We start from the raw sequence: 144,179 nt of genomic DNA, 5'->3' as shown, positions 1-144,179 counted from the left end.
CCTCAGAGTTTCAAAGAATCCATTGATATGGGTACATTTTATTGAAAACGGTCCAATAGTTTTTGAATGTAATGTATATAAAGGACAAACAAAGGAATATTTATTTTTATATAATAAAAAGGGCAGTCCCGAAGTACAATTCATGGGTAGAAAGAGGGGGGAGTACGATCAATTTTCCGTCTCAAAATATTTTTATTACCTGCGTATCACAAAGTTGCGATCATACCTATATATTTAGCCATGATATTAACACTCTCAGAGTCTCAAAGAATATGTGTGTAAAATGTGGCACCAATCGGTTCAGTTGTTTCTATTAGGCTAATTACAACAAACTATAAAATACATAATATTATACAGGGTGTCCCGTGAGGATAAACCCATTAGCCGTGTGGGTACTCGCCGACCGGACGAAACCCGGTTTTTTGCCGTTTTACCTATAATAGAACTAAAAAAATTATTAAAAACCACGAATTTAATGAAAATAAAATGTTGAAAAATCAAAATGTTTACAAAAATAAACTCTATAAAATGGCCATCTTCAATTGTTTCAAAAATAAAATAATGATTTTTTTAAACTTTTTTACCAAAGAATTTAATCAAAATAAAATATGCGTACTCCTCTTCCCGGTGAGCCTAATAAAAAAAAACAGATTTATGGTGAATTTATTATCTCAGGAGATATCAGAATGGGTGTATCCTCGCGGGACACCCTATTATACACCTATACAAAATACATAATGTTATAAATGTTGTGCATTATGTAGTATAATTTGTATGGGTGGGAAATTAATAATACACTTGCAGTAATATACGCACTGGTTTCACACTTAAAACTGTATTTATTTGTATGCGTCGATATTGCAGCAAATAGAAGACAACGACGATTACTGATAACTGATAAGATTTAGGTATGTATAGATATTTATTAAGTAATGGATAGGCCATGGCTATAATAACAATATAGAGGAAAGCGTGCCGGAATGGGGAAGAGAGAAAGACTATTTTTATTATTGCCTCTCATTCTGACAGAGGTCTTATCCTATACATAAATTTATTTGTGATAAGACCTCTATAATGTCATGTTAATTCCGTATGATAATCGTAAATGGCCAATCCATTCTATAATAACTATGTTCATCGCGCACACCTACATGTTTACTAGAAAAATATTGCGCTTTTCAATTATATAAAACAAATTGTACTCCAAACCTGCAATTACTGAATTACCTAGTATTGGTTGATAACAAACATTTTTATATCATGTTACGAGACTATAATATAATAATGTCACATACCTACGATATGTATATATACGTCGAGTGATGTACAATATAATATGAACGGATCAAAACATTTATTTTTTCCAGTCCTATACCCATACGATTTATACATTTCGCAATACGCACACATGGCATAGTATCTATATATATATACAACACGTTTAGGAATAATAATATATACGTGTATAATGTATATGTTCTACCGCACATATACATATATATGAATAATATTGTCTTTTTTATATAGATCGAAATTATTTTAAAATATATCTCTCCGGCCGCCGTCGTCGACGCGTCATTGACGGAAACGTATATATACATATTATGTATATCATACGAGTTGGTTTATTCCACACGCGTTTTTCTGGCACCAGACTATATTTTTTCCCGAAATTTATCGTCGGCAAGGGCCGTAAATCACGGGCGCGCGCTCGCGTTTCATTAGCGCTGCATACGTTACCAAAAGATTTTGTTAATGGCGAGGACATGCAAACACGACTAATACGCTATGGTGTTTAGAGAAATGTGTTTAGCGTCTGCGAGCGAGTACGCGCGTGTATTATATTCCCCGTAGACACACTAATCATCGAGTGGTGTATATAATAATAATAACGAGTGACTAAACTCATACGACAGCAGTCTACATCCGATCTGCAGCAATCTACACGCTGCAACCCTTTTTCGCCGCGCAGCAGTCCTTGTGCGATCGCCGATGACGAGGAGAAGCTGACAAACGTGGGGAGACATATATATATATTTAATATATATCACGAAGGGTTATTGGAGAGGGGCGAGAAAGGAAGAGAGAGAGAGGTAGAATGAGATAGAGAGACAGTGAAAGAGACAGAGAGAGACAGAGAGACAGAGAGAGTGAGAGAGAGAGAGAGTAAGATAGAGAGAGAGACAGTGAAAGAGACAGAGAGAGACAGAGAGACAGAGAGAGTGAGAGAGAGAGAGAGTAAGATAGAGAGAGAGACAGAGAGAGTGAGATAGAGATTAGTTATTTGTTTTTATTTTCGCCATATTATCGAAATAGAATTCGGATCGGTCCGACGTATCGTCTCCAATAATATATATATTCGCGCGTCCGTCGCGCCGGTTCAAGGGTTTGTCAATGAGACCGTACGGTATCGATGCCAAACTATTCGATTTATTTTTACACCGTTTCTCCGTTTCCCGCCGCGCGGCGACAGAATCCGAAGCACGCGGAGCGCGCGTTGATCTTTCGAATATAATTACACGACGTCGCGTATATAGAGACGCGCGCGACAGAGCGGTTCGAGCCTCGCACGTGGATGGATTCCAGCGGCAGACTACGGGACCAGAGAAGTGCAGTATGGTTTAACCGTGATATTATCCCGCACACGATATTATAATATGATATTATATGAATACGTACGTCGAACATTATATTATAATGTTGCATTTTTATTTAGGTAGGTGCATAATATACTGCATTACTGAAATCTGCATACAGCGGCAGAGTGCAGTTATAGCCCGGGTAAACCGACCAGTGTGATATGGCACTTATTATATGTACGCGCGCTGCAGCAAGTCGAATTCGAATGGCACGTGAATACTCAATGGAATTCGATCGGAAAATCAAACTTAATGAGCATTCAATTTTCTTATATTATATTATCCTGTGCAGACCACAATACGTTTATGCGATGCTCCTCAACCCCCCTCCTCCCCAATATACATATGTATATATATAAAAACCAATACAATACATTATGTATTCAAATGTATATATAGTCATATAGCCATATAGGTATGATAATGTAGCATCCATTTCGCGTTCTGTCCCGTTTCGTGAAATGGATATATTATATAAATGTGACATAGTGAGTTTTTTACTAACGACTAATCTCAGAAGGTACCGGTCCGGTAACAATAAAAGTTATATGAATAGATGACACCTTGACACTTGGATGGTATTTAAAGCTTCCATGTTCAACCCTCATAGGTTACTAATTTACTGTAGGGTGGCTCACACGCGAATTTCATTTGGCTCACAAAAATCGAATAATTTTTTGTTTACATATAATAATGTATAGTGTCATTGGTTACAGAAATAAAGTTTAAAAAACAACGTTTTATAGACTAGAACCATGTCACGCGTTGCTATAGAATTTTCTTTTTTAAATGAAACAAAATAATATTAAATGTATTGTATGTAATTCAAATGTACAACAAAAAACAATGTCATCCTCTTGTTTGTAGCTTATAGACACGAATACTACTCGATCGCTTTTGACGAAAGTTTCACAGATCGTTCTTAGAGATATCAGAAAAGTTTAGAGAGTAGTTCGAACTACATTCGAAAATATACCAATAGTGCTATAATAATGCCTATAATAAAACCTATATCCAATCCACCTGTTGCCCACTCGGTCGGATTAGTTCACAAATCTAGGTACACGCCCGCGATGCCGAATTCCCGGTGAATTGATGTACACTAAATGCGATATACACCGGTATACGCCATATAGTGCCGTATTTTATGTTTGTTTATTTTTTTCCCGGGCGAAGTCGGGTTAAATGGAAAGTATAATGTGTATATATACAATATACATGCGTAGAGTTTGTCATACCGCGGTCCAGGTTCATATACCTACCGCTGTGCGCCGCCGCGTCCTATCTCGGGATGACGATCCCCGTACCTACATATATATTTTTAATTGGTTGACGCGGGGTAGAGTGGATGCATATTTTATATCGGACCCGTCTATCCGCATCTCTTGTATACCTATACATAAATATACATTTATACATTTATGTATATTCATTATTATCACGATTCGGTTGAATTATTATCGCAGGTCGTGTTTTACAGCTACGGGGAATGTTGTCGAATAGAAAGATTAACGGGACGATTAAGAACGAAAAAAAAAAAAACAATTCGATTTAAACAAACGAAGCTCGTTTCTCGATACTTAATATACACATTATAATACTGCGTGTTGTAGACGTCATAAACTGTTAGGTTGGCCACATATTTTCGGTCTAGTTTAGATCGGCATTGAGCTGGTATATAATATATGGACTACTATATGGGTATATTTTTAATACGAACTCAACTGCCGCGGGAACAACCCTCGAGGTTTACGGACAAGGAGTAAAAAAAAACATCGCCGCCGTTACGTGGTGTATAGGGGGTTTCATCGATTCCGCCAGACCTTTTTATACTTGGGGATAAGGTTTATCGATTCCGCCAGTGCAGGTAGTCTAAAAACAACCTATCGATTCCGCCAGGGAAAAAATAATCTTCCCGAACAAAAATTTTAGTTTAATTTAATTTATATAGCTATATCATAAATATCATATGAAATACCTGTATAAAAATGTTATCGCTAATTGATGACTTGTATACGCGTAATGATGCGAAAAACGACTAACAGTATTGTCCAACACTAATCTGGTTAGTATCGATTTATCCTCGTGTCATTATACTTCATAATAATGAATTTCGAAATCGTAGCAGGTGAACGAGAAAATAACTTAGTTATTTATCAAAATGAAAATTTTTTTAAAACAACCTTTGTGAAATATTTATGTGCGTATAAGTGGAAATGTGTTAATAAAAAGTGTAACTTAAAACTATATTTGACTAAATTAATTTATATTTAAATGAATTATTGAATTATTTTGTAGATACCTATATTATTATTATAACATTTTATTAACATTAACATTAACATTTTTTATATATATTGTATTGTATTAATTATTATACTGATTATTAATTTATTTTTAATATTTAAATGAATTATCGAATTATTTTTTAGATATATTATTATTTTTATAATGGAAATAGGTTGACAGCAGCAGTTGCCAGGTTGAGGTAAAAATTGGTAGGTGGCGGAATCGATAGGTTGTTTTTAGACTACCTGTACTGGTGGAGTCGATACTGGCGGAATCGATGCTACATTGGCGGAATCGATAGGCCCCCGTTTTATAGATGTGTTTGGTCGCCATTATTTCTGCAGATGGATATACTAGTTGCCCATACTACGGTTTTGTTTATAATAGGGTAGGTATATTATATACAATTTTCATCCCTTCACTTTTACCAAAAAAACGCGTAGTAATTTTAAATATTATAACATATGTAGTTAAGTTGCGTACGTCCTGTTGGGGACAGAGGCCTTTCCCTTTTCATTCTTCGACGTTATCAGTGACACATTTTTAAAAATTGTATATCACTTATCAGATTCGATACGTGAATGGTGGTGATCCGTAATCGCAATGTCGTAATAGTCAAGGTGTATAAATATACCTTGAATGTAGTCTTAAATCTTCTAAAAATATTCATATTGATGAAATAAAAGATATGTTTGCTGGAGCCTGGAGGAAAAAAAACAATTATGGATTTTATATTATAATTAATTATTATTATTCACTATTATCAAAATATATTTGTAATAGTATTGTTATCTATGAGAAAAATATATTTATTTTAATATATAAGTCAGCGAATAGGTATGTGTACTGTATTTGTTTAATGCTTTACTTTTTTCTTGTCAAATATTGTGTGGCACGGTTTGCTATTGGCTTTTATTTAAATTTCATAGTAAAATATTTGATATTTTGCCCCATCCCCCCCCCCCCCTGGAAATGTTCCCCTGGCACGTCACTGATGCAGAATTATGTAGCTGCAGTTATCATGAAGACAATATTATACCAAAAATATATATTCTTTTTAGTCTTACATAATATAATATAATATTTGTTATTTATAATAAGTGAGTTATACAGGTCAGTCCCATATTTAGAATTATGTTTATGTCTTAATTCCGTAAGATAATACATAAGTACACTACTATTGGGTTCGATAAAACAGGATAGGTTTTTTACTATTGTCATATTATTATCTATGTCATTAATACACAAAATGCAGTGGTATTGTCGATCGATGGTTGGGATATTTGAACACAATAACAAACAATAATAATTTATTATAAAATAAATAAAATACATGTATAGGTACATGGTTAAGTATATAGTTATTAATAATTGTATTAATTGTTTTATCATTAGTTGGTGCTCTAATTTGTTGACATATTCTGTACTGGCAGTCCTAAATCTGTGTAAAATGGGAAGGACATTTTTTTTTAAAATTTATTTGAACTCAAATTTGTGTTATTTTCCACACCGAATCAGGCGTAAATTTGGCTCTACCTGTGCCCATACATGCAGATATTATTGCGGCGGGAGTTTGGAAACATAAACAACGACAGAATTTTTTTTAAACACGCGCCTCGTTTCAGATTTAAAGCTAACATACTAGTAACATAATTATATATATACACTCTCGTGTGTCGCCCTCTGCCAAGTCCGTATGACTCGTATATTACGACGGTAGGCACTAAGCACGTATATAGCGAATTATAAATGTCACGCGACGCGTGTCGCACCTATATCTAATATACCACTGTTACATATTATTATGTTATCATTATATTATGCGATTTATGTACAACATAAGATGACTCGAATTTCTCGTCACGTGATCACGTGAACGCATGGTCGACCTCAAATACATCATAATAATATTATGACTACAACAATTTTCGCGCTTCGTCTCCGTCGAGGTTGCCGGTTTGTAAACTTAATTTTTTTCCAGATTTAAACGAGCGAAATTCCAATAAAAAACGAATGTCTTATACGTTAGTAAAAAATAAACACATTTTGAATTGTATAGGTACATGGCATTATATTAATTTAATAATTATATACATGTAGAAATACATATTATGTAGGTACATTGTATATTTGTACATATGGGAAGTGGGTACCACATAATATAATAAATGTAGGTAGGTACAAATAGAAATTCAACAAACAGGCTCACCCCTGCATTTTTTCCTTTAATAATTTATTCAAAATATGATTTTTTGAGATTTTCAAGTACGTCTTATGGACCATATTTCAAATAATAATATTTTTAATGTAATTTAAAGAGTATTTATTGTGGTGATACAATCTTCTTTTTACAAATAAGAACCACCTCTTTTATCGTAAATTATTAAGGCGGAGATTTTTTGGAAAACGTTGATGTATAATATAAAACAATATTCGTATAAGTTGTTCTGAGACATTGTTATTAAGGACTGAAGTGTATCTGAGCTGACTTTTTTTGTGGAATAGTCAGATTTCATAATTTCAATAATTTTAAAGATGAAGATTGTATACAGGTTGTATTGGATACTGATTTTATAATATACATTCTTTTAAAATATTTTTCAAAATATATGGCTCCTCACGATTATGCTTTAAAGAATATTCAGATTTTAATTTTTTTTTTTTTGTTTGTGAAAGAAGAAAACTTAATTTAGGTCACATTAGACTCTGATTTTTGAATTAAATTTTAATTACATCAGAAAAATACGTTTCAAATTGATAAACATTTTTTCATTATTTAGACGCTTATAATAGGACGACGGTGACGCACAGTGGGACATTTTTTAAAATAAACCTGGCCAAAATATAAAAATAAACCAAAAATTGAATTTTTCTGTAATGACTGACATTTAGATTTAAACACACTAATAAAGTATAACAATAATTTATTTTATAAATGTTCCGGGCATTTTTTTTTTGTAGCTAAACGATTCTTTAAATGGTGAAATTGTACAGAAAATTATTTAGCATTGACTTATTGAATTATATTGAATAAAATTCTCCTACTTATAGACATATGATTATCACCAGAATACCAGATCCTAAAATATTATAGCAAAGTTAAAATAATAAGTACGGTTTGAATAATCGAATAAATTAAATTTCAATGCGTTTAATCAAATGTACGCGAATCAAAAGTAATTTACACGAAAAGACACAAGTATGAGCAAATTTTTTTTAAATATTTTGAAACTGCATTACATGCACTGAAAAAAGAAAAGATTGTCTGGACTCGGACCATCCCGGAAGTCAACTATAAATAATGGTGAAGTTTGTATTTGTATATTTTGTTTTAATCCATGTAATTATAGTTGAAACTGTATACTGATTTGATATTTTACAAAGCTATATACATTATATATCAGGTAACGAGTCCATTATTTTAAATGTAAAAACGACAATAGAAAACAATATATCAGCTAAGTACTAGAAAAACTTTATGTACACAGTAATACCGACGACGTGCACGACGCATCAGTAATGTCATACTCAACAAATGATTATCGACGTCAAATATATTATTATTAATTATTGCTTTTATGTTAACTCTATTAGATAAACTATCAACAATTGTTATTCTTAGTTACATTTCTAATTTTGGCCAGGTTTTTGTATAATTATCCCACTGTGGGACCGTACAACAACTGAAAAATAGTTAATAAACTCAGAGACCTGAGTAAAAATATAACTGTATAAAAATTTTAAAGTCTTCATCTTTCATACAAGGGTTGAAGCGGGCTAATATGGAAAATATTTTGTCGGAATGTGTTTCTTCGAACTCACATTTATTTGTAATCCTAATTAGTTGGAAAATTATTTTATAGGATTGTATTCTGTTAGAACCATAATATTTACTTATAAGTTTCCAAATAATACAGGTCATAGAAAGTAAATTTCCGATGAAATAATTTTTGATCCTTAAGAAATAGCCGACTCGGAAACCCTTTAGGTGTACAAATATACTATATATATTTTGTATATGATTATTTGAATATTATAGGTATTAATATTAACTTATTATAATTTTATAATTTGTAATATTTGACCGAGTACAATACCTTAGTATACTTACTATATTGGACTAAATATTAGGTACATATATTTCATATTTGATGTAAAACATTGACAATTTAAAACCTGTTAACTGTTGTTAAGAATATATTATTATTATTATCATTAACATAGGTAATGTACATAATAATAATTATTGTTTAATAACTCTGAAACTATTCGTTTGAATTTCGATTATTTAGATGTGTCAAGATTATATTCAATAAAATCATCTGACTAAAAATGTACAGTGAACATAGTGTGGCTCTCGTTTGAAAAAAAGTAGATATAGAATCGTCACAGAATACACCTTAAATTATTTAAAAAAGTAGTTATTTGAAAATATATTGTTTTGAAGAGTAGTTACTTAATTATCTAAATTTAAATAATTGTATTATTTAAGGATGAAAAGGGGGTGGGCAATACTGAGAACGTTTGGTGAATCACTCTGTATAAATATCGTATTCTTGATTTATTTTTGCTTGCACTTTTCTTCTTCTTCTTCTTCGGGTTACTATCGTATTCGTCTCTATCTATCTCTCTCGTAAAGTCGTAAGATGTAACCCACCAAATTCACCTACCATCTAGAATCTTCTCCATATTATATACTATTAACGCCTTATAATTCTTAGTTCCATTTCCCAATATTTCCATCACAGCCTTATTGGTTTACTGTACACACAAGTGTTCAATGTTACCTGCAAGATACTGAATTCTTGATATCTCGGAAGTGATTTTTCCAATCAATTTTAAATGGAATTTTTAGATTTTCCAAAAGAGCTTAACTTGTACGTCTATGGTCTATACTATAGAAGCACTTGTTACACCATTTTTTTTACTATCCTTCTCTGTATACCCATAGGCGCAACTAGAAGCCAAACACTGGGGGTGCTAAAATTATGCAGATGAAACAGACCCGTGGGGGCTACGCCCCCACACCCCCAAGTACCATACTTAAATTTTATTATTACTATAACCAATCTTAAATGCACTGTAAACACATAACCATACTAATATTTAAGTATCTACAGTAGTACAGTCTACACAGTAATATACATTAGGTATATGTTACCTATATTATTAGGTAATTCAAATAATAACCAAGTACAAACAGGTAAAAAAATATTAGTAACTGATGTCAGGGCGACGTGGTCCAGTAGCCAATGAACCTAAGTCAGCTAAATCAGAAGACAACCCAATGTTTAAACTTAACTGTGGCAATTCATCATGTTCTTCAAAATAAAACATTTGAAAAAAACTTGTTAATTATAAAATTCTAACAAATAAAGTGGCCTATTCCATTAAAACTAAAAAATGTAGTAGTTAATTAGTATTATTTATAGTAAATATAAATCATAAATGCTAAATTGACTTACTTTGGTATACATTTTTTTCAATAAAAATAAAAATGTATTCCCTCTAATGTTTTTATGAAATAGGCCTTTATTGTGCAGAGCGCCTCAATTATTTTACTATATTATAGGTACCTGGAAGCGCTGCTGTAATAATTAATTCACAAGATGAACTTTGACAAGAGGTTCCCGGGTCATCAATATTTTCATCTTCTGTAGAGTGATTATTTTTTTGGGGTTTCTTTTTATTCATATTAAAAATATTAAACATTTTAAAATTTATAATACTTAACACACTTCACAGTTCACATTAACATAAGGGAACGAAATATTTATTAAAATCATAGAAATGCGTATACACTATAATATGAGTTTGATAAACAAAATATGGCGTTTGTGTGTATCAATCGAACAATAACATTTGGCGGCTGATCGAATAAACTACTAAGTGACAATATTCTATAAATAAACTACTGGGTTTATCGTCTTATCACTTATCTGTTATCTAAAACCTTTATATTTTTAAATGATATCAAAATTACAGACGGCTGACTGAATAATTTGTTATCTAATCTATGACTGAAACGATTTTCGATTCACGGCTATAGATACTGTCTAGTATATAATATCTATTGCCGTGTCCGTGTGTCGATTACATACCTACCTAATATTTCATATAACCAATTATAATTATAATCATCATAAACAATTTGTGTTTCCGTTAAAAACGTCAAATAAAAAAAACGTTATGTTGTTTTACAACATATCCAACTTTTTTTCATACGATTTTTCCAATTTTGGTGTTTTTGATCTGGGGGTGCTAAATTAAAGGCTGGGGGTGCTGAAGCACCCCCAAGCACCCCCCTAGTTGCGCCTATGTGTATACCATAACTATATAGTACCTATAATATATATATATTATATAATATTAACTATTCAATGTTAACCTGTTTATACATGCATATTCGATCGATTCATCCACGACACTTATACTCTTTGCAGTTAATAATTTATTATTATTGCCAATTAATTCTCATCGATTAACTATAATTATAGATATAACAAAATATTATTGAACGGAAAAATATTGAATATAGGGAAAATAGAGAAATATAATATTGTATTAAATATGCAGTATAGGATACAGGTATTTTTGTGTTGTTTGTAAATAAAATAAAAACATACAGTCATGACGTATTTTGCAGGTATTTCATACGGTTCAGTATTTTATTGATCTCGTATCTACGTTTGGGATACATATTTTATATTTGTTCAACATTTATATCATAAGTAAAAGTCTTAATAATTATATTTATACAATTACGATAGTATACCTTTGGTAGGTTATCAATTATTATATATTAATATATACGATAATAATAATATCCGAGTAAATATCATATAATATTTTCTATAATATTATATAGGAACCTACTCTAACATTGCACATCAACACACGATTCTAACAGTTTACAAAGTATAATAATAATAATATAATAATATAAAATGAAATATCTTATGTAAATTATGAAATACATTTAATTAAACGGATTCGTTAAAAAGTGTATACAAATAAAAAATAACACTACTAAATTATTATATATATATAGTGAGTAATGTGAGTATAACTATTAGAATTATTATAATAATAATTTAACATTATATTGTAATATTATGAGTATAGATTATTAGGACATGAATATATATATTATACATATATATATTTTAATCTATATTTGTTTACCTTCATACAGAGTGTCTCTAGTCAGTTTTGTGATCGTCCTACTTTTGTGAAATAATAAATATAATAGGTATAATATGTTAATCAAACATACTTCTACAGCATATTTGCGGCATAAAATAAAATGTGTACCTATTTATTTATTATTCATCTATTTTTTTTTTTATTTAATTTTCCAACCATTCTGGAGGCCGAGGATCGTACGAAAAGCGTTTTGACATGCTCGTTAGTCGTTGGACATAGTAAAAATCAAAAAAATTAGACATTTGAAAAGTTGTTGAGTTATTGACCGAGACCGCAGAAGCGTCGAGACACCCATGTACTAGCTATGTGTAATAAATTATTATAGCATTTGAAAAAAATTATAGATTTTTTAAAATTTAGATATCCGTATTTTTTGATATCGTTTTTTGTAATTTAGTCAAATTTTGTATTGTTATTCATAAACGAGCAGTATAATTTATATCTTGTGTAATAATCAGTTGCTAGTAATAAAATATAATTATAATAATTTAATTTAAATATATTTAGTTGGAAAATATAACTGCCAATAACCCAGATTTTGGGATACCCGCTAAATGAAAATCTGGTGATCATATTAATTACTAGCACTACTTATAATATACCTATTGCTTATAATTTGTAAATAACTTCTAGTTACGCTACATCAAACAACACGGCTTATATAATTATAATACACACGTTTTTTCAAAGCAAAATTATTCAATATGGCGTTTATCGTCGTGATCTTAATTTCATATTAATAATAATTAATAACTATTATCGTAATATATCGTATTATCGTCTTTAAATAATTGTTCTGATACATAGGTACCCAAGACTAATTATGTTAGGTGTTAAGAATATAGAAAATGGTGTTACACATTCGCTGAGGTGTTTACTGTTGAGTATAACTATTAATATTTTTTATATACGTAAAAACCACTTATTCAATATTAACAACGGAAGAATGATATTTTACCGAAATTTAACAAACATTCTCATCAAAACATTTAAAACCAATATAGATCTTTGGACGTTTCTTGTACTTGAGCTTCTAGACCTGCAATCACAAAAAATAAACAAAATTACAAAAAGCTGCGATTCATATGTCATAAAATCGTCAGCAATATCATTGTGGTGAATTGAAAATTTATGATAGTATTATAGTTTAAAAAAAAAACCAAAACATATTATCAACACACACTTGACACAAAGATACAAAGTACATAAATTAGAAATATAATATAAACAATACATTTCTACAAGTCAAGTAAAATGTAACAGTATTTTCCCATAAAGCATTTATAGACTTAATTTTTTTTATGAAGTATTTTTCGAATGTTTTTTAAATTTATGTTCTACTACTGTCAGCTGGAAAAAAATGTTATTTCATACGGAGGAAATATTTCTAAGTGCATATGTGTCTTCATTTTTTTCTTACATGTATATACGTACGAGGTGGGGGGGAGGTCGAGTCGTACAATATATAAGTAACATTAATAATAATATATGCCTTCATCTTTGGCCTCTATTAAATATTGTAAGATAATACGAGATGAAATGAAAATACAAAAACGAATATTTAGAAAAAATCGTATTTTATTAAATGTGTATTATTTTTTGAAATAACTGACATTCGCTTCGTCACATTTCTGCTTACGTGAAATATCAGTTTTCCACTTCGTCCATATATTATACGAAGAATTTAGTCGATTGATTTTTTTTTCCATCCAAACAGCTCACAGTTGTATTATTTGTATTTATATATATAAAAAAAAAAAACTATGAGTAATATACGGCGGGCTGTCGAACTGTCATATAATCTGATATATATATTTTTTTATTTCTCAAAGTTATTAATTTATATTTGCCGCTAATAATTCAGTGTTTTCATTTGAATTACTTACATTATAATTTGTATTTTGTTTTGCATTTTTCGACTGTGATTTATAGTCTCGTATTGTGTGTATGTGTTTATATATATTTTAATGTGCGGAATAATTATAGATACACCTGTTATATCCCAAACAGCGTTGGTATTGAAATTTGGCTGTAGACACGGAATTTGATTACTATATAAACTAATGCGTGAAAAGTGCCAAGAGAATATAAAGATAAATAGCGATTCGCCCATTACGCAGCGGTTCTGCCAACCAAATTTGTAAATTTATTGATTGGGACAGTACCATTGAGCCGTGGAATTTTAATACGATTGTGCCGATAGGTTAAACCGATAATTTGCTACAATATTATTGTAATATATCAGCTAGTTAACACACAACAAAACTTGTTGGACACATAATATATTATAACCAAAAATAGGTAGTTAGGTATATATACAATTAAAAAATCACTAAATAATTGTTATTTATATATGATAACTATATAAGTATAATATCAATTTGTTTTTCGATAGTCAAATTTTCGGTTTTAATTTGTTTTTGCAGTATGACATGTATAACTTGATGTAGTAATTTATGACTCCTATTAGGGATTGTCGTAAATATTTTTAGTTTTTTCTAACTTTTTTGATTATTAATTTCTTATTATACAATAGGCGATAGCGAATAGGTATGCATGTAATAATGTCTCGGTGTACGGGCTCGACTCATAACTACTAACCTACCTACGGATGTTACAATAGTTAAAGTTTAAAAGTTGTGTTTTAATATTATGACGTATAATTTCTACGCACGGGTAGAACAATAAAAAGTTGTTTTTTTTTTTTTGTTAATATTTTATTTTATATTAAGTACCTATCTGGGTACAGTCCGCTGAATCATGACCGAAAACATTAATTTATTATTTGCCAATTTTTGGAAAAATTTAAATCAGTCATTATAACAGTTTTAAATTTGTATCATACAAATTATTATTTGGTATATTATTATATCACCGATACATTCATTTAATAGGATATAATAAGTTTGTATAGCTACCTGCTTACAATAAACATGTAGTTTAATGATAAACCCAATTGTATAATATATTATTTTTAAGTGCATCATAACAATTACAAGGTACCTATTATATACCTAAACTATTCTTTTCGTTTAAATTTATTTAATGAATTTTAATTTTAAATGATTGTGTAACTATATTATTTTACATTAAGGGTGCGGCTCCAGTCGGCTTTGTTAAGAATCAAAATTAATGTAGATTTGACCAATCAAAACATAAATTTCGTTTATTTTAACATTTTTAAATATATTTAGATTCCCTATCATAAAATAAATCTTAAGGGGGGCTTGCAGTCGATGAAAAACAGTGGTTTCTTGGCCCATAAGCCAGACAAAACTGAAGGAATTTGGTTTGACGGATTCAAATTTTTTAATCCGATTTTCATTGATTACCAAGTTTACTAGGTTTCCGTCGAGGTGATTTTGAATATCTATTTTTACAGTTGTGATATCCATGAATAAAAACATGATATTTTTGTATTTATATTAACACATTAATATACAATTATGGCACTAGCAATAATTGGAATATTCAAAATCGCCTAGACGAATACCTAATAAACTTGTTAATCAATCATAATCCGTTTTCAAAATTGAAATTCGTCAAACCAAATTTCTCCTGTTTTGTCTGGCTGTTTGGTCTAAAAACCCCTTTTTTCATCGACTGGAGCCCCCTTAGAGTGCAGTAAAAATATGTTAACAAATTATCAAAATTCAATAAAGCTTAAACGAAACTATAAACGCATAAAACAATCGACGACAATGATAAAAATATAGGTATAACGCGTAATATACGTATATTGTATCTATACATACATGCAGTGTACCTGAAAATATTTTAGTTCGTTTGTGGTGCTATGTGATGGACTGTATATAGCGAAGACTATATTAGTATATTATATTATATAATATAACAATTCATTAAATCATTAGGTAGGTATACAAACATGTGCATGCACATAGTATATTACATATTATAATATAATATACATACATACACATATTATATATACCATTCCAAACACGGTCTTGTTTCGTTTTTCATTTGCGAAACGAAATTTCGCTCGTTAATATAATACACATTTACGTGCTGTGTACCTACAAGCGAGTGGGGTGATGGGGTGGTGAGGTGCCGACGAGAAGTCAAGGGAAGTGTGTGTGTATATATATATATATATACTGCAGAGATAGCGCATTATACAGTTGTGACGAGGGGTGGGGAGGTATACCCGTATATAATAATATACGTTTTTGAGCGGAGTCTGTGACGACGACGACGACGACGACTGTTATATGTATATATACTGACAGGAAAGTTTATGATATATATATATGCAATATACATGTATAGTAAGAACGCGCGTATATATATAGCGATGTAGGAGAGTCGAAGGGTTTTATTAAAACGGGGGAAATAGAGGGAAAGAGAGACACAGAGACAAAGACGGAATGAGAGACCGTCGAGAGGGAGTGGTTGAGTTATGGGAAGAATTTAAAGCCGCGTCGTTTCGTTCCACGCGCGACGAGGGTTACTATATATACCTATCGTAATATGTAAGGTCCGGGAGGATTCAGCGCATGCGCCCGGGCGAGAGAGTGTATATATGACGGTGTGGCGGGTCAAAGTGTGGCCTGGGGAGGGACTCTCGGAACCCGCGAGATGCAGAGCGGGCGAATGGGGAAAAACTTTGGGATACCACCGCGCCGCACCACGTACGGTTTCTCTTTTTCCGCGTGTTCGTTGCCGGCGGCGTAATGGAGTAATCTGTATTTTTGCGATTTCCGGACTACAGAAGATGAGAGACAGAGAAAAACACGGCATATAACAACAATATTAAAAAAAATATAATCCAGTGATAAAAAGTAAGGGTATAAAAAGTATCCCATCCTAATTATACATTTATAAATACCTATGTATGCTCAATAATATACAGTTATCTGCTATAGTGACTACAAAGTAAGTAAATTAGTGTTTTAGGCGTAAACATAAATCGTGAAATGAGAGACAATAATAATATTATAGATTTACACAACTAACTGGATATGATGGTATATACATCAAAGAAACGTACATAGAGGTATATTATAATGTAAAAATGTGTAACGCGTATCTACGTTGTTGGTTATTTTTATTTATACATTTTACCTAATTCAAATTTACAGTGGTATTTTTGCGCATCTATACCGATACATCATGACGGTATAAAAATTAAAAACTGAACATTATTTTATACAAACGATGCGGAGGAGAAAAAAATAGTAACAGGTAAAGTTCGTTAAGGTCGTAGGTTACATCCCATAGTTATAATTAGAATGTCGCACGATCGCAATGGAAAACGATTGATTGGTATTTTAACTGTACCGCGACGGTGAGCCCGCGAAGTGAATGCAATTATATATATTGTATAGGTAGGTGTATATTCTTATAAATACAGCGTCCTATAGTGTACTTTGGAGCTGGCAATATATTATAATCTATATAGCTGTTAGCTAGGCGGTATACAGTATACACACACAACTCTCGCGTGCACTGTACTCGGCTACAAATGGGTACCGGGTATATAGCATAATAATATATATTATTATATTATATTAACATGTGCGTGTGTGCGTGCACATTTTGGCATTTATATATGACCACGGTTGCCTTGGTAACGTTGCCCGACCGTGTAGGTGTGGTCATTCCGAACCAATGACACGGCTCGCTCGTGTACCGCATATACCCCTCGTGAGATCGATATAATAATAATATACATATATACGCTATTTGCTTTCTGATGTGCGTGTACACGCATAGGTAACTGCGGTTGTTGCAGCCGATGGACGCGGTCACGCGACGCGCTTTCAAGTCATGTTTTTGCGTTTCCTCTATACACATAATATATATAAGTACCTACATCATAATATATATATTACATGGGTGTTATCGTAATATAATACGCTATAGGGACTCTGCAGCCCACTGCACGCCAACCCCTTTCAGATGTTTTGTCTAAAATGCTTGTATAATAATTTAATACACATCATAATAAATGCCTGCAGAAGTAATTTTTTTTAAACTTTTATGTATTACAATTTTTTTTTAATTACCATGGCAATAAATTATATTCACTGAAATAAAAATTGCAATATTTTTTTATGTAATAGAGTGATAACTGATAAGTATAGAAACAGTGAAACCTTCAAATACCAGATACTCTTGGTCGCTGAATTTTCTCCGCGATGTGGAGGTTTTCACAATTCAGAGTGTTATGTTTGTATAGTAAATTTGTAAGTTTGTTCCCAAAATAAGTAAACTATTTTGAGGTGTTTGCTATTTAAAGGTGTTAGGGGAGGTTTCGATATAATAGGTACGTAGATATTATATTATATAAGGATATTTTCCCATTTATAATTTTTTTAAATCAAGATCTCTATAACTTTAACCATGGTAAGACGTATGTGTTATTTACTGTTATCTATTATACCTACAAAATTTTTAAAAAAAATCCCGAAAATATTCAAGTCTTAGCGAATGGTGAAGTGTTTTTATTTTTTTTTTATAATTGTGTAATAACTATGATAAAATTATTAGGTACTTAAGTAATATTGAATATTTCAATTTTTTTATTATTATAATATATTATATAGCTTTATGGTGTACATACAACGAAAGCTTAAATAAATAGTTTTACATATTATATAAGTTTTATATATTTTGTTGATTTTATATAAATGCGAGCTATAACTTATAAATTCTGACAACTCTCCCCAGGATTACATATCAAAATATAAACTATACAAAGTATAACAGTTTGTTACTGTTATTAAACCTATATCTAAAAAAATATATACTACCTACATAAAAAATATTAAGCGTCTGTTAGTACTTAGGAATTTTGGAAACCAAAAAAGCTATTGAAGCTTATACACATATTAGGTTCAGACGTTCAGTTGATGCTCCAATCGAATTTTGCTTTAGTTGGATGCAGTGAAAAAAAATTGTTTTCGGGCATTAAAGCGTTTGCCAGATCAGTTATATAGTCAATATAAAATTAACACTATTGATTTTATTTAAAAATTAAAAATAAAATATTCATGATTATTTTACAAGCACCTATTCGCAAGAGATTTGGAAGGACGCGATTCTCACACAATATTTAGTATTTACTTAGGGTTTAAAGATCATACTAAATTTAGAGAAAATATCTTCATTGTTTAAATGTTTTGAAACATTAGGTACCTTAATATACATAAATATTAAATTAGGGGGACGGAGTGGCCGGTGGACTAAGGCGTCGGATGTGACGCACACCGGCACTGGTTCAAACCTCGGTTTACGGGTGGCATTTTTCTTTGGGCAAGTCATGGTATCCGGAGACAAGTGCCACCACCCGGGCATGGCAGATACCCACGGGTGCCAACTAAAAAATCTGCCAAAACCAAAACACATGTGTTTACTAACCTACAGTTTCTCCCCTACAGACAAAAACAAAAAACAAACAGCTAATGGCCATAGTTGTCGGGCTTCACGATCAATAAAAAAAAAAAAAACATTACATTTATTTTATTTTGTTTAATTTGTACCTACTTCAATTTATTATTCATAAACAAAATCTAACTTACTAAGTCTATGTAACTCACCGAAAGTAGAAACAATTCTCACTGTCCTCAATAGTCATTATTAATGGGAAAAATTGATTACCAAGCCTAATAATGTCGAATTAAATTGATTCAACTAAAAAGTACGAGTAAAAGTGTACGAGCACAATTAATGTTCCACATTATACTAAATAAATTATTATGTCCTCGGCCGAGTTTCTTTAGTAATTCTCGAAAGGCTATATTAAAGACTGTGGTTCATTTTCCACCCCTATTTATCTGACATTTCAGACAACCGAGTTGTTAATTAATTACACAGAGAATTACCTACGTTTCCGCATGCATTACATTTATATTGTATACGTTTGCACAACGATGAACGTGATAAATATATAGATGTTGTTCAACTTTAAAGAGAAATTAAATAGGTATATCCGCTTTAAGCGCTTAACACAGAAAAGAAAGTGCAAAATTAAAAATAGTTTTTTATGTAGCTATATTAATTATTATTATTGTTATTGTTTTTCCAATCAAAAATAATTATAGTTGCAATTGCAATTGCAAATACGTTAACATATGTATATTATATTATCTAAACCTAATAAAATATTTTATTCGTTTTTAGTATTAATTATGGTTGTATATTATATTCACTTGATCCACAGATATTCTGTGTACCCAGTATCTAGTACTTGATGTTTAAACATATGTCTATATTAATAGAATAATGCTGTAGATTTAAAATGCTACTCGAGGTATAAAAAAATATCAATTGATGCGTGATAATGAGAACATAATGGTGGTGGGTGGGCTAAAGTGGACGAAAAGTTTTAAATGTGAGTACGATCGCGGGATGATAATACTATTGATTATAATAGTAATAATACTATAATAGCTGATGAATTCAAAAATAGTCGTAGTACCCAAAATAAATAATAATACAGCTACAAGCAAGGTGAAACTTTTTTTCGTGGTACCTACATGACTTTAAAATTCACCTACATAATTACTATCTATAATATATTCAGATATTCTTATATCCTCATCCCTTTACAGTTGATTCATTTATATATAAATATGCCAAATTATATTGAGACGCGATAGTACCTATACTATTATAGTGTATAATTGATGTACAAGTTACAATATAGTAGGTAGGCAGGTAAATATAGTAGGTTCGTTAGGAACTGATTAACGCTCCGAGAGTACATCATTATTGTACATTAATTATACATAATATATATATATATATATATATAATATAATATAGGTAGCGAACATCGCGCAGCAGTTTCTACATTTCTGCGTGCATTTCGCTCCGGTGCGCATCAAGACGACTGCAGTTTGTTGCAGTTGCAGTTTAATGTGCGGCGAGCGCGCGCGCGCGTTTGCGTGTTTATCAAAATGAGATTATTATACGTCTAGAGATGGCGGCCGCGATGTAGGTCTTTAGTTCAATTAACTTTATATGGACGATATGATGACGTGCCTGGCAGTTTCAAATCGGTCGTCAGCAATGCAGTTGGTCACGTGACCTGAAGTCCGTGAGCCGACTCGTTTTTTTCACATATATATTATTATTATCTATATATATTATACGCGCGCACGCTTTATCATTATTCTTTTCGCATCGGTTCTCCGGTTTAACTGAAACCAAGGCAATTGCTAAATTATCGTCCATTGTGTCTGTATATACCTATATAATATATATTATAACCGCGGCCTTCTGTCCTACCGCGCTGCAGTGGCGACGATACATACACGTCGGCTATATGGTTATAATAATAACCTATGCGATATAATATTATATATATTGATATATACATGTTATGGGTACATACATAAAATACTTAAACAATTTTTTTTCATATATTGTGTACACTTATACGATTATATGTTTATTCGGTTTATTGTTTATATTATACTTTATGACGCCGTTTTTTAAATTTCATAATATTATTTTTATAAAGCCCATTCGCCGACTAGATGTATATATATAATATATAATATATAGGCATTAGGCAAACGTTTCTATTTTCTACATAATATAATGGCTGGGAAGCACACTACAAATACATACGCGTGTATACACGCTCAAGTAACGATGCCGACAATCTCCTTTGTTGCCACTTGTATATATAAATATATGCTATATGCAATGCTGCGCATTGTGCACATTTATATTTTTGGTCTCGACACCTGCGAAGTTTTTCAGACAAACAGGAAAAAAAATATTATATTGTCTCTGGTCATAGATGCTCGCGTATATATATGAATATAATATGGAGGATGTAATAATTTTTTCAAACATTAATTATGGTGGTTGATTACGTTCCTTTTTTTTGTCGAGACGTCAAACCTGCTGCCGGTTGAAGTTCAACTCATGAATTATTATTGTGGATGTTATATTTTTTTTAATAAATGGCCGTTAAATAATTGTTATTTTGATGGCAATGGTTACTCACATCTTATATAATATTACACGGGACCGTAGGTAACATACAATCAAATATGTATATGTATGTAACATGTACCTAAGAATATTGTGTATATATAAATATGTTATGTATATTTTATTATTTTGCGCATACGAAGTATAATACATATTTCATATCCAAGCTATACTGCTGGGTGCCTCGTAAGGATATTTCTAATACTCAGATATATATATTATATAACTATTAATTATTAGGTTGAACGTTTTGTTTGTTTAGTTAGGTTAGGAGTATCATAGTCGTTGAATACATATTTTTCCAAAGCTTTCAATGTTTTCGTATTTAAATATCCACCACGAACTACAATATGCACAGCAGTGTACCTACCGATAACCTTTGCCTATAAACTAAGTATACGTCTTCTAGCAGTTCTAAGTACCTACCTATAAACTCATTTCCACATGCATATATGATATATAAGTATATAAAAAATCCACAGAGGACCAATATATAGTAGATGCACCGATAAAATATTATATAAATATTATGATATCCGATAATATTAGTTTATTACCACTGTCCACTGATAATAAATAATAATAAATTATTTATTTATAATCAATGCTTTACGAGTAATAACTAATAACTACAATATTTTTATTGTATTCTGTTATTTATTTCCAGTACATACCTTTCACTATGTCTATTATATTTAGTTTGTTCATAATTTTCTGCAGGGCACAATACATATAAAGCAGAATTCTCTACAGCTAAGTCGTCTGTCGTGCCGTGTTCCTTCTATCGTATTCCGTTCATACCATGGTATAATTCACTAACAATGACCTACCGCGGGAAATGTATAGAGCTCAACTCTGTATAGCTGAACATGTCATGACACGACAGAAGATCTGCCTGTGAACCCGGATTAACACGCTGTTATCTTGATAAACAGTTGGTATACACAGGTATTGTAGTATAGAAACACATAAATTATCAGTACTATAAATATTATTACATCATAGATATATATCACATTATTTATGATTATTATTACCTGGAACAGTGGGATATGACGAGTAAGACGCACCAGTATCCAAGGCCGGATGATGGGCGCTGTTGGGCCACGGTTCCATGCCAGCTTTGCCGTGATACTGGTGTGGATGTGGGTGACTAGATGGTGGAGGTGGCGGTGGCGGCGGTGGCGCCAGTCTCGAAGTCGGTGGCGGTAGTAGTAGGCTGCCGTACTGGGCGGCCATGTTATGGTGGTGATGGTATTCGTGCACAGCCCTGCGACAAAAAAAAGCACGCGATTAAGTAGTAGGTTTAATTGGCGTTATCGAATTTAAATATTATTATAAATCAGGTACTTATGATATAAGTGTAAGTATACTGCAGTGGACGATTTGAGAGATTGTTGGTATAGTCGACATTATAAAAAAAAAAACCATCTAGATTGACGGTAAAATAAACACTATACCCACTGGTTACTATATACCATAGATACTAGGTGCCTATACTAATACATTTAGTTTCGTTCCTTAATAATTTCGACAAATTGATAATGCTATAATAGGTACCTACATCGTATTATTATCTCGTGATGTTCTTTGTTTATTGTTTAATACAATAATACCTATATGTATATTATAATATGTATTTTAATTTTTAGTCAAATAATATATGTAGAACTTATAAAAGTAGTTTGTTTATTATACTATAGGTGCCTACAAGTACCTTATTATGTTTGTTTGAGGTAAAAACTGATGTCACTCAGGACTAAAAAATACACTATAGGGGCTTTAAACATTTTACATTTAACATGCTGACAACTTTGTTGCCTAGTATAATATAGGTACTACAATAGCAAAAATATCTACTGTCATTAAATATGTATACACTGCAAAGTGAATCTAATTTAAACGCAAAACACAGAAATAGAAACTAAAGAGAAATCTTTTATTAAAATTTTAATTAAAATACAATAACATATAGCATGTTTTTATAAAATTAGACTCATGGGATAATAAATGTTCTGTGTTAAAATAATTCTTCATTAGCTATTACCATGTATGGCATGTAAATAAACGTAATAAAACGTGCCATTTACAAAAAATTTAACAGCTCTAAGTAAACTACACGATTCAGATACATATACATATTATATAACCATAATGTTATAAATATCATGAAAAATCGAAAGAAAATTTACCAATGCAATACTAATGTCATACTGGAGTGAAAGTATAATATTAAATTATTTTTGTGAAGAATACGCGAAGATATCGAGGCCATCGAACGGAAAACCACTACCTGGAAATCGGACAGGTGATGATGGAGGGTCTTGAAACAAGGCCCCCTACCCACAGGCTCATCCCAAACGTCGACAGGTGGGAGGGGCATACGGTGTCCAGGGTACAGTTGACCTTTCATATGACCCTGCAGGCGTTAACTGGACACGGGTGCTTTCAACAGAACTTGCATCGCATGGGTAGGGCCGTCAGACTCCACTGCATACACTGTCCTTGTTTATCGGACACGACTGAGCACACGGTGTTTCATTGCCCGCAGTGGGACGGGCTAAGAGCAGACTTCGGTACGCGCCTGGGACGTCCACTGGCTATTCTGCAGACACATGCCAAACATCCTCTGCGGTCCTGTCTTCGAGGGTCTTCCTACCGACCCAGCAGAGAAGGCAAACGTTCTGCGGGACGCCGAAGAAACGTTTCGGCTTTTTTATCCGATGGTGTAAAACATAATGACAGTGAAAGAGGAAGAAGAGAGCGCAAGACAAGCGCCGAGGGAAGGTGTCGGGGGCCTTCCCGTAGGAGTCTGTCTTCCGCCGCTAGCACGAGATTACAAGAGTGGCGGGCACACTCCGGCTTGCGAAATGGAAACTCAATACGTGACTTTCAAAATACTAGATGTTAGTTGTGAGGGGATAAGGCAAGGCACATCGTACCCATCCCCATGTGGTAAAGCCAGTCTTAACATTGTACACTTTCAGGCTGCAAGAATCCTGCACATATATACTAGCAATCGTTACGGAAAGTAGTCCCTGGCTTCCGGAGGTATGGAAACCAAATTGTAACAAAATGTTGTATAATATGTATTAATTGCTAATACAAATTAATAAACGATGGAAACGCTGTCGACGTAATGCTTAAGCAGTTCCGGCAGCGTTGTCGATGTCACAAAAAAAAGATGTAGATAACTCGTGACAGGAGAGGGCAAATCGCATACCTTTGCAGCTTTACCATAGTCTATAGTCAATATACACAGCTCCTCACGTTTAACTTTCTGTACATTACAGTAAGTATTTACCTTAATGTTGCAAACACTACAACTACGCAATTGAGTTAAAATAATTGTGTCCTAGTCCCTAGGTATGTTAATACAATCTCAAAAAATACCTGTGATGGTGATGAGCAGCCGCAGCTGTATATTGTTGGTAATGTGTCTGCCATGGATCTGCGGGATTACCAGCAGTACCATGATGATGGTACATTGTGTCGGGATGGTACACTTGACTAGTGGAGTGATGTGAGTGATAATTACTGTTCCAAAACGACGCTGGGAAGTTTCTGGAAGACATTGGGGAAGTATCTGAAATTATAAAATATAACATAATTAATATGAAACAAGAAAAACGATTAATTTGTTGGTAGTATTATGCGAATTTATAACACATCATCCAAGGTTAGATAACTTAATGAAATAAATAAACTTAAATTAATACTGAGTTAATTATTTAAAGTAATTTCTAAAGTAAACTCTACTCTGCATGATATTTTCTATTAAAAAAAAATCTATTTTAATTGTATTATACCTCACAATTTTTAATTCTCACAATAGTGATTTCAAAAATATTTTTTTTGATTCCAAATTTGTTTTGTACAGTTTGATACAATATGATAAACACAGCGGTACTAGACAATTGCTAAGATATTGGGTAGTGCAAATAAAACACGTGATAACTATGATTGTTACCGTGGTTATTGTGATAATATTGATATCAGTACACTTTTTGTTATGTTGACAAATGTCTACAATGCGCGTTAATGAAAAAATATCGTTATTTTCAAATAAAACCATTATGTAGCCAAATGCCTACACTATGCAGTGTAGGGTTAAATAAAAGTTCCTTTTTACCTTTTAATTATTTTTATGTTACATATAAATTTTATCAAGTTGAAAGTTAATTTATAATTTTTAAACTACACAAAAATATTATATTTTATAGTATGTACCAACTTGCAAATTGTTATAGGTACCATTGTTTCTTAATGTTTATAAACATATTACAGTGCAATCGTTTAATAAATATTTTATAATAGTATACGTTTCTTAATAATTAGTTTTTTAAGTAGGTATAAATAATAATGAAATATACGTAATAAATTAGTATAAAAAGTAGAACATTGAACAATAGATAATGTTTTTACCTGTTTCAAAATCAAAAGTATAAATATTGTTTGTAACAAAAATAATTAAGCTTCTTTTGAATTTACCGCAAACGAAGTTTGTATTTCTATGGGTATTAACACTTAGAAGCATTATTCTATCAGAACATATTTGCGATTGTGTGTTTTCTAAGTTTAAACAGTAAAGAAGTTAAGAGATAAATCGAAATAGTTTCCTATATTTTATAATTCTGCATTTAATCGTATTTGTCGTTAATACAGTAATAAAGAGTTGGAAAACGCAAATTGTAAATCGCTTTCTATCTGCACGTACTTTAAAATCGAACGTGCTGTTCCGTGTCAATATTTAATCGCAGAAAAAAGATTTGTGAACCTTACAGGTACGTCTCACAGATAGAAAACGATTTGCAAGTGATATAATCGAATAATCGCAGAAAACCCAACTATTTTTATTAGTCGGCCGGTAAAACAATTTGATGCTTTAATCGTTAAAAAATGCAATAATTACTCTTACTCTAAGTGTTCTATTCACATTGTATTCTGTTGCATATGTTACGGGTTTATTGAACTCGTATAAATGATTATAATATTAAAAACGCAATTTATAATACGAAAAGTGATCAGCACACAGAGATATTTTTGGGTGTCAACTGCAGCAGTATAACGAGACAGATGCCTTAACAGAAGTAAATGTACCTAGAAGTCATCGTACATGATGGTTTATATTGTATATATTATAATTTATACACCTATTAGAGCTATCCGTTGGACGCTTCTTCAATGGCACATTAAAAATGTTAAAGCGTTTTGAAATGATCATCATACGTCCTATATATTATGCGAATTGCATGGCTTCTCGTTTATAAATAATAGGTAGGTATACAGAGTATTCATTGAAAAAATGTCATTATCTAATCAACGCGTGCGTATAAAAATGCGACGGTTTTTGACGCGTGTCAAATTGTTATTGTATATACCTACTTAGCGCATACGTATATATATATAGGTTCAAAGAGTTCGTATGCGTGTAAATATTTCTGCAGGAACAAAAATCTCGTAAACATTGCAGGTACGGTTAAGCCACTGCTGTAGAATATCATATCTATATTATGTATAATAATATGATGTCGTATATTATAGGAACTCGTACATATTGCGTAACGTAGGTAATATTATAATTTTGTGTACTCGTACGATATTATATTATTGTCGGGACTCGGGAGTTTGGGTGGTATGTATTATAATTTTGTGTACTCGTACGATATTGTAATATTATATTATTGTCGGGACTCAGGAGTTGGGGTGTTATGTATTTTTAACGCGTGTAAATATTTTATTACCTCTCAATACGAATTTCAAAATGATTAGTCGAAGCATGGTGATATTGTGTTATTATACTTATTAACCGTTGAAAATCGACCGAGTTCCACGCCCGGGTCTTGTATATTATACACAGTATTACATTATAACTTATAAGTCGTTTATATGCGCGAGTGTGTGTGTTTGTGTTCATACCGCCGATGCCGCCAATCCGATCTATTGTTTCCCAATCGAATTTGGAGTAGGTATATTATGTATGTGTATAATATGTATATATTTACTGCGGTGGTGGAAAATAAAAAGAGATACGGATCGAAGTCGGCGTTTGGACAAAAGACGTTCGGAGAAGTGCAAACGAATATATATATATATACGCGTGTGTGTACGTAAAAAAATATATACAATAATAAAAAATAAAAAAAACAATGAGGAATTAAGAAGCGAATAAAAATATATGGAGTGTGTGTGTGTGTGTGTGTGTGTGTATAACAGGTTTGGTTGGGTCCAATATAATTTACAAATCTACTCGATCACACACAAACACACCACCACAAAACACAACGCGCGCGCATATGCGTCCTTCTACACCTGTAAAAATACAACAATAGCTCTTCCAAAGCGCAGCCGAAGAGAAAAATAAATAACTGAAACAGTGGACCCGTGGGAAAGCCCGAATACGACACATTTGTTACAGCCCGAACACCCGACTTACATTATAAATCTTCTTTTCGGACCGAACAGTCCGCGCCGCTTTGCCCTGCAGCAGCCGACGCGCACAAATTGTGAGCGCGCGCGACAAACCGTATAATAATTGAGCTCCCAAAATGAGTTGTGCTCAGTGGCGCAACTAAATTTCTTCAATGACAGATGGGAGGGGAGGGGGGTTGGCGGTTTCGAAATATTTTATAAGATTTAAGTCGTTGAGTTTTTGAGATAAAAAATGCAATATTATAATAATGGTATCTGACAGTTTTTATCTTTACCTATATAAATTATAAATATTAATTATATTATACCACGGGGTCAAATGGATGATTCAACGTAATAAGACACTCATTATTTACGAAAACACTTAAAGTTTTTGAAAATAGTTCGTTTACATAATTTTGAGTCGTTGAGCAAAACAACATTTTGGGGATAAAATTATAATTTTCAATATTTTTATCGTTATCGTTTTTATACTTTTTTGAATGACTGCAACAAACATTTCTAATTTCATATTTTGAAGCAAAATATTATTCGAAGTATTTCAATCAATAAAAATCAAATTGTGAACAATTAGTTTATTAATTGTAATTTATAAAGTATTTAAAGTTTAGATGAGCGGAGTAGTGGATCATAATTTTGAGGGGTAGGTACCACTGTAGTACCACTTCACTCAGCTCATAAAAATATTCAATATACTTAGAAGTTATAACTCATAAACCAGGTACTCGTCCAGATGGATTAAGGTAATAAAAAACGTTGAAAGTTTTTGAAATAGTGTGTATTACGCGTTAAAGGGATCATCCGTTATATTGTATAGTGAGTAGGTAGTGACTATTTAAATATAATATACTGTAGATAATATATACAGTTATCGATTTATCAATTTGGACGTAGACATTATTATGATTGTACAGTTTCCTTTTAAATATAATCCATCCCTATAAACCACCCCACCCACCACTTAAAAAAAATCCTACATTTGCTTGACTGGGTTTATGTAATAATAATAAGTCCAACCTCTCGTAGACGTCTTCGTTTAAGTTTAAACGACTATAAACTTACGCAGGCACCCGACAAATTCTATTCGAATCCGCTTTGTATACTTGTATATAATAATAATATAAGCAGCGTATGTGTGCGCGATTTCCGTTTATTAAACTTTCGTTAGCGCCAAGTTTCGAGAACCCTCGTCGTTGTTCGGGGGCACCGGTCTATATACGCGGCGGGTTTCTCGCAAATATTTCCTCGAGAATATTATTATTAGACTTCTACGAACTGTTTAATCGCGGCAAACTTCATTATATACTTACAGATTCTACATGTTTAACGTAAATAGTTTGTGCGTCGCTTTATATGTATACAATATACATTATACATATATAATACATATTATTATCAATATTGTATTAATTCTATCCGCAGTATATGATAATACTAGTATAGTTATATTCCTACTGTTTATATAATATTATGCTCCAGCTATAATAGTGCATTCAATATATTGTACCTACATAATATTTAGTATTAAATTTACTTAAAATGTATTTATTTTTTTTCCAAAAAATTTGAAATATTGCTACAATAACACTATTGTTATTGGTTCTTATAATACCTTTATATAATATACAACAGTTAAATTATGATTTATAATATTTTTAAACGATAAAAATCATCAAATAAATGCTTGTTTAAAAATATTTTAATTTAGAAATGCGTGAATAAAAATAAATAATATTGTATTGAAAGTGATTTAATTTATTATTATTATTATTATTTTAGATTCTGAGCGGAGCGATGAATAAATTGGTTTTACAATGATGTGAGTTTTTTTGTTTTTTTTTGTGTCTGTCATCATCTTTAGAAGCTGAAAAACTACTTCGATTTTCTTCAACAGTACCAATCATGTTCGATGGGAAAGTGAATCTAGTTGGTGTATCCGGTAGTTCAAAGTTTAAAATTCCCTATAGTTTTCAAAAGCACTACTGGGAAAAACGAAAAAAAAATTAAGAATAAGCAGGAATTTTAACGTAAAATCGATTTTGGACAAAATATTTATTTTGGTTTTTAGTGTAACTCTAAAACAAATTACTGTAGATACATGACATTTTCACTGAATTTTTATATTAGCATTTTCTATACACCATACAATAATTATAATTTTCAAAATATTGTCACTTGTTTATTCGATGGGTCAAAAAGCTTGACATTTTAATAATATTTGATATATTATTATAATGTCACTTAAAAAATATTAAAAATACAGTCACAATTTTTTTATAAGCATTTAAAGTTTAAATTTTGACAAAATACGTAAAACTCACGAAAATGTGCAAATTATTTTGATTTTGAAATTTATGAAAAATGTTCTATTTAAATAGAAGATTTGATAATTGAATAAAATATTCCTCATAAGTTTATCTACTTTTATCAAAAAAAAACTCAACTGGAAAGTCAAATAAAATTTTTATGAGCCTTTGAAGTTCAAATTTGTACAACATTGAATTTTCACCAGATTTCTCATGAAGTGAATTTTTTGCTATAATTCAAAAACAAAAAACTGTAGATACTTGAAATTCAAAATATTTTGACTCATTTTGAGCTGTTTACGGACATTTTCAATTTTCAATTTTCTTCAAATTTACATAAAATTGTATTTGTTGAGCCAAAAAGTGTGAACATTTAATATCAGGCTCCTGATATAATGTTACAATAGCAGTTTAAAAATATAAAAATACATACGCACAATTTGTTTTATAAGAGTTTAAAGTTTGATTTTTGAACCATTATAAAATTTAAAATTTAAAAATGATTTTGTAGTTAAATATTTAAACAATTTTCAACTTTTATAGCCAAGGATTAAAAATTTAAAACAAGGTTCCACATAAGTAAGTTATTCTGTAACCAACTAATCTAAAAAATAATTAAACAATAATTATAATATAACAGTATAAAACACAATAACTGTAAAACAAATAAGTCGGTACAATATACATTAAAATATGTATAATAATACATCCATAAATATCGCTTAGCTCAGTATCCAAGAATTGAACTCATTTTTCTTATGAAAACCAACACCTAATTAATTTATCATCAATTTAAAAATGACAAAATTACGTTATTTAAAATATTGTTCATACGTTGAAACGTTGTAACGATAATCGTCCAATTTATTCAGTAGTATATTATGATTTTAATAATAGAACTTTTTTAAGTGTATTATAAATATTTTTAATTAATGAGTGGTATATACGCCGAGATATTTTTTAATTATATTTTACACATGCATAATAGCAAAAAATAAACCACACGTGACTTCACGTTCTACTGATAAGGTTTATAGAAAAATTAATTGACTGCTATAATTTAAACATTTTAAATGTTTATAGGTAGAAATGATTAATAAGTACAAAAATTATTATAAGAATAGTAATTAAAGTCAGAGATTTCTTATTAGAGAAATATCAACAGATATTGAGGACTGAGGTATACCCATACCTGATACCTATATATATATATATATATAAGTAGATTACACATAAAGTCATAATACCTATGGAATCTCAATGTCGGTGTTGTACTATAATTCTACCTAGAGGTAGATCGAAATCCTTATTGATACTTGTGAACGCACATTTATATAATATTAGATGCAATGATAAGTTTATTGTTTAAAAAATTTAATTTTATTAATTTGTTGGCACAAAAGTAATATAGATACAAAGGAAAATGTTTTCGTAAATATTCATAAAATAGAGTAATTAACGATTTAATTTGTAAAATAATAATTATTACTACTTGCTTTTCTGTTTCACATAAAATATTTTACGAAATGAGTGGATATACACAATACTCCACAATCTTAACGTTGTATCAGTAGGTATAAAGTGTTGTTTCCAATATTTCTTAATTTTTTTTTTTATGGATTTACGACATATATTTTCATCTTACGGCAGAGCATGATTGTATCTCTAACAGGATTTTGTGAGGTGACCCTAGGTTAAGTTAATCACATTAATTCTAGTATTTTTTTTTTTTGGTGTTTAGATCAATGGTAGATAAACAATATACATTAGGTACACACGAAAACATTATATACAGTGAACAATTTTAGCGGTGCCTTGCCAGAGTATTTGTGCTTAAACAATATGTATGTATAATATATATGCGAGTACAGTATACACAACACGAATAAAATATTCAAGTGATGATAATTGTAACATAATATTATACGTTTAGGGAACATTTAAACGATAATTTGTCGTCAGTGAGGTATAATCTGTTTGTGTGCATAGTAAGTACACTATATAATATCGCGTTATTAATTATTTAAAGTACCAGCTATACCTTAATAACATTAAATAATCAAATTACATAACGTAGGTCGTAGATACCTATTATCATTTATTATAAATACTGGTGTTTATAAGCAATGCTATTAATACAAAATATAGTTTATTAAAAAAAAACCCCGAATTCCATCGGCTTATATTTTAGATATCTGTGTATGACTGTATGTCATAAGAGATTATGTCATAACGTATTAATATTTTATGCAGTTTTATTGATATCAAACGGTTACCAAATAATGTAAATGTATAAAACTGTTAAATGCATCAAACTTTGTAAGCAGTAATATTATATATTTAATATTTTGGCCACTACAAATATTTAAAGAATGTAATTTGACATTAGTTTTACAGTGTCTATATATTAAAAAATAGTAATGCCAAGTTTCATAAAAATTAATAAAATTGATTGATGGTCCGCTAAAATTGAATGGACCAATCACGAGTATTCTACTATTTTATAGATATTTTATAAAACCGTGTCCAGATGAAAATATTTAGTCGTGAAGTTTATTTAAAGTAAGATATTTTGTCATAAAATAATAATAATAATACGCTTCTATCTTAAACTTAATTTAGAATAGGTACCTACTACAAATATTAAGGATGGCACCTATCAGAATCCGTTTAGTTTTTTTTTAAATTTGACTCTGCAAACAACTAGATACATCTTTATATTTGACTGCAGTAAATAGCACGCGTGATTAGTGTCCCTAGCTAGAGCTTGACGATATGTAATGATATCGTAAAAAAAATAAGTAATGTATCGCCGACGCGAGTTTGGCGTGTGTTATTCCATATACGCTCACGCGCGCATTTACTTGTATAGGTACGCAGTGCTCGCGTGGATGTGTGTGTGTGTGCGTAAATGATTGTTGTGCGGAGAACCAGTTTATTCGCGAGACGGAAGACGCATTCCTGTAGGAGGTGTTTTACAAGTGAAAGAGTTTTCTTGTACTAATTAAAAACCTATTAAAATAATGCTCAATTCTCACGCGGTCAGTATATATAACAATAAATAATGTGTCGCCGCGACTCGCGGGATGGAACAGAAGAACAATTTTTCGAGAGAAGTATAAAAAAAAGAAAAGAAAAAACGGCTGCGGTCTGAGATGTTAAGTTTTTTCACTCCAAAGCGAAAACGCATTCTCAGTCATAAGGTCATTCCCGACGTCGCCGGCGGTTTATGTGTTTTACGCGCGGCAGACTTAAAGAAAATTATATTATACTATATAGACTCTATGTTATAGATTGAGGAGAGCGAGAAAAAGAAATTCCTACGATATATCGTTATTAAATACTTCTCCTATAAGTAAGACTTCTCAATACTGCAGTTAAAGGTCACTAATCGATTTAAATGTATAGGTGCAACTTTGTATACACTGTAGTGTTTGTCTGAGTACTTATCGAACGCCGCTCCCCCTTCGATTTACCAACTGTCGAAAAGTTCGAAAATATAGTATCAAGATGACATTGTACGTTGTATAAACTATATTTTATTATGTGTCCGTACTTTAGTGATATAGCGTTAAAATTTAAATCAAAACTTTTTAGCGACTCACCTTTGGTCGACGTCTGATGAGCGTTGTTGAGTTTTTGATCGCTGTTCAACGCCCTGGAAAAGTGTTCGTCTACCACGTTGGCGACGTCGCCAGTATAGTGGGTGAACACCACGCAATTTACAGACACGTATTGCGCGTGTGCGGCGGCACGCCTGTCCCCGCGCGTTCTTGAGTCGTCCTGCACGTTGTCCTCGTCCTCGTCCATTTCAGTGCGAACATCTACAAAAAAAAAAACCAAACACCAAAAAACATAAATAAAAACAGTCTTTGAGAGCAGAAAAAATAAAACTTTTTAAATCCATCATCATAATCTGTTCATTACGTCTCATTTTCCGTTTTCGTCTTAATTCTGTTAACAACACGAACAACAAGGAAAAAAACAGTTTAAAACTATCCCTCTTTTGAATACATTACCACCTCGTTAAGTCACCGTGGACTGAATTACAATTCGGTATAAAACTTCTGAAAAAGGACGATTTATGTACCACAATTTTGCATTGTATATTATAAAATAATGTTTATTAAGACGCCTCTGTGTTCTGTAAGACGACAAAGCAGATTAATCTCAATATCACGAGGATAAAGCATCCTTGGGCACGTTAATTGAAGAGGATGCTTTAGGGCGATGAATATTGTCTTTTGTGAACGCTTCTAAGTATTTTAAGGATATTTAAACATCATGCTTTGTTTAAGAGCTGAATTATACGGCTGTAAATATATTTAAAAAACTACAATACATCCTGAAACTTTAAACTGTTTTCAAAAATATACACCTAAATTATTTTTAGGTATGCATTTATAAATTATAAAATATTAATATTAATATTTTAGTACTTTTAGTTAATTTAATAGTAGCTAGGTCCTATATGATCGATTATAAATTATTATATTAATAAGATAGTAGCATATGTTATGTAAACTAATCACTAATGTATAAAATAATATAAAATACTAAAGTTATCATCAGGTATATATTATGTAAATATATAATTACGTTACATTATTTATATAAACCTTAAGGATACGCGTTTTATGAAAATATAAATTTCATTCAATTGACACCTATACTTGAACCTTCATATTATTATCTTTTATGTTATATATAGAACGGGGCTCAGGTGTTATATAGTTACTAAAGCAATGTATACAGAAACTGCTAAGACAATCGATATGCATGACTTGTTGGGATATCGGATTTGTACACAAGGTATGTTTAATCGCAATAACGCATACATCATTCTGTTTCTGTCTGCATGAACTTCTTTATGAGATAATAGTTTCTATTATTTTAACAGTTATGAAAAATACTAACAGCTCGTACACCATAATAATAATATAGTGATTGATTTCTCGGGATATAATAAATGTATATTATATAATTTATACATTATACATTTTAGATTTTTTTATTGAGTCGTTAAAAATCGATAAACGTTTTATAATCAAACTAGTCTGTAATAATAGAGTGATTTTAAAAGTGTACATATTGTTATTACAGTACAATATTCATTATTTTGATAGGTAACACAAGGCATTGTTTATTTGGAAACCTTAAGATCACATCTGAAACATATTATAAAAAGCGCATTAACGCCTGTTATATTTCACTCTTGCTGGCCTTTCAAGTTTGTTGGTGAACTGACAGTCGACTTTTGATTTTTTAATCGCAGTTTACTTATTTTATTTAACCTTTTTATGCGTACAATTATACATTGATTTGTACACAGCAAAGCACCCATTCCCATGTAATGCGGGATTTCAAAATGTGTACAAAAGTTAATTATTAATGCATTTATACTATATTATTACCGTCTCTGGATGTGTCTTCTTCTTTGTGTACTACCGAAACACTATTGGCAGTGGCCGGTGAGGATGCGGGGCTGGCGATGCCACCAACAGGGCCCACACTGGATGCTCCGGATCCGACGCTGCTGTGGTGTGAGTCTGTATGATCTGCAATTGTCGTCCATCTATTCGCTGGAGAGTCTCCGCCGCCAATCGGTGAAGATGTGGACGCTTGTTGGTGCGTTTCCAACGCTCTCAACTGTAAACAAATGCATCATTTTAATAGTACAATGTTATATATTATATCATACCAGTAGGTACAATAATTGATAATATATAATATTAAACGCCAAGAGGTACCGCTAAATATTACAGCTGGACGACCTTGGTCGTCCTAAGATTTAGATGTGGTTTTTGGGAGGTGAAAGGTGGTATTGACAATACACGTTTTGAGAACATTTCAAATTTTAAACCGTTTCGGTACGCACATACGCAATACAAGTTACTATTAGGTAGTAACGCCAATATTGTACTACAGATTTAGATAACCATATATTTTATATATTATAATATTATATAAATAATAGTTTTTGTATGAAGTATAGTCTTTTCTAATTATTGAATTGACTAGGTAAGTTGAAACTTGTAATTCCTGTATAATATTATGTACACATTGTCTGGATATTATTTTCAGTATCACGTAAAAGTTGTTATGTTTCTTGAATAATGATTTTTTTCATTAAGTAATTGCTAAACGATTATACACCTGCCCGGCAAGCGTATTTATATACACGGATAGACACTGAAATATCGTATATTAGGATCACCAAATATAATATACGCTATACAGACCTTCTCTAAAGGTAAGATCATATTTGTACCTTAATTAAATTCTGTTAACTACACAAAATATCTTATAGGTACCTACAGTAAAATATATTCTTGGATTCAATATTAGATTGAGATATTATAATCATATTTATTATTTTACCATAGATAGTTTAATAGGTAATAATTTTGTTAAAAAAAACTCAATACTTTAGACGTGTTGATTGGATGAAATATGATTATCCACCGCTGCGGCTTAGCCTTTTAGACTAATGACGGTCAATTAATATTAGTTATTATTATTACACAACGCAAGTCGAACGAGTGCTGAGAAACCGGTCGAGTGTAAAGGACACGCAGATGAAAAAAAAGTGGTAGCCCAAACTTTTTTCTTCCGAAAAACATCAATTGTCTTATCATCATATTGCCTTTCGTATAATATAACAGTCCATTGTAGAAAAAATAAATAAATAAAGAAAAAAGAAAAAAAGAATAATAAAAGAATGAAAAAAACCTAAACAAGAATAAATTGTAAGATGGACCAGATACAGTATAGGAATGCGGAGTCGGGCCGGACTTAAAAGAGCATTCCTCGTGTCCCGGCACACACCGGCTGCCTCTGATGACCATAAATCAACATGGATACATACCCGTATATACCTATAACACAGTATTTGTACGTACACTAAACTTTACAGCGCGCGGTAATTTTTATACTTTTTTTTGTACAAATAGTATTTTTTTTTCATCTCTCCCATACACCGGGTACCGTTACACGATAACACAACGATATTATAATGTACCTACATGATTTGAAATACGATTTTCCCCGTTTTATAAGGGAACAGTCGAGAATTTCCACGAACACGGTATTATTATTATTATGACAATGAGTATATAATATGTCTCGGTTGGGTTTTTTTTTTAATAGGGGCGCCGCTACGGCACGGTAGCACGAAGATATGGAATCCCACTCATCTCAGCCATTCCAATTTGTTCATTAGGCTTGGTCCATATAAAAATATTTCAAATGTTTCATTCGTGTAGATCGCATTATATGCACGCGATATTTATTTCGCTTCCACTCGTTGCGTTCTCCTTGCAGTATGCGCCAGAGAAATATTTTCACACGGCCTTTAGAAATATATCGAACTCCCGAGGAATATAACCAAATAATGAACTTGGCAATTCTTTGTAATGCAACACGGTAAAGGTATACAATAATATACTCCGATAACTATAAATGAAGTTAATTGCAACTAAAGGTATATTGTTTTTTGTATGGGCTGCGCCCATGTTAAATAAATAATATTATTCTATATTATGGCCAATATAGCAATAGTATAGTAATTATATTATAAATAACTCATCGACATAAAAATATATTAGAAATTATTATTATATTCAGACTGCACATGTCAAAAAAAAATATATCAACAAATGTATCATAATATGTGATGATCATCATGTAATCGTCTGATAAATAAATAGTATAAATTATTAGGTACATAATATATACCATATGATAGTATTTTAAATTAAATGGTCTATATAATTATTGTACCACACAATATGTTGGTTAGAGAACCCAGGGTAGGTATAGTGATATTCTGTGCGCGAGACAAACCAGGACATACCATCATTTCTTTAACACTTTTTGTTTATAATCATAAGGTAAAATCATTATATTATCATTACTGATAAGTAATAATAACTTCTAAATATTCTAATTATTTTTTTATACAATAAAATTGCTGTTAAATTTGTCTTCCTATATCTGCTTTAGATCTAATAAATAACTTTGTGTGACGTATTTTATAATTTAAATATTTAACCCAATAAAAATAATGCCCAATATTTACTAAAATCATTTTAAATATATTTTTTAAATTCAAATTACTTAACAGGTACAATAGCAATTTGATCATGGACCATATTTGGTAAAAATTCTTTACAATCGAGATTTATCTTTATTAGGTACATACAAAACTTATATTTCCATACAATTTTTAAGCACCTACTAACACCTTAAAATATATTTATTATTTAGAACATATAATTTCAAGTTTTAATTTTAATACATAATAGAAAGATAATGTGTGTTAAACTTTAGGATAATGGTGAAGATAATGTATAATATTATTATAATTAAGATATAATATAGATACCTATATTTAAAACTTGAGAATTGAATAATATTATGTACTTATAGTGCATACTAAGTAATTTTACTTACTGCAATTGCATTTAAAAATTAAATAATTTATGAACGTAATCTAAAATATTACTTAATTACGCGATTAGGTAGTTAATTAATAGTAATAAGAATTTTATTTGTAAATGTTAATTAATTAATTAATATCCAAATACATAAAAGTTAATACATAATATTAGTCATGGACTAACTAGAATATTATATTAGTTTTTTTTATGAGGTGAACTATTTTTTTATGTCAAGTAGGTACCTAACTAACGATACATTAAAACAAAACAAAATTTTTCAAAACAATCACGTATCAAGAAGGTTGTCAACATAATACGGCAATACGCGCGCGTGTCGTATAAATTTGCCCTTAGCAATAATATTAGGTATCCTGTTTCTCCAACATTCTACAAATAATTCACAACCGTCACCGATACAATTTAGCGAACATATTTTATTGTATAAACTTGTTTTTTATTTTTATTTCCACCCTAAATGTGTTCTCATCATCGCATTCATGTATTATAAATTACTTAATTAAGTAATAAACTCGTTTTAACATTTATTTGAAAATATGTTATGAAGGTACCTACGTATAAATAACTTATGATAACGTTAATACTTAATTTATTGTCTCTGTCTAGTGTCTTACAAGTAGATAACATACAAATTTCCTATCAGCAATTTGCATTGAGATTCGTCAGTTTTAATATTAAATATTAATATAGAGTAAATGACTTTTTCTTTGTTATCAAACTTAAATAAAAAAAACCGGTTAGGTTAGGCCAATGTTTTATAGTTAGTAACCATTCTAAATATTAAGATTAAAATGTAAATACATAATTAAAGACAGATATATTTGGAAATAGTTACATTTTTAAGCTATTGTCACGATCATTATATTAAAAATATTAATCTACTTACTTACCTACCCACCTATACCTATCTTATAATATCTAATATTTTTATATTTTACACATCTTTAAAGTTCAATAATATCTATGTTCAATTTTCAATCTATACACAGAAAGGGGACATTATGAAAAACTTTTCGATCACTTCTAAATCTTGTTGTCATCTATAAATAAGTTCAGTTATAATACACGAAATGTATCTGCAATACATAGATCTAACTACGCTCATGAGCAGAATCTTAAGTAAAAATACAACTAAATATGAAGTAGGTATCACAATAGTGATGTAAATAGGTAGATAGGTAGGTACTTCGTTATTCTATGTTATATTCAATGTAATTACTAATTACATATAAAGAAGTATACACGCTGTACTTATATAATATACATCGCATATGCTTTACTCTTAACGAACCTAAATTGGTATTTAATATAATAAAGTAGTCAGGTTTCCTCCTATAATTAACAACTGATTTTATAAACAGATTTTTTAATTCACTGTTGGCATTTAAAAAAATTCTAACATTTATTGCTTAAAAATATTTTTTTTTATGCTTATAATTCAGAATAGTATTAAAATATTACTGGTAAAATAACTCATTTAAATTTTTTATTAATTTGTCTTAAAGGTACTTGTGGTGATATGTGACTTTTACGAAAAAATACCTACTGTATAATATATATATATAAATATATGAACATTGAACAATAAAAATGTATGATGATAAATTTGTCAAATTTAGTTTGTAAGTATTAAACTAATAATTATGGTATAATATTAACTAAAATGATAAATAATATTAATATCTAATTTAAACTTAATAAAAAGTATTATTAAAAAAATATAAGTACTAATAAATATTGTTTTTACCTACTACCTATGTCCTATACCTATAGTATATATGGTACAATGGCATTTGGATTTTGATAGTAATTGTCACTAGCACATATTTTTGTTGAAGGATAATTATAGCACTAACAGATATCAAATTTAATCGACAGACATTAACTAACATCTTTCTCTCTCTATATCTGTGTTGGATTTGAAAAGACAAGTTTTCCAAAACAACCGGTTCCCAGTTTATATGCGACAGTATATGAGTACCTACATCGAAAATAGGTAATGATCAACCAAGAAAACGATTTTATAAAGCGTGCTCAACTAAACCCATAAAGAAGTAGAAATCATGTACATACGATATATATAATATATATATACTTCTAATTATTATTATATCGCAGTTGATTAGATCTGTGTGTTTACTGTCAAGACGTGTTTGAAATATAATAATAATGTACCTATACCACTTCATATTATACTGATCAACTGCAGCGAGAACACGTGCTACAATGCTCCACGGTTATTATTGAGGAGAATTTTAAAAGTTCAACAGTATTAATTACTTCTTACTTCTTAGTCAAAGTCTTGTATAATAAAATATTTTTCAGGCATTACGAGGCTGTTAGTTTATGAATAAAAAAGCCATAATGTTTTATTAGATTTTTAAACCTGCAGGGGCAATTACCAATAAACGTATACTAAACCTAAGTAGTATGCTGTCCTTGTATAAACTGATATCAATAATTTCGAATAATCAAAATATAAATATACTGTGCAACATTGAACATACCCTAAATATGTGTATGAATTCAACCAAGGCCGGACTGGGTATAGGATCCAGCCCGAACCGGAGAGGTGCTCAAATGGGGATCTTGAGATTTACGATAGACATTTTTGTTTATAAATGGTTGTTATTGGTTACAGTAAAAATGATTAGTAGAAATAAATATTTTTTTTTGTATATAAATGGTTTGCTAAATGGTTGCCATTAGTTACTCGGGCGGATGTGGTAAAAGCTTCCATCAAATCATCACGTTTATAGTTTCGTATAAATAAATAATATCTTGAAACAAATATGAGAGTTGAATGTATATTTGTAGCTATTATTTAGCCATATAGGTAGGTAGTCAAAAACTGCTTAACCGATTTTGTAAAATATTTCAAATTGTTCTTTGAGATAACAGGAAACTTTAAGGAGTTGTTTGAACTACGTCCGATTTATACCAATACAGTTCTATATCCAATTCACCACAAATGAATTGTCCATCTTGGTCGATTTAGTTCGCAAATTTGCATGTAAACTGAGGTAGGCAGGTACACCAAACCTAAGATAAATCTTAAGTGTATACCCTTTTATAATCTAAACTTTGTATTTTTTCACGGGCGAAATCGGGTTATACAACAACAATTGGATATTGATCTGATTTCTCTTCATCCGAAAATAATCAAAGAAGATCCTCAAAAAACGACTGGACGGTTTTCAATAAAAGTTATATCAATAGATTACTTGAGACTTGGAGGGTGATTATAGCTTGATTTTTTAACTCCTATAGGCTATAGATAGCTGAAGGGTAAGCTCACACATAATTTTTTTCAGCTTACGAAAAAAGAAGAAATTTTTTGTTCATTTAAATGATTGCAATTGGTTGCATGTTATACTAAATATTAATATTATAATTAGAATAAATATGGTATTTTCATTTTGTAAAAATATATGAATTAAAAATACAAATAGTCGGGACAACGTCGGGTGAAACAGCTATATAAATATATAATCCTATTATGTTTATGTCACATTACATTATTTATGTACCGATGTCCTATAAGATATAATCGTACCACTTACAAGGCAGTAAGGCACCGGCCCAAAACAGTGTCCCACTGTCATCTAGGACAGTAGACCACTGGGCCAGTCCACCCCTGAATACAACCAAAAATAACCAAAATATTTAGTACCTAAGCAGTAAGCAACATAGATAATGATTTAAACAATCAATTCTTATTATTATCTTACAAAAATGTTCTAAAATTAATAAACTACAAATAAATTAGCTAGGTATTGTATTTGCAATAAAAAAAGTACTTGACACCTTCTAGAACTTCCTTAATGTCTTTCAAAGAACACTTTGGCAACGATGGTAATGTCTGCCATTATGTACACGATGTCAATATAACAAGGAGAGTAGTTTTTCAAAAATTGTTTGATGACAGCAATATCAAAAGGTTTTCAATTTAATATTTATATTAATGGAAATTGTGTATATGTATTTATCAGTTAAATACAATGAATACTTTATACAAAATAAAAAAAAATGAAATACGTAGCTACGTACTAACGGTACCTACCTATCAGAAAAAGTTTAAATTTGTTATGAGTTTATGACGCGTGTAGTATAATATTTAGTATTATTTACTAGGTAGGTACTCAAATGACAAATATATAATGTAGAATAGTAAAATGTTTGTATAAAGCTATCCAAAAACTATCCAATTACTATCTCAATATAATATATATATATCTAATAATTAATTGAAAATAATCGACTTGTAAAGCTGCAGTTAGGCACAAAGTAGAACTATCGGGATAACCATAGATTAAATTAAACTGTACCATTTAATCATACCAGATGGTATAATACAAGGTACTAGAGAACTTTTAACAACACACATCCACATGACTATTTCAAACATGTTAAGACGTTAAGTACATCTTAAGATGAAATTTTCCGAGGAATTTTCTTTGATAAAGGAAAAGTTAAAAATAATACTAACAATAATAAAACTACGTTAGTTATGATATTTATTATTAAGTAGAAGTTGTTAAATCTTTACTGAGACACGCTGATAAATAATACTATACACTGTATAGGTAGTGTATACATTTATGTGAAATAATCTCAGTTATGAGACTCAATTTTACAAAATATAATACTATAACTAGGCATTCTAAAAATTGAAATATCGTATTGTGTACTGTGGTCTAAATTAAAATCTCGATTAAAATTGTATCAATTAACATGTTATTTCCAATAAGTACTGATTTTTTTTACATTATTTGATTTTTTACTATAGGAAACAATATTTAATATTTATTTTATAATATTTCTAAGAATTAATATTGTATTGTATTCAATAATGTACAAAAATATTAAATTGATCCACTTTTTTTAACGATTGATACTAATATCTATTTACATACTTATGCAATTGACTAAACATTTAGTATGTTTTACACATTATATACAGACTGGAGGACAATACAATACAAATTTAAACACTTGAAACAAACATATTTCATATTTATACAATTTTTTTTTTTTTTTTTTTTTTATTGAGTAACCCGCGGCAACATAGGCCATTGGGTGTGGGGAGGGTACTGTAGGTTTTATATTGGGTAGGTTTGGTAGGTTTTATATTGGGTAGGTTGGTACACGTGTGTGTTGTGTTTGGCAGAATTTCTAATGGGGCACCCGTAGGTTTCTGCCGTGCCCCGGGGTGGGGGGATGGCGGCACTTGTTCTCCGGACACCGTGACTTGCACGGAGAAAAATGCCGCCCAGTGGTCGAGGATCGAACTCGGACCGGCTGTGCCGAATCCGTCGCGTTATACCGCTCGGCCACCTCGTCCCCCCATTTATACAATTATATTATAGGTAATAGATAGTAGATACTTATAATAATATATTATTTTATTTTACCCAATGATAGTTATTTTTTATTTGTTCAAAATATCAGCATGTAATTTTGTCTTTCATTTAAATAAATAGGTATTTAATAGCATAAATAATTTATACTTTTTATAGTAGATTTAACTCCATATAAGTTATATAGCTAAAGCCTAAAAGTACCCATGTGTTCTTCTATAAATACAATATTATTACTATAGTTAGATAAACGAAAATAGCATAGGCGTAAGTATTTGCATTTTGTTTTAAAATTGTGTTATATAAAATATATGCTATACCTAGTAAACTATATTTTTTTAATAAAAGTTTGAGAAGTTTGAGATTTACAAAAAAAAATTATGTTTCATTAGAAATTTGGATTATTTATATTTATTAAGTATAAGTACTTCAAAATACGAATTTGGGATTCATTAAATTTGTAAATACAAATCCTATATCTAAAAAAAAATATCATGAGTCATGATATTGCCATTATTTATTATTATTTGTAAAATTATTGGTCATTCCTTATTAAGTTGTTACATATTAGTTACCTATTACTTATTTATGACCATTGTACATTTTTATGCTTTTTAAGTAGGTAGTAATCGGTAGTGATGGATCGAACTGTTTGATTTTAGAACCGAACCGAACAGTCGGTGTTAAATTAGGTTCAAACAAACCGAAAATTGAGATAATATTTGAACCGAACCAAATGCCTATATTATAATAATTACTTTCAGTTTATTTGTAGCTATATTTATTATATCAAGATGAGTTATGTGAAAGAAATGAAAACAATAAAAATAAATTACGTACATTAAGAGGATGCCACCGCCCACCCGCTGTGTTGTCTCCGTCTCACAAACATTGTATGTTGTTATTTTTAATATAAGAGTAAATTGACCTATTATCACGCTTAAAGGTAAGAACTAAGAATATTATGGGTTTAATAACGTTAGTTTTTTTCGATATTTTAATTTTTAAGAGGGATATGAGTATGTGAACTATAACGATTTAAAAATGCTCAATGCTCATATTATCTTACTTTGAAATTTAAATATAGACAAATGTGTCTATAACAAAACAGATAGGTAATGTACTTACCTTTAAGTTAGATAATATAGGTCAATTCACTCTAATATTAAAAAAACAACATACAATTTGAACTATACTTAACGTAAATTTGCTACGGTGTATGTTTTTAAAATGGCGACAATACATTAAACTCCTTAACAGCATTTTCCTTTTTTTTTCACATTTTATATAGGTACCTATGGATATAAAAGTCCGCATAAATATAATAGTTCAATTCGGTCCAAGTTTAAATTACAAGTTCGATTTGGGTTTGGTTTGCCCTAATCAGGGCGCAGAACATCACTATAATTTTAATAATTTTAGGCCTAAACAGGGGTTGGTATAAAAGGGAATGAGTCATACTATAACCAAAATTCTTATAATATATAGGTAAAATTAAAATATAATAAAATTAGATAAGGATTTCGAGCTATTTTTCCGTTGTATTACTTTAGTAAATGTTTATATGAGTCTGTAATAAAGAACGAAATAAACTATTGAATAATTAATTTAATTATACTCATAAAATGACGTGAACAAGTTCGTAATGGGTTATTACTTATTAATGAAAATCAAGTGTTGGGTAATACGATTTTTACAAACAAATAGGTGCCACCAATACAGAAAAAAAACATTTGGTTGATCCATCCCTGGGCCTAATTGGCTAAACACCTAACTTTGATTACCTAAATCAGTCAGCGCTACCTATGCAAACAATAATATAATATTATTATTTATATTATTATTATACCCTCGCAGTACATACCCAAACACAAAAAAAGTATTGTTTGGTGTCGGATAATATTAACAAGGCGGGTGAGGTGACTGCAGGTGGGTGGGTACTATTAAAATCTAAAAGTATTATCTTTTACATTTTTGGTTGTCTCAAGGAAAAACATTGGCCGGGGATAAAATTATGACAAGGACCGTTTGTCCGCATACGGTATTTCTATGAGGGGACCCAATTGTCCGTATATCGTATTATCTATACCTGATATGGCAGTGTTTTTGAAATATATGATACTCAAGACTTGGTACCTAGATATTATAAGTTAACTAGGTATATAAATCAGGAGAGGTTCCGGTTTGGTTATATACACGATACCATAAGACATTTGACTAACTTACATGTATTATTTTTTGATTGTATTTTCTCCTGTACATTTGCAAAATTGTACTTAAACATAATATTATAAGAATCCTAATTTGTATTCTTCTATACATCAAAAATAGGTACTGTTTATTAAATTGGATAATAGTTTAGATGAATATAGGCATTAGGCTTGTATTTTAAATTAGAAAAATTATAGCCACAATTATCGACGACCTATGTGCATAACGAATAGGAATGGGATACCCGCATATGCAATGAGTCACGGATACGATTGAAATGGGTACCTACCTCACTAGATATCTATTCTAAAAATACCTAACTTTTTTTACACATTGATTTTATCGTTCAATGGTATAGGCATGAATCAGTAAAACACTATTGAATATTGGGCATAATACGATTGAGCATAAGTAATATAGTAATATACCTCTTTAGCAACATGATTGAGCATAGAACATTTTATGTGACGTTGGCGAAATTTTGTAATTTTTTTATTTTTACGTATTATTAATTATTATACCAATTATTAACGTACCAAACCGTACCAAACTTAAACGATCTACGAGCCGAGCCTAGCTTTAATGACAATTCTATCAATTAATAAATTAGTTCCAGAGCAATAAATATTACTTTTATCCTGACAATTATAGACTCGATTATTATAGATGAAACGTTTTAAACATTTAGCATAGGCATTTGGCAGGGCTCCCACAAGATTCAATTAATAAGATGCCCCCACAAAATAAGTACCTTTTGTAGTAAGTTTGTCAATCTTATATGGGCCCCCACAACCTTTAAATCCGGCCCTGAGCATTGGGGGAAAATATAAGATAAGTAAGAATAATTATAATTTGTATAGTCGTGCCAAACAGTGCGTTAAAAAGTTTCAGTTTTTTTGTTTTTAATTTGGATATTAATAGCAACAATAATTGTATCGGAAACTTTTGACTCGTACCTACCATATTTTAAAATATTATAAATATTTAAATAAATATTTTTGGTATAATATAGTTCAAAATTGAAAATTTCAACATCGCAGAGGTTTTATACCATAGGTTTTCTTTTGAAATTTCTGAATCGTTTGATACGTACCTATCTTTCATGGACAAATTTGCTCAATCGTGTCATAAAAAAAGTGTTCAATCGTGTTGTAGCCGCAGGACTGCAGGATAGTATTTAATAAATAGTTAATTCCGTTATAGTAAATAAAATATTATATTAATATGCATAAAAAAATTAACTATTGATAAACAAATACAGACGTATGTATGTATGTATATTATAAATGATCAATTTATTGGATGGAAAGCAAAATATTTATTGATGAAAGTGAGTATTGACTATTGAGTGTTGGTATGGAATGTTTGGCCCCGGGCCCAAAATTGTCTCAATCCAGGCATCGGGACATTTGGGGTATAATTTCCACAAAAACGATTACCCCTAAATATGGTATTGAAGGCGTACGCAGATATAATCTAAATCTATGTTATCCTGTAGACATACGGATGTATATAGTTGAGCGACAATATTATGAGACATGAGTTTTGACTTACCCTATCATATTGGGTGAACGGTGCGAAGTGATGATGCGGCGCCCTTGTAGGCGGAGCTGCCGTGCCCGAAGACCTCTGGTACAAATACGGATAATACGCCTGATACATAACCTCTGTGCAGCTCATAGTCCGCACTCGACGCGCGCCCAACACATTTATTTACAATATCGCGTATGGATCGAAAACGGTTCCAACAAGCACACACGACGACCACAGAGTAATGAGTATAAGTATTATTAATATACGACGATATTATCAAACTGCACTCGAATCAAAAATGAAAACAAAAAAACCCGCGAATACCCACGAAGCGTAAATATAATATATTTTACATAGGTATAATTATGCGGATAACAATATTATTATCTTTCACCTACGTCTGCAGGTTATTGCATTTGACCACGGCGGCGGTGGCGACAACAACGACGTGAAATCCGTAAAAATCGCTAAATTCAATTAATCGTAAAAAACAAAACAGATAATTAATACGGCGATTGTTGAAAACGATTTCGTACGAAACAAACAAATGTAATAATATTGATGCTTAAAAAATCACAACGACGACACGATACACGGATATATGCGGTGCGCAGGTGCGTATGTCTGAGCGTGAGCGCGGGGGACTGCGGTTTGAGGCGACGGTCGACGTCGCGGAGAGTTCGGTCGCCTCGTGCGGCGCCCGCGTACCGTCGCCGCCGCAGTCGGAAAGGCTTGGTTAACCGGCGCCCCCCGACACGCCCACCGAACCGACCAATCGCTGTCGACGGTCCGTCCGTCGGTTCGTCCGCTTGTCGGTGAGTCCGGTCAGCCGGACCCGTAGGGTACAGGCAAGGTCGCCGCGCAACCCTCCGCCATGCAATCGCGCCACACCACCACAACGATCGCAGAGGATTAAATATTATGATATTATTGTTGCATTAAAATATTAAATATCCGCGTTAGAATTTATCATATTATCCTGAAATCATAGAATATCACAGAATTTTTCTAAAATTTAAAATTATAAAAAGGTACCTATATCATTGACGTTACTTAATTACCTACTTATTAAATAGGTATTGTATCTTATATAATATTATCAATAAAATGTTATTGATTTAATAATATTCATAAAATGCTCAATGGCTTTAGACAACTGAAGATTTTAATTTGAATGCCTATGAACTTTAAACTATTATAAATTGTATTAGGTAATAATTGGAAAATAAATAGTACCTATAGGTAGTACTGTCTTGCAGGGTTCAATTAAATGTTTATGAGCGTATGAAATTCAAATTTTTACAACATTGGATATTTGTGCACTCGATTTTCTTGTGAAGCGATTTTTTTATTTTGTTTTAATTCAAAAACTAATAACAGTATAGATACTTGAAGTGTACACAATAATAATTATGTTTATTTTATCATTTTTTATACTTGATAAAATGTTCAAATATTTAAACTCTTTTTGAACTATTTATAAATATTTTCAATTTTTTTTAGTTTTTTTTCTGTAAATGTCAATAACATTTTATTCGTTAGTTCAAAAAGCTTAAAAATTCAATACGAGGCTCCTCTCACATTGTTATCAAAAAATATTAAAAATGCATACAGAGATTTTTTTATAAGCCTTAATTAGAATAAATCGGACCTATTATGAAACTTGATGGTAAGAAGTAAGAACATTATCTGTGTTAAAGTTTTAAGTTATTGAGTCCAAGTGACGGCAAGGAATTATTTTGATATAAGTCTTAGTCGACGCAGTTAAGCTAATAACTATTGATGCTTCAACCAAAAGTATGATGATTTTATGTATTTTGTAAAATGTATTTATTTATTATTGTCGTCATCTCACTATTTCATCCCCACACTAAGTACATCACCCACTATCGCCGGCCAGCGTCACACACACAAAATGAACACTTTGTTCCAGGACCGTAAAAACATGTTTATATGAATGAGTTTCGTGACATTTAGGACAGGTTTAATAGAGAGATAAAATAGGAATAGTGAGTGGTTGGATACTTAGTAATAGGACTTTGGTGATCTCTAAATAATAATCAATAAAATGTAATATATTATATGATAAAAATATGATAAACATAATAATAATAATAATAAAATAGTTAAAGTTATAAATTTTTTTTTTTTATTATTTATTTGAAGTAATCTAAAATTTATACACGTTCTTAGTATAATAAGTAGGTTTGATGAGTGACAAGTAAGAATGATATAGTAAGATTAGGGAAGATACCCAGTGGTAACACCCTAAGTGACAGGAATAACAATGAAAAGAGAGAGAAAAAAAATAATAAAAAATGGTAATAATAAATAATAAATAATTAATTTGAGGATAGGAAGTTATAAACTTATAACTTATAACTTATAATATTAGGACAGTGTTGACTTTTAAATAAGTATCAGGAGAAATCCTACTTTAAATAAAATAATTTAAAACTACTGTTATTATTATGCCAACTATTTTACATGAATTATTTTAATTTATATACCTAAGTAATGGTATATAAGTTACAATAATTCATTATTCCTAGCCCCGTCATGGATGTGTCACCCGCATATTATTATGTCAAACCCGGGAATAGTCTTCGTTGTACCCATCTATATGTAAATTACAATATTATTGTAATCGACCGGGCACCGGCGTTCGCGTGTTCTCACTTACGATGTGGTTTAGGCCTAGAGGGGATACCACAATAAAAAAAGTGGGCAAGTGGGTGTTGCTCTGCTGTATAGTAGGTTACAAGTAGGTCACTATAATGGATGGTGTTAAATTTGAATTCAATGATATAATATCATTGTATAAAAAAAACGATTCTGAGCGAAAACAGTCATTCACCCTATGATATTAGTATATTACTAAGTATACTTGATGATATTATTGTGAATAAAGTAATTTATATATTTACCTATCCAAGTGGAACCTTGTTTTAAATTATCAATCCTTAGCTATAAAAGTTGAACATTTTATAAATTTGTACTACAAAATATAATCATTAAATTTTGTCAAAATTTGAACTTTAAATGATGATAAAAAAAAAATGTGCCTATGTATCTTTAATATTTTTCAACTGCTATTGTAACAATATATCAGGAGACTTGCATTAAATTTTCACGCTTTTTACCCAAAAAATAAAATTTTATTGATATTTATAGAAAAAAAAAATAAAAAAATTGAAAACTATAACAATGTCCGTAAACAGCCCAAAAAGAGTCAAAATATTTTCAAAATTTTATGGTGTATAGAAAATAAAAATATAAACATAAAGTAAAATTTTCATGTATCTACAATTATTCGTTTTTGAATAACAATAAAATAACAAAATCGCTACATGAGAAATCGAGTGAATATCCAATATTGTAAAAATATGAACTTCAAACGCTCATAAAAATTTAACTTGATTTGCTTGTAGACATTTTTTTTTTGATCAATGTAGACAAACTTATGAATAATCTTGCATTACATTTTCAAATCTTAGATTTAAAAAAAAAATGTTTAGGAATTTTTAACTAAAAATAATTTGAGACAGAATTGGAATTAAATTGGAATCAGAAAATGTGCCTTAACAGTTTAAAACAAATCAAAATATTTTAAAAATTTTATCGTGTATAGAAATTTAACATATAAACGACCAGTAAAAAAATCATGTACTTATATACGTTCATTTGTTTTAGAGTTACATCAAAAACAAAATCGATTTTGTGTAAAAATTCCCGTTTTTCCTTATTTTAGATTCTGAGCAAGCGATGAATGTATTGATTTTACAATGATGATGTGTGTTTTTTTTTTATTTTTTTTTGTGTCTGTCATCACCTTTTATAGGACAGTAAAAGTGCTTGGATTTTCTTCAACAGTAATTTTTCTGATAGAAAAGTGAATCTAGTTGGTAGTATGGGGGACCAAAAGTAAAAATTTCCCAATAGTTTTCAAAAGCAGCGTGATAAACAAAAGAAAAATTAAGGAAAAACGGTAATTTTTACGCAAAATCTATTTTTGAGAAAATCGATTTTGGTTTTTGGTGCAACTCTAAAACAAATGATCATAGGTACATGAAATTTTGACTGAATGTTTATATAAGCATTTTCTATACACCATAAGATTTTCCAAATATTTTGATTTATTTTCAGTTTCAATTTTTTTTAGATTTTTTTTTCTATAAATATCAATAACATTTTATATGTTGGTTAAAAAAGCTTGAAAATTTAATAGAAGGTTCCTAGGTTATTGTTTCAAAGGCAGATGAAAAAAATTAAAAATCCTTAGTCACAGTTTTTATTTATAAGCATTTAATGTTCAAATCTTCACAAAATACGGAAAAATCACGAAAATTAGCAAATTATTTTCAGTTGAGAATTCATAAAAATTTTTCTTTTTGAATCTAAGATTTGAAAATGTAATACAAGACTATCCATAAGTTTTTCTACCTTTATAAGAAAAAAATGTCTACAAGAAAGTCAAATTAAATTTTTATGAGCGTTAGAAATTCATATTTTTACAACATTTGATATTCACTCGATTTCTCATAAAACGATTTTGCTATTTTGTTGTTATTCAAAAACGAATAACTGTAGATACATGAAAATTTTACTGAATGTTTATATTTTTATTTTCTATACACCATACAATTTTGAAAATATTTTTACTCTTTTTGAGCTGTTTACGGACATTGTCAGTTTTCATTTTTTTTAGTTTTTTTTTCTATAATTATCAATAAAAAAATTTTTGTTGGGTAAAAAAGCGTGAAAATTTAATGCAAAGCTCCTGATATATTGTTACAATAGCAGTTGAAAAATATTAAAAATACATACGCACAATTGTTTTTATAAGCATTTTAAGTTCAAATTTTGACAAAATTTATGAAATTTATAATTTAATAATTATTTTTTAGTTAAAAATTTATAAAATGTTCAACTTTTATAGCTAAGGATTGAAAATTGAAAACAAGGCTCCACGTAAATAGGTTATATATAAATTACTTTATTTACAATAATATCATTAAATATACTTGGTAATATCATAGGCTGACTGACCGTTTTCGCTCAAAATCGTTTTTCTTATACAATGATTTAACACCATTGAATTCAAATTTAACACCATCCATTACAGTGACCCACTTGTAACCTACTGTACAGCAGAGCGACATCTGCTTACCCACCTTTTTTTTTATGTGGTTTTTCTCGGCGCTTTTTAAAACTATTGGGAACCCTTACGTTAAGGTTTAATAGTTTTATATATTTTTTTAAGTAACTATAATATATTGTATAGGTTAAATAATAGAGTTGAATAATAATATTTTTTCCAGTTATTACTTATTATACATATAATAGTAATGATATTAGTATGCCGACAAAATAAGTCAAAAAATATAATTTTATCATAACACTTATTACGATAAACCTATGATTTATTTTGAGATATAATAATAGTCTATATTATATTATCTTATATGGTGGGTTTTTAATTTTTATACTTGTATGCGTCTTTATCTACGTAGAAAATATTACGAAAATCCACAAATTGTAATTGATATTTAAATTGATAATTTTAAATTTAGTAAAGCATATGAAGGAATAAATAAAGTACGTTGGAGCTGTATAAACAAATTATGTGATGCAAAAGTATACACAAAAAAAATTCTTACAACGAAGTATTGTACACGGAAATTGTCGGTACACTAATATCATTATTATTATATAATAACTAATAAGTAATAACTGGAAAAAATATTATTATTTAACTCTATAATGTATACTTATACAATATATTATAGTTACCTACTTAAGAAAATGTATAAAATAATTAAATCTTTACGTAAGGGTTCCCAAACTTTAAAATTCTATAATTTATAATTGGCGGAAAAGGGAACGACGTTTTTTCTAATTTGGCGGAAACCGGTGACACCCGTATGTGTGTATCCTTTATGCATTCCTAAACGGTTGGACCGATTTTGATGACATTTTTTGTATGTATTTGAGTTGTTCTCGGGATGATTTAAATTTACAATTGGACCCGGTAGGTCCAACCAAGGGAGGTGCTCAAACGGGGATTTTGTGATTTACGGTAGACATTTTTGTTTATAAATGGTTAATATTGGTTAATAGTAGAAATTTGTATTTATTATTTTATTAGTTTCCATTGGTTAATCCGGCAGATTAGGCGTGCAAGCATGCATAAAATCGAATTTTCACACATTGTCTACTTGATATTATGTTGTCGCACATTTTCCGCGATCCTACGTAGTCCTTTTGTGTACCCAAAACGAGTTGAACAATCAAATTTTTTTTTAAAGTTGTAATTTTTTTCAAGCAACGAAGTGCGTGGAACTTGCTAGTTAAACATACATTTAAATGTATAAATAATTGTTATAATGTTATTTAATTTCAAACTCCAAAAATAATTGCTAGAGTGCTTCTTTATTCACTATTGACTATATTCGAGCGCCTTGGTTAAGCGTTCTTAAAGTAAATTCCACAGTGTTTTAATTAGTTTAATTACTCAAATTAGGTACATTAATTATGATCTATAGCTGTGATCTAACAGTTCTAACTCCTAATCAAAGTAGGGCATTATTCGAATGAAATTTTATTCAGACGATTTTTTCACAATTATTCGAATAAAAATGTATTCGAATAATTTGAAATCTTTATAAAAAATTATTCGACTAAATTTCAAACAAAGTTATTTGAATAATTTTCGTTTATTTTATTTGGGTAAACATATGGTTGGTAATTTAAAACAGACACATATTATAAACAATAGCTGGTATTGTATTTTAAGTTACACGATTGTAAATCTTATTTAATTCGGAAAAATGCAAATATATTATATATAAAACAAATATAGATCTCTAGAAGAACTATACAATTATATATATATGTATATATATTTATTTTTAATTATATTTTAATAATAATCTTATAATATTATAATATAACAATATTTAATGATAATATTTCGTAACAATTACAACAATCATAAATAGTAGTAAATAAAACGTAAACTGGACTATTTACTAGCCACTAGGTACAATAATAACGTCTTCAGTATTGATAAATAGTTACTGAGGTACATCGTACATACTACATACATGTAGACATACTAGAAAAATTATAATATATTATATTTTGTACTAAGAAAAATGATTCGAATAATAATATTTTCGAATTATTCGAATAACGATATTTTCAAATCATTCGAATACATTTATTCGAATAATCTAGATACAATTTTGCCAAACTCTGCTCCTAATCCCATAGGCTGAAGTGTCACATGTTAGGTACTATACCTATACTAGGTAATAATACTGTTAGTACCCATAGACGCAACTAGACCTCTAAAACGCGGGTCAGTCCCTGAAATATCCAAATTTTCGTACTACACACATAGTCCCAAATCGATCAAATCTAAATTATTTCTAGATAAACACTAGTATACTATAATATACCACCGTTCACTACTAAGATGTTAATAATAAAAATAGCTACTCTCAATAACAATCACGAATTAAGGTATATGTTAATTTGTGATAACAATGAATAATAATAACTATAGTAAGAGTATAAGACGTAACAACACAAAATATTGTTTACTATGTGACTGTGTGACTGTGTGACCGTAGTTGATAATAATTAAAACGTGGTTTGGCAAAAAATCATTAAAATATAAAAAAAATGTGAAGATATAAAATTATACATAATATTATTAGAAAAGTTTAATTAGAATAATACACTTTTAAATTTCGTACTACACACAATTTTAGGGACTGACGTGGGGTGCTATCATTTTATATTATAAAAACATATACAATTTATGGTATTTCAATATATAATAATGATTGTTACACCTAAAAAACAAGGGGTGCTAAAGACCGACCATTTTTACCGCCCTCCAGTTGCGCCAATGTTAGTACCTTTAATGGGGTCAATTGTGTAAAAAAGATTTAATTCACAAGCTGAGGTAGTGAGGTCATATTCTCTTCAAATGTATTTTTAGCGTTTTTAGTATTAAAATTGAAACTTACAATTTCTTTTATTTGTATGTCTGATAGCAGGGTGCCCAAATAGTTGACACTTAAACACTTAAATTAATTAACGTAAATTGTAAAAACGCTAGCTCCCTCACTCTGCTCAGAATTTAATAATTGACACTGATCAAAAATATTTGTTTGAAACATTATACTTTAAATTTATCACAATAACAGGTTCTAATCCAAAAACGTATACCACCTACGCATTAAATAAATTTAAAATTGATAAGTAATTTAAAAAATCTAAATAATAATAATATATGAATTTAAATAAATTACGGAATATTCATTACGCATAGTAGACAGTTGTAACAACTCTAGCCCCTAGGTTAGTATTTTACCGTGGTAAACGTTTAGAACATCTTTGAAATTTAACAGCCGATTGTACACTATCATTATTTCTTATCTTTTTATTCATAAATCACTATTATACGACAGAGGTCATTTTCTGATTTTCATAAAGAAATTTTGTAAACGCTACACCTCATTATTTCTAATTTCTTCTTTTATAGAACACATAATTCATCATAACTGTAAGTAATATTATTTTAGCTTGCAAAATTAAACTGATAAATATAAATATTGTGTTTCAATTCTAGAAATAATGGCTTCATTCCTACGATCCACCAAATTAGCCGCTAGGCTCACACAAGGACCAACTAAATGCTTTTCAAGAAATTATGCTGATCAAATGAACTTCACATTTGCTGCCGCCAATCAAGTATGTTCAATAGTAATCTAGCAAATGTTATACTTTTAATATATATTTAATATTGATATGTATGTATGTTTGATAAGAGTTCATCATTAAATTACAAATATAAAACAGTTTTATTGCATTTTTTTTTTAGATTTTTTACGCCAACAAAAATATCAAGCAAGTTGATGTACCATCTTTTAGTGGTTCATTTGGTATCTTACCTAATCATGTACCCACATTGGCTGTTCTCCGCCCTGGAGTTGTAACGGTATATGAAGATGAAGGAACATCAAAAAAAATATTTGTTTCTAGTGGAACGGTAATCAAATACCTTTGTGGCTTTACCTAATACTTATGTATTAATTAAATATGTTGATTTTTAGATAACTGTAAATGAAGATTCTAGTGTTCAAGTTTTGGCTGAAGAAGCTCACCCAATTGAAGATATTGATGGATCAGCCGCACGTCAAGTACTACAAGAGGCTCAAAGTCAACTCTCAACTGCATCAGGTGATGTTGCCAAGGCAGAAGCTGCAATTGCTGTTGAAGTAGCTGAAGCACTTGTTTTAGCAGCAGGAAACTAATACTGAACGTAAACTATGTATTATATTAGTATGGAAATTTGTTTAAAAATTTTGTCATACACAATTAGGTTTATCAAATTAAATTGAATTTCTACATGTTCCGTTTTGTTTGCTGGTTTTTAAAATTTAAAATTATAATTATTCTCATCAGTATCCAATAAAAAAAATTCCACAAATATCTGAGTTTTAGTTTTTAGTTTTGGCTAACAATATTTTAATATAGTGATATTCCATTAAGTATTATTAAATATACAATATTCTATTAACATAATAAAATATTGAAATATATTATTGTTTAAACAATCATTTCATATTTTAATTAAATTGTAAAAATCTTTGATTTATTATTAATTCATTCTAGAGGTACAATTAAAATAATAAATTATGATGTGTGTAGCAAGTAGCAAAGTAAATTACTGATGCGTTAAACTAACCCAGTGATTCAAGTCATAGGCCAACTACTGAAATTAAAATATATTTAAATCATATTATGCATTTATAATTTTTATTTCACATTTGTTACTTGAATATTTCTATAGATATTGTAAATAGTATCGCTGTAACAAGTTCAGAGCACTTATACTCCGTGCCACGAGAGAAGTAACCCGTTTCCCGACCAAATCGCAGTCGAATCTGCGCTGCCGTTAGTTTGCATGCGCGTAGCGGATTACTTCTCTAGTGGCACGGAGTATAGTATTGTAGATAATAGATATGTAGTATGAAATAGAATACAAATAACATACATACAATTTTTGACTAACTAAATAATAAATAATATGGATTAGGTATGATCATTAAATTACAAAGTCTATCAGGTGTTACTTGTTAATTATTAAAATATTATTATTATTGTAATTTATAATAATTACCAAGACTAATTAAGGCTGTGCTACCTACTAGGCAAATTTTATTGTTACATCATAAAATAACTGAATTTACTGTTGTAGCTTAACATGTCTACATTTAGCCTTTTATTTAGTAGACAATATTTTTCAAGAATTAAAATAATCAATATTTTATAGTTAATGTTAGGCATCAATACATTTAATTTTATTTTAGACCACTTGTCTAAAACTTACTGGCTTACACTTACATTGAATCTTCTGTTAAATACTTTTATAATAAAGACTGGTATTTTATTTTATTGTACATGAGAATGAGGAAAATAACAAACATTGGGGAAATATTTACTTGAATCTTATTTTTTTTTAATCAGAAAATTTTATTTTTTCATGAGTATAATCAAAAACCTATCTGTTTGTTTGTTTTGATGATTAAGTTTTTAGGTTTATTACAGAATATGATGTTACAGTTGAAACTAGAACAGGGGGTTTGAACCTTTTTGGCTCTTCCAATTTTGAAAACAATAAAAACGGTTCTCATACTAATGCTGGTAACAATTAAATGAATACCATTTTATATTCTACTGCGAACGTGGCTCTCTTATTAATAACTAGCACACCCCTAGAATTGAAAATTCCTGGTATAGAATATAATATAGTTGATACAGAATGTCTGAATGTGCCTATTGTTTCTATGATTTTAAAAACTCAAGTATATTGAAAGTAATTTCAATAAGATCAACTAACTACTTATGGTAGGGTGACCTGATTACAGTTTAAGAAATCTGTGACACCAAAATGTAGTTGTTCATTTTAAAAATAGGCAATTATGTATCTATATAGTATATTTATATATTTTTTTTTTTTGAATAAACATGTAACGTCCTGGGAAAACTTGTATTAAATTATCAAGCCTTATGTTAATTAAACATTATGTATTTTAATATTGAAAACAAATTTGAATGTCTTAATATTGAGTTTACTTTAGATAAAAGATTAACAACTTTTTTATATTTATTTATCTGAAAAAGAATAGTTAGTTGAATTTACAAAAATGTATAACTACAATTTACCATTTTGTTAGTCAAATTTTGGTAGCGAATTTCCAAATTTGTTTAAAAGTCTTTAGTAAGATCTAAATAAGACAAGACAAGGAATTTAAACTTGTTTTCAAAATCTACATCACATAATTAGATCAATCAATTTTTAGTATGTCAAAATGAATAACAGTCAGTTTCAAATCCCTTTTGGCTTTTAGTGTTATCTTGTTGACTTACCATATATTAATATCGAGTAGTAAATGTCCTATTCTTCGGGTGGCAATTGACCAAATAAAAATTTCCAACAATTTGGAATGACATAATTTTAATATTCAATATTTTTATTGTAATAAATCATTCTGAAATTAATCATGCACTTCATCTTAAGGTGACATTATTTTTAAGTCTTAAAATATGTTTAAATAATAAAATATAATGAATAATTCTTCAATATTTCCAATACATAATTATAATTCCAGAACTAAAATTTTAAATTACTATAAAAAATTATAATTCTACTTAATACATTTCTAATTTTCAAGACCTGTGTGTATGCAATTCGAAAATGTCCTATTATGAACTTCTTAAAAAATAGCAATAAAATTTAAAGAGATTTCTTGCACATGAATGTATTTATGTATTAAGTAGGTATTAACTATTAAGGTTATTGATTAAAGAAAGTGCAGGCTTGGCTGCAATGTAGATATAACTACTTTGATAGGCAAACTTTTTTTGGGTATGTGGTCTGGGACTTTGCCCATTTTTCACGGCTAGGGAAGTTGGATATCATTGATTTTTACTGGCTTCAGCTTAGTTTTAGATAGTGAGCATTAAATACTTCATCATAATAAAAAATAAGCTGGGCAAGTCACAAGTGGCTACCGCTCCGCTGTACATTAGCCAGTAGGTGTCGAGTGGGTCACTGTAGTCTGTAACAGATGTATTAAATTTGAATTCATTGATATGTCATTATATACGAAAAACGATTCTGATTGGAGATGGCCTTTGTCAAATATATTTCATGATAATATGTTTTTTAATATTATCATTAAAGTAACTTATTTTACTATTAGTACTCTGTATTATGGAAGGTTGATTTAATATTTGCCAAAAACATTGCATTTATTCATTATAATATTAATTAATATTTGTATCACATTATATTATTGTTATTAACTTTAGAGCCAATACCTCCTTACCAAAGAAAAAATCTAGGAAAAAAAACCAAGAAAAAAAGCATCTTACTAATAAACGTTAATGATGTTTTTATGATTTGTGATCATTTAATGATGTATTTTGATTAATGATTACATAATGTATAGTCTTGCTTTAAATAAGTTAAATATAATATTAGTAATTTGTGTACTTTTACATCATATTATTTTATAACAATAGATAAGTACCAGTAGTGTAGGATTCCCCCTCCCCCAGTAGATACACCACTAAAGTACATTAAACATTGTTTTTCATCCGGTATTCATTTAATATTATATTACATTTGCTCATATCGTCACCCTCGTGCCAAAAGTGACCAAGTGTTTTTTTTATAGTTTTGAGTAATGCCACTTTTAAAGTTAAGCACTTATTTAAAAATCGAGAATTTAACCAATGTTTATGAACTTGATACCAATAAAACCGTAATATTTTACTTAACACTGTAGTATACTAGTTTTACTCAATAATTATTTCTATGATTACTAAATTATAAATTACTAACTTAATTTTATGGTGAAAAAGGGTTTTACTTGGTCATTTAAAAAGTGACCAAGTCACAAGTATAATACACTTGGTCATTAGTTTTTTATTATGTTTTAAATCAGAATAAATGCATTAATATTAAAATAATTGTATACATAAACATAACTCAAACAACAAACTTTTATTTTTACTTAATTGTTCCAATATTATAAAATAAAATAACAATCTTTTTATTAAATAATCAAAAATCAATAAATAAAATATTATCTTTCAAATAACTAGAAATAAACAAAATAATAATATAATAATGTTATATCACTTTAAAAAAAAAAATATTAGGTAATTAGTTATTTGAAAATAAAGATTAAAATTTATAAAATGATAACTAAAAAAATATCTTTATGAAAAACAAATTAATTTATTATAAATTAAGGTAATTACTTAATAAACTTAACAGCACCTATTTTTATATCCAGTCATTAATTAGAATCATTTTCAGATTCAGATAGTATCACAGTTTCTTTCTTTTTGGAACATGAGGGTATACTTTTATACCATTCGTGGAATTCTTCTGGTATAGCTTGAGTTTTACACAGTTTCATTAAATTATGAACATGTTATTTCACTTGGTCACTTTTTGCACATGGTCACTTTTGGCACGAGGGCGACAATATGTAACTTGACTTTTGCACCCAAGAATACAATTTAGGTAAGTACAGCTTGCATAGGCGTGCGCACAGGGTATATAAGGTGTGCCATGGTACACTCCATGGCTGTGTTGAGTAATACAAATTCTACGATTAACCAATTATTCCAGTTTATATGGATTTTATCCATAACTAATTATATTATATTCACGAATTTCATTAAATATACACAATACACTCATTGAATTTGCTATTACTTAGGGATTAAGATGACATTCTAGTATTGTACTTATATTGATGTTAAAAATAATAAAATTTCACCATAAAAAAAATAATCATACACTATGATTAACAATGTAATCATTATTCACGCTTAATTTCAATAATTAATTTTTTCATATTGAAATTTTACTATTTTTGACATCAATAGTACATCATCTTAATCCTTATGTAATGGCAAATTCAATGAGTGTACCTATATTTAATGAAATTCATAAATATTTAGCTATAGATAAAATCCATATAAACTGAATCATCGGTTAACTCTTAACCGTAGAATTGTTTTGCCCAATACTGTCTTCTGGATTGTGACAATTTGTACGATTTTTTTTTCATTCTAGGGCTTTGAGTTTGTTTAGTTTACTTTAGTGTTTGAGCTACTAAATAAATAATACTAATGATAACCAACGAGTATGAGGCACAGAATAAACAGAAGGGAATCAAAAGAAATTTTACATGGGTTCCTACGGGAGGTGATGAGGTATGAACAAATTTAGATAACCAGTTAAATTAACACAAGTAGGTACAAGGGTAGGTATTAACCAATATGAGTATACCCAAGGTGGATATATAGAGGTGTAAACACTTCCCATCTTTTACATTATGATAGTGGGCCGAAAAAAGTACACCACTTGTAACTGCCACCAGGAGCGCTGACTACCCGATGAAGGCTCAAACACATTCAATTTTGTATGGCACATTATGCAATTTAGCATTTTATTCTAATTAATCTAATTACTAATTAGTATATTTAGTAATTACGAGGACTGTGGACTTCATGATCTAATAATTAATATTTTAAATTTTAAATAGTGTAACTTAATTTAATATGTACAATGTGTGTATATGGTACTTTTAATTCATATATTTTAATATCCAGATTGGAAAACATGTACCAGTAGTTAAGTAGTATTTTACTATTTTATATTTATATTAATTTTGATATTTTTTTTAATCTTTTTATCGTATTTTTCTTGTATGATATTTGATCATTATGCCTTTTACATGCAAATATCATTCTGGTGTTCAAATAGAAATTAATAATATATTTGGTTAATTCATTCTGATATTCCAGACAGCCAACTTTGGAAGGGACTCCGGTATTATTTACTTTATCCATAACTATAGAATATTGAACATACATATAATTGAAATATGGAACATTAATTAAATTAGTAAGTACACTAAAAAACGCTAACAGATGGAGTTCACATACTCCATCTTTTTTGGTTAATAATCTATCTGCTCGTGGAATTTTTAAATTCCATGTATCAATCATGTTCTAAAAAGTAATGAATTATTTACCCTAATATGAACTTTTCATTGATTATACATATACATAATAATATAAATATATATTAATTATTAATTAGTATAAGAAATATCTACCTCAGGAGGATGGAATACTGAAGGCAGTTTTACTCCCTGCTGTTTGTATATTTTATTTTGTTTGGGTAACCCAGAGTTACACCCAGGTACAAAACACTTAAGAGGCATACTACAATACTCGATAAGTTACAAAAATAAGTTTCATACCACCTTTTGTACAAAAAAAGTAGGTTGTGTAGATACTTAAAAGAATGCAAAAGCCAAAAGAGGTACACTAGGATAATAATATGATGTAAATAGGTACTATTATTATACACATAAATAATTTCCATAGAGACATTGAGTAGTGAGATGGTATTTTCAATAATTCCATTATTAGAATAACTACAATATGTTTTTACAAAAATAAACATATTATGACAAGTAGTGGTACCAAATTAAGGAAATAACAAATTTACAATTAGGTAGGTACTTTAATCAATATATTTCAATATGACAATCATTACAATAAATTCATAAATTTAAATTTTTAATTATAACACAAATAGGTAGGCAACATGTCTACAACTACTCCACAAATCAATATTCCCAAAAAAAATGTGGATAATTATCAATAATTGTATAATTGAAGATAGATTTATGTTTCAAAATTATTTAATAAAAATCCATCTAAGTTATTCATTATTTAAATTAAATTGATATCTTATATTTTTATTTTTTATGGCATTACAACTTGCAAGCATTCAGCATTGTAAATCGTATTTTCGTATAGAAGTACGAACATTATGAGCCTTCATCGGGTAGTCAGCGCTCCCGGTGGCAATCACAAATGGTGTACATTTTTCAATCAATTTATAATCAGAGTGTTTACACCTCTATATATCCACCTTGAGTATACCAATACCAAATTCATGCACACGTCTATGATCACATGTGACATGTTATCACTTATATCTCTAAGTACCAACGAAATCCAATTTGTTACTAGAATTATCTTGTATTATCTGCAGAAAAAATGATGAAACGCACATCTTTGGAAAATCAGTACATTCATCGTTCTGACCGTTCTGCTCAGAATCTAAAATGTCATAGTTTTGATATGTATGACCTATTTTGAAAATAATAAATAATAGGTAGATATTAAGATATGTACCCATAACCACGTAAAACAGTTTAAATATAATTATAAGTATTTTACTTAAACGGAAATTGGCGATGCCATTTGAATATTTGAATGGATGCTATAAAAATTATAGTTTTCTTCACTCCAATATAATCTAAAAATAATAAAACGCACAAAACAAACCGGCATTATTAGTATCCCAACAGTCGAAGGTCGTGTATTACACGTCATTTTCATGTTTAATAGCAAGTTTTAAGCAAGGTTTTTCGACGGAAATAAGACACGAGTAATTATAATATACTAATAGGCTGTTTTGGACAATATTTTCATCGGTGTTCGCTTGACCAAATTTATTAAAAAAAAAAACCAAGTATACATTTTAATGGAAACGCGGCTTAATTGAGAGTGCCAATATCATATTCACATTATCGCGACAAAAATGTCATCATTGCAAATAATATAATAAGGCACAGTTAAATCGCCATAGAAGGATCGGACCTTCAGCTAAGTCTATCGCAATTCGCAGCAGTCAACGAACCGATTATACTTGGTCTAATTTGACATTCAATTACTCCCGTTTGAACGTTTTAATGTTGTATTAATTATTAGTTATTGGTAAAAAACCTTAAAAGCTAAATCAGATTTTTTTGTCTCTCGACGCAGTGTTAAAATTGTATATAAATGTAACTCATAGATAGGTAGAATTAATGGTCGTGAAATTAAATTGCAATTATTCTATGATTGACATTTCCGAATTCCGGCCATTAATGTCGTGTGATAAACGTTTTAAATTTACATAAGATTTTTCTGATGTTATTATTTCTTTTATAATCATCAAACAAATACGTATAAAATAAAACTACTAATTAGTTTAGGAATAGTTTGGTCATATAGTTTATAGTGTATAATATACTTCTATAACATTCAAAACCAATTTGTTTAAGCAACAATTTGTGATTTACATGATTTACTATACAGCACCTGAAACACACAAGTGGTCTCTACTGGACCACCTATCTCAATAAGAGAGTAATTTTAAGGATATCGTGTAGAAAATACATCATTACATTTTTTGAGAGTACATTTTTAATAAAAGTTCCTCTTTATAAGTTATTAGTTATTTCTATTATTGAATGCTAAAAATGAGTACCTATATGTTACCAGCCTACCATATGAGTATAAACCACTGTGTATGTATTTACCATTGATTTTATAATATACTATATACTACCTATATTATAAAATCAATGGTATTTATGTATTAATGTGTAAGCTCGAATATTTAATATCTATGGTAGTAGTTGGTAGGTAACTCATCAAATATGTTTGACAGTCGGTACTCTAAATCCAATTATTTATTCAATCAGTGGTCCAACTTTCTTAATATTGTTGGAATAAGTTCAGAAACTTAAATTCACAATTAAATTTTAGTTTTAACTATGATTACATATACTATACGTGAGATTCCAATATTCCACAACAGTAATTATTTATATTATTGAACAAAAAGTAGGAAATTAAATTGAATCTGTTACTCAACCAAGTATACAATTTATAATAGCTTATTGAAGACCAATAATTGTTCTAAAAAATTGTCTCTGCATTCATATTTGTTCATTGAAATTAATTCATCATCGGTATTGCCTTTTTTTTGGATATCCACTGCAGTGTTAGAAAAAAAAAACATGAATGTAATATTATAATATTTAATTTTAAAATAAAATTATCTATTACAATTAGCAATCATATATTTATATTTAAAAATAATCGGAAACTATCAAAACGCTAAACAGCCGAGTCGATAGTTAGTGGTTAGCAATAAACGCCGCAATGACTTAACAGTTCCAATCTATGAAGAAGGCAGTTTTTAAATTCTTCCTCAAGATATTTTTTTATTATTATTAATTTACCAACAGCTAAACCACAAGATGAGAAAAACTAATTATCGTGATAAAAATAGTTAATTAAAATATTTTATCGCTAATATTATAATATAGTTTATAAGTAAAAATTGCAATAAATGTTATTATACTATTGACACGATGTCGTTTATCTAGCATAAAATTAGAAATTATATTCATAAATTTGATTATATATGCGCGTTCAGCGTTGTATGCTATTATTAATAATTAAATTTTTTATAAGACCACTAAATATTTGTACGCATAGGTACACGTGACGTTATTTAATGAAATAATGTCCAATCATCATACCTGGGACTAAGCATGAATGACTTAATATCCAATCGAAATTGCTAAGTTGTCGTCGTCACTCGTCAATTAATATTATAATACTGGTATATTATATTGTTACATGACACGAACGAACTATCAATGATTGTTTGGATAGGTTTTTTTATGTAGGTACCTATACAAGTATTTAAACGATAAGGTAGACTCTTCAATGGATTTTAAATTAGTTCATCTGAATTGTATTGATATAAAGCAGTCAAAAAAATACATTTAAAAAAATATGAACTACTAATTACTAAAACTCAAACCGTTTGATGTATTTCAATGTTTTAACTACATAAATTATTAAATATAGATTAGATTTAGTAATTTAGAAGATTTTAATCTCCTTGCTATTTCATCAATGAAATTCACTTTTGCAACTCAGGCAAAAAATTAGGGAAAATATATAATGTATAGAAAAATATATTTTAAGAATTAGGAACAAACAAATTATTAGTTTGTCTTAAAAAATAAATTGGGTTTTATACTTTTATTGCTAAATACTTACTTTTTAGTATTTTTACCTTCGTTATTTTGATATATTTTATCAGTTAATTTCATTTTTATTTGCCATTCTGTTATATAATAATTAGGTTAATTTCGAAATAAATTAAGAATGCAAGCAATTTATATATTTAATTTACCTACATAAAAAGTGATGTTTTTTTATGCAAGTACATTTTTCGGTCGGCACATTTAATTATGTGCATACTATATAAAACATGATAAAAAATATATTTCAATTTATTACCAATTGTTTCAACTTCAATAACTACGTTTTATAAAAGCTTCTACAGTTGTATCATTATATGATGGTATCGACGAGTTTTAGATTTTGTATTTAACTACGAATTACTCTGATTGGTGCCCATTGGTACCCGGTAATTCAAATTCCAAGTACTTAAATATTAAAATTTATGAGTCATCAACATGATAATAATTCCATTTAATATTCCTAACTAATTTAAAATTATGATATATATTAATATATTATATATATAATATGATAAGATTGAATAGTAACATTACATTGTTTTTGTTATTACCTATATTTAGTAAATTATACTAAATTTAAATATTTTTTTGATAACAAAATACTTGGGTTGCTTATAGAAACAGAAGTAAAATATTAACTCATATTATAAACCAATTTAAATATTTTATCGAATTCGAACCGAACATTAAAAAAGTCAAAATTGGATATTATTTTATTTAATATTTAATATTTATTTATCATTTAGCCACCATAGTACCATACCACAGAATTATTGACTAAAGATTTTAGATTAGTGATACCAAATAGAAACCTTATAGAACTGACTTTTATTTTTATTTCTCTGGTTAGATAATCGAATCGAACAATTAGGTATTTGGTTCGGTTCGATTCGGTTCAAAAATCGAACAGTTTGTAACATCTCTAGTATGTACCTATTATCATTATAGTTTTTACTCTTTATTAATGCTACAACTCTTCATTTCACTAGTTTAAACCAACAAAATAAGTTTGTGGTTCTACCCTATAAATTTAATAAACAAAACATTTAAAATATACTTAAAGACCATATTTAAAATTCTCAGAATTTTTTGTGCTACTTAAGGAGTGTTCTGAAGAGATACAAACTTCTGTTTTACAAATAAGAACCCTCCATTTCTACTGAAAATTATTTAGTGGATATTTTTTAGGAAAATGATGATGAATCAAAATCAAAATTCGTACGAGTAATTTTTGAGTTATTTAACTCTGTACTTAGGATAATAGGTGCATTATAATGGGTTTTGTTAGATATGTGGGGGCTATAGTGATTTTAAAATGTTAGTGATTAATATTAATCTATCAACATTAATGATTTGTAAAAATGGCGAAAGTATAATAAATACTAGGTATATCAAACATTACATCTATTTTATATACTATTATCCTTAGTAGTTACTAGTTAGTACAAAAATTTTATTGACTGAGAAACTCTACTCGTTCGAATTTTAAATTAGGTACACCAACGTTTTCAAAAAAATTATCCACTAAATAATTTACAGTAAAGAAAGAAGGCGGCGGGTCCTCATTTGAAAAATAGAAGTTTGTATCGCCACAGGAAGCTCCTTAAGTAATACAAAAAAAATTAAGAGTTTTAAGAAATGGTCTTTGATTTTGAGTATATTCAAAAATTCCAAAAATCAGAATTCAATAAATTCATTATTAAAGGGCAACATGGGGTGTGAGTATGCTTGGTGAATTATCCTGTATATTTATACATATTTTATAAATATAAAAACAATGATTTTCTATAGGTAATTATAGATTCCTATTATAGATCATTATCAAAGTAGTATTTCGTGAAAATCATAGAATGTTATGATGAGTTTAACTTTTTAACCATCATATATATTTTTTTTTGTAATAATTAAAAACGTAACAGGCATTTCTTTTATGTTTTAACCATTAATGGTCACTGATAATTAACTAATAAATATGCGTATAATCACGTGAGGATAGTATAATATGATGACCCAATCAAAATAACCTGAATTTGTGGTTAGCACACATACATAGTTTGTATATCTATACATTATGATCTCGTTATGGATTGTGGTTAGCTAGAGTTTTCTGGTACCGGTTTTTCATAATGATGAACACACTTACATACGTACTCTCAGGTCTCAGACCAGTGACATAATTAATATAAAGCCACTCACGCTTGCACTAGCTACAAAGAAAGTAGTCGTGTGTGCGTACCAGAAGTCTTATTTGAATTTCGTATTTGATAACAGCAACAACTCGAAACACAACGTTCATTTTTCCCGAGAGAAAATCATAAAAATATTAATTTTGAATTCACATTTATAATATTATACCTTACACAGTGTCTCTATTTTAAATTAAATATGCGTGGAAATTATTCTTTGATGGTTTTCCTACTTTTTGCAATTGGATTACAAGATATTTTCTGTCAAAAACAAGAAGTGAGTATTTTCATAATTATTTATCATACTTTATGTCACTACTAACTTCGATCATTAACTAAAATGTATTTATTCGTGCAAAGCCATCAGGAAAATGTAGAGCTCCCGATAAGGCGCCTTTAAATCTCGAAATAATAATTAATATATGCCAAGAAGAAATCAAATCCGCATTACTTCAAGGTAAAGTTAAACAATCAAGTTCGCTGGTTGAACTGTTTTTGAATTTAAATTAATTTACAGAAGCCTTAGATATCCTCAATGATGGCAATTTGGAACAAAATACGCCTGCAAGCTATAGCAGTAGATCAAAAAGAGAGGCCGATGAAGATTTGACAAACGAAGAACGTAGAGTTGCAGGGGTAAGATAATCATGTTGTCTTACTTTTTAATCAAACTATTATATAAACTATAACGTCTATAACCCTCGAATAAATTAGTGTTAGTAAATGTTTTAAATTCTCACGAAAGCACATTATTACTTAATTCATTTAAATCATAAGTAATTTAAGATATATTTAAAGCGTAGTGATTAATTCATATCTAATTTTATTTTACAATAATAATGATTAAGTATATTTTTAATACTTCTAAGAGATTATAATTTATAATTTAAATATTTGCAAACAATTGTCCATAGACATATTATACCTATTATTTGTGTTAAGTTTTCACCTTAAATAAATCGAACGTTTTAAAAATAATTTCTCCATTATAATAGTCCTTCAAAGAGCTTACAAATTAAAATTTTTTTTTTTTTTTATTTTAAAATGTTATTATATTAAGCTAAGCATTATTAACTCAATTATGATACTTATTCAAAAGCTCATAAAAGTAATACATGAGTACATGACGATTCTTTTAACAGTAAACATTCAGTGTCTCAAATAGTATTAGGTAACATTTTAAAAATATATTTTTTTTAATTTGTTACAAAACAACATTTCCCAAAAAACTTAGCTACAAGTACTAAGTTGACATTTTCAGTTTAGATCAGCGGAATGGTGTGGCACAGGGGTATCCTAAAAATGTTGGACTATTTCTCCGACCATCTAAATTTTATGAATTAAAACAAATTAACTACCTACTAACAAGTTCCTAATTTGATTTTCATAGAATTTCTCAAAAAACATACCCGCTTAAAGGAATATGAAATTTAACACGTATGCCGTCATTTGAAATAATTAAGATACTTAAATATTATTATAATCAAAAAAGTTATTTTGTAATAACTTCCAATGAAGTAAAAAAAATAAAAATGTATGTATATTTAATTTTGTAAACATAAAGATATGTTATTTCCAATTTGTGTAGGTACACTAAATTCAATAAGTAATACGTTTAAAAATTATTCTCATAATTTTAGATAGTTTTCTTATTTTAAGTTCTACTATATAATTTTCTCAACTTACAGTGCACCACTTCCGTATACTTACATATTAAATATGTATATAAAAAAATTAATAAAAACAAAATTTAGAAATTCATTACATTACCCAATAGTAAAGAACCGGAAGCAAATTGCACCCGTGTTAAATGTTGTATACATACTTGTATATACTTTTATAAGTATTATTATAAAAGCCGCTTTATACTCGTGCACAGTACATCCAGTATAGTATACCTAATGTGATAATAACAGCGAGTAGGTAAGTGAGCTATTAAAAAAAAAACATTCACTTGTTGCATAACTGAAACCTGTTCCGAATGGTCTAGTCATTCAATAATAAAACAAATATCCCATTGCATATTTCTGCACATAAACGTATAAATTATATTACGACTCTTCTGTATAATAGTAATTATTGTTTTCAGTGTTTGCTCCAGTGCGTCTACAAGAAAGTGAAAGCAGTTGAGTAGAATATTTTTGTACAGTAACTATACCTATATATTTGTTGCGTCCATCTCAAACTGAAACTGAATGAATCGTCTGCTTATTGATCTACATACTATTATACAATATTATATTATGATATAATTAATTTAGGTTGATGAAACTGGTTTTCCGGTAGTAGACGGCTTGATGAAACTGTACAACGAAGGTGTCCAGGACAGAAACTACTACATGGCTACGTTATCTGCAGTTAGGCATTGTATTTCTATCGCGCAACAGCTAAAGCAACAGCAGCCCTCCAAAAGTTTCGGTAAAAACATTTATGAAACATACCTATATAAAGTATTCTAATATAAACATTAGTCATTATATTATGACTATTTATACAATACTAGTTACTACACATGAAACAATACAATTTAATGAATTTAAAACAAGGTAGGTAAATTATGAATAATACAGGTTGACGTCTTATCCAGTTTCCAAACTATAGTAATAAAATAATATTTTCCTATAAAATTTTACTAATACAGTAAAAAACAGTAAGACATAAAACAATATTCGTCTTAATTCTGAATAAAAATAAAAATCTACGAGCCTATTATTAGAAGAGTAAAAATAGTATACAGCCGGTCAATATTATACTATAATATTATAATCATAACAATAAAACAAATATTTCCAAAAAAATCAAATACATACACGAACCAGTATAATAACAACTGTTAAAATATAACATTACTATGCATAATAATTAATATGTTATTCGGTGTTTGAATTATAACAAAAAGTGTTATTTATATTTATCGTGAACGTCAAAACTAGAGAAAGTAACAGTGCCAAACATATTGAAACGTCACATTCTTTAGCCACAGTCTAACTTTTGGGGGACAGAGCGGACTAAGGCGTCGGTTCGAACACTTCGAACCTCGGTCTTGGGTGCCACTACTTATCTTCGGGCAGTCACGGTGTCTGGAGAGAGAGGCCGCCATCCCCCACCCGGGCATGGCGGATACCTACGGGTGCCCACTTGAAAATTCTGCCAAACTAAAACCCATGTGTTTACAAAACCTACAGTACTCTCTCCCACAGTTAAAAACCACCCAATGGCCTAAGTTGCCACGGGTTAATTGATAAAAAAAAAACTTTTATTTGTAATATTATTTTTATGTTTTGGAATTCAAAACTACATTGTGGTCAAACGTAAACAATTTATAACGTATTTAGGTACACCGTCATGATGTTTTTTATTATCATTTACATAGTTTTTAAAATGTCATGAAGTGATAGAAATAATGAATTAAAATATTTAAATTAGTTAACTGAAATTTCAGCCCGTAAATAATTGAGATTGGTTTAACATAAAATACATATTTAATATTTTATGAGTTGATAAAACTTAAACGCTTGCACAGTGTATATCTATAGTTACAAATATAACGACTCTATACAGTATTATTTATTTTTAAATTTTAGATGATGGACAAACGTGTGATCTTGCATACGAAATGTTTGAATGCGTCAGTGAAAAAATTGAAGAAGTGCGTAGTAGAAAAAAAATTTTAACAATTTATTGATACTTATACCTTTATTATTATTATTATTATTATTATTATTATTTTAGAATTGCGGAACCGAAAATAAGTCAAATAACTTAAGCCAACGTCAAGTTTAAAAAGTTTTCTTTGGCTGTATCTTACATTCCAACACTGTACATAACCAACTATCTTTAAATAATTGTAATTAATTAATGTAGTCTTATTTTATTTAAATTCAAATTGATTGTCGTTGCTGTGTTAATTACCAAAAAAATAAATCTTAATGAAATTGTTAGTAAAACATTTTATTTTGATAAAAGTTTGTTATTACGTTATCTTATACAATTACACAAAACAACGTAAATTTAGATATAAGTTAAAATATTAGTTTTATTTGATACTGCGTTTTTATTATTATTATTTTTAAGGTCGTTTATCTTATTTAGTGGTTAGAAGACATCCTGGAAATATACGTTCATAAACCACATGATTTGCATATCTTAATCATTCATTCAAATCGTTGACCACTGTTACAGCCAATAATGCTCCTATACATAGCCCTATTAAAACCATTTTTAAATAAAATCGACATTTGATCGTTATAATTAAGTGTATTTGTTGTCCAATACTTAAATTGAGTACATGACACATTAAAATTAGTCCTATCGTATATTCGTATTGGTGAACCTATACCTATATTTTGGTATTTACTAGAAAAGTACTCAGTTAACCGGTTCTGAAAATCTTTCCGACCAAATTGAATCAATAAATTTTATAAAAAAATTAAAATTATGCTTAAAACTATAATTGTTCCATCAGCTAAATAATGCGTTAAAAAAATGATAATTTAGTTATTGTATGTTATCGTAATGTGCGGTTAACTGTTATTCAAACCTATTGTTGCATACAAGGTGATTTAATTAGCATGATTAATATTTAATTGTTTTATTCAATAAAAACATCCTAGTACGTTACTTAGTTATGAAATAATATATTCGCCAAATAAATTATCCTGTTTACGTATCTATTAAATGTAAATTGGCGGGTAATAACAACAAATCCAATAGGTACATTAATACTGAGTGTAGGAGATAACCAATTAAAAGCAAAGATAAATCATTAAATGCTTTAATTTAATGTAATTAAACGCATGTTCACGAGCTATAACTTGCGCGTTGAATTCATTATTTATACAATAGTAACTACTAACTATAACTATCATACTCATGGGCGTGCGCATGGGTACCTGCAGTAATAAATCTTAGAACTTCGGGTTTTCGACATTCAATTGAATAATTTTATTTTTTTTACGAGAAAAGCATAATTTTCATTTTTATTTTAAAAAAATAATTCAATGAGATAATACAGTATTGTCTTACACAGGGACGGACTTTTTAAAAATAAACAATGGGTTTGGTATACATAATATTATAATATTACCTATTTAATCGGAACGAAAATAGAATAAGCCAATAATAAGAATAAAATGTGAATTTCCATTAATTTCTGGCATAAACATTGCGTATATTCTCCAGTGTTTAGAATTCATCATAATACTATAAGATGCATTTTTGCCTGTTTTCATATTTTATTCTCAAAAATAATGTAAGGCCAAATTATATAGTACGGCCGACAGGCCAGTCCCACGATTGTTGACCAGCTGACCGAGCCAGTCCGTCCCTAGCCTTAGACCATTTACACGAGCTACTATCACAGAAATATAGAATAGATGACCAATCATGATTAAATGTGTCATCCTCAATAATGTGATAAATTCATCCACTCACTAAAAAAAAAAAATTCCTAGATATTATGACTCTTATCCTTAACTGTGATAATATAATATAATATTGTGCCGCTCTTTTACGAAAATTCAGCGCACGCCTATGATAATACTACCAGTATAAGTGGTGTGTGTTATAAAAAAAAATTTTAGTGTTGCTCAAATATAATGGTATTGGTTGCCCACACATTATAAAATTATTAATTATTATACTGATAAATAATGTTAAATAATATATATATTATTTGATGCACTCATTGCATTTACCTAATAGATTAAGTTTTTGCACTAGTGTTCCAGAAAACTACTAAGAAATAGATTTCTACTAAATTATACTTCGCATTATTGGTCACGACCCAATTTTAAGGTGTTGTCTGAGTAACTATATTGCTGATTTTAGTAACAATGTACCCTATGTTACATGCCACTGACTACCTAGTATAATACATTAATACTAAAGGCTAAACAAATAACTATTGAAGATAGATTAATCATATACTTTAATGGCAGTGATGCTACTATAGTGACCAATGACTAAATTTCAAATATCTAGAATTTACTATGTATTAATGTACTATGTTTATAATGTATTAATTAATAAAATAATACATATAATGGTTAAATAGAAATAAATAAATAATAGTAATTAAGTTTAGTAATTAATTAATGTAATATAATGACAGACCTAGATACTTAATATTTTGATTAAACAATAAAATATAATAATGAACATTCGTTGATAGAAAAACAATGGTTTCGTGGATATAAATCTTTAATATTAAACAAATCAAAGTTTATCATGGTATTACAGCCTTTGAATCGATACGATCAAAAAGATTATTGTAACCATAGGATGATTTTATTATGAAGTTCATCCAGTGGCGGATACAAGGAGGGAACGAATAGGCTTTTGCCCCACTTGGGCTGTCTTTTTAACGTTATTTCCTATTATAATATTTAGCTGAAAAAAAGGTAGTTTAATTTTAGAAAATTCGCTTCCCCCCTTGGTTATTTCTGGATCTGCTACTGAGTGCATCAATCTTAATATTTTAATAAGAATGTACTGAACAAATTTACATCAAAGTTATATTTATTACATAATATATTGGATTTATTATATTGAATTTTTACATACAATTATAACTATACAAACTATAGTCTATAATATGTAAATAGTATGTTGTATTCATTATAATCATTATATATATATATATACTCATAATTCAACAAACAATTAACTATTTAAACGATTTCACAATGTTAATTCAGGTCAAAAATTAAAGCACTGTTTATATAATACATTAGTGCCTATATTTATGTACCTATACAATGGGATAAATTAGAATTCCATGAGTTTAACAATGGATAACAAAGTGATTTTTGTTTGCAAATATTTCGAATATAAAAACTGAAATTAACAATATACCAATGGCACCTGTTGACCGTGACGTCAGTGGAATCTTCTTAGCATCTTCACGGTGTAATGGGTAAGACCTTAAACATATACGTCGATTCTGCATAGAACGAAAAGACCGCCGACCACTTGTTTTGGCGGCATTCGAAATAAGTCAGCGTACCAGGCAAAACCTCCGAATCGTTTAGAAATACTTTGAAAATATAGACACATTTTTCTTCGGGATTTCAACATTTTTGTAAGTATTTAATCTTATATATTTTATCACCTATAATATAGGAAATAAGCACTGCTACATTTATACGTAAATCATAATTGTTTATCCACGTTCTCTATTATATTCACATTCAAATTTTATATTTTATAACTTGTATTGTTATATTGGTACGTAAAAAAGTTACAATATAAATAACAAATAAAAAAAATTAATACGTTTTCAAAATTAAAATTTTAAAAATTGGCTTTCATTATTTATTTTTTTAAATGACAACTACAATTTTTGATGCAGAATAATTCTCTGACATTTCTATATTATTGATAAATGTTTTAACTTTAAAGCTTAGACCGATTATCTAATAGAATGTATGTAGTTTGTTTATGTGGTGATTCCTTACTGCATTGTTCTACAATATTCATGCAAGATAAATAGATCCCCAGATCCCCAATATAAATTATTTTTTAACAACAGAAATAATATAATCAAACAAATAATACTATTTTATATTCTCCAGTCCATTAACAAATTTATTATTTTATGTTTGGTATGAATTAATTATATACATTCATTAATTTACTCTATTATTATTTATTTTATTCTATCATGTTTATTGTTTATGTAAGTACCAAGTTTTATATTGAGTGTTAACTTAATATAAATTAATGTCTAACTCAACGATGATTCTAAAAAAAAAAACAGAATAAAAATTTTCCAAAACTTAAGTCTTAAAAAATGTGCACAACTTGAATTGTTTATTTATAATTGTCCCACTTGACTCAATATTATAAAAGTTTAAAGTTTAAAATTAATTTATGTATTTTAAAACTAAGAAATTATGTAAAACAAAATTATGTTTTCGATTTGAAATTTTGTTATATAATTATATAAATATTCATATTTTTAAAGGGAGTCTATATAATATAATACTAGGCACTCCCTGGCCCCTTTATGTATATTGCTTGTGTACCATGAAAAATCAAATTATACTTAATACTATTGATTGGTATATTATATTAAGATTGCTTACATACAAAAATATGTAAGCTTTGTTTTCGAATTAAAATGTTGATTGTGCCTATGGAAGTTAAATTTTGTTTTACTGTGTAGGCGTGAGGCATTAAAAAACCCGTTTTTATTTCTCATTAATATTATTATTATATTATTGTTATAGAATAAAAAAATTGTTTCGTGTATTATATTTTCACAGAAAATGATGCAAGTCACATTATATATATTATTTTATAATTAAAGTGATTCCCAAATAAAATATATCCTTGACCATATCATATTCTATTACATTTTCCCATAGGTTATAATTGCTGGATTAAATAATATAATAACACGCAATTATCAATGTCAACCACACTTTGGTGCTGCTATATTGCATGCACAATGCGCCGTCTCAAACTCTCCAACGGTTACCTACATTTTTATTAAAAATTGTTAATATTTATATAATGTTGGAAATGGAAACTAGAAGATGATGTTTTTGATATAGACAATCATCAGTCAATTATTATAATGAAACAAGCAGTAAACCCCAAAAATAACGACAGTAAAAATTATAAAGTATTTTTTCATCACCAAAATGTATGCTTTTATTTTTTTAATTCAAATAATTTTTTTTTTATATTGTCGTATGCAACATAATATAATATATCATAATATTATATCATATAATAACCTCAGAATTTCCTGGGTCAGATCCGTTTCAGACGGCCGTTCGTTTCATATAAAGCGTATATATTATATATATAATTTCCTCGGTGTTTATAATTTATATTTTATTATAATATTATACTGATTAGTGATTACTGAGTAGCTACTGACCAATTACATATAAATATATACATACGTCATACATACATACATACATACATACATGCATTCATTTATAATAGGTACGTATATTGTGTAATATAATAATATGTAACATTGTAACGTGTGAATGAATAGTTGATGACCGTCATCTCTGCGGCGACTCACGTGATACGTTTTTCGTACCCTGTCTGGAATATTACATAATGAGTTGTTGTTGTTGTTATTGTTATTATTGTATTATACTCACTGGAACTACATAATAATATCATATACGATATACATTCAGGGTGTATCACTGCGTTGGTCCTCATACAAACATTAACCCGTTTACTTTATACATGTACAGTGTACACAATACACAATGCCATTCTGCCACAGCTTGAACGACAAACACAACATTCATTTAAAAGATTTAAACCAATTTTAGTTATATAAATTGAAAATATGCCCACCACAAACGACCGTCTAACACACTATAACTATATAATTGTAGCTAATATGTATATACGTTTAACACGAGACACTCATTGTTTCAAAAGCTATAAACGTTTTTAAAATAACTTGAGACAATTAAAAACTAGGGATATCCCACAAAAGGTTGGTACCCGTACTAACCGCTACTAAGCTCATTAAAACTATTAATATTAACTTCTAAACTAAATATTTTTAACTAATAAATATACTTAAACTTAAAAGTTTGATTTTTATAGATCGAAATACTCCGAAGTCCGAACAAAATTTTTCTTCGGAATATATTAAATTAGGTAAAAACTTAAAAAAATAAAAACAATAAGAAAAATAAAATACCGTTTTGGAACGACTTAAAATCATGTAAAAGTAATATTTGCTAGAGCGTTAGTGTTTTCTGCGGATTGATAAATGTGCCTTATTCTTAGGTTGAATCATCCCTCGTATAGATGATACAATATAAATAGGGTATTTGTGTGCATATTATATCGTGTATATATTATTATTTGTTTTATTAGAAATTAGAATGTATAGATTAAAGCGGTGCATCTCAAACGGCCCTCATCCATAGTTTGCTTATTTCCAAATGGCTCCCGTCGAAAAAGATTTCACCCAAATATACCAATGTATGGTTTTTATATTTATTCATTTTCCCAATAATTAACGCTAAAATTAAAAAAAAAACTGACACATTTTATAATATCAAATATTTTTTAATTTTTAATTCACAATATCAAATAGGTATATGATTTTTTACACAATTTTTATAATTTACATGGGATAAAAAAATTAAAAAAAAAACACCGCTTTTAAGACAGTCATAATTCTGTATGAAGTGAGCGGGAATTTGTGTTGTAAAAAACCGGAGTCGTTGGGAATTTACCTTTTTGTAAAACGGGAGCTGAATGGGCTACGCCAGACTATATTATAGATGTATATAGTACATTTTAAAAATACGATACCGTTGACGCGATGTGAATCGAACCGGAAAACGTGTAGGTACCCCCAATTATATAATATTATTTTCTGGCCAAAAATCACGTACATCTGCAGTAGGTACCTACCTATTCTTATTATGTGTAGTGTATAGATAAATATTATATACGTTCATTGAGGTAATAATTCATGATAATATTTTAATATCATATAATATAAATTTAATAATAATATGTCGCCTCTGTCTGCGGACGACCGTTACGCAAGGTGCGCAATTGCGCAGAGTATCGGCCACGCGCGACGAGACGTATATAATACAATAGTAGGTGCATGTGGACGATCACGTGATGTGTGCATCAATGGGTCGACGGTGATTTTATCGTCGGATTTTTTGTTTTTGAAACACGTTTGAGAGGACGTCTCTGCAGTGTGTCCCGTAATCTGTTATTTTTGAAATTTAACTAATTTGAGTGAACTGATCGACACTGTCAAATTACGTAAAGGTATAATAATATCGTCTAGGTCACTGTTCGCACTTCGTATAGGTTTTATTCGATATTTTAGTTTTCGAGGTTATGAGCGTCTCAAAACTGTAAACACACAATTTATTGTAGATATATTTTGGAGTTTACGCGTGCGGTTACGACGAGACCTCTCAAGTAGGTTATAACTTATAAGATATATTTTTTAGTAGTTTGTATCGCCAAAATGAATAAGTGTTCAAATTCAAATATTGTATCGTTTTACATTGTCGTATTCAATATAATATGGTGTATATTTATTAATTACGGATTTATCTGAGTCCGACCCGTTTCCGAAGGGTTTATTAATTTGTACTTAAATAATACGGCCATCGAAGATCAAACACTTAAAATTCACAAAAAACTCGACGCTTACCCGCTAAAAAAAAAAAATACGATTGAGAACGAACTTATGTGTAAGGTGTTGCCATAATGAATTAAATAAATAAATGAGGTAAATATTAAATTGACTATCGAATGATTCAGCACTTTGATTTTTTTTTATTTAAACATTTAAGTGTAACGAAAATACCAAATATAATAATATATACCTATTCATTATTATATTAATAAGTCATAATAAATATAAATATATATACAAATAAAATTTGTGATAATTTATTCAAAGTCATAACTCATATACGCATCAATTATAATCTTATAAAATATATGGCTTAATAAATAATAAGTTGCATTAAGTTACATTATATGTGTAAATTCCTGGATTGTGTTGGTCAACACAATATTCTAAATACATATTTTAATAAATTAACTACATTATTTGTATCATATATTAATATTAATATATTCTATTAATTTTAATGTTAACTAATATTTGTCTTTTTATTCCGTCGGTAATTCTCTATTTGCCTTTTTCTACTGTAGATAATTAACTCTAAAATCGCATTTTCGATATCTTCATGACTTAAAACTGTAGTCCAAAATACGACGTATAATAATAGTTAATCCAGTTAATTTTCATTTTCCTAGGCTATAAAACTTTTTACACGTATTTCGAAGTTGATTTTCACCATTTATCTGGACCAGTAACAAATACCGTGCTCAACATTTTCATAACAATTATTAGATATGTCAACGGTGGAAAAAATTTATAATTATTGAGCGTCCACAAAATATTTTACTTATTACTAAAAAATTCATTCTCGATCGTGTCTAAATACTTATTACCACGTCGCAAGAACGCTGTAATGTCGACACGATTATTCTTCGATTTTTCAGTTCAGTTGTTATGGCGCTATCGGTCCGGTGGACGTTGGTGGTGATGTCGGCGACGGTGATGGTGTCGGCGGGCAGCGTGGGGCGGCGGGCGGCAGTGGAAAAACGGCAGGCGCCCACGGAAGGTGACTTCACAGACAGGTCGTCGGACGGATCGTACGCGTTCCGGTACGCTGACAGGAACCAGTTCCACTCGGCCGCTGCCAATAAGGACAACGTCGTGTCCGGAAGGTACTTAGTACTTACCTCTGTAATATATGTGTGTATAATGTATATATACTAACAAAGATGAATTGTAATTTATAACCATTAATTATTATACATTTTAATTATGTACGCCTTTGAATATTCGGACGGTACACGAAACCGTGTCAACTCTTGTAACTAACACGCAATAATTACTTCCTCCAGCAGTAATATTGTATTTATGGTTTTATAAGGTTGATGCGCAGATAATATTATAGCCCCAAACGATCGCTATACCGACTGTCGTTTAAAAATTACTACTAAATACCTACTAAATATAATACAGACAAATAACACGGTTATACATTTTTCGTTTTTATACGTACTCATTTCGTGCTGATTTGATTACACGCGCAGGTTTGGCTCCAGGAGTCCCGAAACCGGTCGAATCGTGCAAACGTCGTATTCGTCCGGGCCCCGCGGTTTCCGCGCCCGTGGGCCGGACATTGCCAGACAGACAGACCTGTCCCAAGTCCGTCTGCCCTACAACCCACCCGTGCCCACAGATTCGTCCAAATACGACCCGGCCTACGACCGATACTACGACCCAAACGAAGACCCAAGCTACAAGTTCACCGTCCGGACGCCCACGCAATCGAAATCCGAAACCGCCGATTCCAGGGGCCACGTCGAAGGCGTATACTCGTACTTGGACGATGTCGGTAAGCGTATGTCTTAAATAATTGACGTAGATATATAATATAACATTCTATTACAGGTAAAGGTATATACTTGTGTAAAAATAATAACGTTTTATTATAATATTGTTAAAGCGAGTTTAAACTTAAAATATAGGTGTCAATATAGGGTTTAGATACCGACCGTTTTTAAGGAGTTCGAATCAGGCTATTTTTCAAATGCCATGTTAATGTGTGCGTAATAAATGCAAATTGTTATTAGTGTGTGTGACTTATGTGTGTAAAAGAAATAGCGGAGTGCTGCCGCACGAGCACGCACGTGTTGACAATAACGCGTTACACGAATAATATAACAAAAAAATGTGCATGCTAATCGCTATTTTTCTTTTGCAAAGTAAATTAGGATTCATAGATCTGTTGTCGCGTATAGTGCAGTGGGTAAACATCTAGTATAGTATGATGGGGGGGGGGGGGGGGGGGGTTCCCGGGTCTGGTTATGTTATGTACCAATATTGGTATATCGCGTGATCCGATTATTATATTTAATTATACGTGTTTTTTTCAGGCAAGAGACACGACGTTCAGTACGAGGCGGGCGCCGGTACCGGATTTCACGTCAAGTCACCCCACCCGGACTCGGACACGTACGGCGGTGTGTTCTACAACGGTCCACCTGGCAAGCCCGGCGGCCGGCCACGCGGCCACTCGTCTATCGTGCTCGGCAAGGATGGCTCGTACGGGTTCACTGCGTCCGGGCCGGACCAGCGGCGGTCCGAGGTGAGCGACTCCAACGGCCGCGTGCAGGGCTCTTACACTTATGTGGACGACAAGGGCGTGCAGCGAACGGTGCAATACGTGGCTGGGCCCAACATCGGTTACCGAATTGTCAACAACGCAGCGGCCGGAGGCGCGGCTGCGGCGCCGTCGCTCCCGGGCAGCAGTGTGGTCGTCGGTGGCGTCGGCGGCGTCGGTGGCATCGGTGGCGGCGGTCTGGTGGTGCCCGTGCCGCCGTCCGTGTTGCCCCCGTTGCAGTTGATCTCGTCGTCGTCGTCAACGCCGCTGCCGCCGGTCGCGTTCGAGCCGCAGGACTTGTTCGGGCCTGCGGCCAGCACGTCCGCACCGCTCCCCGACCGCCGGCGGCCCGAGCCACCAGTCAAAGGCTTCGGTGGCAATGGCGGCAGTGGCGGCCTGTCCGACGAATTCCTGTCACCAGACAGCAAGCTGCCGCTAGGTTCGGCGTTCCCGGAGGACGATCCCGCGCTGCCGCCCAAGAAGTGGCCCTCCACGTACAAGAACAAAGACGAAGAATCGTTCTTCCAGTCGTTCGAGAAGTTCGACAAGCGAAACCCGCCGAAGAAGGGCTACCACGCGGTGCCGGCGGACACGACGTCATCCTACGGCCAGTCGACGACCGGCGCGTACGGCCTGCTGCAGCCGCAGTCGTCCACCGGCAGGCCGATTGGGCCGCCGGACGCGGCGTACGGCCAACCGTCCCGGCCGATAGTGGTGGACGACAAGTACGGGCAGTACGGCGGCACTGACTATCAGAAGCCCAAAGACGACGGCGTCCCGAACACTTTCGGTGGGTTTCCGACCGGTGCCGTGGTCAAAGCCCACGTCCAGAGTCTGGACATATTGCCTTTCGGATACAGGGTGCCGTCACCGTCGTACGTTCTCGAAAAACAGTTCGGCAACGGCGACGACTTTCAGAATTCGATCAAGAAATAAAACGGTGCGTGGGCCGTCCACGCCATAATAATTATTATAATTGAGTATAGATACTATATAGATAGGTACTATAATCTATACACAATGTTATTATATACACGTAGTTGATAATTGTATTATTATTTTTATTAATGTATAAGTTCCTGGCCATGATGAGGTTTGTTGTTTTTCAAACGCGTGTACGTTATTCTTGATTTACGTCAATATACTATTATATTGAGTATTGACCATCATCGACATGGTATAATATTATTGACGCGTGTCAATAATCCAGACCTAATGCTAGCGTATTGTTTCGAAAGTAAAATATACAATATTTGGAAAAATACTAAATAGTGTATAATATTTTTAAATACGATTGTGTAACGTCATAATTTAATTATTGATCAAAATTAGACAATTAGGACGAATTATAATAGGTAGTATATTTTAAGAAGGCCACTCGCAGTAATTAGTAATTAGGTACCAGTATAATATTATCGTGCACTAAATTATAATACGCCTATATATATTGTGTATAAAATGTATTATTATTTATTAATTAATAATGACATATAGGTATAGTACATAATATACTTCCATATATACTTGTAATTTTTCACTATTAAATGAAAAGTAATACGAAATTTTTGAAGTTTTATTTACTTAAAGACGTGGCAGCTGTGGTATGCCGCCATTTCATCCTTCTATTCTGAAACCATACTTTTACCTATAAATAACAACAATATTAGGTATATGATTACAACACTAATAATAGATATTACTATGCTCAGCGGCGGATTGGCTAAACATTTCGGTCCAGGAAATTACAGTGTGACAGGCCCACCCAATATATTATAACAATTAATAATAATTTTCTATAAAAATCTTTTTAGAAATTGTCTTATTTATAATTTAATAAGATTTTTTAAGACCTACTAGATTCACTTACCTACCAGAAAGATGCTGAAGTAGAAAAATCAATGCATTTTTACTGCCTCGACAAGTGATGACAGTCATAACATTAATTTGTAAAAGAACAAACATTATTTTAAAATCAAAACATTCATCGCTTCACTCAGAATATAAAATATTAAAACAAATTTTATAAAAATGTGCAAAAAAAATTGCCGCGTAAATGTCATCCAAAATCGTGATATGAGTATACGACAGCATACACCGTATAGACACCCAGTTAAATATTATCAAATAGTTTGTAATCCAAGTACAAACATCGACCCAGAGGTTTATAATACGAGGATCGGCGCACCGATAACTTCCACGGTATTCCGGTGGGCCAATCCGCCGCCGAATTTATGCTAATGGTGCGAGATATCATTATATTATCAACTCACCTGCAAATCTGTAAGTCCAAGACTGGAAGCCAATATCTTTCTGTTTTGTTTGGTAATGTATTTTTCCATTTGGAAATAGTATTCTAACCAATTCTTTTGCGTGACCGTGAACACAGCTCTACCGGTACACTTTCCTTTTTTATTCGTCGATCGATCTATTAAACAATTAACTGCACGTGAGTATAATATTATATAGAGGTAGGCAGTATAGGTATGTATCTTATATTCGTATAATGCGTACGAATGCCCGATCACAGATTATATTATATTTGTGGATAATTCATTGTTTTATGTTTTTTTAAGTAGGTGCCTATATACAAAATATATAAATTCATCGTGATTTCAAAATTGTAAGAATGCCAATTAAAAACCTTTTAGTCTTAGCTGAGGAAAGGTTTGCACCTTATATTTTTTGTATATATGTAGATACGAAAAAAATACACTTTAATATTAGCAATAAATTACTATTTATTTATGTTTTTACGCAAAAGTCTTATTTTGTCATTATTTCGTTATGATTTCAAAATAAGTTTTGAATTTCGATTATTTCACTTTTAGACAAGGCGAGTTGGTATCTAAATTGGGCGATAGCATCACAGATACTCAATTCAACGAATCAAGCATTCCGGTCTGAATCACGATTTAAGATAGTACTATCTTAAATCGTGGTCTGAATGCATACGAAATGTACATCTTTCTTGTAATATAATAATTCAATAGACAATAATAGCATATTATATTAGATATAATAATATTTACCCGAGTCAGTGTTAGTATTCAGTATTTTATCGATACCGAAATTCAATGGGTCCGTCACTTGCAGACACGGTTGTGATTGTCGGTGATCCATTTTGAGTACTGAATATGTTTAAATTCACATTTCACAATTTATATTTTTTGTTTTTGTTTTTTAAAGAGGCGACTGTAGAAGGGGAAGATAATTAATAATTTAACAGTTCAACATTGTTCACTGGTGTCTTAAAAATCTAATTTACGACCGTTATTGTGGTTTAAATGTTTTAACAATGTTTACGCCACGTAAACGTAAAACCCAAAGTGTCAGTTTCCATGTTATGAGATTCATACTGTTTGACGCCAGAACATTTGGACGCAGCTGTTAAAATGAAAATCAATTACATTTTATACACGACTATATATATAATCTTCGGCGTTCATACGTATTATAATGTTGTTTATAGTCTGCAGACTTTATTTCTGAAGTGCATTGGTTGTGATATATAATTTATAATAGTTATTATAGTTAGTAGTTACTGATTCCGTTGCCGATTATATTGCATGTATGAGTCGTATGACTAGCCATATAGGCCAATAGTTTTAGAGCTAAAAAAGATACAATTAGGTTAAAATTGTAAATACCTAATAAATATTAATCAATTGATGGTAATCTGACTGGGCGTGTAGCGTGCTGAGTAGATTTGAACTATTATTAAGGCATAGACAGTAGACACTTTTAAAAAATGTCTTAGAGCCTATTTACGTTTAACACTATATAGTGTCTAGTAGGTACCTACCTATATGTATATGTCTGATTAATATGTTTCTAGTGGTTAATGAAACAACTACAGTACCTACAATTAAACTTGATTTATCGTATTAAAATTATTTTGTGTTTAAAATTGGAATAGAGATACCTATATTATTTTAAATAAAACACTCGCAGACTTGAATATATAGAATTATTATAATCTCAACTTCAATGGGTTTCTGATCTTAAGCAATTTAAAATGTTTATTAAATAACACTATATATAGCCATATAGGTAATTCGTAGGTACCTAAAAGCTTGTAAATGTAATTTTTTAATTTTGTTATAGATAATTTATATACATATTAAAAAACAGCTTAACATTTAACATATATTAATTAGTGTTAATATTTTTTATCACTGTAATACTGTGTATAGTGCATATGTATTCGTATATATATATACTAATAAGTAATAGTACCTATTATATATAATAATTAAAATATATGTACGACTATAATACGGCTATAGACCTATAGGTGTCTACACTTCATAATGTTATGATTATTTGAAAATGATGCTCGATATGATAATTCTTAAACCATACATTTTAGCTATTTTGTAAATAAGCATAACAAGTAACAACTATTAAAAAGAAAGATTTAAATACTTATTATGCTATTGCGCTTGCCTATATAATTATTTACACCTCCCTATTACCTATATGTATATGTATGCATTACAATAAATTAGATCATTAGGTCACATCATGCGTCGCATTGTACTGTCGCTTTAGGTGACATAAATATGTTAAACATTTAGTGCGAAACGAGACAATTAAAATATTAGATTATGATTATGTACAGCATGTCAACGATATAAAATAGTTAGACATCATTCCTTAACAGTGAGGACTCGGAGCAACATATTATAAAAATATAATTAGTACACGTAGATATATATGAAAGTTAACAATGAATACTTTAGTGATAGGATTAAGCTTTTCGCTGATATGTTATTTAAGCGGACATGAAGAAAAAAAACCCCATTGGAGCAAAGAAACTATGGATTTAGAAGCATTGCCGTTAAAAAAATTGTTAGAAATGAAAAAAGAACTTCGGATAAAAGGTAAAAAATGTGTTAAGTACCTACTTAAACTATAAATTATAAATATACCCATTGGCCTAATAGCATTGATTACGAATACTATAATTTTATTATAATAGTATTCATAACCAATGATATTAGATACCTAATAATTAATTGACCGATAAAATGGACATTATTTGCACAATAGGTACCAACTTCTATTATATCATGATCGAAAAAAATTTTTAAATCAAAGACAAATCTTATTTAAAAAATGTAATTTTTAAAATAATTCAATTTTGTATTAATATTATGTTATATAGATGACAATACTATACGTATTGTAATGGTGTAAGGGTATTATATAATTGTTTATTTTACATTCTGAGCGCTCCTATATAAATGTATTGATTTTACAATGATGTACCAATGTTTTTATTTTTTATATTTTTGTTGATGACACTATTTTAATTTTTTATTTGGAAAATGTCTTCAAACACCAACTTCAAAGGAGTTTTCTGGTACCAAATTGGATCTAGTTTTTTCTTTGGTGGGTTAAAAGTATACATTTCTCAGTACTTTTACAAATAATTATAATAAATAAAATACGAAAATTTGTTAAAACTATTGTAATGCTTATTATTATTAAAATAATAAATTGTTGTTTGTTTGGTAATCAATAATCATGGTTACGCATCGTTAATCGTTTTATTTGTCGCCGGCTAAGCGATATTTTATAAGCACCGATCGATGAACCATAGTATTATATCTGATTAGTATCGGGTATAATTGTAAATTGTTTGGTATTTTATGCGGATAAGGCCTATATTATGACGGATGTCCATGTAAACAAATATATTTTCCCGAGTGTAGCCGGGTCTAGGGTTATACAGATAGTTTTAATATATTTTTACTTTACAGTTTTTAGTAAAGTATAGTGACAACATACCCCCAAGGTACGATCATATGTTTCACTAACAAGTACCTACCTATAAGGAAAATTCATACAAATAATAATGGCCCAATTACCGGGAGCGCCTTTTATAAATTAAAATTCATAGTGGCCCAGTCACCGTATACTATTTTTTGAAAATAAATATAGTAGCGGCCGAATATTCGTGGGGACGCCTGCTGCAATAAGTATAGATTGTACCTACCTATATATGCAGGCATGGAACCACGTCGACCGTTTATTTTTTCGCACACCATAATTGTATTATAATATGTAATAATAATACATATAATTGGGTGAGGGAAGGGGGGAAACGGCATGTAAGTAAATCTTTTATACCGAAACACTGTACAATCAGGGACGACGTTTAAAAACTAAAAAAAAAAACGCTTGCCAAGTCAGGGATCGGCATGTAAACTTTCTTGGGATCTAGGGCGATTCGGCGCCGTCGGTTCGGCGCAGACGTTTCGGCGATACGTCAATTCGACGATGTCTGTTTCGGCGAGTGACCATTTCGGCGAAAATTAATAGTAAAAAAAAAAAATGTAATATAATGTAAAAACGTATCATATAATATAATAAGTAATTTTAAATAAAGTAATTTTAAATCATAAATAAGTCAAAATAATTATAATTATTTATAGGTAATACAGAATACCAAAGTCACTTTAAATCATAAATAAAAATCTTTATAGTTATGTATAATTGAATATAGTAAAATGTATATATATATGTATACTACAGTCCCTTTAAATCGTAAATAAATAAATGAAAATAATTATTTATACCTAGTTAATACAATTAAACATATAGGTACAACATTAGTATTTAGCGAAAATATAAAAAAAATTATCTACAATTTTATTTTAAAGCAATATTATTTGCTATACCTCTTAGCAGTCCCTAAAATATCCGAATTTCCGTACTACACACATAATAGTCCCAAATCGGTCAAATCTAAATTATTTCTAGACAAACACTAGTATAATATATACCACCGTTCTCTACTAAGCTGATAGTAATAAAAATAGCTACTCTTAATACCTAACAATGAATAATATTATAATAACCATGACGAAATAATTATTTAATAGTTATTTCGTCAAAATAATAACTTACTATAATAAGAGTATTAGTCTTAACAACACAAAATATTGTTTACTGTGTGTCTGTGTAGTAAATAATAATTAAAATATGGTTTGGCAAAAAACCATTAAAATATGAAAAAAATGTGAAGATATAAAATTATACTTTATTCACTTTTATGGATTCAAGTGGTTATACCGCCTGGGTGTGATATCAAATCTCTCTCATTAATATTTTATAATAAAGGTAGCTAAATTACCCTCCTACCTACTCATCATTACTGAGTTACATTTTTATTATTTTCCTATTTAACACAAATTCTTGAAGTTTTCAAAATTCAGACTTATGTCTATGGCTGAGTGGTGGGGTGTCATCCCTCCCCTCCCAAGATTTGGTACTTTGGTTTCGTCACCCCCCCCCCCCCCCCCCCCCCCCCCGAGTGCAATTATCTAAATATAACAGCTTAACTGCGGCATGCTACATCGCTACCTACATGACATAAAATGTATATGTGCAATTTTGTCTTTCAGATGAACGTTCAGTACGACGGACGGACGATGAGGTGGCAGCGGTTACAGCGGAAGAAGACGCACCAAACGCCATGGCCTTGCGCAGGACCACGGACGTTCTGCGCTCGTCGGCGGCCGGTGGTTCGATGCAAACGGCCTTTCAGATGTCCCTTACCGTCCTGTCGTTTCTAGCGTTCGGCGGCTACCTGATCAGTCTGGTCGCACAGAACATGCGCAAACCGTCGCCATCGCTGGACGGCGCCACGGCGCCGCATCCGCTCAAGGCCGTGGTGGTCAACCGGAACAAACGGCCGGGCCTGTTGCTCAGACCGTCCGGCCCCACGACCACGGTCAGCTTTGGCCGGCGCAAGCGGAGCCGGAGGTTCCCGCGAACCACTGTGGTCTGTTCTGAGTAGCGTTTTTTTTATATTGAATATTTAAAAAAAAAAATAACGACTGACTTAAGTTTATTATTATTATTATTATATACCTACTATATTATTATAATATTATAAATTATATAATATAATTATAACTATACTACCTATCCATATTATATTATTTAAATCCTAATGAATTGTACGAAATGCCTATCTCGTAACGGACTCTAAAACATATATATAGTTATTTTTAGATTCTGATCACGATTTGGGGCAGTAAAACTGCTTCGATTTTCTTCAACAGTATCTTGTTCGATGGAAAGTGAATGAAGTTGGTGCTTTCGGGAGGTCAAATTTTAAAATTCCCAATAGTTTTAAAAGCGCCGGGAAAAACAATTTTTACGCAAAATTGGTTTTCCACAAAATCAATATTAGTTTTTGATTTTCACTAGATTTCTCATGTAATGATTTACTCATCTTGTTGTAATTCAAAAACTAATAACCGTAGACTATTTGAATTTTTTTTTTTTTTTTAATTGGGTAACCCGCGGCAACATAGGCTATTGGGTGTGGGGAGGGCACTGTAGGTTTTTGTATTGGGTAGGTTGGTACATGTGTGTGTTGTGTTTGGCAGAATTTCTAATGGGGCACCCGTAGGTTTCTGCCGTGCCCCGGGGTGGGGGGGTGGCGGCACTTGTTCTCCGGACACCGTGACTTGCACGGAGAAAAATGCCGCCCAGTGGTCGAGGATCGAACTCGGACCGGCTGTGCTGAATCCGTCGCGTTAGACCGCTCGGCCACCTCGTCAAAATAGTTTAATACCTTTAAACACAATTTCATAAAAATAATGTTGTCCTGAATTTTAAAATAATAATTTTTATATAACAGTTTAATTCATTTATAATACATTTATAGGGGGACGGAGTGACCGAGCGGACTAAGGCGTCGGCTGCGACGCAACCGACCCGAGTTCGATACCTTGGCCGCGGGCGGCATTTTTCTTCGGGCAAGTCACGGTGTCCGGAGAACAAGTGCCGCCATCCCCCCACCCGGGGCACGGCAGAAACCTACGGGTGCCCCATTAGAAATTCTACCAAACACAACACACACATGTACCAACCTACCCAATACAAAAACCTACAGTGCCCTCCCCACACCCAATAGCCTATGTTGCCGCGGGTTACCCAATTAAAAAAAAAATACTTTTATATTTACACAATGTCATTAAAAATGTTATTTTGCATTTTTATTTTAATAAACATTTTTATTCATAATATATTTAGATTGTGTAATATTTTTAGTCAAAACCATATTATAGTTTGTTAATTTGTAAAAAAAAACATTTTGTATATTTATGATATGAATCTGCATATTTCATAGATTTTTATTGCATATAAATCCAGGCTCTAGACTAATAAATGTATACTGTAACTGATCTAGAAATAAAATATTAAAAGTTTTGTTCTCTGGATTACTTAAGATCTGCCTAAATGGATGATTTTAGCAAATATTTTTATTTTTTAATTTAAATTGTAAGTTTCCATTAAACACCTATTTATGTACAGTATGGTCACCTTAACAATACATTTCTCGACAGATTATTTTAATAAGCCTTAGATCATAAATAAACGGTTATCTGTAAAAAACAATATTGTAGATAAGTACATCGTACAAAAGAAAAACTATTGTAAATTGTAATTAATTTCAGCATAGTATGTCATATCGTACTGAAAATATTTTTTTCAAATTGAGTTTATTGCCAATAACAGCAGATGTCAGGATTATTATTTTCACATTTTTGTGAGAAAAAAAACAGATATTTGTGATTTGTAAGTAAAGAAAATTTTAGTAGGGGTAGAAATTAGAGACTACCACATTTTTTTTAACAGCTATAGCATATTCTGTACAATATTTGTGATTTATTATTAATTTCTATTTAAAATTATATATGATAGACTATTTATGAGCGATGAATGTATTTAATATTTTAATTTGATGACTTCATAATTGACTTAAAACTGATATTTGTGAATTTTAAGTAAAATAGATTTCATGGTTTTCAACTTCTTGTTTTTTACTTGAATTTTATTCCTAGATTGAAATAAATAGTTATAGGAACAGTTAAAATTTTCAACTTCAGGTACTTACTTACATAGGTAGGTAGAATTACATATTATATTTTTTTAACTCCCTAGTAACAACTTTTGACACAACTGTTTTTTATACCATATTTGGGTAGGGCGTTATTATAGTAGTTTTATTTTAATAGCTATGGTTCTAAAACCCAAATCGGCTGAAAGAGACAAATTTTAAATTTTATCATAAACACATTAGATTAAATTATTTTTATTTTTATTTCATTACCTAATAAATAAATAATAATTTCCTTAGAGTAACATATTAAGAGGATACCACACCCGCATGTGTTGTCTCCGTCTTACAAAAGCGTCACATACCAAATTTATGCTCTGAAATTCAAGTTTTATGCTGTTAGCTTAAAAATTAGAGTAAATCGACCTATTATAAAACTTGATGGTAAGAAAAATTTTTTGTTTTGTTAGAAGTTTTTTTTTTACGATAATTCAGTTTTTAAGTGAGTTATAGCGTGTATAATATATGTAAATTAAAAATGCTCCTAACTCAATTAAAAACTGAATCATCGTAAAAAAACTTCCATCAAAACACAGATTATGTTCTTACCATAAAGTTTCATAATAGGTCGATTCACTCTAATTTTTAAGCTAACGGCATAAAACTTGAATTTCTTATCATAAATTTGGTATGTTACGAGTTAATAAGATGGAGACAACACATGCGGGTGTGGCGTCCTTTTAATGTATTAAGACAATAATCAATAACTCATATAATGTAGTATAAATTACTTACAATTTTCTGGTAACAAATATCTGAAAACCATCAATGAAGCTACACAGTTGATAGAATAAAAATGAATAAATAGTAAAATTATACATAAAAATACAAAATACAAAATTATAAAAATATTTTTAGTGATAGACTATAAACTATAAAGTAATAAGTAAATATAATATACCTATATAAATATAAATAATGATTATTTTAATCTTTAAAAATATATAATATGTTATAGTACAATAATTTACGCCATGCTGGCATCATTATTTTCAACAATATTTTTTTAACTCAGATAAATTAATCTTATCATCATTGAAAGATACAAAAAACTAAAAATGTAAAAATAATATTATTTTTTAAACACAAGCAATTACCTAAATGTATAAAAAAATATGATTAGGTAACTATATAATACAAAATGTCACGGAATTTCAACATTTTAAAATATCACAAGGTTTTCATAATTTAAATTGAACGTAAATATTTAAGGACGGTTGAATGATAATACAATGGATTAATATGATATAAATAAAATAATTTTCAACTTTAATTATTAATATTACTTAACTGGAATGAGGTTGAACATGATATAACATGCAAATTATTAATATGTTAAAATATTGTTGTAAATTTAAACTGTACAATATTAAACATGTTTATAATTGTTTAATTTTTCATTGATAAAAATAGTTGTTTTTATTTTTCTACGATAAATTACATTAATTTTTTTGTTTTCATTTAACATTATGTGCTACCAACTTATCGATCATTTAAATAATAAAATTATAATTCTGATTAAAACTAATAGGATGATAAATTAATTTCTAATCAATACATTTTCATTATGTGTTTGGGTTTTAATAAAGATTTTACAAGGTTCATGCAGTTAGTATACGTAGTATAACTTATTTATTTAATACAATTTTTAGTAATATTATTTATTAATAAAGAATTAAACAAATTAAAACTTTAGCTTCTTGAACATAGTTATTAGATTTATCAATCTATGTAGGTATATTAAATTTTTCAGAAAAATATGTTTTGTACATAATTTAATTTATACTTATATGTTGTTATTAAAAAAATAATCTTATGTATAGTTTTGAGCACAAAGTAAAATATATTTGAAGAAGGGGACACTGCTTTTTAGACATACTGTTGAAGTACACAGATATACAGAAGTTAAAAGGTAAATAATAATATAATCGGATATATATAATATAATAATAAGTATAATGATACGATGTACAATAGTGTTACGAGGCGTAATATAAATCAACGACTAACTATGTATACCCGGCTACACTACGCAGGACATATAATATGCTGTAGTATATAAAAATGTATAGTCAGCGTCTGATGAACTACAGTGTGAATATATTACTTATACACTACATTATATAGGGTGTTTTGTTTATAATTCCAACACATACATTATATTTGACCTAATATTTGACCTAATACAAAAGAAAAAGATTATTACATTATTAAATAGGATGTAGTGTATGTAAAAAAAAAGTAGGAATGCAACATTTTATTGATGATTGAAAGTACAATTTTATAGATATAAAATAAAAATTCTAATAAATTGCTTAGTTCCAAAAATATCATTAATTTTTTTGATTTTGAATGATGAACAGAAATGTCGTATGTAACAAGACTGAAGACACACAACCAAAACTTTTACAAACAATTTTATCAGAAAATAGCTAATTAATTTTAGGTTATTTAAATTGAAACAAAAATAAATGTATTGGCTAAAAACAACAAACATGTATTTAATCAATTGTGTGTATAAGTACTATAGGTACTTTTTTAAATATCTATAGTTTATTAACTATGTTGTATTATTTAATATATTTTGTAGTGGAAATCAATTTATCAGTTATTTTTTATAGAAATGAAATTATTATTTTTTATTTATTTATTAGTAGGTAGATAAGTTAGTGGTTATTATATTCTACTAACATATTCAATTGTATCAAATTCATTTAAACAAAATGATCTATTATATTTTGTAAATTAATAATAAATATATGTTATTATTTTAAACAAATAAATTTAAAAAATAATCTGTATGACATGGAAATTACTCTTGACTAAAAAAAGTTGAAAATAATATGAAATTTTTTTACTTGAATTGATGATGAAATGGAAATTATTTACAATTTAATTATTGTTCCAATCATTTTTATTGGTTACAAATTTACAATTTAGGTTTAGGTTCAAATAAATGTCTTATATAGTTTGTATTAGCAATAAGTAATAACTAACTGGTCATTTTAATCTGTGCCACAACTAAATTTAAGTATACGTAATTATATATACATATAAGTAAAAATACAAGTTGGCCTTAATTTCTCCATTGAGCAGTGAGTCTTTGAAAGTTATTTATAGACTAAAATAATTACACACGTATAAAGCACCGGGTGTTTGCATCACTGGTTGAGATTAAACTTCAATATTCATGTCTGATCGTAGTCCACGGTTTTTAAGTTTTTCTTCTGCTTTTAGTATTGGTTCTTCAGTTCTTGTATGCCAAACATACACCTAAATTTATAAATGATTATGAAAATACAGTGAATTTTTTTTTCTTGCCTCTTGAAGTGTTTACAAGTTGTGAAGTATATAACTCAAAAAATACATTAGTCTAATTTATTTTTATTTCCATTGAGATTCAAGTTAAAGAGACAATGTAATATGCCATAATAAAATGTAATTTGCACAAACTCACTTTTGAGCAGTTATCTGCCATAGGCTCCAATTGTTCTACAGTGGTTACTTGTGAAAGTATGGCACTTTCCTGGAAACCTCGACTGACATCCCATGAAAACACAGCATTCGGATGATTACGTAAAAGTCTTAAATTAATGGCAAAACCTGCCATATCAACAGGAAATGGTCGTTCTGGTCTCCAAGCACTATTCCAACCAATTACTTTACCTTTACTATTTATTAATGGTTTTTCTACTAAAAGACCACCAACAAGACCAACTGGCCAAACACCAACACCTTTTACAGTTCGCATCTATGTAAATAAAATTATAAAAATATAATTATATAATAATAATGTATAATTATGTATTATAACATTAAAACAGTTATTGTATACTAATATTTACTTCATTAAATAAATCAACACTATATGTGTTATCATCATCAGCAAAAAAAATTATCCCTTCATCATTTATATTAGCTCTGTTAATTCTTAACCATTCTAACGCTTTGTTTCGTTGTTTAACTCCTCTAGGTTTCTTCCATTTAGGTTCCTAAAATCATGATTACTTTAATTTAGTAAAATTAAATTAAAATGTCAGTTATTTTAAATTATATACTTTTAATTTTCTCTTCCATTCAGCTGGTGTTCCTATGGCTAAGTGTGTATAATTTAAATTACTTTTATAAAGCAAATTGGCTACAAGTGATGTTTTCATTTCAGAATCTTCAACAATAATCCAATGGAAATTATTTACAAGACGAAAAGTGTTAGACAATCTACAATATAAATAACAATTTTTAAAATATTAAAAATAAAAAAATGTTGATGTAAAATTTAAGTTTATTAAGTTTACCTTGTTAGTTCTGCTTTTTGTACAGGTCTTTTGTAGGTAGGTGTGATGGCATATATAACTGGAATGTTTGGTTGCCATTTATCACATATACTTTCAAATCTTTCTTTTAAAATATTATAATTTATAGATTTGATTTTTAACTGCAAAAAATATATACATTATAGATAACTAACATTAAGGATACAAATTACAAGACATTGGTAATTTATTTTATTATATAAATATAAATAAATATAACACCTGAGGGCTATTAGTTACCAAGAAAACCACAAGTAAAAACAATTATCCATTGAAAATTTAAAATAAAGACTAATACAAAACATTCACACACTATTAATAAAATTAATACTTTTAAACAATGTTACCTAACCCATAAATTACAATTTTGACTAAAATAATATAATATGTTACTAATATTGAAAAATTTAGTACAACTTTAGGAAAAAGCAGTTATTAACAGAACATTTTATATCAATAACACACTATACCATATAATATAATTTGCAACATAAAACAACTGTAGAACTGTAAGTAATTTTCCAAATTATTAATAGACAACTTTAAACTTTTAATTGTTTAAATTGATCTCTCCAGAATATTTTTTGAAGATTCAGAACAGCTGTATACTTTGTAAACATATTTTGAAATATATAGAGAAGCCGTGTAATAAACTTAGATTAGACATAAATATAAATTATAATTTTCATAATAGATAGATGGGTTATTATTTGTATTTATAGAATTATAAGAGTATGTAAAATTAACTTATATAGGCAGTAATAAAAAGAAATGGAAATTGGAAATAAAAAATGTATTTATGTAGAGACCTGTTAATAGTGATAAGAAAAACATCACCTATAGGCTAGGTATTTAAATACATATATTATTAATTTGCGTTCAAAATAATAGTAAGGTAGTGAATAAACATAGGATACTTGCTGAAAAATATTGTTTTATAAATCTAATAAGCATACTACTTTAAAAAGTAATGGTGTTCATACTTCTTCTTTTGTGTGTTCCAATGTTTGTTTTAAAATTTGATATTGTGATGCATCTAATAATAACAAAATATTTAACAACAATTTATCAATTTGATTAAAATTATTTTTTCAGTAAAAGAAAACCGAAAACTATTTACCTCTACTTCGAATTCCAATAAACCAAAAAATAAGTAAAGTGAAAAAACCAAAAAAAAATACTATTTTTTTTTTATTAAACATGTCCAAAAACTTATAGTTAGAATTATAATTACTCATTTTATTCGACTCGTGTCATTTGAATTAGTCGAAATATCTACGACTATCTACCGATAATTCATAATAATTAGTTGATAAAAACTAAATATCTTTCACTTTAATATGTCATGGACAACGAACAAGAATACTTGGTATTAGAATTATAAATTTTAATATTTACTTAATTATTTTATAAATAATATTATATACATTTAAATTATTTAGCTAAATTATTTTAATGATCCAATAAAAATATTAAGTAAAAGTAATTAACGCAATAATTTACTAGCCATTTAATATTATTTATTGTCACTTGTCAGTCTTAAATATTATTCCAGCGGATTCCCGGAAATTAAAAGAGCCTTCATATTTTTGGTTAATGGTCTTTAATCACTGTTTTGTTGTTGTTGTGATTATAAGACTTGTTCCATAGAGTTGTAGTTGTAGTGATAATAATCTTCTTTTCTAAGCTCATCGTACTCGTGAGTAATTATTACCCTATGGTAAAATAACAAAAATATCAAGATCGACCTGCTGTTTTTCAACATTATCAGGATCGACTGATAGATGCACATTTATCAATAGTCATTTGTCGATTGTGCTGCGTTAAGCACTAGTCCGCTCGAGTGTCGGTCCATTCGTAATTCGTATTTATTAGACGTCTTTTACCTACTTGGCTACTTCATGTCTTCGTGGTGACAAGTGACTGTAATGCGAAGTGCCTATATAGTGATTGCTGGTCTCATATTTGGGTGAGTGTAATAATTATTTATTGATGTACCAGTGAAATATGTTAATATGTTATTCTTCAACAATCTACAATTTCTATACAATACTATACAGTAGACGTTGTATTGTATTATTTACCAACTTTGTATTATTTGCATTTCTTCTCATTATATTATTAATTAGTTTCGATTAATGAGTTTGGGGAGGATAATCTAAACATCTTATCTTTTATTTAAAATAATATATGCGCCTTAAGCAAACCTCTATGTCTCACACCTATCTGCTTGTGCATTTACATACCTAGTTTAGGTAAAATACGAATATTTTTTTATTTTTATAATTTTGTATATATCTTGTACAGTGTACACGTCATGTATCATCAGCCTAGTTCAATAAAATAATTGATTATTGCAGAAATAAATCATTATCAAGAATCATCTGATTCACCTGAGTTTATCAAATTAATATCACCGTAGATGCAACATCTTATCACTTTAGTTAGTTAAGGGTATGTACAAAAAAGTTGTAGGTTCCTATGTTTATAATTTATTTTAAAAATACATTTTAGACTCAAGCACGAACTAAGATTAATTAGTGGATTTAAGTCAATGTTTAGTATTGTTTACTTCAAATTGTGGTATCGACGTATCGTACTATCGTGATATTGTTATTAGTTATTTGTTACATATTTACAATATTCATTATCTATATTCTTTGTGTGGAACTGTGAACTGATTAGAAAAAAAAAATAAGATAATAACTACAAGTTACCTAATTATTAAATAACTTGGTAACTTTAAAAAGTAACTATCAACAATTATAAGTGCTATTTTGTTAGTATTTTTTTTCATTGTATAACAATTTTTAATAACCTCCAACATGAGCTATATGGACATTTTCAGGTAAAACTATTATTCATTAAAGCGTACCTATTTTTTGTTTATAATATTTACATTAATGTAGTATTAAACTCTTGTAAAATCCTTAATATAACAATTTATTTGATAAAAAAACGGTTTTGAAGACAAAGCCCTATAACTTTATAGATTTTGTTAGATATCTATAGCATGTAACTACCAATTTTGTTTAAGTCAGATAGGTAGAAAGGTAAAGTTAGATTTCATATTAATCTATGAATTGGTGATATCTCATAGGTACCTACCTACAAGCTTTATATAAATATGTTTTTGAATTTTTGGGCTGGATATAGATATTTTATTCTTCTAACTGATTCTTTCTAAAGCTTTGTTCATCACAAAATTTCTATAATTAGTATTCTATTCTAAAAAAAATAACCATAGAGACAAATAAAATGTAAAAATTACCTCATTCCCACTAGGTATATATACAATTAATGTTTACTAGGTAAATAATAAATATTTATGATTCATACACTTTCTTTGAAGTGGAAAATATTGTGTAGCGTGCTACGTTTTCGTCACACAATCTCCACTTTTTTATACTTGGGCTACAGGGCCGAATTGGGTAGGACCTTTGAGAAATATTTTTCTACTGGCCAATAACTTGCTACAGTGGCTCCATATTGGACAAATTTTACTATTAATAAATAATATTGGCCATTATACATATGTTGACAATACACTATAATATTATAGCTGTCATAAAAATCGTAATGCAGCATTGCGGCCAGTTTCTCCTACCAGCCCAAAATGTTGTCTTGAATGCTCAACTGGCCAATCCGGCCCTGTTGTCCTATGGTTCCGTACACAATCTATAAGTATCTTCCATAGACAAATTACTGGTGAAACTAAATCATCTCCATGAATTATGGTAAAAAGTATCTACTATACAGATCATAGGCGAATACAATTATTGCCTATCAACTTTTCAAATGAACAATTAATGTTAAACTATTTAATAAATAAAAATTGTACCACTCCATTGCATATGGAACAATACCCTTATTAACATTAATAAATATTGATGAGAAGATTATAATTAATAAGATTATTTAAAACTAATGTGATTCTTGGAATTATCTTTTTAAAACTATATTCAACAAAAATGTACTCAGATTAGATTAAATTGTTTCTCACAAGTTTTCAATATATTATAATTAATGACATCCAACAATGTTTGTTATATTTATATTACATAATATTAGGTCTTTATGTATGTTATATAATAAAAACATGTTTACTTTTTGCGCATTTAGGTAGGTAGGTAATTGTAGGAATGTAAAAATTTAAAACACTTATGGCAAACCGCATAAATAAACACTAAACCGTTAATGAATCAATAGAGTGAGACAATTTTCCCTTAAACAAGATTTAGTCCCTTCAAGATTGGTCCATTCAATTATTGTAAATCATTAATTTAATCAATTTGTTTATATAACTTGATATTAGTATGCAAAAGAATAAAAAATACATAGCTGTCCAACAGAAAGTACAGTATCTTTAAATTAAAATAACTAATAATTAAATAATTTACAATAATTTTTTCTTCTACTACTTATATGGCTATATTATATCGTCAAATTATGGCAATACCTTTGTTTGAAAAATTGTTTTGTATTTTAATAGCTCTAAATTTAAGCTGTATTATTGAAATTTGATAAAGAACAGTTATGGTCTAAAATGGAAATTCTTTTTTCAAAAAAACTAAAATATAACCAAAACTATTTCTAATTTCCATTTAAACTTTAAAATAATGTCTGATTAATTTATCAATTAATTCTGCAGTGAATATTTTTTTGCCAAGGTATAGATCTAAAACATAGACCTTGATGCTTAATTATTAGTATTAAATTGCCATAAACCTATAATAAATTATTATTAGTGAAAAAAAATATATCGAGCAAAAATTATGTTTTAAGTACAATAAAATCTATTTAAATTTGAGTAAAAATAAATCCTGTAAAATAAAATGTACAATAACAAAATAAAATAAATGCAATTTTGTATAGATATATCAGGTGTGAAACAAATATGTATTTTACTTTAGATGTTCTAAGACTTAACAAAATAAAAAAATATGTATTTACTAGACCACCAGAAACATGTATACTTACTTGAAATAGGAAAATATTAGATCATTTTTTTTTTTAACATTATTTATCAATGTTAAAATATTCTGTTAGCAATTTTGCATCACTTTATTCTGAATTGTATTATTATAAGAGTAATCTCGGGTGGTGGGTTTCTTCACATTGGCTATGGTTAACACTTGCACTGTCTTTCTTTGTGCCAGAGTAATGTGTTCATAAATCATGTTGATACTTGACCCATGTAATTACTATAGATATAGGTTTAGTAAGTTGCCCAAAATGTTAAGGTTTCTGATACACTGAGTTTTCTAAAGACAACTACTGTAAATAGATTAGTTGCTTATATAGGTAGATACTATTATACATATTTTTTGTTAATATAAATTAACATTTATCATACAAAATGTAATATTGAATATTTTTTCATTTAATTCAATATCAAATTATATTTATTACACATAAATTTCCATACACTAAGACACATATTATATATCTAATACTTAACAGCATAGTTTATGTTATATAACTAAGTAATTTTGAATTAATTAATTATATAAAAATTATTTTAGTTATGGTATTAAGAATTGTTTAAATTAAAATGAGAGTACTCAGTTAACTGAAAAATGTATTCAGCAGGTGATTTAAATTGTTGTACATTAAATATACTCTGTGTAGTATATCTATAGATAAATATTTAATCTCGAAGCATTGGCAATTTTTCATGCAAAACACATGTAGATTTGGTATCAAAATTAACAATTGGTTCTTGGCACTGGTTATCACTTTGAAGAACATTGCAAGCTCTGAATAAAATTTGCTTCGGATCTTTGAGGATGTGTTTCTTGCAATACTTACTTTTTGGTATCATTTTTCCTGTGCATTTTATACCCATTTCTACATATGTACAATGTGGAAGATGTGATTTTCCCTTATTGTTTAGTAATGAAGTTGCTCTTATTTTTCTATCCATTGCTGTTTTAAATACTACAGCCTCTTGTCCTATTGTCATTTTTTGATAATGTTGCAATAGTTTTAGCTTACGGAATTTTGCATATTCTTCATCATTTGTCCATTTTGATTTATTTAGTTGTCCATATGATTCAGAATCACATTTTTTATTTATTAAGTATTCACGACGTTTTACTCGATATTTAAATAATAAATATCTGTGAAAAAAAAAATAAGAAATGAATTAGGTACCTAGGCTTTGTTTAAAATAAAATATTTTTATTATTACCTGTATTCTTGTGCATATAACAATTGTAGCCGTATAAATTTATTCCTCACTCTACGTACAGCTTCTTTTTCAGAAAGTTTTGGCATATTGCACAAAGGGTCTGATTTGGTCAAATCTATGTCCTCTAGCAATGGAATTTGTTTGAATAAGTCCACAGTGACAGTTTTAGTTGGTTCTTCGTCTTCCAATGGTTTGGAATCATCTAAGTTTTGTTTATATCTTTCTTTGAGAAGTTTTTTTGAGTCTATTTCATTGAACGGGTTTAAACTTTTATATTTGGTAGCATAATGACCAAATTCTTTTTTTAAATCAATTTGTTTTTTTCCTTCCATCTTTCCAATGTATAGTTTAATAACGTTTCAACTATACCTACAAGAGTTATTTAATGGTATTACATATTTTATTACGTTTTATATACGAACTACGAATTATGACTAATGATTACTGATTAGAGAATAGTGATTAATTTCAAATACTTAGGTGTTGTTATTTTTCTCCCTGGACAGTTGTAAATTGTAAATTGTAATGTTGAAGCACAGAACAGACAAACGCACAATATAACCTCAACGATGTGTTGTGGTAAGTACCAAGTAGCCCGGTATCCGCGGTATGATGTGGTATGCTCTTGGTTTGTCATCAATCACGCATGCGCACATACATATGATTTAACAGCTGTTGAATCAATCTTGTTTTTCCATTGTCTTTTCATGACGTTGGTCCGTTTTGGGCAGTGGAGTATTGTATTTTCCTACTTCCGTGGACTCGACTACGCGAGTTTCGTTTGCCTTTAGCGAGACGTTCATTCGAATCATGGCACACCTCGTTAGACGAATTTCGATTAAGTGTTTGATAAGAAACCATGAACGCCGTTGTTTCTAACAAATCGTTCTATACAAATATTCCCAATACTATTCGCTTCCGGTTTTGTGGTGAGTGCCAATGGAATGAATAATGAAATTTCTAAATTGGGTTTGTAGCGTTCATCAGAATTTACCTACTTGGGATTAACATCTAATGAGCATCTATCATGTTATTAATTACCTACATTATTTTGATAAAATATTTTGTGCCGTTGATTTTATTTTTTATTTTAAAAATTTTCACTGGGGTTATGATGATTTTCTTTGAATTTGCTTAGTTAAAAATTTTATTTACCTGATTATAATTATTGCAGGAAATTGTGATTTGATTGTGGCATGATTAAATTGCTTGGAGGTGACGTCTATGGCCGAACAAGCTAGTTCCGCGTTGGGTAACGCGTCTTCTATTAGTACCAGGTTAGAACTTAAAATAGCTATTTATTATTACAAATATATATTTTTTTTATTTGTTACTATATAATTGGGTAATATATTTAAATTATGATTACAGGAGGGGAAATATAGAAGGAAATACTAGATCTAGAGTCGGTTCTCGCAAAGATAGTAAAAAAAACACAAACAATCAAGTGGATGTGGCTACACTAAATTCAGATAATACTGAAACACCGTGAGTATTTTTAAACTTTTTTGTATGATACCTACTACTATTTGTTAACATAGGTATATTATATATAATTTTCAACTGTTTCAGAATTGTGAATGAATTATCTGCATCAATTCAAAAAAGTCGTAAAAGTAAATCGAGTACTAGGAATACTCGCACCAGTAATTCTAATACACTAATAGTAAGTTCATCAATGTTGTATCAAAGTAATATCAACTTAGGTAGTGATATCATAAAATTTAAAATAACATAACTCTAAATATGTACTTTACTTACTATATAGAATTTTTGAATGAAATTCTTAAAAGATGATCTTTGAACTTTTAGCTTTTAAAATATATTATATAAATTGTATGTAACTTTTGATGGTTACATTTTTTAGTTGTTCATATAATTGTATGTATTAAATGTTAAATTATAGGTAAATATTTTATTTCAATTAGATTCATAGTTTTGTTAATTTCTATATATATATTTTTTAATTTTACAGCCAAAAGAACTACCAGGTACAAGTAGAAAATCAACAATATCCAAATCGCCCAAAAATAGTAAGCATATTAATTTTTAATATTTATATTTAAATGATATTTAGTATATAAATAATTTTGAATTGTTTTTTATGCAATGATTTATAATTGAATTCAAATTTAATACATCCATTATAATGACTTTCCAGTGTTTTTGTAACTGCACCATTTATTAATAATCATAATATTTAAAATAACAATTAAAAAAACTAATAATATGTTTAAGAAAATTTAATTACTCATGTGTAGAGCGCGGATCTTGAGGTTTTTACATATTTGTATTGGCTTTATGCAGCTTTACGATGATGAAAAATGTGGACGATTTATCCATCATAGAGTTTGTAGGAAAAAGTTTATTTTGCATATTTTGGACATTTTAGAATATTTAGCCTATTTGTCATATTTTAGAATATTCAGTTATTGTTCATAAAAAAGCATATTATATTAATTTCTCGAGTAATGATTTTTCTAGGAAAAAAAATAATTTGATTTAAGAATGTTAAAAATAAAAAATCATTGAATTATTTACTTGGTTGTAATTAAATTGGTAATGTTGATTATACTGTTACTCTCAGTTTGCGATTGTACCATAGATTATCGTATTTGACAACTGATAACGTAGTGAGAATGATTTTATAATAAATGAATATAATAATTTATCTTTTGTCTAAGAATGGTGCATACCAGTGGCGGATCCAGGGCAATTTTTTTTTTTTTGGTGGGGGGGGGGGGGGCAAAAGTACAAAAATTGACTAAACATAATGCAAAAGAAAGGGAAAAACGGTGATTGGGAGAGGGGAGAATGCCCCTTTCCCCCCTCTGGATCTGATACTGGTGCATACAAGTTGTTCATTGTTTTTATTTAACTATTTTGTTTAAGAACCTCAAAATCTGCACTTTACTCATGTGTAAACACTTAACTTGGTTTACTCAAGATATTTATATCTAATTTGAATCTTACATTTTCCATACATTGTATTTTAGTATATATTTTTTTGACATATATATAATTATGTATTGTATGAATATATGTGTTCCTGCTAAGAGGTGCCCTTTAATATTTTAACTGAATAACATTGATTGAAATGTGGATTTTGGAAGGTAAAAAGGTATACCTACTGAAATAAACATTTTAAGGAAATTTTAGATGTTTAACTCTTTCTGGTATGCAGGTGTGCAATACAATTTACTTTTTTCAAATTAAATTTTTCTCTACAAATTCAGATAGATTTTATTATTTAATTTACAGAGTTCATGTAAGTTTTATTTTATGAATAATTATGATAGTTATCTTGTTTATTTTTTAACACTTCTTTGTTTTTGTTATTTACCTCAATTTTACTTTCAAGAAACAATTACTTAGATAGATAATGAAATTTGCAAAATTGTTAATTCAGATTTTGTTATTTAATGAACATTAGTTTCATTTATGTCTTTGTCAGTGTTTGGAAAGAACGTTGCTCATGCACGTTCAGGTTCATATATAGTGAACGTCACTCGTTTTTTGCAAATAGAACGTAAACAACGTTTGTATTTTTAATAAATTTGATTGATTTTTAAGATGTTCAATTTATTTACCATTTAATAAATATTATATGTATAAAATATATTAATTAATTATATTATAATAATAATATTTTTATTTTTCCCATTATAATAAAATTCCTATAATATTTGTTTGGTTGCAAAATATAAAAATTAAATACGTGAAATTCCAGTGTCCCCAGATAGACATACAACAACAATAATATTATGATTTCCACAAACTTGTAATAAACCTAATGGGTTTATCATTATAAGTACCCTAGTATTCGCTTAATTTTATCACCAGCAAATCCTTATCAAAATGTAACTCAAATAACGTGTCAAATATTAAAAATTAATTCAGATACTTTATAAATTGTATATGCTCTAAAGTCTAAATTGTATTATTATTTTTTGGTTGAGTTGTATATGTTATTTTTAATTTTTATTATGACTGCAGGCAAACGATTCATAAAAAAAAAAAAATGATTGACCCAATGAACGCATTTGTTTTTTAAAATAACGTGAACGCGTTCGTTAGAAAAAAAACACAAACGTGAACGAGTTCATTTTTTTAGTGAAAGTTAGGTTAAACACTGGTGCCGAACACTGGTCTTTGTTCACAAATAATCATAACAATATCTGGGATATCTCGATCATAAAATATCATTAAAAACAGCGATTATTCGTAAATTTCAATTTGCTCCTAAATCCTAAATCTATCATTTTTGTAGTTAGAAAATAACTTTTTAAACAAAATTTGTTTATTTGTAATCTGTAAAAAAAAAAATTGGTGTTGCCATTTAAATAAAAGTAAGTTGTAGTATTGAGCTCCATTCTTTCACCTCTCAGATATCCATTTCAATCCAATGTTAACCAGCTGAAATATTAAGTGTTATCTCTTAGCATAAACTCATTGATTTTGTATATAGAACTTAATCTATTCATTTTTTTATAGGAAAACAGAAAGTAGATAACTTGACTTTCAGCCCCGCTGAAAATAGATATCCATTGCGTAGTAAATCAAAAGGATCATCACGCTCTGAAGAAATTAATTTAACTAACGAACTTTCTACCCAAGAAACAGAACCTTCTCCGAATAAACGTCCTAAATTAGAACTCCCTACACTGGGTATATATTTTTTAATTCTTTGTATGTTATTAAAACTTAAATATTATAACTTTAAAATTTATAGGTACGTCTTCAAGTCAAAGTAAGAATAGGGAGGAAACTAATTTACGCGCGTCTTTACCGCTGCGTAGGAAACGAGGAAGACCAACAACGGGGTCTTGTGCTAGTAGCAGGTATTAAAAAAGTTTATTATTTATCTACAAGGATTTTACCTTTTATTGCTATAATTGTTTATATAGTCGCCGCGGTAATACCAAAGCGAGTGGAAGAGAGGCTGCAGATTTGGTTATGGAAGGAGTGGTTGAAGGGGATGGAATGGCTGAAGGCAATGACAACATGAATAATATACTACCTTCCACATCTAGTTCAATTAGCACTAATGCCCCTGATATGGCTACATCATCATCTACCACTTCCAATACTAATCCGTCTTCATCTGGCACACAAGCTACTGGAGGTGGTGTGAACTGTAATTTTTTCAAATCAGTTTATTATGAACCGTAATACATGAGCCATAACAACTTATATTATATTTATTTAAGGGCCTACAGCATGGAGTAGTGGAACTACTAGTCATGATAGTGAAGAGGAAGGTGAAGTTGGACGTTTACAAGCATTATTAGAATCTAGAGGATTACCACCCCATTTATTTGGCGCATTAGCCCCTCGTATGCACCATTTGTTCAATCGTTCTATGGGTGCTGCATCTACAAGTATGGATTTATTTAAAAAAAATATAATTTCAGTGCTATTGTTTACTATACATATTTTACTTTATTTAATGTTATAAAAAAAATAATAAATATAATTTTCTTTTGTAGCGTCTAAAGCTCAACAATTATTACAAGGAATGCAAGCTACAGGAGATGAAGGACAGCAACTTCAAGCTGTTATTGAAATGTGCCAAATGTTGGTTATGGGTAATGAAGATACTTTAACTGGATTTCCTGTGAAACCTGTAGTTACTGCACTAATAGTTTTACTTTCGATGGAACACAATTTTGATATGGTATGTTGTATAAATCAATTATTTCATATATTATTAAATATGCTTTCTAATTTGTAGTCAACTCTAGTGTAAGATATGAAAAAAACTAGGTTTTTAGTTGAATTTTTAGTTATTAATTATTATAGTTTATCATAACAAGTTGTATTTAAACATTTTAAACTATTGCTTAATTATATTAAATAATGTGAAATAAAAATACCAAAATACTAAGGTAATAGTGTTGAAGAATATTTTATGTATAAACATATTTTTTTTAAATGTTTAAATCGTGCCATTTTTTTATATTCTTAATAAATCGTCCAAATTTCATATAAGTATATATGTATACTAGCTGACCCCATGCACTTCGTTGACCGTTAAATGTATCAACTCTATATGACTCAAACTTTGTCCTCTCCCTTTTTAAATTAGCCTATCTTTTAAGTTCGGCCAAATTACACACATTGTAAAAATTTCATCAAGATTGGTCCAGTAGTTTCGGAGTTTAATCTGGACAAAGACGTGACATGGGATTTTATATATAAGATATATATATATATATATATATATATATACTTTTATTACATAATGATATTTTTAGATGAATCATGCTTGTCGTGCTTTGACTTATATGATGGAAGCACTTCCTCGTTCATCAGCAGCAGTTCTTGATGCTGTTCCAGCAATGCTGGATAAACTGCAAGCAATCCAATGTATGGATGTGGCTGAACAATCTCTTTCTGCTTTAGAAATGCTTTCAAGAAGACACGGTCGATCTATTTTACAATCTGTAAGTACATATTTACAATTACATGATTATCATTATAATTAATTTAGATAACCCTATAATTGTTAAATTAAAATGTTAAAAAAATTTTGTTTTTAGAATGGTGTGGCTGCATGTTTAACTTTTATAGATTTCTTTAGTATTAATGCACAAAGAGCAGCTCTAGCTATCACTGCAAATTGTTGTCAAAACATGAACGCTGATGAATTTCACTATGTTTCCAAATCATTACCATTACTATCAAGTCGTATAACTCAACAGGTATACACTATTTTTTATAATTATTAAAACTAATAATATATTGTTTAATAATGTAGTTGTTGATTACTATTGATGGGTTGATTTCATTATGGTTAAAAATAATACCAAAGTATTTAACATCTCAAAATTATTTGAAAATCCAACTTAAAATAAATATTTAAAATATTTATTTGACAATTTTAATACTAAAAAAAAAAAAAACTGGTTTGGGTAAACCTGTAGTAATATTCCGCCGCTGCAGTTGTTCTGTTGATAAAAACATGATTACATTATAGCATTACACCATTGATTATAAATACTTAATTTACTATTTTCTTTTTATAATCAATGTCAGCATGTATAGTATAGTGTATTTTTATGAAAAACATTTAACACTACAATCTTGCAAACTGTTACATTTGGATGATCTACAGACTGTAATTGTATTTATTTAAATTTTTTTTAGTGTTATTTAAGTTGATTTATATTTTATGTAAAAAAAAAATTTGAGTATGAGTTAACATAATGGTCCGTTAAGTTAAAAATATGAAGTTTCGGTTGGGTTGGAAAAAAAATGTTTAAGATTGGTTTGATGACATAAATTGGGCTTTGACCCATCACTAATATTAATGTTGTATTTTTAATATTAGGACAAGAAAAGTGTAGAAAGTGTTTGTTTAGCATTTAGTCGTCTGGTTGAGAATTTTCAATCTGATCCTATTAAATTAAAAGAAATTGCAAGTGATGAACTTTTGACTAATCTTCAACAATTGGTAATATATTTGATTTGCTTAATTTGCTAATTATTAAATGTTAATTAACTTATTACTCTATTTAGGTTGTTGCATCTCCTCCTGTTATGAGTACAAATACATTTATTATGGTGTTGAGAATGATGTCTACATTATGTACTAACTGTCCAGAATTGTCACAAACTTTACTGAAAAATAATATTGCTGAAACTCTTGGCTACCTTCTTACTGGATCTCCTTCTCCAGAACTTACTCAGGTAAAAAATAAGTATTTATTATTATATTTGATATAACTATTTGTTATACAAGTTTACTTTTTATTAATTATTAAAAAATGTCTATACCTTATAATATATTATTTTAGATTGAATTGCTTCCAAGAAGTTCCCAAGAATTATATGAAGTTACATGTCTTATTGGTGAACTCATGCCAAGATTGCCTGCTGATGGATTATTTTCAGTTGATAGTCTTCTTGATCGTCATGGTATTTATGGTGCAATTCAAGGATCAGGATCTTCTCAACAAATGGTACAGTGGCAATGGAGGGATGATAGATCTATGTGGCATTCTTATACATCATTAGATTCAAGAATAATCGAGGTATAGGTCACAATTTATATTTTCACTAATTAATAACAACATAAATAGTGGATAGTGGCATATGGGTTAGTAGTATACTGACATTTTTTTTAATGTGGGTTTTCAAAACTTGAAAAAAATTCAATATTTCATAAAAGTTATGTTGATTACTAAAATCTAGACAATTTCCGAAATCAAGGTGTAAGCCATATAAACTGGTATAATATATATATATATGTCAATTGTTTAGACGCTCTTGGGAATCACAAGATTTTACGCGGGATTGGAAATTAATTTGAACCGTAGGTGATAGTAAGAACTTTTTTTCTTGATATATATTTTCATTGACTAGTATGGAACACATTTTTGATTAATAAATTACATAGATTTATCAAAACAACTGATAGTCACAATAATAGAATTGCCCATACCGTGTTTTTTAATTGTAAGAACAGCACCTAAACAATTGTTTTTATCTATTTTAGGTTGCGCATCAAGCCGGTGAAGATGAGGTTCTTTTAAGTCATGCTCCCTATACAATCGATCTCCATTCTATGAGACAAATCAATGAAGATACTGGTACCACACGAGCAATTCAACGTAAAGTCTTAACAGCTCCATCATCTTACAATAACAACCATCAAACAAGATCTACCACTGACATAGAAACAGTAGTTGCATCATTTGGGTAATGTATTTTTTACTATAAATATAATGAATGGATTATAATAATATAAGTTAATAAAAATTAATCCCTCCTGTCTATAATTTCTTTTGCTTAACGATTTTATATTTCTTTTCTTGTTTATAAAATGTGTTTAAAATTAAATTACATTTATACAGTGCATGCACTAAGAACTGAACCTTCAAATGTAAAAGTATTCTATGTATTTGTTCTAGTAAAACCAATTTTTTTTTTTATTAATGTTGTTTAATGTTTTTAGTGAAAATGAACTGGCTGGAGCATTTGTACGTTTATTATTTAGCATATTATACGAAGTTTATAATAGTTCAGCTGGTCCATTGGTTAGATATAAATGTCTACGTGCATTGTTGCGCATGGTTTACTACTCTCCAGCAGAATTGCTTTTGGTAATTAAAATAAAATAAGTACCTAATAATTATGAATTTAAATGTCTAAAATTATTAAAATATGTTTATACTTCAGTACAGTTTATTATTGTAAAGGTTGTGACAAGTAATTTTTTTACAAACTTAGGGTAATAAATATATAATAAATAATTCCATTATAATTGTATAGTATGTGATATAATTAATACATTTGTCTACACATATAAATCTATTCATATTTTATGTATTGTAATAAACAGTATGAATTAACAGAATAATATTTTTAAAGTTTTGTTGACTGATAATATAAATGGTTTAGAATGGCTAGATTATTTATTGTTGACTACACTAAAAATAATATTTATTATGTTCTAAAAAGTGTTATCATATTACATATTTGAATAGGGTATATAATGTTGAATGTTTTATATCTTAAATTGGTATAAATATGTTTTTTAGAAGGTTGTTACTCAAAAACAAATGGTTGCTAGTCATATTGCTGGTATGATGGCGTCACAAGATTTACGCATTGTGGTTGGTGCGATGCAGATGGCTGAAATTTTAATGCAAAAACTACCCCAAGTTTTTGAAACTCATTTTATACGTGAAGGTGTTATGCATCAAGTTAAACTTTTAGCTGAAGCTGATATTCAAACACCTGTGAAGTGTTCTCCTTCTACATCAAGTGCAGGAGTTGAAGGACTGCCAGGACCATCTAGAAGTACTCATAATGGTTATTTTGAATTTTATTATCTAAATATTTATTACATTTTCTTATTAGAAAACGTCTAATATTTTAATCGATATACATTCTGTAGACAATACTTTAAATCAATGTCCAATACCAGCTGAAAATGGAAATAATGAAGTTCAATCAACAACTAGTGGTACTGAAGTTGAAGCAGAGCCTGTACCAGAAGCAACTATCTTAGCTCAAGTAGCTCGTTGTTCTACAAAGTATGTAGATTGTATACTTAATGATGAACTAGGACTAATTTTTAGATTTTTCAATTATTTTTATGACACAAGTTTGTTTCATTCTTACCAAAGTGATCTATAAACTTAATTTTACTCTCTAAACCTAAAACAAATGCAATGCTAACCTAAACTTTCTTTTTTTTATTTTAATTTGCCTGTTAATCAATATTTTTATAGTCGTATGTCAGAAGTATTTAAACGAAATAAAAAACATAATAAACGGCAGTCTGCCAGTGCTGCCCGTAAAAAAGGAAATCAAGACAATGAAGTGAATGATGTACAAACTATAGCTAGTAGTAGCGCTAGTAGCAGTAATACTCTTTCGCCTAATTCAGCTCAAGCTATTACACTACATGAATTTTTTATATCAAAAGGTAAATATTTATACATAATTTAATATATATTTTAATCATCAAAACAAATAGTGTTATGTTTGAATCTCTTCTAAAGTTTCTACTGTTGTTTTACTGTACAGTGTCATATTGATTGTTACTATTGATCATCATACCTGTTTCTAATTTACATTCAATATACATTTTTGTTAGGTTTTTAAATATGTGTTATTCCATATTTGTAAATTCACTATTAATATTGTAAAACAATTTATACCACATGTATGTGGGATTATTTATTTGTATTATAATCAGTTCTATAATCTATTGTTTTTTATTATTATGTTGTTACTATTGTTATTAGTCTTATTGTCTAATTGTATTGGTCACAATAACACACAGTCCTGTTAGTAGTCAGTTAACCGTGATCGTGATCTTTTGTATCTAGTAGTTGTGGCGAGTTACAGTCATACAGAATTTCTTAATACTTGATATTATTATGTTAGTTAATGTTTATTAATCCCCTCAACCCACTTAAAGTTATGCGGCACTGTATTAACTTCTACATATAATGTTGAAATATTCCAATTCTATTTATCTATAGTTACAGTGTTCAGTGCTGTTTACCCATATTAATCTATCTAAAATTGTGACAAGTGTCAAAAATAATATACCCAACCCAGATTATTAAAAAGAGTAAAACCACAAACAATTGATGCAACACTGTAATAGTCAAAATATAGTGTCTTGATTCATAATTTTGGGTTATTGTATTGTGGTAGTATTTATAAATGTATAGTAGTATACATCAACAACTTGCTCTATCCCCAAGACCAACAAAATAGAAATGCAACCTCTTTTAGTATCACATTATTTACAATGTTGTACAAAAGAAGTATGACAATCATTGGTTTCAAATTATTACATCCTATAAAGAACTAGGTGAAGCCATTAAATAAATATTAAATTATAAAAATTAGCCAAATACTTTTTTCAAAACCACAAGGATGGTATCAATATTTTTAATTTAAGGTAACACTTCTGCTTCACGTGCTGTTGGTGTTAATTCATCATCATCAAGAACACGTTTTTCCAATTCAAATTTTAAATCAACTTCAGGGTTTTTAGCATCGTTAAATCCAGCAAGACTTTTAAGAAGTACAGAAAGGGCATTTTCTAAAGTAATTACTAATGATTCTATATTCATATATAGATATGTATGTATTAATATTAATATTTTTTAAGGAATTAACCAAAAATCCCAATATGCACATCAATGGAGCAGCAACTTTAACAAATCCAGCATCAAATATAAGTGCTGTGAATAAAGAAAAAGCTAAACTATGGGTGAAAGAAAGATCACAACATTTTATGATTTCATATGGTAAAAGTACAAAAGATGAAGAAATGACTACAGAAAATGAACAATCAGAAAGTATTTTAACACGTCTTACAAAAGCTATTAGTAAATTACAAAATGAGGTAAAATAAGTGTATTTTTGTTTCATAATGTAAAATTATAATCAAATTTTTTTTGTATATTAATTAGGCAAATGAAGATATTAATGCTCTTTTGGAATTAAGAGAAATAGTGTTGACATCAGATATATCACCATTTGAAGTCAATCATAGTGGATTAATTAAGTCACTTACTGTATATTTAACTGAAGTCACATTAGGTTTCGACCATAGAAGTGATAGATTACGGAAGTTTTTACATGTTTTTGCTGGATATCCTGTAAGTGTGACAATCGTTAAATAATAAAATTCAAAGTGCAGACACTTTTATGGACCACCTTGTATATATAAATAAATTAAATAAGACATAATGTTAACTGTACAGCTGGACTATGAAAATGTGTGATAAATAATTTAAACAACATACATTAAATTATTTTCAATTTAGTCCAGAATTTATGATCAGAAATAATTTAATTTGTAAATCATCTCCATTATTCATTTTTTACGTTTTAGATCGATAGTTTTGAACCATTTACAAAGAGTCACAACATTACAGAAACTCGACCGTTTTCTGCATTAATAGGAAAGTTGGGTAGTTGTGTATCTCAGTTGGAACAATTTCCAGTAAAAGTTCATGACTTATCAACTGGTGCTGGAAATAGTGCTTTGAAATTTTTTAATACACATCAACTTAAAGTAAATTACTTTGTAATTATTATTCTATATAAAATAACTAATATTAATCAAATTATTTTTTAGTGTCTGTTACAAAGGCATCCAGATTGCAATAATTTGAAACAATGGAAAAGTGGAACTGTTAAAATTGATCCATTAGCTTTAGTACAAGCAATTGAAAGATATTTAGTGGTTAGAGGCTTTTCTCATATTAGAGAAAATAATCAATCTAAATCTGATGATGACAATTCTGATGATGATATTGATGACACATTGGTAAATATTGTTTAGTTATACATTGGTACATTTATGTTGTGCATGTACTATTGCACTTTTAATGATAAGTTTGTTACACAGTCTGTGGTGTTAAATATAGCATAGGGCATGGTTAAGATATATTATTAAAACATAGTTTTAAATTCGATCGCAATATTAAAAAAGGTGCATGTCGCTCTGCTATACAGTAGGTTACAAGTGGGACACTGTAGTGGATGATGTTAAATTTGAATTCAATGATATAATATAATTGTTATAAGAAACACGATTCTGAGCTAGAACGGTCAGTCAGCCTATGATATTACCAAGTATATTTGATTATATTATTGTGACTAAAGTAATTTATACATAACCTATTTACGTGGAGCCTTGTTTTAAATTTTCAATCCTTAGCTAAAAAAGTTGAAAATTTTATACATTTTCAACTACAAAATAATTATTAAATTTCAAATTTTATATATTTTGTCAAAATTTGAACTTTAAATGCTTATATAAAAAAATTGTGCTTATGTATTTTCAATATTTTTCAACTGCTATTGTAACAATATATCAGGAGCCTTACCTTAAATTTTCACGTTTTTCTACCCAACAAATAAAATTTTATTGATATTTATAGAAAAAAAAATCAAAAAAATTGAGAACTGACAATGTCCGTAAACAGCTCAAAAAGAGTCAAAATTTTATCGTGTATAGAAAATGCTAGTATAAACATTCAGTCAACATTTCATGTACCTACGGTCATTTGTTTTAGAGTTACACCAAAAACCAAGATCGATTGTCTCGAACAGACTTTGCGTAAAAATTCCCGTTTTTCCTTAATTTTTCTTTTGTTTTTTATGTCGCTTTTGATGAAAACTACTGAGAAATTTTTACTTTTAACCCCCCAAAGTACCAACTAGATTCAATTTCCTATCAGAAAAGTTACTGTTAAAGAAAATCCGAGCACTTTTGCTGTCCTAAAAGGTGATGACAGACACTAAAAAAATTAAAAAACCACATCATTGTAAAATCAATACATTCTCGTTTCACTCAGAATCTAAAATTATATAAAATCTTTTAATTTTTTGAATATATGTAAGTGAAAGTATTAAAATAATACAACTTCTAGAATTTTACGATAACAATTTGTTGATAGTTAATATTAAATAAAACAATTCTTTAGTAACTTAATCCGATTCAATAATCAATTTTTGTATTGCATGTATGCAATTTTTTTTTATCCACAAATCATTGTAAGACTTTCTAATTATACAATTGACCTGTCAATCTGACAACTATTAATGGTTATATCATTCATTTATTTATTCTATGGTTTTTCTAGTAAAAAAATATTTACAATTGGAACAAAACCACTTAAATACCAAATAATGCTGTTATTCGTTTATATTATTAATTTTTTGAGTTAAATTTTTTGAGTGTGTTAATACTTATTTCTACCTAAAAATTGTTCTATGAAGTACATTAACCCATTAACGCTGTGCGTTGTCATATGGCAACATAGATTTTTTACAATCACTTTTGTGGTTTCAACAAAATTTTGGTTAAAATTGTACTTTGGCGATAATGGGTTAAGTTATATTAATCTTGGTTAAGTTAAGTATCCATTTTTATGTTTTGTAAATGCTGGGGTTTTTAAATTCTTATGTTGTATTTATAGGCAGCGGTTGTGATTGGACAAGGATCGGCAAGACATAAATTACAATTTCTCATAGGAAATCATGTACTTCCTTATAATATGACTGTTTATCAAGCTGTTCGTCAATTTTCTACAACCAGTGAGATGGAGGCAGATAATGAATCTGAACTTCCGTTGGGGTCAGCTGGAATATGGGTGCAAACACATACCATTTATTACAGGTATAAAAAAATAGTGCTTTGACCAATGATACAACTTGAATAATTCTGTTAACAGTGGTAGAAATGAATGCGTTCATATTGTGAGTTCAATGAATGAGTTCAATTTTCAAGAAATTAACTTTAACGTGAACTAAGTTCTTATTTATTATGATCTTGAACGTTCTTGGTTTGTTCATTGACAAATTAATTTTCGTAGACCATAGTTATATTTATAATGTTTAATAAGTTTAATTTATATGATAATAATACATTGGAGGAACACAGGAAACTTAAAATTTCTTGCTAAGACTTTATTACCAGAGAAAAAATTTTGCATATAAATAAAATTTGTTTATCAACGGTCGTCGTTTGAGTAATCAATAATTTGTTCATTCTATCTAGTATCTATAGCCGTTGATCTATTTAATTAACAACATATTACTCTTTATCGTGGCTATAGTCACCTATAGATAACACAAGAATATAGACAATCCATATTGGCAAAATGAATTAACACTGGGAGCGCTGTTGACGCCTATCATACTGATGGTTAGGCGGGTTCCCCCCTACGTAGGGTCTGGAGATTGTATTTATTTTCCCTACATTTCGCATACATTTTGTCTTAAGTGATGTTTATTTAAATGTATTTGATAATATTAGTAGAAATTGTAATTAGCAACAGTTAGCTATAAAAGCGTATAAAGTTTCAATAGTAAAATTAATTTATTATTAAAAGTAAAATATCCAGTATAAAATTATATCTATATATTATGAATTGGAAGGTACAAATTGTTTCTACCAGAGCGCGTATTGTTAGCTTGTTTTACCAATACATAAATAATATTATGTACGGCTCTTAATAAAAATAAAAGTGATAATGTGATAACATCTCAACAGAACAAAGACTAAGTAATTTGTGCATCGTTTTGCTGTGCATGCATATTTAATATTTATAATTAACAGGGATAATTTTAGAGACCATTATTACTAAAAAAATAACAATCAACTAAAAAATCAAATTCAAATTGGATGAACTTGAAATACCTCAATTTTAAAAAGAACTTTCCCATCAATGATTGTTAATCTTCATGCAACCCTGTCAACTTAAATATTAATATTATTTCTCATGCATTATGGTGATGAGGTTTTTAAGAATGGTAGTCCAAATCCATTAAAAAGTAATCTAATGTTAAAGGACACGTGGTTTTTAATCTTATATTGTATATTGGAGCAGAAAGCTTAAATGTTGAAGTGGGGTTTCTGCATTTTTTAGATGGGTCAGTATTTTTCACCTAAATGGTTGCATAAATAAAAACATTATTCTTCTCATTTATTTAATATATAGACTTAGGACTAGTTGTACCATCTCTGATTAAAGTTAACCGATGTTTAATTGGCCGAATTTGCCCGGTTATAAAATCTGTTATCAGATGATTAAGCGTAATTGAAGTGTAACCGTAGACGGTACAACTGGCCCTTAGAACTGCCTGTGATCTATAAATTAAATCACTTGGTATGGTTAAAAATATATTATTTTTATTATTTAAGTTTGTATATACAAAACTATGTTAGTTTGTCATTATTAAGTTCTGCCACAATATTATAACTTAGTTTTATAGGTACTTGTAACAACTAATGAATATATATATATTTTTTTAAAGACCTTTGCCAGAAGATACTGAAGTACATTCACCTAAACCTACTACTAGCAGTTCAGGTAAAAAAGGAAGATCAGGAACACACAAAAGTGCCTCTAAAAAAGTGAAGGATGAACTATGGTTAGGTAAATAATCTATTTTTCTTTCATTATTTTAGGCCAAACTTGTACACCATATGCATAAATATTTTGAATTATTAATATATTTTTGTAATAACTAAAATCTAATAGAAGAATAAATTATATTAACCATAATTGTTATGGTTATTGTAGAAGGAGTAGTGTCTCCCGTCAAATCATCACTTGAACCATATCTTCAATTATCATTGCCTGAGTATGTTCAAATTCAAGATCCTTCATTGCCGGTACTCAGTCTTTTAAGAGTTTTAAACGCTATTAATAGGTATTGGACTTCATTGTATCCAACACAACTTCATAATGATTCTATCATACCATTTAGTGTAAGTAACCACTTTAATTTAATATAAAATAAAATGTATATTATATGTTCGATACTATCCATTTGTTTTAGGAATTTATTAATGTTAAAATATCTGCAAAAGCAAACAGGCAACTTCAAGACCCATTAGTAATAATGACTGGCAACTTACCTGCTTGGCTTCAACAAGTTGCATCGGCATGGTAAGTTAAAAAAAAAAATCTTAAATATTTAAATTTTCCATGTATTTTAAATTTTTCTAGTGCATTCTTATTGCCATTTGAAACACGACAATTATTATTTTATGCGACTGTATTTGACCGGGATCGTGCATTGCAACGTTTACTTGACTCTAGTTCTGAGCTACAAGGTGCTGGAAATAATACTAATGGTGACATGCATGATCGTGTTGCACCACGTCTTGATAGACGTAAACGTTCAGTAACTAGATCTAATATACTTTCTCAAGCTGAAGCTGTGATATCTGAAAACGCTACTTCTCGAGCCTTACTAGAAATACAATATGAAGATGAAGTAATTATAAATTAAACTGACTAAATGTATTTATTATTAAATCAAATTTTTTCAGGTGGGAACAGGTTTAGGACCAACTTTAGAATTTTATGCATTAGTCTCAAAAGAGTTACAAAAAGCTGATTTAGAATTATGGAATAATCCTTCAAAATCTGAATCTGACTCTTATGTCTATTCATCAGAAGGACTTTATCCTAATCCATTATCTCGAACTAGTAAACTTCCACATCAAGTTAAAATGAAATCAAAATTTAAATTTTTAGGAAAGTTTATGGCCAAGGCGATTATGGATTCGAGACTAGTAAGATATAAAATTATAAATTGAGCTATATCATCAATTAATTAATATTATTTTTTTTAAGCTGGATTTACCATTAAGTATTACCATGTACCGTTGGCTATTAGGCCATGAAAATTATCTTACCCTTGGCGATCTTTCATACATAGTTCCTGAAATATACAAAACATTATCACAACTTCATCAGTTAGTACTTGAAAAAAGACTAATCCTTATTGATAATTCCCTAAATGATGAACAAAAAACTGAAAAGGTATTTTACATTACAGATCAATGACTTAATTTTAAAAAATGATGATTCTTGGGAAATGTCTGAACTTTTTTTTTAAATTTCAGATTAAAAAAATAACTTTAGATGGCTGTCCAGTAGAAGATTTAGGACTTAATTTTACATTACCTGGACATGCCTCAATTGAATTACGCAAGAATGGTCTAAATATAGATGTCACAATTGACAATTTGGAAAAATATATTCAGGTAATTAAAAAAAAAAAAAAAATATGTTTTCTACTTTTGGTGACGATTTTGGATTTAATTTTTAGTTGGTGTGTCATTGGTTTTTACGGGAAGGTGTTTCCAAACAGATGGAAAGTCTCAGAGAAGGGTTTGAAAGTGTGTTCTCTCTTAAACGCCTTGGACAATTATTCTATCCTGAAGAGTTAGAAGCAATATTTTGTGGGCATACAAACACAACTAAAAATTGGGATGTGCGGATGTTATCAGAGTCATGTCGCTTGGACCATGGATATACAGGAAATTCTAGAGCTATCGGATTTCTTTTCAAAATATTGTCAGAGTATGATTATCAACAACAAAGAGACTTTTTGAGATTTGTTACTGGAGCGCCACGTCTTCCTGTTGGAGGTAAACATACATATACATATATACACACTATAGTTATAAGAGATATTTCAGGTAAAAGTAATTTTACTAATTATACACACTCTAAATTGAGGTCATGTTAGTTATTTACTTAAATTTAACCTGACCGCTCTTCGACATTCTTTTATTTGCCGACGTAAAAATTATTTCAGTTATTAAATCTCCAAATGATGCCTTGTTGTAAAATTTAGATAGCGTTATTACATTTTCATGTATACATAATATAATTACTTAATATGGCTAATCCAACTTATTTCATGTTCCTATAAATAAAAACAAATATACTTCCACCACATTTTTAGAGCTCTGTCATTGGCAAATCGTATAATGGACCCGGTTGATTTTTCTTCTATACCGTGTAATGTATTCAGACAAAATGTTTATGTGACTTTAAATTTACTTGTTTAAATTATTTATTTAGTCACCTCTTGGTTACTATTACTATTTTTGTTATATTTATTAACTGTGTACTGTTATTATGCAATATGCTGTTCCGCTATTATGTCACACTTTTTTTTAAATGTTATATATTTAATTTATATCATTATTAAATTTAGTAGAAAATGTACACACAATTATTTTGTATTTAGCTAAATGGTTTTAAACCTGTAAATAAATAATAAATAAAAATATTTATTATGATCACTTAAAACAATTTTATGTTATAGGTTTCAAATCACTTTCTCCTGCGTTGACAATTGTGCGGCGAATATTTGATGATAGTGATAATCCAGACGATTATTTACCATCTGTAATGACATGTGTAAACTACCTGAAACTACCAGATTACTCCAGCATAGACTTAATGAGAAAAAAACTACAACTTGCTGCCTCTGAAGGACAACATTCGTTCCACCTGTCGTAATTACTGCAGAGTAAATTTCTTAATGTAGTATCAATACTTAAAAAAAATATATATAATACTATTTGATATACTCCAACTTAAATAATTACATGTATTGTTAATGGCAGAATAATAATCTGGTTAAAACTTACATTATAATGAAAAAAAAGGCAATATTTATATATATTTCTCTCCATAATATACATATATATTATATATTATTTAGTAATTTTCTTTTTATAATTTTTGTGTAAATAATATGCATATAAATAATGCAAAACAAGTTTGTTTTTAGGGTTATTTTTTATTTTTAAACTATTGAAATTGCTTTTATTTTAAATATTAATTTAATATTTTTAAGATCTCTAAAATGTTTCTTTGTTCTTGGGTGTGTGATATATTATATAATATATATATATATATATATATATACTTTTTTTAGCACGTGTAACATTTGAAATACATTCCATTTTAGTATCTTTATAATTTAGAATATTTGTACAAAAACATCCTAAGAAGTTTTGTCTTTTTTTTTATCAATATTATTATTATTTAATTTGACAATGAAAAATAGAACAAAATATTGTTTACAAACACATTTATTATCCAATTCCAAATAAATATTAAAATATTTTACATTAATCACAATATTTTCTTATTAGGTGATAATTAATAGTTAAATTATCATTGACATAATAAAGTATTAGTCTATTAAAATTATGGAAACTTCCACGAATAAATATTAACATGTTTATGTTGACTAAAATCCATTTTGTGTTAATAAATATGTAGTGAGTAACTGCAAACAAAATATAACCAATATTTCTGGAAAAAAAATATATATATATATTTTGATTTGACATAATATACCAAATCTCATGATAATAATGAATTAGTAATTACCATGTGCAAAGATTATTATTTCTCTTGATTTATTGGGTGAAAATTCATTGAAGCACTATTTATACAAAATCTTCGTCCTGTTGGTGGTGGGCCGTCTTTAAAAACATGTCCTAGATGTGCATCACATTTTCCACATTGCACTTCAGTTCTTATCATACCTGGGTTGGTAATCAATAACAGCAAATTTGCTCCAACTGTATCCATCACCGTCATAAAGCGACAGCATTGTTTTGTATATTCGAGGAATGAAGAAACGCCACCAACACCACATAAATTGTTTTATATGTATATAAATTTAATGGAAAATTCTATTTTTGGGTATTTATTATAAAACTTGTAGTTTTTATAGAATTCTGTAGCAATGTTATAGCGAATATTCATTAGTTATTACCTATTACAATTAATCGTTATAAGAGGTTTAAGATTAACACCGAATACATATTTGTTAATATATATTACAACATTATTTGATTAGTTTCACTTTATAAAGTGATATTAATTAAATGACAATTGTTAGTTGATACTTTCTTATCAAAAGGAATTACTCCAGATAATTTTTTAACATAGTAATTTAAGAAAGCATAGTTTTTAAAGTATATTATCTACTAGAGTTTTTTTATCTATGCAATAATTTAAAATTGCAGCATAAAAATGTATAATGTCATTTCAAAAAAATGTGTTTCAAAAAAATATAATATTGTTAATTAGCCATTGTATGTATTTGACTACTTTTTGAGCTAAAGAATTAAATTATGATAAATTAAAAGATTAAAAAATGAGATAGCATAAGCATAGATAAATTAAAATGAAATATTTTACAGGTAAATAGTTAATTTAATTTGCTCCATTAATGAGATATTCAACTAAGGGATGCATCTAAATATCAAACAACTTTAAGTAATTAATTTAAAAAAAGGCACTCAATACGCCAAAATATCATAACCAACATTCACACTAAAATACAGATTATTGCACTAGTCTACTACCTGCAAAGTTTCACATTAATACCCAAAATTTTAAAATAAAGAAGGAACCCCTATTATAGTAGATTAATAGTTTATCAAATTGTTATTGTGTTTACAAAGTTGAAAATATTATTATATTGAGCAATATCAAGATTCAAGAAGCTTTAGAAAATTAATCTTAGTCAAATCAATGAGCATATTATAGCAGAGTAATATTATATTACAAATATTCAACTGACAAGCAATCATAAGTGTTGTTAACTATGTAGCGTTTCCAATCCCCCGACAAATACAAAATAAAGAAAAAGAGAACAGTCTACCAAAACTCTTTGAACATACCATTTGAAGTGTCAGTAGTTAGTTTCACTTTTTTCTGATCGATAACATCATTGAAAGCCGGCCAACCGCAGCCAGAATCAAATTTTGTTTCCGAAGTGAATAATGTTTCGTTGCATACTACGCAAGTATACAAACCAGCTTCTGTAGTCTTGTTAAATTTGCCGGTAAATGCTCTGTAAAAACAATCATCAATTTTTATTAGTTTCTATACGTGTTAGTTCAAATGGTTACCTTTCTGTTCCTTTTTCTTGAGTGACATGGTATTGAATGGGTGATAAACGTTTTTTCAAGTCTGCCTTGAATTCTGCTGATTCTCCTTGACTCATGGTCCTTATTTTAATATAATCGATCTTATTTCTCAACGGTAAAATTTCACGGGTTAAACGCAATACTCTACTCCTACAATACATTCATGTACACAATATCGACTATCTGGGTCAAAGAATTTTTTTCATGCTATTCAACGGTTTATAAATAAAATGCGTATTAATACAATATTACGTAAATGTATAATATTATATGTATGTGTGTATACAGTAGTAGTTGTATCTGGTCAGAGCTTAAACACCAATGGTAACTAATAATCAACACATCAAACGCAAACAGATGGACTATAGTGGAGTACAGTCTACAGAGGAGTAAGTACTGACCACAGACAATTAGTGAGCCTTGGGCAGCTGCTGCTTTAGTCAAGCTTGTTCAGCCTTATCAGCTCATTCAGTCATATCTCTGATATCTACTGCATCATGTATTAAACCACGGTTATAACCACAAATATGATATAATATTATCCTTGAACATTTTTTTTAATTCATAACTAAAAGATAATTTGCACATTTTCGTGATTACGATACATTTTGTCAACATTTGAACTTTAAATGCGTATGAATAAAATATAAAAACCGTGCATTATGTATCTTAAATGTTTTGAAACTGCTATTATAACAACTTTTTGTGATCTTCGTATTAAATTGTTAAGATTTTTGACTGAGCGAAAAATTAATCATCAATAAAAAATTTAAAAAAAAAAAGAAAATTTTTTATGGTTACAAATAAATAAGAAAATAAATATTTTGAATATTTTGTCTTATGAAAAATGGTCATATAAAATACAATGATTTTGTGATAATTTCAGGTACCTATACGGTAATTGGTTTTTGAATTTGTACGAAAAAACATTAGTAATTGATAATCCTGTCGAAAATCGGTTTTGCGGGAAAATTCCGTTTTTTCTTGAACATTTTTTTGATTTTTCCAGACGCTTAGAAACTCATGTTTTTCCCCTGAGAACCCCTCCTATTTACAGTAAACTATTTGAGTTACACCAAAAACATAAAACCGATATTGTAAAAATTAGTTTTGAGTACAACTTCACATTATGTCATTATTTCTGAATTTTTTATTCTTGACGCTTTGAAAGTTACTCAGAATTTTCAATTTTGACCTCTCGAATGCACCGATGAGATTCACTTTCCTATCAAAAAAGATGCTGAAGTAGAAAATCGAAACATTTTTACTGTCCCAAAAGTTGTTGAATCCTACTACGATATTTAAAATATTCATTATAATATTTTCCAAACCGCCCTCCCCCACCACAAAAAACTCAAAGTTATGCCATTGATATTACGTACTCGTAAAGCGCAATGGCCAAATATATTTTTTGTTACCTATCTAAATAACCTGTTGCAGCATACAATGACAAGTGACAACTTAAAGAACGCTTTACAAATCACCAAAATATTTTAATAGTAGGTACCTAAGTAAAACAAAAACATTGCTTTAATAATTAAGAAGTATATTTTATTAGTTTATTTACTAAAATATCGCTGAAATTCCTAGGTTTTTAAATCTTGTTCCACTCAGAGCTTACTCTGATAGGATATACTAGAAGTTCAACAGCTAGTTAGCTCATGAATATTCTCCAACTATCTATAGACGATAATAATCACAATGTTATAGACTTATGGCTGAACTCAAAATGTGTGAAACTCAAAAAATCATCAATAAATGAAAATTATAATGAAAATGGCTTAGAAGCCTTATAAAACTAAAATAAAGGTGTTATTTTACATACAAACATATTTGTTTGATTAATATTGTTTAGTTTACCTGTTTTTATAGTAACAACAAGTCACCAGAACTGAGCTTTTCTACATTAAAAAGATTAAAACCATAGGTAGGCAGAAATTAAATAAATGAGGTTTTCCTTATATTATTTCCTAATTTGCTATACGCCTAATGCCTATACAATATTAATATGATGTTTTATAATTATATGTTAACTTCTCCTGGGAAAATATTAACGGGTGTTAATGCATACCTATCCATCCCAGCCGGAATCCCACGATTGGTGTACTTGTCGAATCCCGGATGAAAAGTCCGGGAACAAAAAGTCCGGAATGAAAAAAGTTGGACAAAAAGTCCGGATTCATTTTTTGATTGCCGGACAAAAAGTCCGAAAATGCAAAATTGTTTATTAAATTTATTTTAATTACAATTTTTAAATTTCATTGCTTGAAAACGTAATATTTTTTTTTTTAATATTATTATTGTATTGACATTGACAATTATTTCTTAGGAAAACATAATGTATATCAAATTATTATTGTTATTATAACTGTAGAGTGTAGACTAGATTTTCTAAAACGTATAACTTTTTTAAAAAATATTATTATTGTATTACTTTCTTGATTTTTAATCAAGTAATTATGGTAATTGAAATGAAAAAAGTCTGAATTTTAAAAACTTCAAGAATTTGTATTAAATAGGAAAATAATAAAAATGTAACTCAGTAATGATAAGTAAGTGGGTAATTTAGCTAGCTTTAATATAAAATATTAATGAGAGAGATTCGGTATCACAGCCAAGCGCTATAACCACTTGAAACCATAAAAACGTCGGCGTGAACAGTCACAAGATTTCTATTTTTTAACTTTTCTCCTAAACTATGATAGCTAGAAAGTTGGTTGATAACTCATTAGAAAGGAATTATCACGTAGATACTAAATATAGAATTAAAAAAAGTTATTTAAATTTTCACAGATAAAAAAAGTTATTTTTTGATAGATTTTCATTTAGCGAGGTATATTTCCGAAACTGGAGAACGGATTTTGTTGTTTTGGGTCATGTTAGATTCACATTGGCTAGAAGTGCAGTGAAGATTTTCAGAACTTTATCTCCAATCGTTAATTACTACAAAGCTGTAAAGCTGAAAAACATCACAAAACGCCCAATTAATTTGTTTTAATTTTTTTTAATGTTCTGTAGTGAATTAACTATTAAAGAAAAAGTTCTGAAAAATCTTTACTGCACTTCTCCTAACCAATGTGAATCTAACAAGACCCCAAACAACGAAATTCGATCTCCGGTTTCGGAGATCTATCTCACTAAATGAAAATGAAAATGATTTTTTGTGGGGCTGTTCACACAGACATTTTTCTGGATTCAAATTGTTATACCGCTTGGGTGTGGCATCAGTTAATAAATTTCTAAAAATTAAGAATCAAGAAAGATTACATACCGATCCCTGACTTGGTAAACGTTTTGACATCGACAATCATTTCTTAGGAAAACGTAATGCATATCAAATTATTATTGTTATTATAACAAATTATTATTGTAGACTAGATTTTTTAAAACGTATAACTTTAAAAAAAATATTATTATAGTATTGACATCGACAAAATCATTTCTTAGGGAAACGTAATGTATATCAAATCATTATTTTTGCTGTAGCCTTTAGGTAAGTATAATAAAAATCCCAGAAAAGTAATCGTATGATGGCAGGGGCGGATCCAGAGTTAAGAAACTGTGGGTCAGGACATTTCAAGGGGCCACTTATTAAAACCAGATTAAAAATCTATATACATGTGTACTAGGTATATAAAATTTAAAAAAATTAATTTATACTGTATGTTTGTTCATTTGAGGGTCCAAGTGTCCAACTACCCAATATCTAAAAATAAACTTATTTGATCTTCTTCTCAAGCTTATTGCGGTCCATTCAGGACCATCGCCGCTTCTAAAATGCCTTTCCACCTCTCTCTATCCAATGCCGCATCCATATCTATCAATGGATTGACTTCTTTTAGGTCTTTTTCTATTCTATCATTCCATCTTTGCCGAGGTCTGCCTCTTGGTCTTTTTCCCGTTATCTTGCTTTCCGTGACTTTCATAATTAGCGTGCCTTCGGCTCGCCAGACATGATCTGCTCATGCCAACCTCTTTCTGACTAAGAAGTGTCGTAGACTCGGTTTATTGTAGAGCTGTCGCAGGTTTTCATTAGTTATTCTTTCGATTCTTTCCAAGCCGTTATTGTATACTGGTCCATATATTTTCCTATCGAAGCTCTGCAGTTTTTCTTCATAACTTAGTTATTTGCTAACTCACTGCAGTAAGTGCAACTCAGCCACCCTGGTAGGAAATGTGTGAAAATTCGATTTGATGCATGCTTGTACCTGATCTGCCCGATTAACCAATAGCACCCAATAATAAATAAATACTATTTAACTTAGCTTAGTTTTTTTATTTTAGGATAACTTAACTTTAACTAGTCAAAAAAATTGGTTAACTTGCCCAGCTTTGAATATTGTATATTGTGACATTGTATCGGTAATCACGGATATCGCCGTTTTGGACCTTTTGTCCGGTAGGTAATCAAAAAATGAATCTGGACTTTTTGTCCAACTTTTTTCATACCGGACTTTTGATTGATTTCCATATACATAGTATTTATCGTACTTCTCAAATGACAAATACGCAAATCTATACTATCTATATCTATATCTATACTAATATTATAAAGAGGAAAGATTTGATTGTTTGTATTGAATAGGCTCCGAAACTACTGAACCGATTTAAATGAAATTTGGTACATAGATAGATTAGAAACCGAGGAAAAACATAGGCTACTTTTTAATACTAAAAAAGGGCTGCAAGGGGCTGAAAGGGGCTGTAAGGGGTTATACTGGTTTGAATTGAAAAATTATTTTTCTCTTGGATAGTCCATTCATCAAGGAAGGTTATAGGTTATATTATAACATCGCGCTACGATCAATTAATAGAAGTGCTCTAACAGGGATTTTGAGATTTACGATGGAAATATTTGTTTATAAATGGTTGCTATTGGTTATAGGAGAAATAATTAATAGAAATAGTATTTATTTATTATTGGTTGCTATTGGTTAATCGGGCAGATCAGGTACAAGCATGCATCAAATCGAATTTTCACACATTGCCTACCAGGGTGGCTGAGTTGCACTTGTGAGTTACACCAAAAAGAAGTTGAACAATCACAATATGTTTAAGAGTTGTCATTTTTCACGGGCCACAAAGTGCGCAGGATCAGCTATATAGCCTATATTATATATAAATTAATGTTTGTGTGCAGATCTCTAGGAAGAAGATAGGCTAATTTAAAAAGGGTTAAATTTGGTTTTTTTATTCGTCGGAATTTAGTACGGTTAGGTTAGGTTAGGATTATGTATTAATTGATTACATTAATCCACCGTATTATATCAAATTAAACTTGGTATAACTTTGATACTTTAGAGTTAAATCATACACTTACGTACAAACCGCACTGGGTCCGCGATCTAATGCAGGTAGATTGCCTACCTGATAATATACTGCTGCGAATCAGAATTTTTATTCCAGGCAACAGAAAAGTTAAGATACATTTTGAACACCGTACACTGAATATTAAATAACGAATTGAACAAAGTTTGAGTCATATAGAGTTGGTACATTTAACGGGCAACGAAGTGCACAGAATCAGTTAGAAATTGTAAATTTGACCAGTGCCCGATTAGGATGTTCACACGACTGGTATAGGTACTTAATAAGTACGCCAATACTTGAGCACTTGTACAACTGTACAAGTAGCAAAGTTTCACTGTTCCCACCGCTAACTGGCCTGACTGTTATAGCAAATAGAATAAAAATCCTTAATCACAGTTTTTATTTATAAGCATTTAAAGTTCAAATATTGACAAAATACGGAAAAATCACGAAAATTAGCAAATTATTTTGAGTTGAGAATTTATGAAAAATTTTTCTTTTTAAATCTAAGATTTGAAAATGTAATACAAGATTATCTAAAGTTTGTCTACCTTTATCAAAAAAAAAAAAATGTATTTAAGAAAGTCAAATTAAATGTTTATGAGCGTTTGAAATTCATATTTTTACAACATAGATGTTATAATTTGACAACAAGTTATTACATACTCGATATCTCATGTAACGATTTTCTTATTTTGTTGTAATTAAAAAACGTATGACTATAGATACTTGAAAATTTCACTGAATGTTTGTATTAGCATTTTCTATACATGATAAAATTTTGAAAATAATTTGACTCTATTTGAACTGTTTACGGACATTGTTAGTTTTCAAATTTTTTAGTTTTTTTTTCTATAAATATCAATAAAATTTTATTTGTTGGGTAAAAAAAAGCTTTAATATAAGGCTCCTAATATATCGTTCTAATAGCACTTGAAAAATATTTAAAATACATAGGCACAATTTTATTTTATAAGCATTTAATAATTATTTTTTAGTTAAAAATTTATAAAATGTTCAACTTTTATAGCTAAGGATTGAAAACTGAAAACAAGACTCCACGTAAATAGGTTATATATAAATAACTTTATTTACAATAATATCATCAAATATACTTGGTAATATCACAGGCTGACTGACCGTTTTCGCTCAGAATCGTTTTTCTTATACAATGATATTATATCATTGAATTCAAATTTAACACCATCCATTACAGTGACCCACTTGTAACCTACTGTACAGCAGAGCGACATCCACTTATCCACCTTTTTTAAATCAAGCTATTATATACCTAAATTATTATTGCATACCTACGAATTTCCAATATTTTCAAATCAGTGAAAACGTATAACTGTTTTCATAGAATGGAAAGACCACCTGCCTATTATGCCTTAAAAGTTATAGTGCTAGCAAATACTGAGTTATGACGTACGAAGAAGTAAAATAGTTTGTTCAGTTGTGTAACAGTGTAACACCTTTAATTGGTTCTTGCATGTTTGACGAACAAACACAACGTTTAACAGTAAAGCAAATACATAGGTATTGCTTACATTTATGTTATCAATCTATATTGTTAACCTGACTGTAAAGTAACTTTATTCGTCTGGGTACTGTGTAAGAAGTATCTGATTTGAAAATAGTGTTCATCAAATCTAAAAATGATGATTAATACGTCTAGATTTTCCAAATGCCTTACAATTTTTTTAGTGTATAATATCATGATTATTTTTACAGTATCATGCAGCGGTCCTGATACAGTTGAAACAGAAAAACAAATCGTTCCGGATTTTGGTAGGTCATATGGATTATGATTTATGAGTTATAACACTAGCTAAAATTATTGTGTTTAAATAATCATCTAATATTTCAAAATATTATGTGAGCTGTATATTTTTTACTACTAAACATGAAATTATTTTAAAAAGTAGGTATAGCTTTAAAAATATATAAAATGTATTATATTTTGTTTAGACTTAATCAACATATCAGATAAGGGTGACTATTTTCAATATTATTTCCATAGTTTCTATCACGGTAAGTCAATATTCTCAGTTATAATATTTTATAAAATTTAACTAAAAAATTTATTCTGGATTTAAATATCTCATTATACACAAAAAACACTATAATAATATAATATGAACGGATATTTTCGAATATAAATTAGGTAACATTAATTCGAGAAAAATGAATTACATATTATTACCTAATGGTCAAAAATTAAAAATGATATGCTTTTTAAAGTCACTCTTAATAAAACAGGAAATACGGGATTCTTCAACTACTTTTAAAGGAGCACATAACACAAAAAAAATATCTTTAAATTTTTTTAAAATTATTGTAGATATGGCTTTATTAAATGATTTGGTAAAAATCCGATGTAAAAAAAGGTGGATAAGTGGATGTCGCTCTGCTGTAAAGTAGGTTACAAGTGGGTCACTGTAATGGATGGTGTTAAATTTGAGTTCAATGATATAATATCATTGTATAAGAAAAACGATTCTGAGCGAAAACGGTCAGTCAGCCTATGATTTTATCAAGTATATTTAATGATATTATTGGGAATAAAGTAATTTATACATAACCTATTTACGTGGAGACTTGTTTTAAATTTTCAATCCTTAGCCATAAGAGTTAAACATTTTATACATTTTTAACTACAAAATAATTAATAAATTATAAATTTGATAAATGTTGTCAAAATTTGAACTTTAAATGCTTATAAAAAAAAATTGTGCGTATGTATTTTTAATATTTTTCAACTGCTATTAGAACGATATATCAGGAGCCTTATATTAAATTTTCACGCTTTTTTGACCAACAAAAAATTTTTTATTGATATTTATAGAAAAAAAACTAAAAAAATTTAAAACTGACTGTCCGTAAACCGCTCAAAAAGAGTCAAAATATTTTCAAAATTTTATGGTGTATAGAAAATGCTAATATAAACATTCAGTGAAATTTTCAAGTATCTACAGTCATTCGTTTTTTAATTACAATAAAATAAGAGAAATCGAGAGATCGAGAGAAATCGAGTAAATATCAAATGTTGTAAAAATATAAATTTCAGACGCTCATAAAAATTTAATTTAAGTTTCTTCTAGACATTTTTTTTTTGATAAAGGTAGACAAACTTATGAGTAATCTTATATTACATTTTCAAATCTTAGATTTAAAAAGAAAAATTTTTATGAATTCTCAACTCAAAATAATTTGCTATATTTTGTGATTTTTCCGTATTTTGTCAAAATTTGAACTTTAAATGCTTATAATTAAAAACTGTGACTAAGGATTTTTAATTTTTTTCATCTGCCTTTGAAACAATAACCTAGGAGCCTTCTATTAAATTTTCAAGCTTTTTTAATCAACAGATAAAATTTTATTGATATTTATAGAAAAAAAAACTAAAAAAATTGAAAACTGACAATGGCCGTAAACAGCTCAAAAAGAGTCAAAATATTTTGGTGTATAGAAAATGCTAATATGAACATTCAGTCAAAATTTCATGTCCCTACGGTCATTTGTTTTAGAGTTACACCAAAAACCAAAATCGATTTTCTCGAAAACAGATTTTGCGTAAAAATTCCCGTTTTTCCTTAATTTTTCTTTTGTTTTTCACGTCGCTTGTGAAAACTACTGGGATATTTTTACTTTTGACCCCCCAAAGTACCAACTAGATTCACTTTCCTATCAGAAAAGTTACTATTGAAGAAAATCCAAGCACTTTTACTGTCCTAAAAGGTGATGACAGACACAAAAATAAAAAAAAAAATTAAAAATTAAAAAATAAAAAAATAAAAAAATAAAAAAAAAACACACATCATTGTAGAATCAATACATTCATCGCTTCGCTCAGAATCTAAAAACACACATCATCGTAAAATCAATACATTTATCGCTTCGCTCAGAATCTAAAAAATGATTACTTTAAGAGATAAAGAAATATAGAATAGACTTGGGCCCGGCTCATCGTAATTGCCTATATCTTATAGTAAAAGTTCCTCGCTACACACAACGACTTACCCAGTAGCGTACATTCAATTGTCTCATGGGGGGGGGGGTTAATTAATATTATATATATGTATATGTTTATCAGAGTGCTTCACCCAATGTAATATGTTTTATCATTAAAAAAATAGACATACACACACACGGGCTATATTTCACAGCACAGAGACAATTTTGAATTTACTAATAATGACGATAAACAATACTTAATATAAGGGGGACGAGGTGGCCGAGCGGTCTTCGCTCCTCGACCACTGGGCGGCATTTTTCTCCGTGCAAGTCACGGTGTTCGGAGAACAAGTGCCGCCATCCCCCCACCCCGGGACACGGCAGAAACCTACGGGTGTGTCATTAGGAATTCTGCCAAACACAATACACACGTGTACCAACCTACCCAATATAAAAAACCTACAGTGCCCTCCCCACACCCAATAGCCTATGTTGTCGCGGGTTACCCAATAAAAAAAAAAAATACTTAATATCTACACAAAAATAGTTTTTATGTAAATAATAAACATTTATTTGCATCTTTACCTCATCGGACGAAAAATTAATATTTCTGTGATTCTATTATAATAATTTACAAAATTCTTAATTTGATACACATGATGACATTTTCATATATTTTCATTCTAACCATTTCGAAATTGGATTTTTTTTTGTCCTTGGTGGGGGGATTTATCCCGGAACCCCCCTCCATTTGTACGCCAATGAACTTAGCAATCTAAAAATTTTATTTTTGAAATTTAGTTTACGTATAAATGTGTGATTTTATGTTTTTAAGACGATAAAAGTTTCAGAAATTCAATATAACGTTTAGTTTCTTAAAAATTAGTGAATCTTTAAAGTGATATTTTTGTTAAACAACACGTCATGGCCATTTAAATATAAAATAAAAATTCAAATATATCTCTTTTAAGATTTTTAATATTTAAAAGCTAAACGTTATAATGAAATTCTGATACTTGTATCATCTCAAACACATAAAACCACACATTTGTTATTTGTATGTAAATTAAATTTCAAAAATAAAACTTTTAGGTTGGTAAATCGTTGTGTGAAACGAGGAACTTTTACACGTATAAGATAGGCGATTACGATTTACTATGAACCAGCCCAATGACATCACGCGTATTTTTTCAATTGCTCATAAGTGAGTGAAAACTTAAATCCTATACCATTATTCTTAGAATTGAACATTCTTTCAAATTAAAAAACTTATTTTTGGTGTTGTGTGCTCCTTTAATTAATTGTTTTTCTAAATTGATTAGAATGAATTTTTTTTAGTGGGTCAACTAAAAGTTCGTCCTCGAACTTTTTTCAAATCAGTTTATAGTAAGTTTTTCAAAATTATCTATAATTATAAGTACAATTATCATAAAGTTTGTGTCATTTGTGAAGTCATTTGATTTATATCACCGACAATTTGATTTCTAGATCTACCACTCAACGCGAGTGGCGTAGACAACGTGGGAGTTATTACCTTAGTAAAAAGTTTTGAGAGGGTGGGGGATTTTCCAAATTTCACTTCCCATTTAGCTATGAGGTTTTTTTTTTGATCCCCCCTTTCAGAAATCATGTCTACGCCGCTGTATTAGATTTACATGGATTAAATATAAATGTAAAAATATACAGAAATAATATAATTTGGTTTATAGTTTCATACATTGTATAATATAATCGATGGTGTGTTTTTATAATATAATTAAAGGTAATATTTTTTTAAATTATTTTTTATAGATTGCAATTACATGAGTATGTGTTTTAATATTTTATGAGGAATTGTTGATAGTATTTTATTTTCCAATAAATAAAATACAATGTAATGTTAAGGAGGTTTTCCAGTGAAATATCTTAAGAACTCTCAAGGTTTTTCTATAAATGAAACCTATATTATGTGAATTAAGATTTAATACACATTTTAAAAATAAAACACATTAATATTAAATTTTAATGCATGGTTAATATTATAAACAAGTATTTTTGCTATGTGTTATAATATATTTTAGTGTCCAAAATCAGAGATTTTATTTGTTTTATTTTTATAAATGCGTAATATACCATATTCATGTTATTACTTGATTTATATAATTTATGTCTTAATATATTATACTTAATATAATATATAGTATTTAATTTTTAGTATTGCCAGAATTAGATGAAGCTAATGATTATAATGCATATAGGAAAAACATAAGAAAAGAATTAAGTAAGTTATATATTTTAGAAAATGTATATCTATTGACTATTTCTTTAAATTTTCCCTACTACTTACGTTAAACGCTGTGATATAGTTATAAATTATAATATATACTTAAAACAACTAGAGATAATAATTTATGCTTTAGGGAAAATATTATTTGGTATGGTAGATTGAATATGTTAATCCAAGGCATAATTATAATAAATGTAAGATGTGACCGAGCTGTGTTTAACGAAACCACTCCAAGGGGAGTGGGGACAAAGTGTCCTAGATCTGTATTTCCGCAACCATTGACTACTGAGTGCGTGCCGCGTGGGGATTATTGTAATACCCGTTCGTCGACAACTACTCAGACACTCAGTTCTACGATGTTCGTGGGATTGTGGGAACGTCCCACAAGCCACTCTGAAGATGCATGAACTCTCCTGGATGAGATAATAGAGTCATAGGGTCAGAAACAAATTATACCAACGCCTTGGCTAGAGGGCGGCCCCCGATCCTTGAGTGGACATACCACTCAGGGAAACATAGTCGTGGTACGATTACAAAGAACTTGTTATTATGAGTCCCACTGTCCCAGTCTCAGCTGTTTAACTTGCACCCCAGTGTAAAATTGGAATCACATTTTCTCAGGTCCTATTGTGTCTGGCGGTGACTCCGTGGGGGGAGGTATCATTGTAAATTCTCCCTATTTTAATGGCATGTCTTCTCTCCAGGGTCTACATCATTAGACAGTAGGCACTACTTGAAAGGTTTATGTAAACGGGTGAAACACGATTACAGACATTTTATCTTTTTCGCTACCAGTTGCAGACTGCCACTATTATAGACAAAAGATATTATTTTATACCAAAAAAATGACATGTGTGTACCTACAGTGTACACGTAATAATAGATCGTTTACATAGATATAAATATGTAATCAGGTTTGTTTTGGTTTAATTTCGTTTAACTAAAGTTTATACTGTTTATAGGTAATATTTTTTCCTATTACAACAAATAGAGATACAAATTTAACAGATGTAAAAATAATTAAAAGGTCATTTTTATATATTTACCACAATTGTTAAGGTTAACAAATAAAATCTCAGAACGGGTAAAATTACAAGAACAAAAAATAAATAATCCATGGACTTATAACGTTATTCAAACGTAAAAACTGTAAGAAATAAATGAAGGTCGCACGGCTATAATATGTACACAAATCTATATACTATATAGTTTATATAAAGTATAAACTATAGGTAACTTAATAAATTATAAATACAAATAATTATTATTAATTATAATACGTACAATATATTATATTGTTACATAAGAAATTGTTAATAGTTTATTAAAACTATCTATTTCAGATAAAAGTAAGTAACTTTCATCTAATACCATAATTTTAATATATATAAATTGATTTAACAATTGGTTTTTGTTAATTCAACTTGAATGTACTAACCCTAATATTGCTTGTGTAATTTCTATCTGTGTGTTGGTTTTAATTAATAATTGTGCTGCACTGCTGTGTATTCAAGCAACAAATTTACATAGTTGAATTGCTTATTAATAAATGATTAAGTATTTAAAGTGTTACCCAATATCATTTTTTAAATTTGAACATGAATTGTATAAGGTCATATTTATTTATAACCATCGTCTTATGATCAATATGATGAATTTATGAATTATATTTTACTTGATCATTTTTTCGGTTATTAATTATGAATTTTTGTTAATTCATTCCTAATCAAAAATTCTATATAAAACGTGTCCTGTTTTACCTATACAATTGTCTAAGTCTATCAGACGTTTGTAAAATACCTATTGAATTAATAATTCAATTTTCCAACATTTTATATCTTTAATTAAACTTATGGTACCTAATTGTATAAAATGTGCTCCATCAGTTGTTACGTTTTCGAGTTTACAAATAGATTTTTAATGTTTATGCACATATAGTTCCACAATTCAGTGTAAATAGTAGGAATACCTAACTAATAAATTATTTTTAAAACTATTCTCAACACATTTGATTGGACGCATGTATAAGCTAATCTTATTTTATTAACACTAAGGGCGCCCGCAGAAATTTTCATTAGGGAGGGGCTAGGTGTATATTATAAATATATTTAAATATAATATATACATATACACACATAACATCCAAACATTGTCAAAAAAACGAGGGGGCATGGCCCCACTGCCCCACCACCTACCCTCGTTACTTCATATATACATACCGAAACGTTTGAAACTTACCAAAGACTGCTAACTGTATTTTCCTATTCGGTAAAACACGATTGATCTGTGTTATCGGCAATGTTATCGATCAATAAATTGATTCCACAAAAAAGTAATAAGCCAATAAATATTAGTTTTATCCGTAATACTGATCGTTATAAACATATAGGAATAGAATTAAACATAAAAGCTTTCAACCATTATTACAATTTAAAATTATAAAAATCCTGAATTGCTATTGTCATATTTAAGTCATTTTTGAAACAGATACCAAGGGCCAAGGGGGCAAGGTACCTATATCAATTTAAGGAATTTATTATTATTATAATTTATAATTGTCAACAATTTTAACTTCATGATAGTCAGTAACCAGCTAGTCTGAATATCTATTATTATCAAATAGGTTAATAATATTCACATATTTTATTCACAATAGATATACTTTGTATATGATCATAAAATGGTGTTACTTTTTAACTTATACAATTGATTATAAATACTATAGATCATTAGATCGCGTACTGGCCCGTATTTACGCGGCGCGAAAAATTTACGAAAAATGCAAGTGGCCATTGAAGCGCAACATGTTTAACCGGCCAGAGAGCAATCTATAGTATTTATAATCAATGCTTATACCTACCATATTTGTTATAATATCGTAATTATAAATTATATTTATATTTTTAGTTTTTGAATCAGTAGTTAAAAAATACAATGAGAATTATAAGAACATAAAAGAACAAGAAGATTATTTCGGTAAATTATTTGAATGCCAGTACTTAATCTGTTATCATATTACGTCTCATTCGAGTAAAATGTATCAATCTTATTAGGTATATTTTAGATTCTGAGCGAAGCGATGAATGTATTGATTTTACAATGATGTGTGTTTTTTTAAAATTTTTTTTTTGCTTTTATTCTTAGTACTTCGATAATTATTGTAGATATTGTTTGATTATCAAAAATGAACTAATGCACGTTCACTCAGTATTGTACGTTCATCGATGACACTTATAACTTTTAACATAATACTTTGAAAGATTTTTCTTTTTTTCTTCTTTAAAATTTTAAACAATAGTGAAAAAGTTGACACTCACCATAAATTAAAATCATATCAACTTTTTCACTATTGTTTAACATTTTAAAGAAGAAAAAAAGAAAAATCTTTCAAAGTATTATGTTAAAAGTTATAAGTGTCATCGATAAACGTACAATACTGAGTGAACGTGCATTAGTTCATTTTTGATAATCAAACAATATCTACAATAATTATCGAAGTACTAAGAATAAAAGCAATATCTACAATAAATATCGAAGTAGGTACTAAGAATACAATTAGAAATAATGTACTATTATCAAAGTACTAATAATAAAACTGGAAATAATTCAATAACTTTTATCGCACAATAATAACGCAAATTACAACGTCATTATCAATTTAGTTGGTAAATTTATTTTTAAATTAATTAAATTTAAATTAGCTATACATTTTTTTTTAGGGGAATTTTGTATTAAATTATTTAAATGCATTTCATTTTAGTTCAAAAATGATTTACTTTTGTATGAAATTCAAGCGTGTAATGTTTTAGGTAAAATCGAAAAAATTTAATTATTTTAAAATTTCCAAAAACTGTAACTCATCCAATTTTAGGTTTAGAACTTTGGTCAAGGGATCAAAATTACTTAGAATAAAATAATCTATCCATATACGGTGACAAAAATAGGTGTTGCAATTAAAAAAAAAAATTATATTGCGCATGCGCATACTACAAGTGTTAAAAATTTGAAATTTGTCCTTAAATGTGTACTTCAGTACCCCTTAGCTATTGCAGCAAACCGTATTTCAATCTAAGATTATCGGGCTGAGATATTTAGTGGTACATTTAAAACGGGACACACTGTATACGTTGTATTGTATTTTATTATTTCAAAACCTTTTGTTTTAAAAAAAAAAAATTAATATTTTGTATAAATCATTTTACATTTACTATTTTATTTACCATTAAAAACGATGCTATTCCTAATACATTTTGTATATTGAATGATGAAATGTTTTGGCCAACCGATAATATGGCGGCCGTCCACAGCTGAGCTTCACTTGATAACGCTGTAAATTATATAGAATTTCTTTATCTATAGTGTACCTAGTATCATAGAACAATAGTATAGAAGTCTGTGGTTGAGTCATAGACCTTATACTCACAGACGGTGTATGGTGGTAGTTCCAGCGGTCAAAGTAGGGGGCGATGGATATTTTGTTTCATATTTCTGCGCATGCACGAAAAACAAATCAGGTTGAGTTCAGATAATAATAACTATCGTATCGTAATCTGGTATGCATCATAGACTTTATAGGTACTAGTTGTCTACTAAACTATAATTAGATTATATTAATTCTATAGTTATTTACTATTTTATTAGAACAGTTATATTACATAATAATAATATAGTAGTATCTGTTCGACCGTGAACCGTTGGCCCACCGGTTGCGAGTTAACATCACGCCCGTCAGCTATATCGGCGCGCCCGCGGCGTAGAAGGTTCTTGAAGCCGCTTCTCCTACTCCAGCGCGCCGGTCGTCGGACTGCGACACTTTTTCGTGCCGGTCAATCAGCCGATTGGATAAAAATTGCCTAATATAGTGTTTTCAAAAACAGAATAATTTCTCATATAACTATAGAACTATAGAATCATAGAATCATAGTAATCCACGATATGTAATATATATTATTTAAATAAAAATTAAACAATATACAATAGGTCATCGCTGTGTTGAGCCAGGATTTTTTTTCGGGAAAGGGGGGGGGGGGGTTATCAACTTTTACACTTTTATACATTAAATACGTGCTAGCACAGATAGATAACTGAAAAGTGTTAATACTTATAGAACATTTTTAAAACCTTTTTTTTTCATGACCTTTAATTGGCCCGGATGTTTCAATGACAGTTCAACAATTTGAAAAGTCGTATACAGCAACGAAAAAAGCATATGAAGAAGTAATAATGTATGAAAGTCAGACGTCATGTCATAACCAATATTTGAAGAAAGAAGAAGCAATAAAAGATTACCTACAAAATCAAATGCCTGAAGTGTCAGAGGAAACCTTTCCAAATGGTAGTTTAAACATATTTATAATTTATTTATTCTTAATAAGATTACATAAGATGTATTTTGAGCATATTATACTATTCAATATTCATACAGACATACAGTCATATTGATACGGTGTCGAGTTGTACTCGCCTTGACGTGTCACGGGATCAATTGGATTAATACTACACGTATCAAGTTAAATAACAATAAAACATGATCTGATAGTAAAGAAACACGATTGTGTATTTATTACATTGAAGAAACAATTTAGTATTTACAGTCGTTGCCAGATAAATTGAGACGGCGGCGGCGGCGCTTTTCAGTAAGTGTAGCCCAAGCTAGTCGCTAGCAGTGTGGTGCAAAGGTCACATAGTTGGCTACGACGTGCTCAGTCACCAGTTCAAACCCGGTTCGGTGCAAAAAATTTTATTTATTATTTTTTTTTTTTTTATTATTATTTAGAAATACGCCTCAACTGCCAGGGTTATTAGCGTTTAAGATATACATGTTAAGTTTAATTATAGTTTACTTAATGATACTAGAGCATACAGAAGAGAAAAAAAAAAAAAAAAACGTATATAAGATAGTTAATATGATACTAATAATATATAAAAATGTGAATTGTATGTGGTATGTTAGAATTTGTGTTATATTTTTTGCAGAAGGTTTGTTTCTTTGAGAAGTTCTAGAGTGAAGATGTTATTTCCGTGTTTGGTGCTAGTATTTCACAAAGGTTGTTTGGGAGCATGAGTTTGTCTCTGGTGTCTTTTGTGAGGAGGCATTCTGTTAGAAGGTGTTTGACAGTGGTCACGGTGTTGCATGAGGTGCATATTGGTTGATCCTTTTTGCTCATTAGATGTTCATGAGTGTAACGTGTATGGCCAATTCGTAATCTGTTGAGTACGATTTGATGTCTACGCGGGAGTGATGTGTCAGGCAACCAAGGGAGGGTGGATGATTTTATTTCTCTTAGCTTGTTGTTTCTTACTGATCTCCATTCTTGAAGGCAGGTTTGGTCAAGGTTAGTGTTTATAAGGAGTTTTGTATCTAAATGTGTTGTTATATTCCAGAAATCAGTTGGTTCTTTCGTTGCCCTTTTGGCTATTTCGTCTGCAATTTCGTTACCAGGTATGTTGTTGTGTCCAGGTACCCATAGAAATCTGATGTCTTTTTTGGATAAGAATATAATGTTTAATATTGGGTTGCCTATTAGGTTGCCTATTGGGATGTTTTTTTTGTGGATTTGCTAAGTTTGTGAGGGCGCTGAGAGAGTCTGTGTATATGGTTGAAGATTGGATATCCGAGGAGGCAGCTAATTCTGTGGCTTTTAAAAGAGCTAGATATTCTGCTGTATAGATTGAATTGTATGATGGGATTTGAAATGCTGTTTGGGAGTTTGGCTGGATTATTGCGATAGCAGTTCCTTCCGTGTTTTTGGATGCGTCAATATATATTTCTTGATGTGGTAGAAGACTGTTTTTTAGATCGAAGAAGTTTGATTTGTAAATGTAGGAATCGGTTTCTTTTTTTTTGTGTTCAGTTAGGTTGAGATAGATGAGAAGATTTGAGGTAATCCATGGTGGTTGTTCAGAGACTTGAGGATTAATTTGGTTTGTAAAAGTAATATTGAGGTCTGAGGCATAGGTGGCTGTACGAGTGCCAAGATTGTTTATATCGTTATTTTAGAATTGGTTGATTGAGTTTCTTAATATAGTGCTGAAGGGATTTTTTGTTGCTATCAATGTTTTTGAAGAGTATTCCAATGTATGTTTTATTCTCCTTTTTTCAAGTGATTTAGAGCTTGTGATGTTTATGATGCTGAG

The 144,179-nt window shown here is 29.4% G+C and overlaps 11 protein-coding genes across 18 annotated transcripts; 6 read left to right on the top strand and 5 right to left on the bottom strand.

Annotated features, from left to right (window-relative positions):
• Positions 1-11,564: 11,564 nt before the first annotated feature.
• Positions 11,565-49,082, bottom strand: LOC132938895 (protein vestigial). Its single transcript, XM_061005885.1, has 6 exons — positions 48,429-49,082; positions 36,259-36,493; positions 34,450-34,668; positions 25,500-25,692; positions 23,144-23,376; positions 11,565-13,173 (listed from the first exon to the last, which is right to left on the bottom strand). The coding sequence occupies exons 1-6, from the start codon at positions 48,552-48,554 to the stop codon at positions 13,124-13,126; spliced, it is 1,056 nt and encodes a 351-aa protein (XP_060861868.1). The 5' UTR covers positions 48,555-49,082; the 3' UTR covers positions 11,565-13,123.
• Positions 49,083-56,854: 7,772 nt separating this feature from the next.
• Positions 56,855-57,914, top strand: LOC132939465 (ATP synthase subunit delta, mitochondrial). Its single transcript, XM_061006636.1, has 4 exons — positions 56,855-56,985; positions 57,052-57,173; positions 57,304-57,471; positions 57,536-57,914. Exons 2-4 carry the CDS (start codon positions 57,057-57,059, stop codon positions 57,734-57,736), a joined length of 486 nt encoding a protein of 161 aa, XP_060862619.1. The 5' UTR covers positions 56,855-56,985; positions 57,052-57,056; the 3' UTR covers positions 57,737-57,914.
• An 11,677-nt stretch (positions 57,915-69,591) lies between these two features.
• On the top strand, positions 69,592-73,745 carry LOC132939374 (general odorant-binding protein 70). The gene is made up of 7 exons (XM_061006502.1): positions 69,592-69,886; positions 69,970-70,066; positions 70,127-70,245; positions 71,699-71,734; positions 71,871-72,027; positions 73,194-73,258; positions 73,342-73,745. The coding sequence occupies exons 1-7, from the start codon at positions 69,809-69,811 to the stop codon at positions 73,390-73,392; spliced, it is 603 nt and encodes a 200-aa protein (XP_060862485.1). The 5' UTR covers positions 69,592-69,808; the 3' UTR covers positions 73,393-73,745.
• Positions 73,746-76,563: 2,818 nt separating this feature from the next.
• LOC132939607 (uncharacterized) lies at positions 76,564-84,889 on the top strand. The gene is made up of 4 exons (XM_061006869.1): positions 76,564-76,690; positions 81,655-81,882; positions 82,255-82,559; positions 83,101-84,889. The coding sequence occupies exons 2-4, from the start codon at positions 81,665-81,667 to the stop codon at positions 84,261-84,263; spliced, it is 1,686 nt and encodes a 561-aa protein (XP_060862852.1). The 5' UTR covers positions 76,564-76,690; positions 81,655-81,664; the 3' UTR covers positions 84,264-84,889.
• LOC132939609 (homeobox protein H2.0-like) lies at positions 84,834-86,447 on the bottom strand. Its single transcript, XM_061006870.1, has 3 exons — positions 86,357-86,447; positions 85,598-85,752; positions 84,834-84,972 (listed from the first exon to the last, which is right to left on the bottom strand). Exons 1-3 carry the CDS (start codon positions 86,445-86,447, stop codon positions 84,901-84,903), a joined length of 318 nt encoding a protein of 105 aa, XP_060862853.1. The 3' UTR covers positions 84,834-84,900.
• A 1,554-nt stretch (positions 86,448-88,001) lies between these two features.
• Positions 88,002-91,588, top strand: LOC132939716 (uncharacterized). Its single transcript, XM_061007045.1, has 2 exons — positions 88,002-88,210; positions 90,740-91,588. The coding sequence occupies exons 1-2, from the start codon at positions 88,057-88,059 to the stop codon at positions 91,132-91,134; spliced, it is 549 nt and encodes a 182-aa protein (XP_060863028.1). The 5' UTR covers positions 88,002-88,056; the 3' UTR covers positions 91,135-91,588.
• Positions 91,589-93,428: 1,840 nt separating this feature from the next.
• LOC132939685 (galactosylgalactosylxylosylprotein 3-beta-glucuronosyltransferase I) lies at positions 93,429-99,299 on the bottom strand. Its single transcript, XM_061006995.1, has 7 exons — positions 98,683-99,299; positions 98,546-98,598; positions 97,545-97,684; positions 97,308-97,467; positions 97,095-97,241; positions 96,707-97,000; positions 93,429-96,522 (listed from the first exon to the last, which is right to left on the bottom strand). The coding sequence occupies exons 1-7, from the start codon at positions 98,798-98,800 to the stop codon at positions 96,424-96,426; spliced, it is 1,011 nt and encodes a 336-aa protein (XP_060862978.1). The 5' UTR covers positions 98,801-99,299; the 3' UTR covers positions 93,429-96,423.
• A 66-nt stretch (positions 99,300-99,365) lies between these two features.
• LOC132939683 (E3 ubiquitin-protein ligase TRIP12) lies at positions 99,366-123,274 on the top strand. Of its 6 annotated transcripts, none has more exons than XM_061006989.1 (35): positions 99,366-99,531; positions 104,930-105,032; positions 105,127-105,243; positions 105,328-105,421; positions 105,731-105,788; positions 108,250-108,423; positions 108,488-108,596; positions 108,663-108,892; positions 108,966-109,136; positions 109,245-109,432; positions 110,013-110,201; positions 110,298-110,459; positions 111,089-111,211; positions 111,277-111,447; positions 111,555-111,791; positions 112,256-112,458; positions 112,715-112,862; positions 113,301-113,574; positions 113,660-113,798; positions 113,997-114,193; positions 115,184-115,332; positions 115,397-115,633; positions 115,701-115,889; positions 116,126-116,308; positions 116,372-116,563; positions 118,221-118,420; positions 120,061-120,182; positions 120,330-120,517; positions 120,589-120,698; positions 120,759-121,029; positions 121,085-121,330; positions 121,392-121,580; positions 121,664-121,804; positions 121,870-122,191; positions 122,878-123,274. In XM_061006989.1, exons 2-35 carry the CDS (start codon positions 104,980-104,982, stop codon positions 123,072-123,074), a joined length of 5,973 nt encoding a protein of 1,990 aa, XP_060862972.1. In that variant the 5' UTR covers positions 99,366-99,531; positions 104,930-104,979; the 3' UTR covers positions 123,075-123,274. The 6 variants fall into 6 exon arrangements, with proteins under 6 accessions (XP_060862972.1, XP_060862973.1, XP_060862975.1 ...); XM_061006990.1 differs by lacking the exon at positions 99,366-99,531 and adding an exon at positions 100,259-100,410; XM_061006992.1 differs by lacking the exon at positions 99,366-99,531 and adding an exon at positions 104,476-104,684 and having other exon boundaries at positions 108,663-108,880; positions 108,975-109,136.
• LOC132938526 (KAT8 regulatory NSL complex subunit 2) lies at positions 102,509-104,331 on the bottom strand. 2 transcript variants are annotated; one of them, XM_061005415.1, is made up of 3 exons: positions 104,201-104,331; positions 103,756-104,124; positions 102,509-103,684 (listed from the first exon to the last, which is right to left on the bottom strand). In XM_061005415.1, exons 2-3 carry the CDS (start codon positions 104,085-104,087, stop codon positions 103,213-103,215), a joined length of 804 nt encoding a protein of 267 aa, XP_060861398.1. In that variant the 5' UTR covers positions 104,088-104,124; positions 104,201-104,331; the 3' UTR covers positions 102,509-103,212. The 2 variants fall into 2 exon arrangements, with proteins under 2 accessions (XP_060861398.1, XP_060861397.1); XM_061005414.1 differs by having other exon boundaries at positions 104,232-104,331.
• Positions 123,275-123,634: 360 nt separating the features above from the next.
• On the bottom strand, positions 123,635-125,931 carry LOC132939686 (peptide methionine sulfoxide reductase MsrB). 2 transcript variants are annotated; one of them, XM_061006996.1, is made up of 4 exons: positions 125,492-125,931; positions 125,261-125,433; positions 123,957-124,150; positions 123,635-123,878 (listed from the first exon to the last, which is right to left on the bottom strand). In XM_061006996.1, the coding sequence occupies exons 1-3, from the start codon at positions 125,668-125,670 to the stop codon at positions 123,972-123,974; spliced, it is 531 nt and encodes a 176-aa protein (XP_060862979.1). In that variant the 5' UTR covers positions 125,671-125,931; the 3' UTR covers positions 123,635-123,878; positions 123,957-123,971. The 2 variants fall into 2 exon arrangements, with proteins under 2 accessions (XP_060862979.1, XP_060862980.1); XM_061006997.1 differs by having other exon boundaries at positions 123,957-124,114.
• A 6,476-nt stretch (positions 125,932-132,407) lies between these two features.
• LOC132938877 (uncharacterized) lies at positions 132,408-143,712 on the top strand. The gene is made up of 7 exons (XM_061005870.1): positions 132,408-132,610; positions 132,791-132,853; positions 136,115-136,162; positions 136,568-136,582; positions 136,971-137,059; positions 143,427-143,484; positions 143,570-143,712. Exons 1-7 carry the CDS (start codon positions 132,478-132,480, stop codon positions 143,710-143,712), a joined length of 549 nt encoding a protein of 182 aa, XP_060861853.1. The 5' UTR covers positions 132,408-132,477.
• Positions 143,713-144,179: the final 467 nt, after the last annotated feature.

The sequence above is a fragment of the Metopolophium dirhodum genome, chromosome 2 (genome assembly GCF_019925205.1).
Source record: "Metopolophium dirhodum isolate CAU chromosome 2, ASM1992520v1, whole genome shotgun sequence".
Classification (NCBI taxonomy): Eukaryota; Metazoa; Arthropoda; class Insecta; order Hemiptera; family Aphididae; genus Metopolophium; species Metopolophium dirhodum.
Note: the sequence above shows the minus strand (reverse complement) of the source record. Positions and strands in the feature narration are given on the sequence as shown.

Coding starts and splice junctions, on each gene's coding strand:
- LOC132939683 (XM_061006989.1), top strand. CDS start 104,980: ATGGCCGAACAAGCTAGTTCCGCGTTGGGTAACGCGTCTTCTATTAGT. Junction 113,799..113,996: donor GTAGCTCGTTGTTCTACAAA/GTATGTAGATTG, acceptor ATATTTTTATAG/TCGTATGTCAGAAGTATTTA. Junction 115,634..115,700: donor TTAGTAAATTACAAAATGAG/GTAAAATAAGTG, acceptor TATATTAATTAG/GCAAATGAAGATATTAATGC.
- LOC132938526 (XM_061005415.1), bottom strand. CDS start 104,087: ATGGAAGGAAAAAAACAAATTGATTTAAAAAAAGAATTTGGTCATTAT. Junction 103,685..103,755: donor TTATATGCACAAGAATACAG/GTAATAATAAAA, acceptor TTTTTTTCACAG/ATATTTATTATTTAAATATC.
- LOC132938877 (XM_061005870.1), top strand. CDS start 132,478: ATGATGATTAATACGTCTAGATTTTCCAAATGCCTTACAATTTTTTTA. Junction 132,611..132,790: donor ACAAATCGTTCCGGATTTTG/GTAGGTCATATG, acceptor TATTTTGTTTAG/ACTTAATCAACATATCAGAT. Junction 132,854..136,114: donor TTTCCATAGTTTCTATCACG/GTAAGTCAATAT, acceptor AATTTTTTTTAG/TGGGTCAACTAAAAGTTCGT.
- LOC132939686 (XM_061006996.1), bottom strand. CDS start 125,670: ATGTATTGTAGGAGTAGAGTATTGCGTTTAACCCGTGAAATTTTACCG. Junction 125,434..125,491: donor CAAGAAAAAGGAACAGAAAG/GTAACCATTTGA, acceptor TTGTTTTTACAG/AGCATTTACCGGCAAATTTA. Junction 124,151..125,260: donor AACTACTGACACTTCAAATG/GTATGTTCAAAG, acceptor TGATGGATACAG/TTGGAGCAAATTTGCTGTTA.
- LOC132939685 (XM_061006995.1), bottom strand. CDS start 98,800: ATGAGTAATTATAATTCTAACTATAAGTTTTTGGACATGTTTAATAAA. Junction 98,599..98,682: donor TATTGGAATTCGAAGTAGAG/GTAAATAGTTTT, acceptor TGTTATTATTAG/ATGCATCACAATATCAAATT. Junction 97,242..97,307: donor AATGGAAGAGAAAATTAAAA/GTATATAATTTA, acceptor TCATGATTTTAG/GAACCTAAATGGAAGAAACC.
- LOC132939716 (XM_061007045.1), top strand. CDS start 88,057: ATGAATACTTTAGTGATAGGATTAAGCTTTTCGCTGATATGTTATTTA. Junction 88,211..90,739: donor AAAAGAACTTCGGATAAAAG/GTAAAAAATGTG, acceptor TTTGTCTTTCAG/ATGAACGTTCAGTACGACGG.
- LOC132939607 (XM_061006869.1), top strand. CDS start 81,665: ATGGCGCTATCGGTCCGGTGGACGTTGGTGGTGATGTCGGCGACGGTG. Junction 81,883..82,254: donor GACAACGTCGTGTCCGGAAG/GTACTTAGTACT, acceptor TTACACGCGCAG/GTTTGGCTCCAGGAGTCCCG. Junction 82,560..83,100: donor CTCGTACTTGGACGATGTCG/GTAAGCGTATGT, acceptor TGTTTTTTTCAG/GCAAGAGACACGACGTTCAG.
- LOC132939465 (XM_061006636.1), top strand. CDS start 57,057: ATGGCTTCATTCCTACGATCCACCAAATTAGCCGCTAGGCTCACACAA. Junction 57,174..57,303: donor CATTTGCTGCCGCCAATCAA/GTATGTTCAATA, acceptor TTTTTTTTTTAG/ATTTTTTACGCCAACAAAAA. Junction 57,472..57,535: donor TATTTGTTTCTAGTGGAACG/GTAATCAAATAC, acceptor GTTGATTTTTAG/ATAACTGTAAATGAAGATTC.
- LOC132939609 (XM_061006870.1), bottom strand. CDS start 86,447: ATGGATCACCGACAATCACAACCGTGTCTGCAAGTGACGGACCCATTG. Junction 85,753..86,356: donor GAATACTAACACTGACTCGG/GTAAATATTATT, acceptor ATTGTTTAATAG/ATCGATCGACGAATAAAAAA. Junction 84,973..85,597: donor TTGGACTTACAGATTTGCAG/GTGAGTTGATAA, acceptor TGTTATTTATAG/GTAAAAGTATGGTTTCAGAA.
- LOC132938895 (XM_061005885.1), bottom strand. CDS start 48,554: ATGAGCTGCACAGAGGTTATGTATCAGGCGTATTATCCGTATTTGTAC. Junction 23,377..25,499: donor GCTGCTCATCACCATCACAG/GTATTTTTTGAG, acceptor TTTTTGTCGCAG/GGCTGTGCACGAATACCATC. Junction 13,174..23,143: donor GTCATATCCCACTGTTCCAG/GTAATAATAATC, acceptor TTGTGATTGCAG/GTCTAGAAGCTCAAGTACAA.
- LOC132939374 (XM_061006502.1), top strand. CDS start 69,809: ATGCGTGGAAATTATTCTTTGATGGTTTTCCTACTTTTTGCAATTGGA. Junction 70,246..71,698: donor AAGAACGTAGAGTTGCAGGG/GTAAGATAATCA, acceptor TATTGTTTTCAG/TGTTTGCTCCAGTGCGTCTA. Junction 71,735..71,870: donor TCTACAAGAAAGTGAAAGCA/GTTGAGTAGAAT, acceptor TAATTAATTTAG/GTTGATGAAACTGGTTTTCC.